The sequence below is a fragment of the Pelophylax lessonae genome (assembly GCF_965119305.1).
Source record: "Pelophylax lessonae genome assembly, chromosome: 4".
Taxonomy (NCBI): Eukaryota; Metazoa; Chordata; class Amphibia; order Anura; family Ranidae; genus Pelophylax; species Pelophylax lessonae.
The window spans coordinates 308,623,267-308,767,445 of NC_138771.1; the positions used below are offsets into that span (position 1 = coordinate 308,623,267).

The window sequence follows — 144,179 nt, forward strand, 5'->3', positions numbered from 1 at the left end:
CCTTTGAACGGTTTGCCCTTGTAGTGCGGCCGAAAGGCACGAAAGGACCCCTGAGGGGGCCGAAAATTAGCATGCTTCTTCCCAGAAGCCCCCTTAGCCTTGGGGAAATGGGGCAAGAGAGTGCTCTTACCCCCGGTGATCCCCTTAATCAACACATCCAAGGACTCCCCAAAAAGGCGAGACCCATCATAAGGCAGATTGGCTAAGGTCTTACGTGAAGATTGGTCCACCGACCAACATTTCAACCAGACCAGGCGGCGAGACAACACCGCCACGCTGTGCACACGTGCAGCCAACGGAATCAGGTCCAGGTCCGCATCACACAGATACATGACACCCTGGTGGATCTGATCCACCATATCCAGGGTCGCCGGCGAGGCCGAGTCGGCCACTAGGACGCGCCTAAGCATCTGCGTCCAACTTGCGATCGCCTGGGCCGCCATGAGAGAAGCAAACAGAGCCTTAAGCATAGAACCCGTAACAGAATAAGTATGACGGGCAAGAGTCTCCAATCTCCTATCCGTGGCATCACGGAAAACAGGGGAACCCTCTGCAGGAATCGCAGTGGCTTTGTTCAAAACCGCAATTGCATGATCCACTGGTGGAGGCACACACCACCTTTCATCAGTGGCAGGCGAAAAAGGATAACGCAGCTTGAATTTACTCGGTACCGCAAAAGGCTTGCGCAGATCGCGCCATTGATCCTTAACAGCGAGCTGAAAATCAGCATTGCAGGGAAAACCCTGCGGCGTCCTGCGTTTCCTCTGCGTCCCATAAGCCGCCAAGGCAGCGGGGGGACACACTTCGTCCTGCAAACGCAGCGTTTGCTTAATGGAAGCAATCAACTCATCCATGATTGCAAGCTCTTCAGGCGAGCCAGGGGGAGAATTATCAACCCCCTCAACTTCAGCCTCCACCTCAGACCCCACTAGATCAAGAGAGGAGCGGGACCCCGATAAGGAGGCCCCTGCCAGAACAGCCCCATCACCTTCACCCTCAGAATCAGAGGAAAGAGCAACTCTGGGCCTTTTAGTAGATTGAGCAGCCACCAGCATTTGCACCTGAGCAGCAAGGCCAGCCACAATAGTGGCTAAATCCCCCCCTGGGGGGGAAACAGCGGTCCCCTGGCTTTCCACCAATACTGTAGGAAATTTGCCCTCCTGAGAATCCATTGCCCCTGTAATGCCAGACAACCAAGGGTTAACTGCCCCTTTTAAGCAAGCGCGGCAAGCGCAGCCCACCGCACCACACTCAAGCACAATGAGACCCCCACAGGGAATATGCAAACTGAACACAGGCAATGGATAGCAAGAACAGAAGGATAAAACCTGAGGAGACCCTCGCCGCTGCTGCTGCCTCGATCGGTGTTCCAGGAAAGAGGAAGTGATGCTGCCAGGGCGCTTCCATGTAAGCCTATGGAGGCTACAAGAAAATGGCCGCCATGCATGTAAACCATGCGGCCGGAGCGGGTGTAGGTAAAATGGCGTCGTTTGGCGCCGAAACCGCCGCTCCACAGTGCATTAAAACACACATTACATTCCAATATCAGAATACATGTCAGATCGCCGCAGCGATCGCCGTATAGTGCCCAAACATGCCAAAAAAACATGCCCCACAGCACACAGCTTCTCACACTGACCAGTCTGACACACACAGTGTCATACAGCTCCCCCCCCCCTTGCAGCCCACAGCATGCAGCCGAGAGATAGGGAGACAAGCAGTGTGAATAGAGGCAGGTTACACAGTCCCAGACTGACACCCCCCCAGACAGACAGGTCCCCACATAGATACACTTACCTCACATGGCGTGGGGGACCCGCACAGGCGAACAAGCCGCTGCACATGAGGCAGGGAGAGTCGCAATTCAAAACGCACAAAATGGGGGTTAAGAAACCGCACAGCGTCCAGTGAGGTAGCCACCTCACCAATCATCCCTGCACCGAACAGGGATGGGTCGTTCACTGTGCCAGGAGCGTTACCTGGCTGAACGCTCGATGGCAGACTGGGAAGCCACTGACCCACGACCTGCGACCAGGGGGATCAGCCCGAGACCCAGTCCGCATGATCCTCTTCGTCCGAAGAACTAACTAACGCTGACAAAATAACAGCTAAATAAAGGTAGAGAGAAAAACTCAAACAAAATATTAAAAAGAAGAAAGAGTCTGGGACAGAAAGTCCCAGCACAGAGAGAGCCAGCCACTCCTGACAAGCTAGACATTAAAACTGAGATATGGTTGCAGGAAGTAGGAGGGTATTGACTGAGGGGACCAGCCCTTGAGGGTGGGATATGTTAAAGCTTTATTGTTAACATATTCTATTGCCTAGCTACTCCTTCGGAGCAAAGTCTAATACCCCATATGTGACGAATATGAAGAGGCGGCGACTGTCGGAGGACGTAAGAGAAACATATTTTACACTATACCTGTCAAAGGATTTTTATCCGTGCAGTCCTGGGATTGATACAGGGCAGCCATGTCTGATAGTGATAGGACGGAATACCAGATTATTTTCTGCTGCAACTAAGCAACATTAACAGGCCCCCCCCCCCCCCCCTCCTGTGTCTGATAGTATAAAGGTAGTAAAAGTGGAAGCAGCAGATTGATTAGCTCATCTCTCTCCCTCTCTGCTTTATCCTCTTTTCAGAATGCTCCTTTGTTAGCACATGAGCTCTGCTGCACGTCCGATTGGCTACTTGTGCTGCTTTTCATGCCTCCAGCCTAAGCTCTGCTGTAAAATAGATTGCAAGAGGCTGAAACCAAATCAAATTCAGGTACTTACACTGCTTGCATTAAAAAAAAATGTATTAATAAATACAGAGCTGCATTAATGTGTGCCTTTTACAATCTGCCTGGAGGTCAGCTGTAAATACAACTTTAAGACTATAAATGTCAAACGAAACAAGCAGGGTCCTCTGATTCCCCCTGTATTGAAATGTATTGTAACTATACTGTCTGCCCTTATGTTGTAAAGCGCTGCGCAAACTGTTGGCGCTATATAAATCCTATATAATAAGAATAAACCTCCTAATTGCAAAGTCATACACCTGTCGCTTTCAGATCATGGTTCTGTGATGTTGTATCAAGTGTAAAAATAACGCTGCACCCCCCTCCTAGAATGGAATGGCATATTGTAATGGAGCATCTCAGCAATTCTTAGGAGACATATATGGAATAGTTCCGGTGTCCTTTTGTGGGACTTTAGGAGAGGTTGGCTTGGTTTCTGCTTTACCTGCCAAGTTTTGGAGACACCCACTGCGATTCACTCTCTCAGATCTTCATCACAGCAGCTGTCAGTGACATGCGGATACTTGCTCCAAGGATTCTGTGTAATTCTCGAAGTAGAAAAATCAAGCTAGACAGCTTGTTGTTTTAATGTGAACACCAGAAATGGGTAATGTCTAGAACAAGCTCAAAAAGGACAAGAGTTCAGTGAGTCACCTTCAAAAGCACATTGTAATATCTGTGAAGACTTATTTCCCTGTAACTTGTCAGTACCAGATACACATTTAAAGTCTCAGCATTCAAATCACTTACTAAGCTGAGAACCACTGCATAAAAAGAGCAGTATTCGCCCCTCTCCACACTTTGTTGCACTCCGCATCCTCCTTATCCTGGTAGATGTTCAATCAGGCTTTGAGGCTAGGGTGTTAGGCCACATTTGCCCCCTTTGCCTTAACATTTTAAATGAACTGTGGTGCAATTTATTTTCGTGAACTTGCATTTAAGTACACCACTGTGCAAGAATGTGAAAAAGTACAGGTGTGGCTTTAATACTTACACAGTTACTGACCTGGAACAAGCACATGAATTAGATGCTGACAAACTCTCATGCTGCATTCACACCTGAGCGTTGCATTTTTTAGCATTTTTTTCAGGTGTTTTGTTGCTGGTTTTTAGGTGGGTTTTAAAGTGCTTTGACGTTTTAAGGAGCCGCCACCTACCGCCTTCCTAACCAGTGACTCATCCCTGCTGTCAACAGAAGGGACGAGTTATCGGTTGTTAAGGAGCTGGCACCTTCCAGCGTCCTAACAACGATGAGTCATCCCTGCTGTCAGTAGGGATTCCCCACCGACAGCAGAAAAACAAAAGAGCTGGCATTGAAAAAACAGAAAACAAACAGTGTGGGGATTCTCCCAAACCATATCAGGCCTTTGGGTCTGGTAAGGATTTTAAGGGGAGCCCCAAGCCGAACAAAAAAAATCTATGGAGTTCCCCCCAAAATCCATACGAGGCCCTTCAGTCTGGTATGGATTTTAAAGGGCACCCCCACCAAAATCCATACTAGACCCTTTTCTGAGCATGCAGCCTGGTAGGCCAGGAAAGGGGAGGGGTTGCATTTACATCCTGAACCATAGCAGACCACATGCCCTCAACATGGGGGAGGGCACTTTGGCAGGTAGGGGGACCCCCTGGAAACGCACCTTATCCCCAAATTGATGGGGATAAGGGCCTCTCCCCCACAATCCTGGCAGCTCGGTGCTTGTGGGAGTACGAGTGAAAGCTTATCAGAACCCCAGACCCCCACCCCCCCCAAAGTGAACATTACACATTCAGCAATAAAATTTCAAAATAAAAAAGTTTTTGACAAGTCCTTTATTAAAAAATAAACAAACAAACAAACATGTTCCCCCGAAGTAAATCCATCGTCAATCATGAGGAATGACAGCCGCCGACCCACACCAAAAACGAACATGACTGGTTTTGTTGCTTGTCACTTGCCAAATGACAATGTCACTTCCCCCCCACTGCTAAGTAAACAAAGGGGCAGGGTCACCGGCTGAAGACAAAGTAGGGCACAAAACCTTTGGAGCTTCAAGCATCTGTCTTTAGGCTTAGAGTGGAGATGTGAACCATCGCCATAGAGAATAATTTATTCAACTTAAGGAAAATGCTCAGGTGTGAATGGGGCCTTATTCTATATACTTCTTTCAGGTCTATGCCTCAAAAGCCAAGGATCAGCATGGCTGCCGGGCATCTTTAAAGTTCAAAATAGAGATTTGATTTAATAAAAGAGTAGATCAGGTCACTTTTGCAATGTAAATTTCTACTTATCCTTTTGAATGAGTTGAAGGTATGTGCTACTTAGTATATAAACCATTGTTGTGCGTAATGCACAATATACTGGTACTTTATGTATACAGCCTTATGCACACAGGTGCTTTGGCCCCCCACAGCATAGAAAAAAGATGGAAAAAAGAGAAGCAAAGATACAGCATACAGCACACTGACAGCAGCCTGTCAAAATATATGACATGCTGAAATACAAAGCGCTATTCCCATCTGTACTAGGGATGTATGTCCCAAACACAGAATTAGTAAGTTCAGGGCCCCTGAACATGAGTACAGCCAAATACCAGCGCTGTGTATTTCAGTCCATCCCGGATTTTCAAAGGCAGCTGACAGCAGGCCAGGTTACTCTTGTGCCTCCCAGGTACCAAAAACATTATGTTCTATGGGCCAAGCTGTCCTTTTTTAATTTTTTTTAATGGTATTTATATAGTGCCATACATACATATATATTTATACACACACATACATAATATATATATATATATATATATATATATATATATATATATATATATATATATATATATATATATACACACACACACCACACACACAGTAAATTCACATCAGTCCCTGGCCTCAAGCAGCTTACAATCTAAGGCCCCTAACACATGCATAAACATTCTAGGACCAATTTAGACAGGACCTAGGATTAACCCAACAGCATGTCTTTGGAGTGTGGGAAGAATCCAGAGTACCCAGAAGAAACCCATGCGGGCAAAGGGAGAACATGCAAACTCAAGAGAGGTAGTGCCTTGGTTGGGATTAGAGCCAATGACCCTAGTGCTGCCAGGTAGAAGTGCTAAAAACTTAGCCACTGTGCTGCCTCTAATACTTTCCAAAACACACTCCAGCGCTAGATGCAGGGACTTCTCTCTTTCACAGAGCTTCAATGCATAATGCCCCTTTGGGTGCAGCCCTCCTCAGACTGGGGAATCCTCAACAAACTGCAAAAAAACACACAGGAGGGCACATTATGTTTCTCTGAAGCATTATCTATTGATTTTACCTTTCTGTGAGTATCCATTTGTCTTGCGTGTTTAAATAAATGTGTCTATGGTAATGCACGAGGTGGTTGCGCCCTCCTGTGTGTTTTTGAAAAAAAATACAAGTTACTTTAAAAGCCATTATACCTTGTCTGCTTAAAAAAAAAAAAAAAAAAGAAAGAAAAGAATGGAATATTATAACACATAATATCTAAGTGCAATTTGTTGAAAATTTGTCACCCCAACCCCCCCCCCCCCCCCCGATGTGTATCCCATTGTGTTTACTGACTCTTTTTAATATGTTTCACAAATCATCCTTACAACACTTTTGGTTATAAAAAATAAAGCAATAAATAGCCATTTATAAATTAGAAATACAAATCATATTTATTTGTACCTCACACAATTGCTTCACATTTAAAGTCTGAACATAATAAAAAAGAAGGAAAACACAAAAATGTAAAACTACTACAAACTACTACAGGCCCAAACTGTAGTAGTTATGGTCAGAAAACTTTACTCAACGTGTTCGTTCAAGATTTCTGCCTTCCTTCACATGTCCTGCACATGCAGCACAAAGGCTGGTCTAGATTACATTGATTCTGGCTAGCTAATCAGAGCATTATTTATTTTCTGTGATTGGCACAATTTAAAAACAAGGATATTTTCAAATATCCCATGCAATGTGACAAGTCATGGAAAAAACAAAGTAAACAGTAGATGACACTAAATGTTTTTGTGCTTTAACTAAGCTTTCAGAAGGTAACATTTCTGGCGTCAAGTTCTACGTTAATCATACAATAATTCGGACTGGATGTACATTTTTTTGGTATCATTATTAGTCTTTCAGGTCAGTCTTTACCATGAAGGTTTTATGATGCAGTTACACTTGCATAACCTGTTTTGAAATCCAATAAAGCCACAAAGAGAAAGGACCAGCTTTGTTAAACAGGTTGAAATGACTTAGTCACGCCAGACTAATAAACCTTTTTATTCCAAAGATTTCAAATAGCAGAGCTAAGGAATATGAATCGACCAAGTTCTTGCCCAAAAGCTCAGGGCAGTGATTTTCAAACTGGGAAGGGGTATAGGGGGTAGGCAGTAGTGTGGCACTGCAAGGGGGCATTGTGTACATGGATGCCCCATGCCAAACAATACATAGGGAAAAAAATGTGTACAGGTGGGGAGGAAGGGTGGGTGGGGATGAAAGTTGAGAACCACTGGCTTAGGGTATATATGAGCATCAGATATTTGTCACCAAATCCTGCTTCAATTGACAGAACATTGCAATTATTCAGGTGTCTAAGGGAAGATTTCAGCAGACATTAGGCTTAATTCACAAAGCTAACATATTAGAAGAAATACATTTTCAAGTGACATTTTTTTTCAGCCAATGATTTTTGAAAATTTTAGTCACACTATGATAGCCTTGTGGTAAAGTTGGCCTGAACTCAAAAAGTGACTTGCTATAAGAAACATCTTGAAATGTTTGTGTGTCTAAATGGTAACCATATTAAACTTTTACCCTAAACTCTGCCCGAAAAAAAGCAGTGCACTTCTTGTGCCTTTACACTTCTGTGGCTTGAACCTCATAGCTGTAAAGCTGCTGGTTGAGATCATCCAAGACACAGCAGCCTGTGACTGGTGATGATTCTACTTTGTTGTTCACTGTTCTTTTTAGAGCAGAAACTGTACCTGAGGACCTGAAGAATGTCTCTGCTTGTGCTTAATCGATTCGGTAGATATGTGCTTTCTGCACCCCTCTTGTTGCTTCTTGAATATAACGCAACCATCAGGAAGGCAACTTTGACATAAGGAAGTCTTGCTCCTCTACCAACATGGTCACCTCCATGAAAGGTGGCCAGAAGTGCAGAACAAGCCTTGGTATGTCAATATTAGGGGAAAAAAAAACCTAGCTGCAGGGAACATACAGGCAATGTTGTTGACTAGAAATTTGCTCTATGCTTGATTTTTTGGCACCACAACCACAGTTTAGGTCCTCTTTAAGGCTCTGTGAATCCAGCCTATTCTCTGCAAACCATTCTAGATGCAAATATCTGCAAGGTTGTATTTTCTGGCCAGCAGCCTAATATTGCCATGAAATCAGGGTGCGGTCAGGATGTTTTTCTTGAAAGCACATGACTGGTAATCTACCTGCTGAATAAGGGTAGCAACATTCAGTGGTCAAAGCAATGTCTAACCACTTTTTACTGTCTATGGCCAGCGCATGGCCAGAGAACCTTTATCTGACTTTGCGGCTGCGACTTCATTAAATTATCCTTACGTTTTCATCAACTTAAGATTTCAGTGCTTTAAGCTCCTAAAAACATAAGTTTATCTTCACAGCTCATATAAAAAAAATTAAAAGTACTGTCGATAGTGCCATAAGCCACAAAGCATAAGTGGCCACAGAAAAGAGGTAAAGTGCCACATGACCTTTAAACATAGCAGTTGTAAAAACACCACCTGTTCTCATTCTCATGGAGTTATTGTGGAAATACCCTCATGACAATAAATCGATATAATCTTGGAATCCAGTGTTTACTGATGTATGAAGTCATAAATAGGTTCTTCCCATGGACATTCAATGTTAGTAACTTCCTCCATGTAATACATAGAATGTCATTGATTCATAACTTTTATGAAATATCGCTTTGTTTTCTATCCCCTCTTTGACAGTAGCAGGAGACTTGAGACGATAAAGTGTCCATTAATCTGACTTAATAGCCATGCCATTAATTCCACTGAACACATCAGTTCTGATTGTGAGAATAACGGAGGCTTACTCACATTATCCCAGCACATAAATAAAATGTTCTGTCAACCTGTACAGATTTTAGCTTAACAGTAATATCATGGCATGTTCTGTGTTTCATGTTGTCTCAAATGATTCCATAGCATCCATCCACAGTGACGGGGTACTCGGAGACTGTACTGGAACCTGTCTCAGCTCTTGGATCTGCTTCTCAAGAGCCTGATTACGATAAAACATTTCTAAGTAGCTGGCCTGGATTTCTTTCTGGTACCTTAGTACTTTATCTTTTTCTACCTTCCATATTTTTCTTTCATTTTCAAAACTCAGGATCTGGGCCTCATTCTGACGTCTCTCCAACATCAGCTCAGCCCTTAGTCTCTCTATATCCGCAATCTCCAAACCTTCTTTTGGGTTTCCATGGGTGTCCATTAATGAAGCTGGAGAAAGTTTCTCTTTGGCATCCTCAAAAGCCTGAAGACGGGCTTTTAGATCTGCCGACTCTTTTTCTCTCTCTCTAGCTAATGCTTTTGCCTCCCGAAGTTGTGTCTTCATCAGGAAGACTTCCCCCATCTTCTGTGTAGCTTCAGCTTGTGAATCTTTAAGATGCCGTTTCAGTAGAGAGATCTCGCCAGCTTTCTGAGAAATCTGCAATATAAATAAATTCTGAATAATAAAAATATATATTTTATATGGAATGTATACTGTACTTGTGTTGTACAATTTTTTTCATTATGGTCAGAGCTACAAAAAAACAAGTTTTACAAATATATATGTATATATATATATATATTTTTTTTTTTTGGACAAATCTATTTACTTTGCTTAAAAACCCCCGTTTACTGAGCTCAACTTAGCTTGAAAGTCATTTTTCTACAATTTTCACAAATTGTTTATTGTGTTATGATCATGCTCAGATTTAGAGATGGTCAGTCGATTTGGAATGTGTATACTAGAGCAATAAGCATCTTTACGGAATGTCTGTAATAAAAAAAAAAAATTTACAAGGTAAGGTATGCAAGAACTTATACAGTAAACCTGAAGCTAAAAAATTGCACTGGTTACCCCTAATAACCAATTGTATTTAATTTTTCTTTGAGAAAATGGTGTTCTAGATTTCTTTGCTATAGTTTTCATATATTTATCCCCTGGAAAATAGGCGGTTTCAACAAGTTTCAAGCCTATATTTACAAAGCTCTGCATAAAGGCTTGCACTGATAAGGGAAGCAGAAAACTGCTCCCAATCATAATTCATGAGATCTATATGAACTGACTGAAGTGTGCTGATCCATACTGTATAAAAGAAACCTGTATGGAGAGAATTATGTAAACTGCCATTAAAGATCTCCAATTCTAAACATTGTGATTTCTTGGCTGTCATGCCGATCCAATAGTTTCAATATTCTCAGAGTCACTGGCACTACAAATTGGAAGTAGTGATTTCTGTTTCTGCAGGTGTGTTCTGGGTCAGCAATTCAAAAATGATTGAAGCCAGACAACCAACATTTTGAGGATATCAGCAATGGCAGCAACTAGATTTTTGACAGAGTAGAACAGAGAAAATAAAATGTTTGTACTCACTGTAAACTCTTTTTATTGTAGTTCATTAAGGGACACAGGATTCCTATTACAGTCAGGTTATACCACAACCTACAGGAGCTTGGGGCATTGGCAAGCATTATGCAAACCTTGTATAACCTCTCTTCTACCCAGCATGCCTCAATTGTGTGAGAAAGCAATACACAGGACAAGGGAATAAAGAAAAAGGAAAAAAAAATGAAACACCACTCCACCCAGCAGATTACATCAGCGCTTGATCCCTCAAGTTTTAACTCTTACCACGGTAACTGGTGGTGACACCCAACAGTGCATTAGTGAGGTAGCTTCCGATGCTTTCTCTCAAAAAGTTTTACTCACCAATTGAGCCTTCAGAAAAACCGCTCTGTACCTAGATATCACATCACGACCAACTAACCAGTACACTCAGATCTAGAAAGTGCCGAACGCAGAGCCCAATGCCTGAAGGTAGCATTTCAGGTTCGCCCCACACTCATCTAATGCTGAGTTGCTGATCTGGATAGCTGCTGTGTACAGATTAGCTTAAGCAGAAGCACCCAAGCAATCCTGACTGAAATAAAATAAAAAAAAAAAAAGTGTAACAAAATTTTTTTATTGCAGTCACCAAGGATAGAAGGCTAGCAAAAAAGTTAAACTTTTTTTCAGAAAAGTTAAAGAAAATATTTGTCCAACAAATTTGCCCCAACCAGCAGTAGGCGGCAGTACAACCCAAGTGTATTAAAATTTCTGTTTCCCTCAACAGGCTATAAATCATTTTTTAAACTTACTTTTCTTTTATCACTTTAAGCAGAATTTGCAATCCCAAAGAGGTTTATGGAAATTCCAAGCCTGCTTAAAATGTTTGCAAAGGCTGAAGGTTTTTTTTTACCTTCAGTTTTTTTCATCCTTCAGCATGCAGCCCCCCTTACCCTTAAAATACAGATGTAGGGGGATCGCCTTTAGACTATCCACTTAAATGTTTTGTGGAGGAGGACTGGAGGTTTTTTTTCCCAAGGAAACAACCTAAATGTGTGACTTGAAAACCCTATAGATGGATCTCATTTAGACTACATAATTGCAGGTCTTGTCAACATTTCATTTATATGAAATGTGGGATGGGACAGTGCGCAGAAGACAAAAAAAAGAACGTTTAAAAAAGGCAGAAGTGTTTTTTTTCTAAGAGTAATTATAGACTGCCCTAGTTCACTAATAAAGTACATAATGATATAACATGGATAATTAAGTGTACCATGTAGTGGTTTGTATTTTATAATCCTGATCAATGGCTTCTTTAACAGGATCCACTGTTTTTTGGTGTGGGCGAGTTGATTCTCCTACTGGCTCTTTTATTGCCTGAAAATATCAGTCATGATCTCCCCACCATATTTCCATATTTTTTGCCTTGCTCACTGCTTTTCATTATGAAGCCAAGCTGGAGGGACTGTCACTTTCTACTGAATTCTATTTAAATTAACTAGATTAAAATGTCTGAAGCTCAAAAAAGTACATGATCTTGGTTTTGGTAGATTACAAGCATTTTTGGCCCCATAGACTTCAATAGAAACGCCTGACTTGAGCATTTTCGAATTGATTTAAGAGCGTTTTACTGCTCAAATAACAGCTCTCAACCCCCTAGTGCTTTCTATTGGCTAAACAAAAACACCCGAAGCTGTAAAAAGCTTGTAATATACTCAGAGGCGTAACTAGAACCTTCAGGGCCCCGGTGCAAGAAACCATGAAGGGCCCCCCGGACCCCTGGCCGGGGCCCTTCCCTTCAAGCCTGGGGCTCTTCCCACTGATCCTGGAGCCCTTTACTCTCATTGCAGGGCCCTTTATTACGGTCCCACAGTGGGACCCTTTCACAAGTTCTGCAGTGGGTCCCCTTCCTGCCATCTTGGGGCCTCCCCACGGTGGTGGAATGCCAGGGCCTGCTCGCAAGTGTGGCCTTTGCGATCCTGGAAATTTACCCCCTGGTGTCAGTAGTTTTTTTTTTGGTATTATTTTTTATCATTTTATTTTATTTTTTTTTACAATGTCACTGACTATGACTCTGTCCATTCAGAAAAGGAAGGAGCTGGTAAATTACATATTTACCGACCCCTTCCTGGTTCTCTATTGTGACACATCCCCTGCAGCAGCCGGCAGGAGAGGGGAGGGAGCACAGTGGGGTGGGGGTGGGGGGACCAGGGGAGCACACAGGGGCCCAGAGACAGCAGAACACAAGTGAACTGGATAGGAGGAGTGGCGGGGCAGCATACAGAGGAACCAATCTCCTCCATTTTCCTCCTGCAGCTACAGGAGGAAAAAGGACAGTGATTTCTCTACATGCTGCCCCCGCCGCCCCCCCTATCCAGGTGTACTGGGGAGCCGCACAGGCCCCCTGGAGCATGGGGCCAGTTGCGATTGCAACCCCTGTAGTTACGCCCCTGAATATACTTCTAAAATGCTTTAAAAAAGCTTGAAAAAGCTGTAAAAAAAACCTCCCAGAAAACCCTAGTGAATGGATATGCTCAGGTGTGAATGGAGCCTAAAGGAAACCAGACAGGAGTTTACAGTTGCCTGAAACATGTCAATCTTATGTCTGCACCTGTCTGTGAACATATCAAGCTAGTGAGAAAACATACCCCAATCCCGCACTCTCCTTCTCAATAAGCTAGTGCTTACAGGGACCTTTCTCATAGTTCCTGCTCCTCCCCACCCTTCACTATTTACATACATAGGTGAGCCCAAACCAGACAAGTGTGTAGCTTAATGGGGAAATCAGCGGCAAAGCTAAAGATTACCTAGACATTGGATCATGCCTGCCGTCCTCATGCGCTCTAAAAATCCAGAGGCAGTTTGGATAAATATAGGAACCTAGATCCCAGCAATAAAATTCCCAAGTAGTACAAGAAAAAAAAATTTGAACTAACCCTATGTACATGCACCAAAACCAGAATTTTTTCCCCCTGTGCTCCCATACATAGTGGCAGAATTTTTTTTTTTTTATATGGAGGTCATTATAAAGATTGCAAAGGTAAAAGGGATCAAGGGTGGGTAGCATCTTTTGTAAATGACGTTTAGAAAACAGCAGGCAAGTGGTGTGCTGAGCAGGGAGTATGAATGGTTGTGCAGACAGACGTAAGGACTATGAAAACAAGCTACAAGCAGCAAGAACTGATGGGAGGTATTGCAATTAGCAGGGTTTTTTTTTTTTCCACTATGAGAGACAATGTTCCCTGCAGCTAACTTATCCACACTGTGGGGGAGATTTACTAAAATGGGTGCACACAGAATCTGGCGCAGATGTACATAGTAACCAATCAGCATCTAACTTCAGCTTGTTCAATTAAGCTTTGCCAATAAAACCTAGAAACTGATTGGTTACTATGCACAACTGCACCAGATTCAGTGTGCACTTGTTTTAGTAAATCCCCCCCTGCATATTTCTACAGGAATTACCAGAAAAATAGCCAGGGAGGTTGGGTCATGACATGACAGCAACACTGCCTACACAACTGGCACAAGCTGCACATATTTATGCACACATACAGTATATATTTTAAAACATATGTTTTGTGTGTGTGTGGAAGAAAATCGCAATGCCACCTGATAATTTTCAGTTGGTTAGCATCAGCTTTCTGTAGTAATGAAGACGAATTCTTTGTAAAGTCCGTATGGTGGGCAAATGAGAGGTGTTGGTGGTGAGAGATTCATTGGAGATATGAGTGAAGACTCGTGTCACATCTATTAAAAACACCAGTTTTTTTGAACAAGCGTAAAGATTACCAAAAAGGCAAACACAAGGATTTTTGTACTCCTCGTAAAATCCTTTTCTTGTTCATTGAGGGACACAAGATTTAGAGTTATTTGGGTTATACTACCACCTGCAGGACACGAACAGCAGTCCCAATTTTTGTCTTAACAAAGCAGTGTGGATGTAAGACCATAAAACACAGAAGGGTGGGGCCAATGTCCCTCAACTAACTACATATATATATATATATATACATACATACATACACACACTGGGCTCAAAATGTCAAGTCCTGAGCTACTAGCCAGGCCTTAAGGGTTACTCGCCACCAGTTGCCCCACCAAACCCCTACCCTGCCCCCCATATCTCTCTCTTCCTCTCTCCCCCTGGGCAATTGCTTGGAGAACAGCTCCTGAGGCAGCCCCACACTCGCCCTCACTCATTTTCCACTCTCAAAATGCAACCAGGCGAGTGGGAAATTTGAGGGCTGTATATATATATATATATATATATATATATATATATACACACACACACACACACACACATATATATATATATAGTAGCTATTAAGTGCTGATTCAAATCTCTCTACAAGATTCTAAATAGGGTAAAGTAAGGTATTGGTGTTAGTAAACAAGGAGAACGTGTGCAAGAACAAAAAGTGAATAACCCTCCTTGTGAAAAATAAATACACCACTTGGGAAAGCATAAACACTATAAAGTTGTACATGTGGTATATACAATAATGGTGACACCCTCTATAGATGCTAAAAGATAGCCTACCTAAATATATACCTACCCCCTGAAATGCAACAATGTGGCAAAAAAATTGAAATTACAGTAATGGTGTGACCCTCTAAATACTGGAACTAGTCATAAAATACCATGAAAGGATACAAGCCGGAGCACATATATACAATGTAGTAATGTTAGGGTACCCCTAAAAAATGTAAAGAAATAAGTGCATAACACATACGCTGATATTACAAGGAAAGTAGGAAAATGGCGTATCACCCTTCTGGTGGTTACAAGACTAAAAGTAAATGTTATCAACGACCATACCTATATCCTTATTAGACTATCAGGATATGAGTTGGTCCATTTCTGAAAGGGCAATGTGCATTAAGACCTATACTTATTAGGTTCAATCATTGAGGTGAGCTGCCATCCACATTGGTGAAGGATTCACGAGGTGAAACATACAACATTTAGTCACTGCATGCGCCTTAAAGGAGAAGTGCACCCAATCAGCAAAAATTTGAAGTATATACAAACTGCTGCATTGATTTAAAGGATATATGTATGGACAGTTATGACATTTATATTTAGTCTCGTAACCACTAGAAGGGTGACGCCACCATTGTCATACTTTCCTTGTGATATCAGCGTATGTGTTATGCATGTATTTCTTTACATTTTGTAGGGGTATCCTAACATTACTATGTAGTACATTGTATATATGCAGTTTGGCTTGTATCCTTGTATGGTATTTTATGGCTAGTTCCAGTACTGTAAGAGGGTGACACCATTACTGTCATTTCACTTTTTTTTTGCACATTGTTGCATTTCAGGGGGGTAGCTGTTATATATTTAGGTAGGCTATCTTTTAGAATCTTTAGAGGGTGACACCATTATTGTATATACCACATACACATAAACAGTGTTTATACATTTCCAAGGGGGTGTATCATTTATTTTTCACAAGGAGGGTTATTCACTTTGTTCTTGCACACATTCTCCTTGTTTACTTACACAGATAGTTTGAGTTTATTTGCAAACCCTATTTAGACACTTGTAGGGATATTTGCATCAGCACTTTATGGTCACTTATATTTATTTGTTTGGCGTAGCGCTGCATTGTTTTTTTGTTTGCGATCTGTCTAAACCAGTGTTTCTCAACTCCGGTCCTCAGGGCACACTAACAGGCCAGGTTTGCAACAAAACTGAAATACATCACAGGTGATATCATCTGCTGCTCAGTGATTGCAGTATTCTAGTCTGCATCTTCCCAAGGTAATACTTCAACTCTGGCCTGTTAGTGTGCCCCGAGGACCGGAGTTGAGAAACACTGGTCTAAACCACTGAGAAATGGTGAAGCAAGTAGCTGGTTAACCCTGCAGTGACCATCTGAGATGACAAAAGGGAAAATCAGTCTTCCTAATGAAAGCAGTAGATGCAAAATAGACATGTACAGCACAGACCACATTCAGGCAATGAAGGGAAATCTCCTTCTATTGTACTGGAGCCAGACAGAGGGATGAAAGTGCAATATAGAGGTTGAGATGAAAGGCTTTTAACCACCTTAGGAAGAATAGGGGCTTTAGGCCTCAAAATGACCTTTTCGACAGAAAGTGTATCTTACAAGACAAGGCCACCAATTTAGACATGCTCTTTGTGGAGGTGATGGCGACAAAGAAAGCAACCTTGTGAATGAGCATGGAAAAGTGAATATCCCTAAATGGTTCAAAGGGCAGTTGTTGAAGTACCAAAATAACCAAATCCTATTCCCACAAAGTGCTGGGTGAACATATAATGTAGAGGGAACCACATGAGAGACAACCAGCACAAACGTAGTCAAAGAATAAGAGGCTAGTGGTCTGTGAAACTAAATTGCAAGTGTCAAAATTTCCCTTTTAAACGTACTAAGGGCCAAATTCTGGAAATGTTTGTAAAAATGTTTACACATGAACAGCACAAATGTACTGCTGAACACTGACACACGTTGGCTGAGTCACTCAGTCAAGTATCATGTGGACAGAGTTTAAGCTACTTTTATTTACCGCATTGATAAGGCCCCCGGCCAATCAAAATATACATACCAGAAATGGCTCTTCCCACAGCCTGTCAGAGTGGACCTGATGGGGAACTGCAATACCCTAAACCAGGGATATGCAAACTGTTGCCCTCCAGATGTTGCAGAACTACAAGTCCCATGAGGCATAACAAGATTCTGACAGCCCCAAGCATGACACCCAGAGGCAGAGGCATGATGGGACTTGTAGTTTTGCAACAGCTGGAGGGCCACAGTTTGCATATCCCTGCCCTAAACCATGTGGGCCATTCAGACATTGTGAAAATATGCAGACCTCATGGGGCAACTGATTGCCACAAGAACTGCCCATTAAATACTATATACAATGAGCACTAGCTCTGCTCGCAATGCTGCAAGTATGCAGGCAGTTAGAGCTATCTAGCATCTTTCATTGCTAGCGACCAATAGTGCACATGCTAGACACATGTAAAAGTTAAGAAATGACCACATGTGAACGGTCTACTGACAATGTTACCCAGGATCTCGATGCAGGCTTCCAGATCCAGAATTGATAGGTCTATTTTACTAAACCCGTGTGCATGAGCCCTTATACACGTTTTATTAAGTTAAATATATCAGCACTATTGCACTAATGTAGTAATAGTACATGTGTATGACAGTTTTCTTACCTCCCATTTGGATTCTTCCAACCTGGGGCTAAGGTTTTCAGACTGAGAGGATTGTTTTTGCCGGAGCTGCTCATAATCTGCCCTTAAGGAGTTGAGCTCCTCATGGAGGCGCTTTTTCTCTTGCTGTACTTTATACAGCTGTAGCTGTAAGGCCCGCTGGCTACGCAGTGCCTGCTGTGAGATCTGCTGCAGCTTGGACACATACATCTGTTTTAATTCATCCAGTTCCTCCATCCATAAACGACGCTTGTCCTCAAATACCTGCAAACGATACACATAAAAACATGAAAGAAAAGCTTATTTATATTTTAAAAAGTCCTACTTGCTTCCGGTATTTCCAGGTCAGTAATGCAAAATATTCCAGCCACTGGATTAACACTGCAGCTAGGCAATAAGCATCAGAAATTACAGCCTACATTTTTTTTTTTAGTATTGTATAAACTTCCTTTAAAGCGGAGTTCCACCATAATTTTACACTTCACATCATGCATACCTATATCCCTTTCTAAACTCGATTTGACTATTTTTTATTTTTTTATGTTACCTTACCTTATTTAAAATGAAGAATAACTTCACTTTCTCCCACTTCCTCCTTATGTGGCCGTGGCTGCCGACGTAATTTCCTGCTTTGCATTGACTCCTGGGAGAGGAGTGTCATCAATCCCAGGAGTCAATGCACCTGCACCGGTATCCCTTGTCAATTCCGGTGCTGGCGTGTCATTCTCTGCCTATGGATGGAGAACAGCTTCTGGGCATGCGCAGGAAGCTGTGGGATGACGCGCCTTTCCCCCGGAAGTGATGAGAGTATAGCATTCTGGGACTCATGAATTCCAGGAAGAAGGACACTGCGGCTTCAGCTGCCCACACCGCAGATGGACAAGAACTTCACAAGGTAAGTAATTCATGCTGCATGTACACTAAACAGGGGGCGCTGGACAAGAACTTCACAAGGTAAGTAATTCATGCTGCATGTACACTAAACAGGGGGCAGTTTAGAGGATATAGTTGTTTAAATGCACTAGACCTGACTATTCTAGGTGTATTTTTTGCTAAAAAATAAAAATCTGGCCGGAACTCCGCTTTAATAATAGCAAACGAGTGCCTTTATGAGACTGTATTGCTGTGGGTTAGAATGGCATTAAAGTGATTTTTTAATAACAAACATGTCAAACTTACATGTTTTGTACAATGGTTTTACACAAAGCAGCTAGGGCTGGGCGATATGGCTGAAAACTGTATCACGATATCAGTGTTTCATATTGGTCGATATCGATAATTATTGATATTTTTTATTACCCATTTAAAATAAGGACCCTAGGGTGAGAATGCAGGGCGGCGGGCATGGTACAGGAGAATGCAGGGTGACTGGCATGGTGCAGGAGAATGCAGGGTACTGGCATGATGCAGGAGAATGCAGGGTACTGGCATGGTGCAGGAGAATGCAGGGTACTGGCATGGTGCAGGAGAATGCAGGGCACTGGCATGGTGCAGGAGAATGCAGGGTACTGGCATGGTGCAGGAGAATGCAGGGTACTGGCATGATGCAGGAGAATGCAGGGTACTGGCATGGTGCAGGAGAATGCAGGGCACTGGCATGGTGCAGGAGAATGCAGGGCACTGGCATGGTGCAGGAGAATGCAGGGCACTGGCATGGTGCAGGAGAATGCAGGGTACTGGCATGGTGCAGGAGAATGCAGGGTACTGGCATGATGCAGGAGAATGCAGGGTACTGGCATGGTGCAGGAGAATGCAGGGTACTGGCATGGTGCAGGAGAATGCAGGGTACTGGCATGGTACAGGAGAATGCAGGGTACTGGCATGGTACAGGAGAATGCAGGGTATTGGCATGGTGCAGGAGAATGCAGGGTACTGGCATGGTACAGGAGAATGCAGGGTACTGGCATGGTACAGGAGAATGCAGGGTACTGGCATGGTGCAGGAGAATGCAGGGTACTGGCATGGTACAGGAAAATGCAGGGTACTGGCATGGTACAGGAAAATGCAGGGTACTGGCATGGTGCAGGAGAATGCAGGGTACTGGCATGGTACAAGAGAATCCGGGGTTGTGGGCATACTACAGGAGATGCAGTGCTGTGGGCATGGTACAGGTAGCCCATGCCCGCAGCACTGCATCCCTTGTAGTGTGCCCGCAGCCCTGCATAATGGCAGGTAGTGAAGCTGTTTCACTTACCTGTTCCAGAGGCGCCTTCATTTTAAAAATGGCGCCGCCCGGCGCCGACACGTCATTGCGCACGCGCCGCCACCGCTCGTATAATTTCGGCTATTCCCGGCCTCTCCCGAGCGGCGGCGGCGCGTGCGCGGTGACATGTATGCGACGGGCGGCACCATTTTTAAAGCTTAAACCCGTCGGAGCAGACTTTTTTCCTTGACTCGAGTATAAGCCGAGGGGTACGTTTTCAGCACAAAAAAAATGTGCTGAAAAACTCGGCTTATACTCGAGTATATACGGTACTTTCAAGTTCTAATATCGAACGGTTTTATCGTTCAATGTTTTTATTGCTATCGATCACGGGACTATCGCGATACATATCGGTATCGTTTTATCGCCCAGCCCTAAAAGCAGCTCTGATCCTCTTCTTCTGGGGTCTTCTGCTGGTGCTCCTTCCCCCTCCCGAGTGCCCCTTGCTATAGGAGCACTCGTGTGGGCTCAATCCAAGCTGTGCTGTGAGTGTCCATTCACACACACAGCAGCAGAGCTCAGCAACGTCCCCTGCTCTCTGCTCAATGGCTTCCGCTGCTGCCTTCATGTCCAGTGAGGAGACGGAGAGAAGAGAAAGCTGCTGCTCTCGGGCACAGCGATGGATCAAGATCAGGCTCAGGTAAGTATAGAGGGAAGGGGGGGGGGGGTGCTGGGAGCTACCTACAGAAGTTTTTTTTTTTTTACCTTAATGCAGACCATTGCAAACATTATGCAATCTTCCCAAGAAACCGGTGATTACTAAGTGTGGGTGATAGCTTGTAACACAATAAATGCTCAGACTTCTTTACATTTAATTTTACAACTGTCAGTGCACTACCAGCAGTGTACATATAATAAATGATGATGATGATAGTATATTTATACCACAATCAAACAGCAAGTGGAACAATAGAGGTAACAACCTCTTGGTGCCTACGGCCCCTGGGAGTGCCAATTCTCCAAATTATTTTCCCTTTTTCACAGGAACCACAAAATTGTTTACAAGGCAGAGGACCTTTTCACAATCACCGATGTTATCATGTGTGTAGGTGTAGGTGTAAATAAATAATGAGGAGCGCTAAGTCCTTTTTAACAGATTTGCTCAGGGCTCAAGGGATTTTAGCTATGCCTCTGAATAATGTAAAATGAACTATCCACATTAGCATACAAACTGCCTTTAATGTGGCCATAGATCCTAACAGCTATCAGAGTATTTCAGCCTTATACGTTTTCATAATAAATCTTCTTTGTAATTCTTTGAAAACATATGTCGTATAAATCACCACTAGGGGTACAGAGACTTAAATTTTATGTACTATAATATTCTGTAGTACCAGATATGCCTTATTGTTAAAGAGACCCTGTTGCCAGATCATTAATTTCAACAAAAATCTATACCATAAGTTTATACATTCATTTTTACCTTGTAAAAGCCTATTTTGCGTAGACATACAAAAGCCCAGATGGTCAACACACACACAAGCATTACAATTTGACTGTACAATATCCTTTAGATCTACCAACAGTTATAAAATGCCTGCCAAATGGATACAAACTGATTGGATAGTTTAGGGAAGTGCTCATTTTGCATCGCTTTGCTATATTTAAAGTGGATTTTAAAAAAGATTGTAGATTTAGACTGTAACACATATGTTGATCTAAGACTGCTCCTGGGTCCTGCCATCTTGGATGTGATGTCAGCAGCCCCAGAAGACTCAGAGCTGTCACTCAAGCATCACTCTATGGTATTCACCTTTGCTCCTACCCCTAGTAATTAAGACACTAGCATAAAGGGAACTTATTAACTTGTTCCCGCCGGCTATACGCATATATGCGGCTGCTGGGCTATAACGCTGAAAGATGCATATATGCATTCACAGAGAACAGTTTTCTGTGCAGTGAGCACACTCCCAGAACAGTAACTTAAATGTCAAGGTTGCACACTTGCCAATCAAAAAGTCACAAGATCCGAATGTCCAGCTCCGCCTCCTGGCATTTATTTATTATCTCTTAAAGAGCCAGGAAAGGGGCAGTGGCGGGAAGGGGTTACGAAAAGCTTTAGGCATTTCTGAATAAAAAGCTTCCCCTTTTTTGCTTGTGTTTAGGAGAGGTTTTCCATAAGAGCCGAAGTATTTAGAAATATAAACACTTTCAGAAGGAGGGAGGGGGCTCTGCTAGGAAATTGACCTGTCAACATTTCCAACAAGTTCAACATTTCAAATGAATAAAAATATTAATTTATGCAAAGGAAAAATACTGTAAATAAGCATTTAAAATACCTAATTTTTCTGTGCTTTTATCTGCATTATTTTAGGGTTGGTGAGAAGGGTCTCTTTAAAGGGTTGTTTCCTACAAAGTGTCCACAATGCACACCCACTCACCTGAGTAAAGGGATCGTCTTTGTCACTTGGATTCCTTCTTAGTTGTCTCAGCTCCATTCCTTTCTCATGGAGTTTTTCTTCAAGTTGGCGGGCTACATCTTCTACGGACTGAGAGTACTCATATGGTGGAGGAGGTTCTCCTGAACACTGCAGACGGCTTAGCGTTGCCATGCTCTTGCAGGACAGTGGCATTTTTTCACCAGGTGCCATGTCCCGACCTGTCCGCGATGCTCGGTCTAATGATCCTCCAATATGGTTTATATGTCCAGTGGATGCACTGATTTGACCCCGTGCTACAGTGAATCCAGGGCCATACCCTGAAAAGCTGTTAACTGAATTTTGTCTGGAGTCAGACAAACTGTCATTTTCTTCACTTTCACTTTCGTGATGGCTGACAGAATGGTTGTTTGTTGACTTCAGAGGCCCACGACGTGGTGGACTGTTAAGACTGCCTAGGGTATTTAGACTGCCATTGCTTTTCGATAGCTTGTGTCCACCGGAAGAACATAAACTCTGCATTGACATGAAGTTCTTTCCATTGGAAGGCTTCAAAGCAGCTGGCCCAAAACGAGACTGCAAACAGAAAAAAAAGAAGAGTCACAGGCAGTGCCAACAATGATACTGTTTAACCCTTTCGCTGCCTGAGCCTTTTTTTTTTTTGCATTTTTTGCACGTTTAAAAATTATTTTAGCCCTGAAGATTACATAAAACCCCCAAATATTATTTACATTTCCTAAAAGCAGACACTTTAGAGAATAAAATGGTGGTAGTTCCAATGTTTATGCTATACAATATTAGCGCAATGGTTTAGGAAACACACTAAAGTTAACTTTAGGGCACACAAACACATTTTTTCCATTTTTTGGTAAAATCCAAAAGATGAGGTCGTGCCAAGTAAATAGATACCCAACATGTCAAACCTTAAAAGTGCATGCGCCCTTGAAATTGCAATACATTTCGGTACCCTATTCTGCTTTAAAAGCCACTACAGGTCATCAGCTTACAGTTACCTCTGGTGCTAGAATTATTGCTCTCACTTCAGAGTGTATGGCAATATGTAACATGTGTAGGGGGGATCCTCTTACCAGGGATGTTTCCTACTAGTTGCACCACTGGAACCGGACACTCCGCATCTCTTGCAGGAGGCTCCAAGTCCCGAGGCTGTGAACACTTGTCAAAATCACCAGCCGCGGGCATAATGTCCTACATCCAATTCTCTGCTATCAACCTGTGGTTGGCTCACAGCATTTTCCAGCTCCTCCTCTTTGTACCACTTGAAGCCACATGTAATCCTGCACCAAAGGTGATTAAGCTGTAATCTTTAGGGGGTACAATGGTGGAACAGATATGCCAGGGAGTATAGGGGTGAAATAGGCATACTGACGGTGCAGTAGTAGTGGAACATGTGTGTGGGGGTACAGTGGTGCACCAGCTGTGCAGGAACAATGCAGTGGTGGAATAGGTGGATACTGTGGTGTAACATGTATGCAGAGAGGGTACAGTGATAGAACACGTCATAGGGATACAGTGGTGGAACAGGTATGCTGATGGTACAGTGGTGGAGTTGGCAGTGTTTGCTGGTGAAACTGGTATATGGGTGGTGCAGTTGTGATGAAACCGGTGTGCAGCTGTGGTGCAGTGGTGGTGAAACAGGTATGTGATGGATAGATGGAGGCCAAGGTGTGCGTTGGGTACAGTCATGGAAGAGATGTGTTTGGGTGCAGAAATGTACAGAGGGTACAGTGGTGGAAGAGGTGGTGTGTGTGTGTGGGGTGCAATGCTGGAACATGCCTGAAGGGGTACAAAAGTGGTACAGGTGTTTAAGGAGCTCAGTCGTGGAAGAGGAGGGCAGTGATAGAAGAGAGGTTCCAGAGTGAAGTAGTAGTGCAATAGAGGGGTGGAGAGTGCAGACGGGAGTAGCAATGAAAATTGGGTATGAAAAGTGCAGAAGAGACCAGTGGAGGACAAGTGGTGAGCAAACGAAAGACATGAAATGTATTGTGGCCATGGGCAACACTGCACCCTAGGCTATCAACTACAAGGCCTTACCCATGGCCCACCTACCTCCTTGATGTTACTGAAAGCTATTTCCAGTCAGTGGCTGGGTATGCCAGTATGTGAAAGAAGTCCCACACACCTACATTCTTGCTTAAAACCTGCAACAGGTATGTAAAACTTGTTTCTGACAGTGCAGGGCTTGGAACTGATCTGAAGTGTGAATGTGCAGGAACTGGGGCTACTTTAAGTTCTAAAAGAGTATGAATTGGGGCTGATCTTAGCTTTGAAGGTGCAGGAAATAAAGCTGATCTGAGATCGGATGTTGTAGGAATTGTGGTTGATCTGAGGTCTGAAGGTGCATAATGTAAAGGTAATCTGAGGCTGACCTGTGGCTGAAGGTGCAGGAATCGGGGCTTATGTGAGGCTTGGAGGTTATACTTTGGGGCTGATCTAAGGTCTGAAGGTGCACTAACTGGGGCTGATGTGAAGATGCATGAATTAAAGATCTGCAGTCTGAAGTTGCAGGAATTGTGGCTGAACAGTGATCTAAATGTATAGGAATTGGGGCTTATCTGAAGTTGAAGGTGTGGCAATCGGAGCTGATGTGAGGTCTGAAGGTACATTGGAGCTCAATATAAACAGGTTTTGTGTGTTCAGCAGTTAATATAAGAATAAATATTGAGTTAAACTTGCCATTAGCAGTAAAACTTTGGGTGCAGAAACTGAAAACAAACTGAATATGACATGCTATTGTTCAATGACACTTGATGTGGAAAAATGTGGGTTCAACCTGGGCTCTAACTATAGAATTTGCAGTATTGCATAGATTTAAGCCTCACTAGACACCCAATCTTATGAACTGAAAAGGACATACCTTTTCAAAACGTCCCCGTTCCGGAAGTGATGTCTTGGTGAAGTCTGTACTCCTGTGCTCTTTTTGGTACAAGCCAGGGTAGTCGTTTTCTTCTTCCATGCTGTGTTCCCTCCTGAATCCCAGCCCAGAAGGTATCTTCTTGGCATTCTTGCCATCTTTCTTTGTAATACTCAAGTAGCTCAGCAGTTCTCTTTGATTCAGACTCCTCTTCAGGATATTTCCTGGGCTGTGAGAATCCGGGAGAGGCTTAAAGTCTAATCTGAAATCATCTGGGGAAAAGTCATGTTTCTCTATCAGACTGCTCACACTACCCATATTGCACCTGTAGGAGATGTCCGAATTAAAAGAATGGAGGATTTGGTTCCCAGGGTCACAGGCTAGGCTGAACGTCTGTGCAGCTGCCATGGAGAATTAACAGAAGGCCTGACTGATCTGTAAAAAGAAAAATAATTATAATTTAACACTGAGTTTCATACTGTTTGTAGCAGGTTTTACTATGCAGCTTAAGGTTAGCACAACCTTTTTCTTTACCTGTCAGCTCAAACATTTAAAAATAATGATCATGCCTAACAGAAGGTACTATAAGTATCTTGTTAGCCAAGAAAGACTAGAATACTCTCCATTTGATTTTACTTTTACTTTGTTAATAAGGGGTAACTTTCCCAACTTTTGGGTTTAGGTCTCATCCAATGCCACTATTATAAACAAACATATGTAAGAACATATATCCAAATGTTATAGCCTCACAATATACAGATAAAGAATGTTAAAAAGTATCCACCAACAACCAAAGCAATAACCAAATAAGTGCTAACACTTAGGTCTTAAAAAGAAGAATCCAGCAAAGGGTGTCATCAGATGTCACAAGAAAGAGGAATCTTCCAGTATTCATGCGAAATGAGCGTCCAACCTCAACCAGGAAAATAAACATCCAGTGCTGTATACCCACATTTGAACATTCTGCAGCTTACCAGAGCTGACCCCCCAGGTTAGTAGTGGTCAACTGCGCTTAAAAAAAATTAGGAGAGGCACCTATCTAGGTCCAGCCAAACAATCAGCCCAGCTATCCAAATGAGACCTCCTCTGCCCTCCAGATACAGCATGCCAAGTACAGTATATGAACATAAAACACATGAAAAAAATGTCTCCAATAGTGTAAAAAAAAAAAAAAAAGCCAATTTTATTAAAAAAGATTAAAAACATTCACATAGTACAGTGAATCAAAGAGCGATCTTTATACAAAATGGCAATCCTGCTCCATACAATCAATAAGACTGTCCAATATCCAAGATAGCGTCTGTGTGTCCTAGGCTCCTTCTTATGTGTTTTGTCATACGTGACATCAGGGGCAAAGCACCTGCAACTACTATCTAGCTTGCCTATGCCAGGAAATGGCCCTGCTGCCAGGCCTGTGCACTAGAACTGGTTTGACAGGAGCAAAGGCACCTGAAGCAGAGTAGGGGCTTTTGTCCAAACTAACTATCCAAATTAGGTCTCTATTTATAAAACAGAAGTTATCTGCAGGTCACATTCCCTCACATATCCCAAAATATCAGGGCTATTCCTCATTTAAGGATAGCAGGCGGGCTATGCAAATCACTACTAATGCCCCATTGACTAGATGCAAATTCAGAATCACTAGTGCATAGTGCAAATATGGATTCATTTTATAAAGCAATTTATTCCAAACTGCATACAGTTGTTTTAGGCTTTTTGCCCATCATCCATGACTTCTATAGAGTAGGGATAGGGGAGTAGGGCTTGGAACCCAATGAGACAGTATAACCATATAGGATGTGGTGAACAGGAACAAAAACAATCAAAAAGCCATCACTGTTTGATTGCTTTAGTGGATGCCTTCTGTAATAAGAAGGCTTAACTGTGCTGCACTACATTTAGAGCCCATTCAGACTAACGCGACACGACTTTGGGGGGGCGACCTGTGAAGTCGCGTGCACCGCTGTGCGGCGCGACTTGCAGAGACTTCACATAATGGAAGTCAATGCAAGTCGCTCCGAGGTCGCTCCAAAGTAGAACAGGACCCTTTTTTCTAAGTCGGAGCGACTTTTGTCGCTCCTATTAGAACGGGTCCTGTGCTAATCAATGGACCGCGACCGAGCGCGACTTGTCAGGCTGACAAGTCGCGCTAATGTGAATGGGCTCTTAGACTGAGGGCCTTTTGATTGCTTTAGTCCCTTCTCACCATAACCTGTATGGTTATACGGTCTTAATTTAATTCATTCTCCATCTTTACCCGGTCTTAAAAAAAAAAAAAAAAAAATCAGCCCCTAGAACAGAAATTGTAGAAACCGCAAGATGCAAACATCAGCAGAAGAGCTTCCCAACATTACACACAGCATGGCTGTAACACAGCAAATAAAAGGATTGGACTTCTTCTTTAACAGTCATACAAGTAAAGAAAGTGCAGAAACAGAAAAGTTAGCAAAAGAATAAGAAAGAAAGGAGCACTGAGTCAGTGACAGCTGAAGGCCACCCACATGCTTTCATATGAAAATCAAACATGTTCTTTCACAGATATCCTGATACATGCAGTATGTTCACTTCTTTTATGCAAAAAACTGGGAAGAATGAAAAAGTGGCTTTTAAGACCTCAATTATTCAGTTCATAGACAAAGGATTATTTCAATTAAGAATGGAAATTAAAAGGCAACCCCATACAGACCCATAATTATAGTTTTAACTCTTATAATTGCTCATAAAATTGGATGCAGCACAGCTTACAGTAACATTGTGGGATGGTGGATTGAAAGCAGAGGTCTGCATGTGTTCAGACCAACCCTGTACCCTGAAATCTGTATTCCCACTAACAGAACATTAACAATATGCTGTCATAATTTTATCACCACTGCTATACCCTAGTATAGGTTACCAATATACAGAGTGCGGTGTAGGGAGTCTGCACACAGCTATGGAACAAGCATGCAAACTGGATGTCCCTTGTGCTGCTGCATCTGGGACCTGTTCTGTAAAAACCGCAACAACGTTTTCCTTTGTCTTCTGACTTTATGTGCTGCCCAACCAATTTTTTATATGTATTTTTTTTAAAGGATCTTGCTGTAGGGGACATAACATGCAGTCACAGTAATTTGTAAAGGGCATCTAGAAAGCACACATGTGGAATAATTGTTATACAACCTATTCCCAATCCTGTACCATCTTTTGCAGCAGGTCTGCAGTCTTTTGTAGTAACATATACATATTAAAGTATGTAACCCCAATATTTCATATTCCAGATATGTAGCATGTGCTTGTGTTATAAAGGGATGTCAAAGGTATGCAGACCCTGCCACTTTCCTTATTAGAGCCCTGCAACTGCAGCAGCTATTTGATAATTATATAATCACTTCCATTAGGACACGGACAAACAGCTAGATCTTCAGAATAACAAAAGTTAGGAATCTGCAAAATTTGTTAAAATCCCTGCAATGTACATAGATCACCCAGAGGGGAATGCTTTTTGTCAACAAAAGTGGAGTTACACTTTAACCCTTTCGCTGCCAGGCCCTGTGCTCCACCAGGCCAGGCCATTTTAGCAATTTTACCTCTGCTTTTTTTTTTTTCCTTTACAGCTTTCAGAGTTTGTTAAAGAACCCCCAAACCATATATTTTCTGAAAGCATGTAGAATACAAGTAAGGTGCTGCTGATTTTTAGGGCACAAGGATATTTGGGCAAATGTTCACCAAAACAATATTTTTGCTAAAATTACACTAAAATCATTATTAGCAGATAAAAACACCACATTTTTACAAAATCCCTGATAAATATAAAAGCTAACCTGTATGGAGTTAATAAATAAACACTATTTGTAAATTTTAGATTGCGCTTTTATGGGTCCTGGTGAAGATCGAACATTTGCAAAAATGGAAATATCCAAATTTCTAAAAAAATCTAGAGGTTTCTTTGTTCCCTTACAGCTTTCAGAGTTGACCCTCCCAAACTATATATTTTCCGAAAGCACATGACCTGTAGATAAAAAAAGACAGTGCTACTGATTTTAACACCCTGTGATATTTGTGCAAGTGTTTATCAAATCTATTTGTTCGCTAAAAATTCTCTAAATTCATTTTTAGCAGATCTAAACACAGCGAATTTCACAAAATTCCTGCTAAATGTAAATGCTTAACCTGTATTAAGTTAATAAATAACAAATATTTGTAATTTTAAAGTTAAGTCTTTTTGCAAAATGGTGAAAATTAAAACGTACGCAAAAATGTAAAGAACCACATTTCTCAAAAAATCTGAAGGTTTTCATTGTTCCATTACAGCTTTCGGAGTTTGTTAAAGAACCCCCAAACTATATATTTTCTGAAAGCATAGGACCAGTAGAATAAAAGGAAGATGCTACTGATTTTTAAGGCCCCACAATATATTTGTGCAAATGTTTACCAAATCCATATTTTTTTCTAAGAATACACTAAAATCATTTATAGCAGATACAAACACAGCAAATTTTACAAAAATCCTGCTAAATTCCTTCAAAATATAAAAGCAAATTACATCAATGGGACTGCCAGCGCAGGGATGAACAGAACACCTGTGCATCCCTGTAAAGGTACTGTGTATGCCCGGTGTGAAGAAGGCCTTAGGCCCCTTTCACACACGCAGACCGATTAGGACTGCCTATTCGTTTTTTAAAGCGGGCCCAATCGGGCCACCCATTGTTTTCTATGGGGAGGCTGATCTAAATGGACATGTGTCCATTTACACCCGCCTGCATCCGATCCAGTCTAACTAAAAAATCCCATTCCCCATCCATCTAGCAGATTGGATAAGATGGAAATGGACAGGTGGCCCGTTTCTATCTGACCACCCCATAGAGAACAGCGGGCTGTGTCCATTCTGCCTCAGTGGAGCGCACGTGGACCTGTCATCTGCCTGCTCAGTGGGGATCACCAGAGAGATCCCTCACTGAGCAGGCGGAGCTGCCTGATAGAGTCCGCTCTATGTTTTTTTTTTTTACAATTCTAGTTTTTTATTAGTTTTTTTTTGGGGGGGGGGCAGGATTCTTTGGTGAGATATCAGAGGTCCAAACAGACCCCTATATCTCTTTTTTGAGACAGAGAATGGGACTTAAAAAAGATGTCTGTATAGAGACTCCCTTATCCATTCATAAACTGTCAGTCTGGCACGTAGGTTTACTATGTGATCAGCTAATCAGCTGAGCTGTCAATGGACACAGGAGCCATGGTCCACTGCACTACAGGGAGGGGCTGGTAAATACATGTTTACCAAGCCCCAGCTTCACCAGCAGTGCTAGTCAGCAGCTGCAGGAGGGAAAGGGAGGGATGCCGCTGGGGGGGATGGATGGATGGGGGGTGCAGGGGTCGGTATGAGGGGGTGGGATCGGCCTACGTGGGGGGGGGGGGGACAATTGTGTGATCCCCCCAAGCCCCAGCTGCACCTGAAGCCGGCGGGAGTGGTAGATGAGGGATGCCAGCTTCTTAAAAAGGTAGCTACAGGGGGATTGGGTTTACTGAACATTTCTGTAATAAATTCATGGTCATTGAAGTGACCATGAACTTCTAGCAGGGGAAGAAATGAGGATGCCGTACGGACCCGGCAGTGAAAGGGTTAAAGTGTAAGTTCACCTTTTCACAAACAATGAAAAGGTGAACTAACTTAAAATATCCTGGCCAACCGTGTGGACCCTGCTGCATAGCGGGCCATGGCCTGTGCTGCTGTCCGTACACCACAATATGCAGCCCTGGAGTGAGTATCCATCATAATGCTCACAATGGGAAGCACTCACTGGTCAGAACAGTCATGTGACTATGATGACTAGTGAGTGCATCTAAGGTGTCTTTTTTTGGTAAGGTGTCACAGAAGAAAGAAGTGTTTTCCATTGCAAGAATTCTAATGGACACTTGGTTCAGGGATGTGTATTGAGGCATACGGACCTCTATACCAGCAGCACGGGACATCACTGACCATTATGTGCAGCAGGATCTGGAGATTGGCCAGGATATCTGGAGCTAGTACACCTTTTCATTTTTTGTGAATTACTCTTTAAAGGAGCTGTACAGCTAAAGCTTGTTTGGCTGTACTTCTTCCATGGATCACAGGAGTGCAGATCGGTCTGCACTCCTGTGACCCGTTTTCCGAAGTCGGCTCTCTGTTAACATCACAGATGTAAGTCCAGGCTCTGCGTCATCACGACAACGGAAGTTGGGATCCGCCAGGTGCCTGGACTGACACCCAGTTCAGCCTCTCCGCGAGCCGCTTTGAGCCTAACCTGGCCGCTCCCCACCCCCTCCACAGCTCAATGAGCAAGGAGGGGGCAGAGTGGAAAGCTGCTGACAGTCCACACCTTTATGCCCGGGGAGCTGTCAGAACCGAGCGATCAGTGGTGTTTGATCGCTCGCTTTTCAGTGTAGAGGCGCCTGGGGACTGATGCTGCATCCACCTAGGTAAGTATAATTCTCAAAAAAACAAAAAAAAAAAAAACAAACAAAGCCATACTTCTATTTTAAGACAAAATTAGACCTGCTAGAGTAGACTGGTGATTTTACTAGTATTTGCTTATTTGTAGTTTTCTTTACACAGCCCTTCTATTCAGTTACATTCCATCTATGTTTTTTCTTACTTAGCTGTCAATAAGAGCACTCTGCTTTGACGTGTGGTTGAAAATCCGTGTATTGCAGTGACCTTGTAAAAATCCAACAAATGTTATTTATACGTAACAAATACCTATTGAATGCATCCATCATAAATACATGGTAAATGTATCGTAACACAATCCATTTTTCCTAAAAGCGTGAAATTCTTTTTAGGTGTGTCTTATTTGTTTCTGCCTTAATAAACTTTCCTTATACACAGACAGAGAGCTGTGCACATAATAGAATGCGTTGTGTTTCACATTTAGATCTGCTAGTAGAAAGCCCTTTATGACAGAAACATGAAGGCTGCCAATGCTGACCTCTCCTAAAACCTAGCTTTTATTTAATGGAGTTGTAAAGTCAGAAGGTTTTTTTTATCTTAATGAATTCTATGCATTAAGATAAAAATCCCTTTGTGTGTAGCACCCCCTAATACTTACCTGAACCCCATCTCTGTCCACGAGTCCCTCGGCCGTCAGGGACTCTCCCTCCCGATTGGCTGAGACACATTGGCTCCTGCGGCTGTGAAAGTCAGTTAGCCAATCGGGAGAGAGAGGGGGCCGGACCAAATGGCAGCTCAGTGTCTGAATGGACAGACAGAGCTGCAGCTCGGCTTGGGTGCCCCCATACCAAGCTGCTTGCTGTGGGGGCCCTCGACTGAAGGGAGCAGCAAAGAGGGACCTGAGAAGAGGAGGATCTGAGCTACTCTGTGTAAATCCAACTGCAGAGAGGAGGCAAGTATAACATGTTTGTTATTCTTTAAAAAAAAAAAAAAATGGAGACTTTACAATCACTTTAACAATCTCATACTGGTTCCAGGTCAGGATTGGCTGATCTTTACTTTCAGCACCGATGTAATCAAGTGCCTTCACATATGTGGTCAGTACTGAAGTGAGCCTGGGGCAGGATTTTCTCCAGGAAAGTTACATTAGTCTATTCATCTATGTCAGCAAGACGGGTAACATAGCTTTAGGTTAACTTTTGACTAGAGGGGCCACTTCAGTATCCAAATGGATGCCAGTAAAGAGCTGGCCAAAACATTTTTTTGATTTTCGGTTGAACGATTGTAGAAAAATCATTTGTCAGAACATTATTTCTTGCCATCACTGATACAACCAATTTCATTCAAAAGCCCTTAAAATTGTATTCAAACCGGCTATTTATGATTATAACGGAATCTCAAAAGTTACAGGCTTCATTACAAAATGTTTAATTTTACCCGAATTAACGCCAAATTCACAGTTAGAATTTAGCTTGGTGGAGAAAAGTTGTCCATTCTACTCCTTTGAGTTTTCTCATCACTGTGGATGAAAACCAATGTCAGTGTAACCCAACTAACTATTAAAAAATCAAAACTTTCCGGATACAAAAGTTTTCAAACAGAATTCTACTGGTGTATGGTCAGCTACAGCTTTAGTTTGAGGCCCCATGCACACGGGGCGTTTTTAACGCCGCTGTAAGCAGCGTCAGACGTTTTCCTCTTGCAGCCTAAAAACGCCCCTCCATGTTATTCTATGGCCTCATGCACACAAAGACGTTTTTAAGCTGTAAGTGGCCTAAGCGTTTTTCAGCTGCAACAAGAACCCACGGCCTGCGCGTTCTGAGGCCCAGCGTTAGAGCGTTAAAAGCGCTTGACGCTATTTAACGCTATTTAACGTTTTTATCGGCGTTTTCCAGCGTCCGGCGTTATTAAGCTGTAGAAATTTTCAGAAATGTGATTGGTCACTGTAATGGAGTAAAAACACAGGAAATGCATTTTTACATTTCCCAAGTGTCCTTTGCTCAGCCGTGTGGGTGGGTGGGTGTGTCTGTGTGGACATACAGGAGAGAGAGGGACAATGGCTGCTGATATAGGTCAGACAGAGCTTATCTCTGCAGTTGAGGCCCATCCAGAGCTGTGGGATGTCTCCCATCCCTTCTATAGTGACAGGATTAAAAAATCAAAAACCTGGATGGATATATCTGAAGCCCTAACACCAGGCTGGGACCGATTGAGCACCGCAGAGAAGAAGGAAAGAAGTAAGTTTTTCAGAAATGCATGACTTGTGTGCTGTATAATTACAAAGAATGCATATTTTAACCTTACTTCACTTTTCTTCTTAGGCAAAATTTTCCAAAAGAGGTGGAAGTCCCTGCGTGATCGGGTCAGGAGGGATCTGACAGAGGAGGAAAAAGCTAACACAAGTGGTGCAGCTGCCTCCCACAAAAGAAGACACGTGTACCACAACCACCTGGCATTCCTGCGTCAAGCAATGATAGACAGCAGTAGAGAGTAAGTCGCACATACTGTATTTTTGACTTACATATAGGGGTGCTCAGAGCATCGTTTTCTGTGAATGTATTGCTATTCTGCAGCCATTTTTTTTTACATATTTTTCAGGACAACATCTAATATTGCGGACCTGACTCAGCATGCTAGTCAGGAGGTGGTTGAAGAACCAGAGGACAGACCCCCCAGTGCTGCCACTGAAAACAGTGACATGACGATCCAATCCAGTGGATCTCATGTCTGCGATGAATCCACAATACAGGTTAGTGTCTGTCTAGTCTGTCTGCCATTCTTTTCTTCATTGTATGTATGTGACAAACTGAACCTTTTTCTTTCTTAACAGGAATCCAGGGACCAGGAATGTGTTGTGGAAGAAATTCCCGATAGTGGTGTGGGGCGTGGCCGTGGCGAGGTACCCGTTCGTGGCAACGAGGTATGTGTGCGTGGCGCTGTGCGTGGCCGTGGCCGCAATCAGCGTCAGAGGGGTGGCGGTATTGTCCCTCAAAACGAGGACGGGGTGTTAGCGTTGCTGCAGGAAGTGCGGCAGGAGAGGCGCAGTGGGGATGTGTTCCTCGATCCTGGCAACTCACGCGCCGCCTTCTGCCGTGCTGCATACTACATCCTGGAGGACATTGGGGGACCTGAAGAAAAGCTTTGTATGGATCGTGTGCTCGCCATCATGACACAATATAGGCATGCAAAACTAAGTGGTGGCCCGCCACCATCAAACGATCCATTCAACACTTTTCTTGATCCCCCAATGCCCTCTGTGACCTCAGCAACGCTAACACCCCACTTTCAATACCGCCCCCCTCCGCAACGCCACCTACCTACCTTGTCCCCTCCGCAACGCCACCCAACACCTGTCTTGTCCACGCCCTCCTATTTCCCACCCCACTCCTCCATTGATTTCTCCCAACCACCTACCCAGTACCCGCCACCAAACTTACCTGGACCCCCTTACCACCATGAGGTTGCGCAGGAACGACATGTCCAAGCCACCCACTCGCATCCTGACATCAGCTATCCACGTTCGAAGTCACCGCGGTCAAGCCAGGACGATCAGTCAGGATACACCTACCAGCATTTGTGATTTTTTTTCTTTTTTTTGTGTTTATTTGAATAAAAACCTTTTTTTGAAATGATATTTTGCCTCATTTTTTTTTTTAAAGTTGTAAGTTGAAATAGAAGTACATCTGCACAGGCCATTGGGCTGGCACACACTTGCCACATGCAGAAGGAAACCCCCCTCCTTCTTCTGCATGTGGCAAGTGTATGCACAGGCCATTGGGCTGGCACACACTTGCCACATGCAGAAGGAAACCCCCCTCCTTCTTCTGCATGTGGCAAGTGTATGCACAGGCCATTGGGCTGGCACACACTTGCCACATGCAGAAGGAAACCCCCCTCCTTCTTCTGCATGTGGCAAGTGTATGCACAGGCCATTGGGCTGGCACACACTTGCCACATGCAGAAGGAAACCCCCCTCCTTCTTCTGCATGTGGCAAGTGTATGCACAGGCCATTGGGCTGGCACACACTTGCCACATGCAGAAGGAAACCCCCCTCCTTCTTCTGCATGTGGCAAGTGTATGCACAGACCAGGGCTGGCACACACTTGCCACATGCAGAAGGAAACCCCCCTCCTTCTTCTGCATGTGGCAAGTGTATGCACAGGCCATTGGGCTGGCACACACTTGCCACATGCAACATTGAACTGGAACAATGGAAGAATGATAGACATCAAAAGAACTGACATACATGTTTAATAAAAGCTGTATGTGAAGATATCACAAAGTTTACAAGATGAATGATTTTAGACAAAATTATCCTGCCATGCCACTTCCCCATCAGGCGAGACAAAGAAATCCGCAAACTTATCTCTGATGGTCATGACTCGTGCTGTTGTTCGTAAGTCCATAAACTGCACGCGGTGCATGGGGTTACGTGGCTCTGGTTCAACGCTGCTCCTGTCGCTTCTCCTTAGGAAATTGTGCAAAACACAGCAGGCCAGGACAACCTTGGTGGCATTGTCAACATCCAGTTGCATACATGACAGCAAAACCCTCCATTTTGCTGAGCACACACCAAACGCACACTCCACAACACGACGAGCTCGGCTCAGCCGATAATTGAATATACGTTTGGTGTGACTCAGTCCATAGCCACTGTATGGCCTCATCAGATTTTCTGCCAGTCCAAATGCTTCGTCGGCCACCATGACCAATGGCAAGCTTGGTTCCTCAGTACACGGTAGCGGCCTGCTTGTTGGTATGTTGAGTCGTCCTTCGTGTAGCCGACGTCCAAAGGCCGATTCTCGAAAGATGCGGGCATCACCCTGGCTGCCATATGCTCCTACATCAACAGCAAGGAATTGAAGATGGGCATCAGACAATGCCAGGAGTACCACAGAAAAATATTTCTTGTAGTTAAAGTATGCAGAGCCGGAATGGGGGGGGGCTTCTTCACCCTGATGTGTTTTCCATCAAGGGCACCGATACAGTTGGGGAACTGGGTTTTCTCCCAAAATTCGTCGACAACTGCTTCCCACATCTCTTCAGTCGGCTCCGGCATGACCACCTCCTTCAACTGCTCCCATATTGCCGCACATGTCTCCTTAACAATTTTGGCCACCGTGGAGACACCTAGCAGAAAATAGTGGTGTAAGGAGACAAAGCTTTGGCCAGTAGCAAGAAACCTAAAATAAAAATAAAAAATGATTACATATTACATCTATCTTTCAAAAATACATTGAAAATGTTTTAACTAGGACCTCACCACCTAACCCTCTTAACCCAAGTACTAACCCTATACAAAACACCCACAAATGATTTCACTTACCGAAGTGTCACAAGCAGCCTTTCCTCCGGTGACACACTGCTTCGCATGTTCGTGTCCATCCTGGATAGACTTGGCCTGAGCTTCTCCAGCAGGTCATCGAAAAGCGGAACGGACATACGTGAAAAGTTGTACCACTTGTCCGGATACATGCGGAGTTGGGTGTACATGGTGGTAAAGTACCCCACGGACAGACGCTGCAACATGACAGGATGCACCCAGAACCTTCGCCGTCTGCTCCTCTCATTCTCCTCCTCCAACTGTCTCCTTCTACGCATCCTTCTCAAGATGATGAGCAGGATCGCCTCATCAACCTTCTGCATAACAGGATCCATGACTCAGAAATGCAAAAAATACTCCGAAAATACAAGAAACACTCTCAACTGATCTGAAAATGCTCTCTCCTCTCTCTCTCTCCTACCAAAATGGCTTCCACACATTGCATTGTGGTTATTTTGGGTGTGGAAAATGGAGGAGGACTGATTTTTTAAAAAAACGCTATTTAGCGCTGACGCGGCTTAACGCTCATTAACATAATTTGAGAAACGCTGTTTAACGCGCGTTTTTAACGCCGGTTTTTCCCGGCGTTATAACTAGCTTGGACGTACGTTTTTTTGAACGCCCCGTGTGCATGGGGCCTGAATGTTAATCTGCCAAGTAATCCTTTTGTTTAGCAGACTATTATTATTATACAGGATTTATATAGCGCCAACAGTTTGCGCAGCGCTTTACAATGTGAGGGAAGACAATACAGTTGCAATACAATTCAAAATAGGAGGAACTAGAGGGCCCTGCTCGTTAGAGCTTAAAATCTAGACTTTAGTAAATTTGCATATGTATAGCTGCGGAGCGCAACTTAAAGCCCTTGTTACCCCAACACTTTTCCTGATATGTGCCTTCTGTACCATGTACCTGTATAAGAAACTATCCTGTTCTCTTTGTATTGTTTCCTTTGTATTAAATCCCTGGTGTTCCTGCAAGTCCCTCTGTTTTCCTATTAAAAACTGACCACATTAAGCAGGGGAGTTACATTGTGGTCAGTTCTCTAGCTGTGCTGGGAACTTAGACTGCTCTCATCCAATGATCAGACTTGTCCTGACACAACCCTCCTGCACAGCTATTTACTGGGAAGCTCAGTGTGCTGCTGCTTCTCCTCCCCCTAGCTCTTGTGCAGCTGAGAATAGGGGGAAAAAAATGTTATTTATATATAATGTTTTTTTTTTTTTTTTTATATATCTAAGCAAAAAATGTTTTACCTTTCATTTCTATTTTGAACTGAACAGGTTGTTTCACAAGGTGATCATTCAGCCCCCGTTCACACTGGGGCGACCTGTCAGGCGACCTGGTCGCCTGACAGGTTGCCGTAGGTCGCCTTCCACAGAGAAGCTGTGGACCCGTTCTAATAGGAGCGACACAAGTCGCTCTGACTTAGAAAAAGGGTCCGGAGCTTCTTTGGGGCGACCCGGAGCGACCTGCATAGACTTCAATGTTATGAAGTCCATGCCGGCCGCTCCGAGGTCGCGGTGCGAGCAGTGCGCCGCAACCTATGAGGTCGCCCGGCGAAGTAGCGTCGCCCCAGTGTGAACGGGGCCTTACAATCACTAATTATAAACAAAGGCCTCCTTTACACTTGGTTGGGGCTGCAAAAACAAGCAGTTGAACTACTTTTTTTAAGCTGCAGAGGAAGCAGACAGGGGTGTACACATGCTGTGATGCTTTGCATCGCCGAGTGGCAAATATTATCCCACTCATTACATTCGGCGGGCAGAACTACTTGCCAAACATGGCCCATCCAACAGCATAGGGCCACCTAGACATACACAACATGACCTCAGAATTGCCCCTCAGCTGTTTTTCACTCCCTGTAATAGAGGTCATTAGAGTCTGATGAGTGAGGTGTGCATCTATATATTGGTGGAGGAACACCACTCTGTCTTCACTTATGGTAGATTATTTATGCTAACCGGATTTACCCTGGACTTTATGGAGTGGAAATTTTTCATTTATATTTGATTTTTTTTCAGGTAAAATTTAGTGACACATATCAATATTATTTATCACTTATGGGTAGTTGTACCTAAAAACGAGCAGCTCCTTTACTTTATTTAAAATCAATTATATATATTTGTTACACAAATTAGTATGGTTTAATATCTGTATTCACTTGATTACACAACTTATTCATTTTGCCCATTTGTGGGAACCTATATCAGGCTCTGAATTTATTGCACACCTGACATGACACTTCCTCACTGCCTGTCAAACGCCCTAAGAAATGCGAGCTGCTGCAGATCGCTCTTCAGAGGTTGAAGCTAGTGTAAATGAGCCCTTGGGAATTATTATTATAATACAGCATTTATATAGTGCCAACAGTTTGCACAGCGCTTTAAAACATCAAGGCAGACAAAACAGGAGGAATCAGAGGTTCCCTGCTCAATATCAGGGCAGAACAGGGTTAAGTACACCTGTCTGGCCATCCAAACACCTATTCCCACAGTAGGCTTGTTTATCACACATTCCTTCACTGATATTACTGTTTGTTTTCTTAATAAAACAGTTCAAACATTTCATGTGTAGGCTGCAGGGTCAGGGCTGCTGGTGGCTGGAATGTGCTGCTTTAACCCATTGTTACAGACACAATGGCAGATCCTGCATAGAGCTGCGGAGCAAATTCCTTGCATGCCTGGCAGAACCATGATTAATTCACACTAAAGAGACTGCCGTATGGGCTAATCGTCTTTCCAAGAAGCTAACACCACAAACATGCCCACCAAGCCATTTTACCATCTGCCACAAATAATCCAGACATAGATATTCACTACGTTCAGCTCTGCTGGCATCACTCAGCTGCTAATGATCCAGGAACAGGATAATGTATGCATCTTGTACTTGTTTGTCTTTTCTGTCGCATATATGGGACAATTCAGGAAGCTTAATCAAAGTACACACACATGAATTATGTCATAATATAAAACATACAGTACAGCTGACACACAAGTGCAGTTATTGGGTCATGTACGTTTTGTTTAAGGTTTTGGCATGTGTCTTCATGTTTTCTTTGAATTACTCTTTGTTATCCTAAATTATAGTATATTATCCGTGCACTTAAATTGAGCTTGTTCTGAGTCCATGCAGGAAAAGCAACAGGTTTGCCTAGATTCTGCCCCCATCAACAGTACATATCTAAAGTGGTATTAAACCCAAAAGCAAACATTTATTATACTGCAGCTTACCAATTCTCAAATGTGATGGCTGCATTTGTTTTTTTTTTATGATTTTACTTCGTTTTTCATCTGGTGATCCAGCCAGTAAGTCTGTTTTCCACAAGAATAAGCTTCTTTCCAGATGTATCAATTTACAGGCATGAGACAAACCATTTAACACTGATTGGGGTGCTTACAGTGAGCAGCTTTTATGTAAAATCTTCATCCCAAAAGAAAAAAACGATTTGCTGCAATGGATTACAGAAGTGTGAGCTGGAGTTTCAAATAGCATCGATGGAGCATTGATAGTTTAAAAAAACTATTAGATGGGCACCTTAAAGACCACAACATACAATGTACGGTTAACAGCAAACACACACACACATCATAGGTTGAACTGGATGGACTGATGTCTTTTTTCAACCTCACAAACTATGTAACTATGTATGAGTTTGGCTTCAATTAGTTAGCGTGTTTAAATCTGCTAGTACATTTTACTCCCCCTCTCCAAACTGACAATACTGCTGTCTGCTGTGTCCCCTATGCTCCTTCTTTCAGAGTGGGGACACTAATGCAGGTGGCGTGTTACTGGCAAGATCACCAAGTAAAAACAATGGGGGAGAAAGCCTAAAAAAAGAAAACAAATGCGGCCACCACATCGGCAAGCTGCAATAAATTCAGTTTTTGGTTTTGAACATAATACCGCTTTACATTTCCTTTGTTTCCCATTTCTATTCCATTCATGCCAGAAGCTATGGAAGAAAAGCCTATAAAAACTCCCAAGTTTCTCTAGCTGGAGCTTACACAGAGTTTAGCTTTGTCTCTTCACCCCCATGTGACAGAATTGGGCCATGCAGATGCAACAAGAAATAAAAGGAAGGGGATTCGTTATCCCATCTTGGAGTCAATCTGAATAGACTCGGTTTCACTATTTTATGTGATAATTTTCATGTTGTACCCCTACTTATGTTAATCTAATGGGTTCCACTACGTACACTGGTTACTTACCTGTACATTTGTATTTCATATTTGGAAAATGAATAAAAATCTAACGAAAAAGGAAGATAATTGAGTCACACATGCTCCTCAATACCTGGAGATACCAGGTAGCTCTTTTGCTCCCAGCAGGTAAAAGTAAGTATTCACCAATGGTGGGGCTGGCATGAAAATTAACCAGTAGCTTTATTACAGCAAAGCATATGTTCAGTTTAAGGTATCATAAAACTAGCAGATGAAATTACATGAGGCATGTCCTCTCTTAGGCTATGTTCACATCTTGGCGTTGCCATTTACAGGCGTTTTTTAGGCGTTTTTTCAGGCGTTTTTAAGTTGACAAGTAAGTTGAAAAAAAAAAAAAAAAGGCCTGTAATCTGCCCAAAAAGAAGCTCATGTACTTTTTTGAGCGTTTTGCTTAAAACGCTCAGATGTGAACAGGGGCCATTGAAATGAATAGGATTTGTCTTGTTGGGCGTTTTTTGAGCTGATCCTAGAGCAGAAAAACACCCCAAAAACGCCCCAAAACGCCTACATGTGAACTTAGCCTAAAAGACATCAACTCTTTCCCAGAGTTGGAGATAGCTTAAAGTGGTTGTAAGCCTAGGTTCATACTTAGGCCATTTTGAAATCTTGGGAATTCAGCAGAACTCGCACGATTTCAAGCCGGCATTTCAGTCTGACTTCGGAGGCGATTTCCTACACAGAGGTCTATGGAAATTGCACCCCCCCCCCCAAAATCCCCAAAAGTATTACAGAAACCACTGTTAGGAATCGGTGCGGTGCCACAAAGTCGGCGGGACTCCGATTCAGGCAGTGCCATTGCCAACAATTGGTTTCGATTTGACATGTCAAATTGGACCAATGTGAACGTGGGCTGAAGGCTGAAAGATTTTTACCTTCATGCATTCTATGCATAAGGTAAACAACCTTCAGTGTGCAGCTCCCCCCTCCACCCCTCAGTCCCCCCTAATACTTACCTAAGCTCAATCTCGGTCCAGCGATGTGCAGGAGACCTGAAGCTCTTCCAGGTCTCTCCCTCCTGATTGGCTGAGATGCAGCAGCAGGAGCCATTGGCTCACGCTGTCAATCACAGCCAGTGAGGCGAGAGCAGGGGGCGGGACGGAGCCCTGCTTTGGGTCTTATAGATGCAGAGAGCCGGCTCGGGTGCGAGCACGCATGAGTGCTCCCACAGCAAGCAGGTTGCTATGGGGGCACTTGGCAAGGGGGAGAGGCCCAGAGCGCCAGCAAGGGATCCGCGAAATGAAGGATTGGGGCTGCTCTGTGCAAAACCACTGCACATAGCAGGTAAACATGACATGTTTGTTTTTTTAATAAAAATGTTTCCTTTACATTCACTTTAGTCTGACAGATATGGATGGTCTGCACAGATGCAGATAGATAGCAATAGCAGAAATCAGTGGTTCAAGAGCAGTATTATTGTACTCAGGTAGCCCTTGAATTATCTGACCTTCTATGTTGTCGGTTTTGAATGCTGTATTTGTATGGCCCAGATCATGCACAGACCAGTTACCAGAAGTATAATGGCTGACAAAAATTAGAATGAAACAGTGTTCTTTCTTAGTGGTTCATTTATTAATATTCAGCCATTTAATGATAAATAACTGGTGGACCACAGAACCACAGAAAATCAACACAGTAGTTTTAGTGCCTGGACCAGTTTGGAAACTCCTGACTGATATTGTAGAAGATAACCTGGGACTGCAGAAGATAACCTCTCCCAATGTTTGTGTAGATTATCATTATTATATCATTACTATATGATAATGTTGTTGCAACCATGGCCTCCTTAAAACAATGTGTGCAGATTATGTCACATTCGGTCAGTAGTAGTGACTAGTTGGCAATACACCTGTACTGGCGGAAGCCATGCTTCCTTGTTCTGAAGTCTCCACTTGGAGAGAGAACGATAGCAGTGAAGCAATGATGTGAGAAGAGGGGAAAAAAAAGAGCACAATAGAAATTCACAGGGGAGGATTAGAGAGGAAGCAGGTGAGGCTGTTTGGACAGGACGCACCTCGCATCTTGTTAAAACTACAATCATGACACTTTTACAGCAAAAGGATTTACTAAAGCATGTTATCCCCCCCCCCCACTTCTGACAATGACTGGTCACAAAGCTACACAAAAAAAAAAAACCAAGAGATAAAACGGAAGCTTTTATACAACAGGTATCACAGATGTAGTTTTATTGTTGCAGGACAGTAATTTGGAAACTCAGACTTCTCTGCTATAACTCATGTGAAGGTGTCAGATGTGAAAAGGACAATAACCCCTATTAAACAACAGAGACCTAAATATAAAAAGGAGACAGAAACTCGGTGTGAAATTGTAACAGTTGTTCCCTCATATGCCATAAAGCAACATTCAATAGACCTATTAAATGGATCCTAATTTTAATTATTATTCTACTATATGCTGTATATATTTACTTTCAATAATACAATACCTAGCCAATTCGGTCATTTTTTTTTCTATTTGTGACCAAGGTTATGTATTATCCATGAATGTATTCATATTTTATAATTTTTTATCAGTTTAATTGTCAAATAAAAATAGATTGTCTTTAGCAATGCATGAAATATATTCTCTGGTAGGTGTAAACCCAATCATAACAATGAAGTGTGTTAAGATGAGTTACAAAAAGGCAGCCTATTCATTTGAATTGCACCAAAAAAATGTGCATGTACCATTTCTGGCAGCACACTGCATAATAATGTGTTCCCATACATTGCTCTGCAACGCATGATCGTGAATGAACCAAAAGTATGTTCATGCATCGAACCAATGCGCTTAACATGTTGTGTGTATACTAGTTCTTCCTCTACCTGTGTGTAAATGGCACTTTAGAAGTCCTTGTTTAAGCTTATATATACAAAAATTGGATATTGAAAATAATTTACTCACAGAGGCTTTTGCTCCTGTTCCCCTTAGGCCCTGTTCACACCTGAGCATTTTTCAGCTCATAAAACGCTCGTCTCTGAAGTCTCAAAATGCCCAACAAGCAAAATCCCATTCATTTCAATGGCCCCTGTTCATATATGAGCGTTTTGTCGCCTGAAGCAAAAGGCCTGAAGCTCAAAAAAAGTACATGAGCTTCTTTTTTTGGGAGAATACCAGCCTTTTTGTTAGATGTCAATGCCTGCCTCCAAACACCTGCAAAAAAAACGCCTGAAAAAAACGCCTGAAATAAAGACGCCTAAAAACGACACGCTCCGGTTTGAATGGAGCCTTAAGCTTTCTATATTGACCTAAATACTTTATGCCCATGGACAAACAAGGATTATTCATGTTAATGTGACAGTTAACATTTTTTTAAAATTAAACCGCAAATATTTGAGCTTTATATGTACATTCTATTTCACAAGTGATTAAAGGTATAGATCTAGGATGACCGATGAATGAATCAGTTGATTAAAATGATAGCAATAACCTTGGGACATGTTGCACCTCTGGCAACCCATCAGGCAAAGGTTTTTGGTAGAGCTGGATTTTCCCAGTCATGCCTTTTCCCCATTCTAGTCCCCTGACTCCCTGAAAGTGTCCACTTGCTCCTGGACTGGCCTGCAGAGCTTTTGAAGACAATATTAAAGTCCAACTCCAGAAAATCTAAGTGCAAGTTCACCTTAGTTCCAGTCCCAGCCGACGACTCTTTAGTGGAAACGCGTCAGGGGGGAGCCAGCCATGCCGCCAAGTGTCACGGACCGTTCTGCAGGCGGCCGTGATTTTTTCTTAAAGAGCCAGTGTTTTGTGTGTGTATGTCCTGGCTGATGTAAGTGTTTGCCTTTTTTATTAAATCATACTTTAAAGGATAATGCACTATCAGTCCCCTTTTTTCCTTCATTTGTGAATTGGTTTATGGGAATTCCTGCCACTGAGTTACCATAAAGATCTACATATCTGGGGAACGGATAGGTCCTGGAGAATACATGCAAAGGGTTCCATCCATGCATCAATGTCCACGGATCTTCTGTCTACCATTTCAAGGCTCTAACCTCCCAAATATTTGGTAAGAGATCACTTTTACCACTGTGTGTCACAGGTTCACCATCACCCCTGTGAAAGAGAAAGTCACTATTTGATTTCACTGCGGTAAGGGGCCACCTGTACACCTAGGATATTGGTTGAAGCACCATTTGTTTGAAGTTTTGATCCACATCATTATTTCCTCACAGGCTTCTTCATCACTCACGTTCTGAAGCAGAACAGTCAGCTTATTTTGAGAGACTTTATACTTATCACTCAATTTTTTGGTCATTTGATAGATTTTGTCTTTTTCATTGCATTGTTATTATGTGTGATTCACATACATTTCTTTAGAAGCGCACTAACTTCTTTACTTTCATTTAGGCTGCATTAACACTTGAGCGTAGCTATTTTCGCGCGTTTTTTACCGTGATTTTTACAGCGTTTTTTTCAGGCGTTTTTGGAGGCAGGCATTGACATCGAACAAAAACGCTGGTAATCAGCCCAAAAAGAAGCTCCTGTACTTTTTTCAGCTACAGGCGTTTTTCTTCAAGGGACAAAACGCTCAGATGTGAACAGGGGCCATTGAAATTAATGGGATTTTGATTGTTGGGCGTTTTGGATTTTCACAGATGAGCGTTTTATGAGCTGAAAAACGCTCAGGTGTGAACAGAGCCTTATTCATTATTCCTTTCTAGTGCTGCCTCTATCATATTTTTAAGTTTGTGCACCCTTTTCTTTCCTAAGTTCACCTTTTCACACAAAATGTAAAGGTGAACTAACACTACCTCCCCACCCCCAGTCCCCACTGCACTTACCTTCATGGATGATTAGCGGTCACTGCCCATGCTGCTGGTGTAGCGGTCCAGAGATCTGAAATCCCCACTCCTCTTTCCCTTTTTCTGTAGGGCTTCCAGGACGGATTTGAGAAATTACAATTGGTCAACGCCAACACCAATAGAATAGCAAGGATTTCATAAGCCTTTACCGCTACTCTTCTGCATGGGGAATGACAGCTAATCATCTGTGAAGGTAAGTGCATCAGGTACTGGGGGAGTGTTGTGGGGAAGAGTATAGGGAGGGTTCACATTTGAAAGTATCTAGTGGTGAAACTGACGTAAAAATGCTTGTTATGTAATTATATCTTTGAATGGCCTATTCATTTTACCTTGTTATTTTTGCCAGCGGTTCAGCTTTAAATTTAATCCATTGGAAAAACCAAAATATTTTAAACACTATTACATAAAGCCAACATTTTTTACTAGTCCAACTGCCAAGAGTTTCCACTGGTATTTGATATTTCAACCAATGACGAACACACTGCATCTTGCGATGTTTGCAGCCAAGCCCAAGCCTCTGTAATCTCAGAGCAGTCAAACCTGATCTGAAAGTAGAAAAGAATACCTGCTTTCAGGCCTAGAGAAGAGCCCTCATTCGCCCATGCTACAGAAATCACTAAAGCGGCATCTAAACCAGAGATGGGAAAGATTACGGGATACTAATCTTCTGAGAACTGTCTTGTCAATACTGGGCCAGGAGATGCTGGCAGGAACAATGAGAGTCTTTCTGACTGTGCAGCCATGCATGGGTGCATGTCTATAGAGCGGCCACACTAGTGCTAGCGCTTACATAATGGGACGTGCACCTTTGCTGGCCCTTACTCAACCATGAAAAAAGTTCATGCTTTTCTCTAGTACACCTAGTATTAGTAGTACAGTAACTAGATTTAAACATTCTAGCGATAAAAGAATGGATAATTATTTAATTGGTGGTAGGATGTTAAGTAGCACAAGAAATTATGGCCTGCCATAAACTGTGAAACCAACTTAGTCAAAGTGACAGCCTGATGAAAAATAACTGACAGCATTAAAAAAGTGTGGGCAAGTATAAAACTGCAAGCAGCTAATGACAGACTTGTCTAATATAGCAGAGCAAAAAAATAAATGATAATGTACAAACTGTAGTAATTACAAACAACTAATTAAAACTCATCGCTTGCTGAGAGATTGAATTATTTTGTGCACATAATTATTGTTCAATGTTGATGTGTTCAGTACATTCATGCTTCTTAATGAACCTTCTAAGACCTGATGTATGCCTTAAAACCTAAAAAGTGAGCCACTAAAATGACAAATACAAAATGTGGACACGAAGATTATTTATTTAAAGCAGTATTTAACCCAAAAGCAATAATTTATTATTATACAGCTTACCAATACTTAAATGTGGTGGCTGCATTAGTTTTCTTTTTTTAACCACTTCAGCGCCCGAAGGTTTTACCCCCTTAATGACCAGGCCATTTTTTGCCATACGGCACTGCGTTGCTTTAACTGACAATTGCGCAGTTGTGTGACGCCGTACCCAAATACAATTGATGTTCTTTTTTTCTTACAAATAGAGCTTTCTTTTGGAGGTATTTGATCACCTCTGCAGTTTTTAGATTTTGCGCTATAAACAAAAAAAAGAGCGACAGTTTTGAAAAAAAAAAAAAAAAAAAAACAATATTTTTTACTTTCTGCTATAAAACATTCCTAATAAAAAAAATGTAAAAAAAAAAATCAATTTTTTTATCAGTTTAGGCCAATTTGTATTCTGCTACATATTTTTGTTAAAAAAAACCCCAAAAAGCCTATATTAATTGGTTTGCGCAAAAGTTATAGCGTTTACAAACTACGGGATAGATTTATGGACTTTTTATTTATTTTATTAGTAATTGCGGCGATCAGCGATTTTTATCAGGACTGCGACATTGCAGAGGACAGACATGACATTTTTTGTCTGACATTTTTTGGGGACCATTGACATTAATACAGTAATCAGTGCTAAATAATATGCACTGTTAATGTATAAATGACACTGGCAGGGAAGGGGTTAACACTGGGGGTGATCAAGGGGTTAAATGTGTTCGCTATTGTGCTTATTGACTGTGTGGGGGTATTGGTTGGACAGAGGCAGAGAGAGAGAGATCGGTGAATCAGCTTAGCCGAATCACACGATCTTTCCCTGCCTCTCTGACAGAAGAGCTGCCTGCTTTGTTTACATAAGCAGGCGGTTCTTCTGTCATTCTACCCGAAGATCGCGGGAGGTCAGCGGCGATCAAGCCCGCTCCCCCTGCGGTCTGTCTCCCGCTGTGTCTAATCACAGCGGGAGCACAGCTCCGGTGGCGTGTGCCGCCAAAAGTGCGTGCACATAATCAAGTAGAGCTACGTGATTATGCACTGCCGAGCCGCCCTGCCGCAGTAAATCTGCATGGGGTGGTCGGCAAGTGGTTAACCTCTTCACGCTTGCTGTACGCATATAAGCAGCCCTGTTAAGACAACTTACCATGCTGGGAGCACGCACCCTGCACACCCACAGCATGGTAGCCAGCGGGATCATAAGCTCCCAATGCATACTTGCAATTAGGAGCTTTCCTATCATGTGACCACATGACCCAAATGCCCCCATCCACCTCCTGGCTTTTAGAACTCTTAAAGGGCCAGGAGGCAGTCAGCATGAAGGGGTTATATTTTTTCATAAATTTTCAACCAGTAGGTCTGTTTTTTCAAAGAACAAGTTTTCCTGCAGATGTAGTAGTTACAGGGATGAGACAAACCATTTACTACTAACAGGGGTGCTTACAATGATCAACATTTTACGTAAAACTTTTATTCCAAAAATAAAAAAATGTTTATAAAGTGTCAGCTGGAATTTGGCTTCAGTCTGTTAGTGTATCTAAATCTGCTAGCACATCTAACATCCCCTTTCCCCCAGACGGACAGTGCTGTTATCTGTTGCGCCCCCTGTTCTCCTTCATCCAGAATGGAGGCACCCTAATACAGGAGGTGCGTAACTGGCCAGATCACCAGGTGAAAACAGATGGAGAAAAAAAGCCTGGAAACAGAAAACTAATGCAGCCACCACATCTAATGATTGGTAAGCTGAAATATATTACATTTTGGGTTTAAAGCGGAGTTCCGGCCTCAAATACCTTTAACTAAAAATAGCCCTATAATACTAATCCATCGCCCTTTACAGAACCGCTATTCTCATACTTACAAGATGTAAAATATTGGATTTTAGTCTAAATCTTACTTTTAAAAAAACTGTCTGAGCGCGGCCATCTTAGACGTGGGCATCTGAAGCCACAGTGTAATCTGCTGTGTCCTTCTTCCTGATTCCAGGGAGTGTTCTGGGAGTTCTTCCTGATTCCAGCCTCCTGGGAGTGATGACAAACAGCTCCCAGGATGCAATGAAATGGCGGAAGTGATGTCGGTAGCTGCGGCCAGAGGGGGGAGAAGGAGGAAGTACAATCAAAAATGCCCTGAAAATAAGATAAGGGACCCCAAAAAAAATTAAAAATGCCCAATTGTTGATCAGCATAGCGAGGACTCCAGGAATCACTAAAGTTGCAAAATAGGCCGGAACTCCGATTTAATCCTACCCTAAAGGAGTAGAAAGAATGATTTCTTAACCATGCTGGGGTTTTGTTACTTTTAATAGAAATAAGTGGTAACTAGATTTTACCTTTAGAGCTGGTCAAATTGATTACTGCCAACAGGAGGGGTTTAATAATACAAATATAAAAAAGTAGGAGACTGACCTACAGCCCTAAATCACACTCCACTTTTTATTTTCCCACTGATTATTGCCACTTGGTTGTTCCAGTTTTCATTACTAAATCCCATTATGGAAATCCACTACAAAGGTGTTACAACATTTCCTTCACAAACGGTTCATTGATGGGAAATGAAAAAGTTCTAAAATAAGAGGTTTCCCTAAATAACAACTCATTTGGCTTAGTCACGTAAAAGCTTTCATCTCCAACATTTCCCTCTACACTCCCAGGTGATACATAGTTTATCAAAGTCAATTATTCGCCAGCGAAGCCCTCAGCCACTCAAATGTAAGCAGAAACTGTTCCACTTTTGCTCTCGGCAAAATAAAATCCCAGCAGATCGAGTTTCGCCCATTATGAATGCAGGCATGCTGTCATGTTCTGAATGTGAAAACGCAAGATCTCTTATGATGATTTGAAAACGATTCCGGTGCTTATTAATGAAAGCTGTAGGTTTAAAAAATTAAAGCAAATTTAAAAAATAAAATGTTAAAGCTTGGAGTTTCATGATTTGGATTAGATCTACAGTTTATTCACTTATAAATTATTTTTTTTATAAGAAATTATAAGAGAATAGTATGTGTAATCATTAAGTGTTCATCCTAAGCTAATGGTGTCATGTTTATGCAAATGCAAGTTCTTTATGGGTCTAACGCAGCCCTCAAATTTTCCACTCGCCTGCTCACATTTTGCGAGTGGAAAATGATTGTGGGCGAGGACGAGAGAGGAGAGGAAGAGGAAAGGCGGCCGGATAATCAGAGCGGGGATCGCTGCACTGTAACATCTTTCATTTGAATTGCCGGGCGCTCAGCTTCACAGGTAGTCCCGCCTCCTGGCTCAGCTCCTTTGATAGACAGAACACCGCCGGTACATGTGACGTCTATCATAATAGCCAAGCCAGGAGGCGGGACTACCTGTGAAGCTGAGCGCCCGGCAATTCAAATGAAAGATGTTACAGTGCAGTGATCCCCGCTCTGATTATCCGGCCGCTTTTCCTCTTCCTCTCTCTTCTCCTGCACAGGTGAGGCTGCAATCCATATTTATGGTCACATGGTTGGGGGGGTCTAATATAGGATTACAAGGCTCAGCATGTCTTATTTATGGTCACATGGTTGGGTTGGGGGGGGCGTCTCCTATAGGACTACAAGGCTCAGCATTCCATATTTCTATTCACATGCCTAAGGGGGGTCTCATATGGGACAACAAGGCACAGTGTGTCTTATTTATGGTCACATGATGGGGGGGGGGCGTCTCCTATAGGACTACAAGGCTCAGCATTCCATATTTCTAGTCACATGGCTAAGGGGGGGGGGTCTCCTATAGGACTACAAGGCACAGCATATCTTATGGTCACATGATGGGGGGGGTCTCCTATAGGACTACAAGCCACAGCATGTCTTATTTATGGTCACATGATGGGGGGATCTCATATAGGACTACAAGGCACAGCATGTCTTATTTATGGTCACATGATGGGGGGGGGGGTCTCATATAGGACTACAAGGCACAGCATGTCTTATTTATGGTCACATGATGGGGGGGCGTCTCCTATAGGTGGGGCAACTGGTGGCGAGTAACCCTTAAGGCCTGGCTAGTAGCTCAGGACTTGAAATTTTGAGCCCTGGTCTAACGGTTTTATAAATATATCCCATTCTCATGAGAATTTTACACAGCTTTACAGCCACTGAAGGGTATTTAAGACAGCACAATAATCACTGACCTACCAGGGTCTGGTATTGATCATTTTAGGAACTTCATAAATCTTTTTTTTTTTTTTATTTTGTGTAAAGTACCCCCTTAAAATACAGACCAGACTCCAAGGGTCTGGTATGTACTTTAGGTTACTCTACAATTTATTTTTTATATTTTCTTGCTTTTTTCCTTTGTAAAGGTCAGTGGCCATATCTGAGCAGTGATGTCACTGCCATTTCCATCCCTTTGCTTAACCACTTCAATGCCACACCATAGGCGAAAGAAGGCTACAGCGCGGCTCCCCTGTTAAGAGACGAGTGTCCATGGACGTACTTTCAAAATGTGCCCCCGTACGCCCCCTGGGGTGCGCATTGGGTATACTCTGTGATTGCTGTGTCCTTTGGACAAAGGTGATCAGAGATCGAGGTAAAAGGTAAAAAGCCAATCACAGTGGTCCTTTACCATGTGATCAGCTGTGCCCAATCACAGCTGATCACGTGTAAACAAAAAAACCCAGTGGTGATTAAATGCCACGGAATGAAAGCTATATTTGTGTGAAAAAATGATAAAAAAAAAATGTAAAATTTGGTGTTGCATAACCACGCAATTGTCATTCAAAGTGCTGAAAGCTGAAAATTAGCCTGGGCAGGAAGGGGGTGAAAATGCCTGGTTTTGAAGTGGTTAAAAGGAGTGGGGATTCCCCATGGTAGGAATACACCAAACAGGGGGCCAAATGGTCTAAAGTTCGGCATTCGTCTGTACACCCAAACAGTCAAAGTTTAGTCCAAACCTAGGTGCGACAGTTTTGCAGCTCATCCCTATTATACCTTTTTCCTTTAACAGTCAGAGACAGACAGTCAGAAAGGTCAGAGATGTGTTTTTTTAATCGGATGTTTCTAAACAAGCAAGTCCGTATAGCGTGAAATGTGTCACGGTTCTTTGTCATTAATGCCTTGCTATTAAGTGCCTTCTTTAAAAATAATCCTCCATCTGAGCAGTGAGCACCTTGCATGCAGTACTTTCTTCAGTGCTAACCATGGCAGCACCGTAGTGTGAACTTACTACAAAGAATATAAAGGCACATTTTTTTTATCTTTTTGTTAGCTCTAAAGTACCATGGACAATTTTTGTATATGAGAGTTCCCACATGTTTAGGGACTAAGCTGCTCCTGTATCCATGGTACTGTGGCCTTCATCATTGTGTATTGCTTTGTCTGTGTTGGCACTGTGCTGGGTAAGGCTCCATTCAAACTTGTACGAATTCAAAGTTGTGCCGACTTTGGAGTGCAACTTGGATATGACTTTGACCAATGATAATGGACAACTGTTTCAGTGTATAACATTCAGGTACGACTTTCATGCAACTTTTGAGGGTTAACATTGGAGTCTATGGTCCTCAAGTTGCATTCTAGTCAGACCAAAGTAGTGAAAGGAACAACTTTTATGTTGCTGCAACTTTAAGTTGCATATATATAAATGTTTTTTATTGGAAACCATAGGGAAAGGATTGTCTTGTGACTTTGATGTCCAAAGTTGCATCACAAGTCCCACAAGTGTGAATGGAGCCTAAGGGTGCCCAGCATAGCCCAATGCAAATAGTGTGAATGGGCATTAAGTGCTTAATCATAAAATAAGGATATTTAGGCTAGTTTTAGTAAGGGCTTTTAGTAAGTTACAAATAACAGTAAGAGCCGGTTCACACTATTATGACTTGCCAGGCGACTTGGTCAGCCTGGCAAGTCGCACACCGTCGGGTCCATTGAGTAGTACAGGACCGGTTCTAATAGGAGCGACACAAGTCACTCCGACCTAGAAAAAGGGTCCTGTACTACTTCGGGGCGACCTGGAGGAGACTTGCATAGACATTCATTATATAAAGTCCGTGCAAGTCGCGCTGAAGTCACGGTGCACGCGACTTTACAGGTCGCCCCTGAAGTCGGAGCGACCTAATGTGAACGGGGGCTAACACAATGAACATTAAGCACAATGATAAGTCTAAGACAAATTAAAGATGTCTCAATTTGAAAACAATGTATACAAAAACAGGACTGCATCATCTGTAGGTTTCAGGTGAAAGATTCCTATCAGAATGTCAAAACATTTTGTAGAGATGACACATGCCATTTTTTTTCTAACATCCAGCGGGCTCTTTAGCTTCCTGGAATTTTGGTTTGACAGCAAGCAATTAGTAGCAACCTTTTTATCTTCCGGTTGTATTGATTTCTGGAATTTCCAAAACTAAGACAAAAGGGAGACTGAGCGTTATCATTCTTAGATATCAATGTCTCCATCAAAGAGGTTAGTCAAAATAATGGAATAAATTTGTCAGGTGATAAACTACTCATTCACTGAGGAATGTCTGCCGAAATGGAAATATAGAAAAAAAAGAGTTGAATTGTTTAGCCCGAAGCTATTTATACAATGGAAGGCAAGACACATTTCAATTTAGATTTTAATAATTACAGCAATATGTATTGTATATTTACAAAAAGGACTGCCATAACCCTTATTTATCAAAATGTCTGAAAAAAGGACCAGCTCTTGCTTGCATATAATAAATAAAATCAGCCTCTATAATTATATACAATAGAAAAAAACACAAGGCATTTACTGTAGATTATAATTAAAGTGAATGTAAACCCCAACTATGAACTTCTCTAATTAGTTCCCTTTAGGCTTGGAAAGTGTTTTGTTACATATGTTGGATAAGTGCAAAAAATACCTTTTGGTCCTTTCAGAAATTAAGAGCCTGTCATGTGACTATAAAATAATTGGTGTCTATGTTGTAGAGATGAGAATGGTAGTTTAGTCATTTAGAAAAAGAGACAACTGGGCAGGGCTGACACCACTCAGTCCATAAAAATGTTGTGTGCTGTCAACCCACAACAGGATTTAAAAGCAGTACAGTTTTTTTTTTTTTTTTTTTTTTTTTTTTTTTACAGATTAACAGGTATTTGTACTTGCAGGGCCCTTAAAGGGAAAAACATGGGAAATGGGAACATGTTTTTTTTTTTTTTTTGCTCTGATATACACTTTAGTGCCCATTTACACTACCACGACTTGTCAGCCTGACAAGTCGCGGTCCATGCAGTACTATGGTAACCGTTCTAGTAACCGCTCCGACTTAGAAAATACTTCCTGTACTACTTCGGGGCGACATCGGAGCTACTTGCATTGACATTCATTATATGAAGTCCGTGCAAGTCGTGCCGAAGTCGCGGTGCACGCGACTTCACAGGTCGCCCCCGAAGTCGTGCCGCGGTAGTGTGAAATGGCACTTAATATATTTATCCCTAAAGTGCTTTCATATTCCTTCTGCTTTAAAAGTATGTCCCTTGGTAGATTTAATGTGTCCTATTATTAAATACAACCCTACATTTTATTTGAGCTTTATTTGCTACACAGAACATGTTATGATCAATCTACCTATTTGTATTTTTGGATATTGCACAAGTCCTCTCATTTAACCAATTAAAGACCAAGTCTATTTCTGACATGCTATTTACATGTTAAAATTAGAACCTCTAAACATTATACTTATTTTTAGCAAAGACTCTGGAGAATAAATTAGTGGTCATTGCAATATTTTATGTCACATGGTATTTGCGCAGCGGTCTTTCAAAATGGAAAAAATACACTTCATTGAATTAAAAAAAAAAAAACCAGTAAAGTTAGTCCAATTTTCTTTGTATATTGTGAAAGATAACACCACATCAAGTAAATAGATACCTAACATGTTACGGTTTAAAATTGCTCACACTCGTGGAATGGCGACAAACTAGGGTACTTAATCTCCAAAGGTGACGCTTTAAAGAAAAATTAACGGTTACCAGTTTAGAGTTACAGAGGGGGTCCTTTGCTTTATTGCTCTCGCTCTGAAGATCGCAGCGAGATACCTCACATGTGTGATATGAACACCAGTTACATTTACGGGCACATCTTACGTATGCTTTTTCTTTGGTGCGCGAGCACACGGGGACAGGGGTGCTTTAAATTCCTATTTTATTTTTTTCACTGTTCCTATAAAAAAAAAAATCTGATCACTTTTATTGTTGTCACACGGAATGTAAACATCAGTTGTGAAAGTAAGCCCCCGTTCACACTGGGGCGATCCGACTTCACCGGGCGACCACATAGGTTGCGGCGCGCTGCTCGCACCGCGACCTCGGAGCGGCCGGCACGGACTTCATAACATTGAAGTCTATGCAGGTCGCTCCAGGTCGCCCCAAAGAAGCTCCGGACCCTTTTTCTAAGTCGGAGCGACTTGTGTCGCTCCTATTAGAACGGGTCCATAGCTTCTGTATGGCAGGCGACCTACGGTGACCTGTGTGAACGGGGGGTAATGGTAGCGACAGGTACTCTTTTCTATAATACCCCAAATCCCTCCTTTGCACCTAAAAGTATTCAAAATTACAATAATTTACATTTTTGAATACTGTCATTTTTTAAAAATCAGCGCCATTGGCAGCCAAGTAAACCGTAAGTGACGTCGCTTACGGGTTACTTCATCGGAGACCCAATCGAAGCTGAATCCGGCTTCATTCGGGACTCTGACCAGCCGGCGAAAATGCCGGCTGGTCGCTGGGGTCTCCCGATGGGACGGGAGACCCGGGCAGGCGGGGGACGTCCCCTCCCGCTCCTTATGATAACGGCTGAGCAGCTGCTGAGCTGTATCAGTTGTTATTAGAAAGCCGGCTCTAAAAAAACAGTACCAGGGTGATGCCTCTAGCTGTAGGCATCACCCCGGTACAACCACTTCTTCAAGCCGACGTACAGGTACATCGGTTTGCGGGAAGTGGTTAACTAAGAGAGGTATTGTGAAAAACAGATGAACTATTCTGTTCAGTTTGTTTTTGGATTCATATACTGGCCAGTCAGTATGGACGAGAGGCTGACATCAGTTTCTCTATTAAAGTAAAGAGACACTGGGGTAGATTTACTAAAACTGGAGAGCGCAAAATCTGGTGCAGCTGCGCATGGTAGCCAATCAGCTTCTAACTTCAGCTTGTTTAATTAGGCTTTGACAAGAAAAAAAAAAAAACTGGAAGCTGACGGGTCTCTTCGCAGAGCTGCACCAGATTTTGCACTCTCCAGTTTCCTTAAATCAACCCCACTGTCATATTAGAGTATATGCAGAGCGTAGGGACAGTGGATTTTACTAAAACTGGAGCAGGATTGTGCATGGCAACCAATCAGCTTCTAGCTTCCATTTTCAACACTTAACAGAACAAACTGAGGCTAGAAGCTGATTGGTTACTATGCACAGATGCTCCAGATTCTGTCTTCTCCAGTTTTAGTAAATCCCCCCGACCCACTTATATTCACCTTGCTAGCTCTCCATTGCCACTCCTGCCTTTATCGCAGCTGGAAACAATAACTGGTGTTTCTGGGTAAAGAGGAGCATGTGATCACCTCCCAGGTCTAACAGCCAAACGCAAGGCAGTATGACATGACTGATGAAGTGACATCACCATTTTCTCTAACATTTAACCCCAGCCAACACTTGGGGTGTTCGTGCCAACTGAAACGAATGAAGGACATATGTACATGAGTCTCATTGCCTCTTAGATCTGACCTTTTCTCAATCAGTTGTGTGTAAAAATACATATGATTCAATTTAGAGGAATACACAACTGCCTTCAATGGTAATTTTTTTCTTTTAATTTAACTACTTTAAGACCAGGCTTTTTCTGGCACTTTGTTTACAAGTTTAAATACTTTCTGCTAGAAAATTACTTATAACCCTCCAAAATTATATAAAAATGTTTTAACAGAGACCCTAGGGAATAAAAAAATTATTTTTGCACTGTTTTGTTTCACTTGGTATTTGTGCAGCAGTTTTGCAAATGCAATTTTTTTGGGAAAAAATTCACTTTAATGAAAAAAAAAAAAAAAAAACAAACACTACATACCCCAACTTTTTTGTAAAATGTGAAAGATATTATTACGCAGATTAAATAGATACCCAAAATGTCAAGCTTTAAAATTGCACACGCTCGTGGAATAATGACAAACTAAGGTACCTAAAAATCTCCATAAGCGACGCTTCAAACACCTTTACAGGTTCCTGTTTAGAGTTAAAGAGGAGGTCTAGTGTTAGAATTATTGCTCTTGCTCTAACGTTCGTGGTGATACCTCACATGTGGTGCAAATACGTTTACATGCGTTTGCTTCTGTGTACGAGCACGGAGGGATTAGGGCAATTTAAAATAAAAATGAGGACAGGTCCTTTTTATGGAGATATCTGGGGTCAAAAAGATCCCAAATCTCTCCTTTACCTTTACAAACAAAAAATCAAAAAGAAAATAAATTCTAGCCTGGACCAGAAGTGACATCATGATGTCGTTCTGGTCCTCCAAGGCCATAAAGCAGGGGTCCTCAAACTACGGCCCGCGGGTCCGAGACCCGCTTCCTGATTGGCCGAAAGGCGAACCCATGCCATTGGCCGAGGAGAAGGCGGGAGGACTCAAGGAGATGCGGGGGACTGAGGAGAAGCCGTGGCTGCAGGTAAGTGCACTGGTCTCTCTGCATTGAAGGGGGCACAGCACGCTGTGGTCACTCTGCATTGAAAGGGGGCACGCTGTGGTCACTCTGCATTGAAAGGGGGCACGCTGTGGTCACTCTGCATTGAAGGGGGGCACGCTGTGGTCACTCTGCATTGAAGGGGGGCACGCTGTGGTCACTCTGCATTGAAGGGGGGCACGCTGTGGTCACTCTGCATTGAAGGGGGGCACGCTGTGGTCACTCTGCATTGAAGGGGGGCACGCTGTGGTCACTCTGCATTGAAGGGGGGCACGCTGTGGTCACTCTGCATTGAAGGGGGGCACGCTGTGGTCACTCTGCATTGAAGGGGGGGCACGCTGTGGTCACTCTGCATTGAAAGGGGGCACGCTGTGGTCACTCTGCATTGAAAGGGGGCACGCTGTGGTCACTCTGCATTGAAAGGGGGCACGCTGTGGTTACTCTGCATTGAAAGGGGGCACGCTGTGGTTTTATATATATATATATATATATATATATATATATATATATATATATATATATATAAAAAACAATAAATATTGTATTGTTTTTTGTGCACTACAAATAAAATATGCACATTGGAATTCGTTCATATTTTTTTTTCAAACTATAGTCCGGCCCCCAACAGTGTCTGAGGGACCGTAAACTGGCCCCGTTTAAAAAGTTTGAGGACCACTGCCATAAAGACATGTACACACACACACACGTTTTGCAGTTTTGAAATGGTTAATCTTCCTGAGGTTTAACATCAATGCTCTGATAAATAAAAATCTCTTTAGTTTTCGAAAGGTTCCATTAGTCACTTGTGTAGCCAGACATCCTGCTGTAGCCATAATGCTTGTAAATGAAAACATAGCCTCTAATATACTAAACTTGCTCGTGGGCCAGACCAGCAGAAAAGTTCAGAAGGAAAATGTATTACCAAACCCAATTTTCCTGCAGCTGATGCAGTTCTGTGTAAAGTAACCAATCATTTGAACTACCTCTGCAGCCTAATCTTATAAGCTTACGCAAAGCTGTAAATAGCAACCCACACACTGTCATTGCAGGGTTTGACCCAGAAATGCAAGAATATACTGTATCTATCATGTCTGCACCCGATGGAGGCAGCTCTTGTGAAATATCAACTGCATTGTATCGTATCGTGTAACATCAAGTGTGCATTGCACTTTGTTTTCCTGCTCATGTTCTAAACAGCACAGACTGTTTCTCTCTGCTAGTACCTGCACCCTATTTACTACAGGGAGTGCTATGCTATAGGGTTCTGCTTCAAGTAAATCAATGTCTGCACTAAAATGTGGGTGACTCGTAGCTAATGGCCCTAAACAAACCAATTAAAGCGGTATTAAACCCAAAACCAAACTTTAATATATTGCAGCTTACCAATTAATAGATGTGATGGCTGCATTAGTTTTCCTTTTTAGGCTTTTTTCCTTCTGTTTTCACCTGGTGATCTGGCCATCTGTATTACAATGCCCCCATTCAGGATGAATGAGCACAGGGGAACCTTTGAACAGCAGCATTGTCAGTCTGGGGGGAGGGGAGTGTTAGATGTACTAGCAGATTTAGATACATCAACAAATAAAAGCCAGACTAATAGTTTTTCAGCACTTACAGCAACAGTTTTTGGAGATACAGGTTTTAAATAAATAAAAGCTAATCACTGTAAGCACCCCTGTGATTGGTAAATGGTTTGTCTCATCTTTGTAACGGATACATTCTGCAGGACAGCTTGTTCCTTTGAAAAACAGACTTACTGGCCAGATCACCATATTAAAATAAAAGGAAGAAAACCTAAAAAAAATGCTTTTGGGTTTAATACCAATGGGTTTCAAAAGTTCACCTTTTGTAACATGTTACACTTTTATTCAGGGTGTAACATGTTGTTATAGCAATGACCCATGCACCCCCCTTCAATCCCCCGTTGTGACAGCAAAGAGGGGACCCCCCCCCCTCACTTTCACAAAAAAAGGCCAAGCAGGGCTCTGCCTGCAAGGCCCCATCATGCATTCACAGAGTTCTGTGAATGTAAAAACTACAGGCACTGACAGCCTTTGTGGCAGTCAGTTTGTAGTTCTCAATGAACTACCATGGCACTGTTGAACTCTGTGGTAGCCCATTGATTTTTCCTGTCAGTGTAAAACTGCCTGCCTGTATGATGTACATGCAGAGAGCTTACACTGACAATCTGTAGACCTGCATGGCACCCGCCATCTGCTAATCATAGGTGCAATGCTTTGCAGGCTCCTACAGAAAAAAAAAATTAGAAATACACATTTTTCCCCTGCAAAAAAATGTGCATATTTTTTTTAAAAAGTGAACTTATCCTTTAAAGTGTTTTTTCTGATATATAGTTGGGCACTCTTTAGGAGTGCCTGTCATGGCTCCATAGTTCTAGTAACCCCTGCTGCACCAGGAGATTGATGAGGTTGGGTTAAATCAGAGGAAGAAGATTTGGGTAAAAGGAGGACACAGCAGCCCAAGGGACACATCTCACTGAAACTAAGGCTCCATTCACATATAGGTGTTTTTGATTGAAGGCAGAGATGCAGTGATTCTGCCTGCGATCCCAAACCATTGCAAGTCGCGAGATGCCCGTGCGATTCTCGTGACTTGCAATGGCACCCCAAACGTGGTGCGACTTTCCCACGATTGTTGCCCCACGAATTCGGTAAAATCACGCAAACAAACGCAGGACGCCTGTCGCCCAAAAGAAGTTCTTGAAGAAATAAACTTTCAGCTCCTGTCGGAACGATTGGAAATTAGTACAGCGTTTTCCCCGCTGAGCTATTGTGTTCTAACAGGGGGATGCCCCCGGATCGGCTCCCATATGCACGATTTTCACTGAACTGGCCAATGTTGCCCGATATTCGGCCAGTGTGTACTAGGCTTTCGGCTTCAAAAACGTGGAGGGGGTTGTGTACTATAGGCACTGAATAAATAGAAAAGATAAAAATATCTATTGTCAATGATAAACGAGATCTTCTTCATTGCTTCAACCAAAAGTGGAAGTTCAGCTTTCAGTAGCTGCTTATAGCTGTATAAATCACATATAAGGCGATCTCTGCACCAGAACCATACGTTCAGCCAACCTGCAGCAGCCCTAATGCAAATCTTATTTATTCACAAAGAGTAAGCAGAGGCACCGATACTCCACGGCATGAAGGAACTATGACAAGGATATCTCAGTACCTACATTTCTCGGAAGGCAAGAAGCTGTGGATGATTCAGCCAAATAGCATTCACTATACCAAACAGCAGTTTTGGGACAGCTTGGCTATTTAAAGGAAAACTGTAATAAAATAATATGGTAGGTGTGATTACTGACCTCCTGAATACTTGTCTGGGTCAATGACACAGACAGCACTGAAGTCACTGAATCAGCATGACAACAAAGGAACTGCGTATCCATAAGGAAAGTCCACAATAACACATTACAATCTTTTCCTTTCGATACAAATTTTCTTTAAGGTTACATGCACATGGGCGGAAGAATGTTACTGATCACACAGACGTGGTTTTTCTGGCACACAAGTTCCTGCAATAATGGTTTAAATGTGTATGAATGAGTAAACCTCTGGTTCTATATCTGCCTGCTTTGTTTTCAATCCCAGAATGCAGTTTTTGCATCTATGTATAACGCTATACATGCGTTTACATGCGCATGCACATAAAAAGCATGTCCTTAGACATTTTTTTGGGTTACAGATCTGAACGCAGCGAATGTTTATGCACCTATGTGCATGTTCCTATTTAAAACCATACACCTGCATTCAGATCTGTGCATGCATCCTAAATGACCTTAATTTACTATAGGGATGGAACTTCAGTTTTAGGGAGGAAAAAGCAAGCATATACAGTAAAGCCAATCTCTGAACAAATATGGTTCCCTCCACTCACTTTTTCTTTGACAGAACCCCCGCCCAACAAATTTTTTGCTGCTTACCTGAATCTGCCATCATATGTCCCTCACTGGCACCTCTTTTAAAAGCACAGACCACTATTCCAGCACTGCAATCTTGTGCAGCCAGGCAGCCACATGGGCATCCAAAGAAGGACCCTACCACTACACAATGAATACGATAGAAGACTTGGGACCCAGAGGGTTGAATAACCACAAAGTATGCCCCAGTTCACACTAGAATGCGGTGCGGGAAACCTGCGATCTGTGCGCATTTCTTGCACCACATTAAAAACGCACTGCGATTGCTATCTGCAGCATGTGTCAGTGCACTTTTACTGACACCCCAAATTCAGTGCATCTGCACCGGATCGCATGATACAAAACGTCCACGCGATCCGGTTGTAGCGCGTTTCTAAAATTGGTGCATGCACACCTTTGGTGCGATTTGAGCCCATTAAAAAATAATGGGCTCAAATTGCACCGCACTGAATCGCATGTGAATTGCGCAGGAATGCAGTTTGCTTCCTGTGTGATTCACATGTGATTCATAGTGTGAACGAAGGCTTGGGTAATTAAAAGGGGTTTAAAGAGAAGTGTGGGATTTCAAAATAACAAACAATCATACTCATCTAGGTGGATGTAGCATCTGTTCCCCCCAAAAGCTGAGTGATCAAAAACTACTGAACGCTCAGTTGTTGGTCATTACTAAGCAGAGAGCAGTGGCTGTCAGTCACAGGCTCTCAGCTCTGCCCCTCCAGTTCTCACTGGAGTGCTAGCCTGTGGAGGAGGCGGAGGTGGCTGGCTCAGGCATTTGGGTGAATCCTGACATTAAAGTGGGGATCCCTCGGGAGTCTGGATAGGCTGAGTGACGTCAGCCAACAGCAGACTTTAGCCTGTTGTTGGATGAATCTGGGTCACAGGAGTGCAGAACTAATGACTCATTTCCACTGAGTGGTACGGTACGGTTTGGTTCGGTTCGGAACGGTACACCTTGCGTTTCCACTGCCAATAGTACCCTTTCATGATAGGCGTGGTGTAGCAGGAAAGCTGTGATAGACGATTCTCTGTCAACCAATCAAAGTTCTACAGAGTGTAGCTCCACCCTGTTGGTACGGTACTAATGTGTTTGTTACCCCAACTAAAGGGTCCCAAAAAAGTGGTACGGTACGGTTCGGAATTAGGGTACCATTTACAATGGAAATGAGCCATAAGTGTACTCCTGTGACCCACAGAAGAAGTAGGGCCAAAAGAGCATTGACCCTACTTCTCTATTAGGGTAGATTTTTTTTAAAGGTAACTTCACTTTGCATACATATTACAAGTACAAAGCAAAGAAAAGGTAACTAATGCAAACATTGCTCAGATATGAAAATATAGTAAGATTTTTTTTTTTAACCCACTAATTAGCTAGAGTAGGATCACATTCCTGGAGATCAGCTTTAAAGAGTAACTTCAACCTAAACTGAAAGCGTAGTTACACTTTAAGCATGTGGCATACACCATGCTGGCTTCTAGCCCCACAGCTACCAAGCATGTGGCATACACCATGCTGGCTTCTAGCCCCACAGCTACTAACCAGTCTCTAAATACCCAATTTCAAAAAATAAACACAGTAAAACAAACACTTGATTTATTGCTAAGAAGAATACTTCATTTTTTTTCTGCTGTCAAAATTGAGAGCCACAATGAGCAAAGTCTGATTAATTTCTGTGTAAACAGGACTGTTCTGACATCCATGGAATAAGAACACCAAGCTGTGTACAAACTCCATAACACAAAGCATATTACAGCATTAGTTACCATTTACATTGGAGTGGAAGATTTATTATTACGTTTGTTCAAGCAATCATTAAGCAACAAAGTGACCTCTGCTGCTCCCTGAATGAGACTTGTCCATATATTCAATGATCCTCGTGTCCTTTTTGCTGGGATGTCAAAGAGGAAAACAATAACCTAAAGCGGTCTTAAACCTAAAAGCAAACATTTATTAAATTACAGCTTACCAATTCTTAGATCTGATGGCTGCATTTGTTTTCCTTTTTTATGCTTTCTTCCCGTTTTCACCCGGTGATTTGGCCACTACACACCTCCTGCATTATACTCTGGATGAAGGAACACAGGGGGGAACTTTTGACAGAAGCATTTTCAGACAGGGAAGGGGGGGGGGGGGGTGTTAGATGTACTCTACATCTAACAGCCTAACAAACTGAACAAATTGAAGCCAAACACTGCAATTACACAAGCAGTTACAGCAACAGTTTTGTTCATTTTGGGATAAAGGTATTACATAAATAAAAGCTGATCATTGTAAGCACCCCTGTCAGTAGCAAATGGTTTGCCCCATCCCTCAGCTACATTTGTAGGAGAGCTTGTTCTGTTGAAAATTAACAGACTTACTGGCCAGATTACCAGATGAAAGCAAAAGAAAAGCCTGAAGGAAAACAAATGCAGGCATTACATCTAGGAATTAATAAGCTACAATATAACTATTTGCTTTTTGGGTTTTAATACTGCTGTATATTTTTCCCAATAGATGGTTTCCACTTTGGGAATTGTTAGCGGGTATGAAGATCCAATGGCTTCTTACGGATCTGGAACAAATAGACAGGAAAATAAAAGTAATGTCAAACCTCTCCAGCAAGAGAAGCCAGTGGGCCAGCATGACAGCTAAGCAAACTTGGTTTGCAGAAATCAATATGGGGAATTTAGTAACGTCTTAACACTTTTCTGGTGGTAGTTTCCTTAAGACCTACCTGCACCTAATTTAGGCAACAATTTGCATCAGTGCTGGTAACATTACCACACGTGCAGCAAATTCTGGTAGCTCTTATTACTACCTGTCGCCTAATTCCTAAAGAATTACTGCCAATTCCCATATTAGGAAACTGTTAGTAATTAACACGAACTCTGAGTTGGTGTACAGAGGTACCCCAGTACTCAAAGTGGGTCGAGTCTCAGCTGGGAAGCTGAACGTTTCCCACACAGGGCTCTATCCCAAACCCCATTCAGCTATCAGTGGGGAGATTTCTCCAGTCAAAATGTAAACAGAGGGGGCCAAGGAAAGTGGTGGTGTCATTACCCAAATATGTCAATGTCCATATTTGGGGGGGGGGAGAATAGAAAGCTGCTATTGGACTAATTGGTGGCTTTAGATTGGCCCATTGAATTGAGCTGTCAATCAAAAATAAAATGGACCTGATGGGTAACTAGTCTCTCTGCTCCCTGCCATGCTCCACCTGTCCCTTATACAAAACTTCTGACCCATGCTTTGGCCAATGTGATGGGCAGGCTGGCTGGGGCAAGGGTGTGTGCAATAAGGAAGGGGTGTCCAGTGTGACACTATGACCTCAGTGCAGGCAACAATAGATTTGTGTAACTGTCCGACTGGAACATGAATCTGGCAATGCATACTAGCACATTTTTTTTTTGCAGCCACAATTTACTACCGCTTTAAGGGTGCGATGATAATCGATTTCCTCTTGTTCAGCCTGCAAGCTTAGCAAGAGAAAATAAAGCCATATATAGCTAGCTATACACAGAGGGTAAAAAATAAAGCCATATATAGCTAGCTATACACAGAGGGTAAAGCTGGCCACAGATATTACAGGGTGTTCAGGCAAGATTTGATTTTCACAGATAGCTGCATAGCGGTCAATGTGTTAGTGCCTATTGAGGGGCAAAGAAGGTGACACTTACATTGAAAGTCAACAAATATTAGGTGAAGAGTCAGAAATTGACTCCAAACTACTGCAACACAGCCAATTGCTGTTTCCTCCTAGGTCTGTCTGGCAATACAGTGCCTTGAAAAAGTATTCATACCTCTTTTTTTTCCACATTTTTACATATTACAACCAAAAAGGTAAATGTATTTTATTAGGATTTTATGTGATAGACCTCACAAAAGTGGCACATAATTGTGAAGTGGAAGGAAAATCATAAATGGTTTTTAATTTGTTTTTACAAATAAATATGTGAAAAGTGTGGCATGCATTTGTATTCAGCCCCCTTGAGTCAATACTTTGTAGAACCACCTTTCAATTGAACCAATTACAGCTGCAAGTCTTTTTGGGTATGTCTCTACCAGCTTTGCACATCTAGAGTGACATTTTTGCCCATTCTTCTTTGCAACATAGCATCAAACTCTGTCAGATTGGATGGACTGTCTGAACAGCAATTTTCAAGTTTTGCCACAGATTCTCAATTGGATTTAGGTCTGGACTTTGACTGGGCCATTCTAACACATGAATATGTTTTTATCTAAACCATTCCAATGGAGCTCTGGCTGTATGTTTAGGGTCGTTGTCCTGCTGGAGGGTGAACCTCCGCCCCCGTCTCAAGTCTTTTGCAGATTTTCTTCTAAGATTGCCTTGTATTTGGCTCCATCCATCTTCCCATCAACTCTGACCAGCTTCCCTGTTCCTGTTGAAGAAAACCATCCCCACAATATGATGTTGCCACCACCATGGTGGGGATAGTATGTTCAGACTCAGAGCGATGTACAATGATACACACCACATAGGGTTTTACTTTTAGGCCAAAAAGCTCAATATTGGTTTCAGCTGACCAGAGCTCCTTTTCCACATGTTAGCTGTGTCCCCCACATAGCTTTTCGGAAACTGCAAATGGGACTTCTTTCAACAATGACTTTCTTCTTGCCATTCTTCCATAAAGGCCAGATTTGTGGAGTGCACGACTAATAGGTTTCCTGTGAACAGATTCTCCCACCTGAGTTGTGGATCTCTGCAGCTACTCCAGAGTTACTATGGGTCTCTTTGCTTCTTCTCTGATTAATGCTCTCCTTGCCCGGCCTGTCAGTTAAGGTGGATGGCCATGTCTTGGTAGGTTTGTAGTTGTGCCACACTCTTTCCATTTTCAGGCGTATGAAAGTGAGCGCTGGTGATATATGAAAACAGCAGCTAGCACCAAAAGGTGAATATATAACCTTCAAAGAAGGTTATACATACATCTTTCCATTTTCAGATGATGGATCGAACAGTGCTTCGTGAGATGTTCAAAGCTGGTTCCACTAGATTGTAGTTAGTGGTATCAGAGTCAGCCCCCATTCACACTGGGGCGACGCTACGAGCAGCGCGCCGCGACCTCGGAGCGGCCGCCACGGACTTCGTAACATTGAAGTCTATGGCGGTCGCCTCCTGGTCGCCCCAAAGAAGCTCCGGACCCTTTTTCTGAGTCGGAGCGATTTGTGTCGCTCCTATCAGAACGGGTCCGCAGCTTCCCTATGGGAGGCGACCTGCGGCGACCTGTGAGGCGACCAGGTCGCCTCACAGGTCGCCCCAGTGTGAACGGGGGCTAAAGGGGCTGAATACAAATACACGCCAAACTTTTCAGATATTTGTAAACAGTTTTGAAAACATTTATCATTTTCCTTTTGGCCCCTTTTACACTTAGCCCCCGTTCACACTGAGGCGACCTGGTCGCCTCACAGGTCGCTGCAGGTCGCCTCCCATAGGGAAGCTGCGGACCCGTTCTAATAGGAGCGACACAAGTCGCTCCGTCTTAGAAAAAGGGTCCGGAGCTTCTTTGGGGCGACCAGGAGGCGACCGCCATAGACTTCAATGTTATGAAATCCGTGGCGGCCGCTCCGAGGTCGCTGCGCGCTGCTCGCACCGCGATCTCGGAGGTCGCCCCGGGAAGTTGCGTCGCGGTAGTGTGAACCGGCGCATATGCGACGTGATTTTACCGCGATTTTGATGTGACTTTGCCGCGATTTTGAGCAATGACTCAGGGCTATATACCTCAAAACGCATTAAAATCGTGCCAAAGTAGTGCAGGAACTACTTTGAAGTCGGTGCGACTTCAAAACGCACTGATATGAATGGGGCTCATTGAAAATAATGGAAAATGACTTGTCATGCGATTTTTGCGGTCCAAAATTGCAGGACAAGTCGCACTAGTGTGAAAGAGGCCTTAACTTCACAATTATGTGCCACTTTGTGATGTTTAGCACATGAAATTGGAATAAAATACATTTACATTTTTGGTTGTAACATGACAAAATTTAGAAAATTTCAAGGAGTATGAATACTTTTTCAAGGCATTGTCTATCTAATGGGGCCTGAAGGTGGCCACAGACATGTTGATCATTACGTGATATAACTATCTCAAAGCTTATCACAGATCTCCTGTCTATTATAATTATAATAATTACTGTGTTGCACAGTGTTTACGTTTGACAAGTAGATATTGCTGATCTGCGTGCATACATTGATAAACAGAACTGTAAATACAATGGGGGTGATTTACAAAAACTGGTGAACACACAATCTGCTGCAGCTGTGCATAGTAACCAATCAGCTTCCAGCTTTTATTGTCAAAGCTTAAAGCGGAGTTCCGGCCTCAAATACCTTTAACCAAAAATAGCCCTATAATACTAATCCATCGCCCTTTACAGAACCGCTATTCTCATACTTACAAGGTGTACAGTATTGGATTTTAGTCAAAATCTTACTTTTAAAAACACTGTCTGGGCGCAGCCATCTTGGATGTGGGCATCTGAAGCCGCAGTGTAATCTGCTGTGTCCTTCTTCCTGATTCCAGGGAGTGTTCTGGGAGTTCTTCCTGATTCCAGCCTCCTGGGAGTGATGACAAACAGCTCCCAGGATGCAATGCAAAGGCGGAAGTGATGTCGGTCGCTGTGGCCACAGAGGGGGGAGAAGGAGGAAGTACAATCAAAAATGCCCTGAAAATAAGGTAAGGGACCCACGAAAAAAATTGAAAATGCCCAATTGTTGATCAGCATAGCGAGCCCTCCCGGAATCACTAAAGTTGCAAAATAGGCCGGAAAACTGCTGGACCATTCAGCAGGCGCAGCACTGAGCAACCAGCTATGAAGCTGCAAGCTGTCACAGTCGGGTGCCACCAGTTGAAATGGAAATGGAATTTAACTGAACAAGCTGTAGTTAGAAGCTGATTGGTTACTATGCAGAGCTACACCACATTCTTCATGCACTAGTTTTAGTAAAACTCCCCCAATGTTTTCAAGTATATTTCCAGCCAAATATTTTGTATCGTTTTGGACAGAATAGGGAGTGGTTAGATTGTTTATTGCTGTGCAGGGGGATTCAAAATGGTTGTCACCAAGACAGAAGTAGAGGGGATCTTCCCAACAGCAGCACATGCAGCAATAACACTGAAAATACACTTTGAACATTTACAAATGCTGATAAAAAGTAATTCTACTAATCCCAATTGCAGAATCATCTTAACATTGTTTTAAAAAAAAAAAAAAAAAGTAGAAGAAAATCTTTATATAAAATTGTTTAACTGGCCTAGACTGTATCTGTGCTACAAACCAGATGTTCGGTTTTAAAAAGGATTTGATCTGCATGGCATAGCTATGCATTAAAACCATAATGCCATACTTCTTCCACCTGACCACCAGCAGTGATCACTGTAGACTTCAGAGTGGAAGTAAACCTGAACAATTTCTCTTTTAGTGGGGGTCCCTTTTGGTCTGCTAAATTTACAATTGAAAATGTTTTGTTATATCTCTGAAAAAAATACCTGTTGATTCTGCCAGTATTCTTGTAAACTGATAACATCCTGTGCAGGCGGAGGGGCTATGGGGAAGAAGATTGGAGAAGAGGGACTGTGTCCTGTGTTATCCATCCATCAATCAATGAGGTAGGCAGGGCTAACATGTGCTGGGATTTCAGAGCTCAGTCATTGTGTTGTCAGCTCAATCAGGAAGGTAGGGGAACACTAATTCTGGCACATCAAGAGGTTTTTTTCTGTACTTGCAGTGCGTTTAAAGGAATAAAACATGGGGAAATGTGAATGAAGTCTAGGAGATGTACAAAATACTTTTCTGCTTTGACATACTGTATGCTTTTAGTCATTTAGACGAGGGGTTGCCACAATTTTCAGTTACAGGGCCACATGGTATATTTTACAAAAAATTTGCAGGGCAAAAAAAAAACTTTATAAGCGAACAAATTAAGTCTAAGGCCTCTTTCACACGGGCGTTCCGTATGTCCGTATATCACCCCATCCGTTTGCGGATGATATACAGACATAATTTATGTCTATGGGATTGTGAATATCAGCGGATGACACCGCTGACATCCGATTTGCGTCCTTTCAGTTCTGTTCCGTTTTTTGTAACGGAACAGAAACCTATTTTTCTTCCATTTAAAAAATGGAAAGGACGCAAAATCGGATGTCAGCGGTGTCATCCGCTGATATTCACAATCCCATAGACATACATTATGTCCGTATATCATCCGCAAACGGATGGGATGATATGCAGACATACGGACCGGATGACACGAAAAAAAAATGCCGGAGCGGATCGAAATACGGTCCGCTCCGTGTGAAAGAGGCCTTAATGAATTAAAGTATAACTAAAGGCAAACATTTTTTAAAGTTTTGGATAGCGTGGAGAGGGATTAGAATACCTGTCAGTTTTTATTTTGGTCTGTGTCCCTGTGGAGATTCACCCTCTCTATTTGTATAGTTTACTATTAGGCCCTGTTCACATTTGAGCGTTTTTCAGCTCGTAAAACGCTCATCTCTAAAGTCTCAAAACGCCCAACAAGCAAAATCCTATTAATTTCAACGCCCAAAAAAAGCCTGAAAACAATACGCTCAGGTGTGAATGGAGCCTTATCATGTAGGCTCCATTCACATCTGGGTGTTTTTGAGCGTTTTTCAGCTCCAAAAACGCTCAAAAAAAACGTTCCAAAACGCCCAACAAGTAAAACCCCATTTATTGAAATGGCCCCTGTTCACATCTGAGCGTTTTGTAAAACGCCTGTAGCTGAAAAAAAGTACATGAGCTTCTTTTTGGGCTGATTACCAGCGTTTTTGATAGCTGTCAATGCCTGCCTCCAAAAACACCTGAAAAAATCGCGGTAAAAATCGCTGTAAAAATTGTGGTAAAATCGCGTTAAAAAAACGTGCAAAAACGCTAAGCTCAAGTGTGAATACAGCCTAAAGCTAAAACAAATCTAAATCCCAAATTTTGTGTTCCTAGAAAATAGAGGGGAAATCTTCCAATGGGGACACTAGTTCTGGTGACCAGGGGGTCCCCAAGAGACTCCCTTAATTTGCAGGGATTTCCTCTCACTTCCTGTTTGGCTCTGGGACTAGGAAGTGAAGGTTAATCTCCCCGATGGGACAAAGAGGGCAAAAATAAACCTTACAAGGGTTATAACCCTTCCTTACTCTACCCAAAATAAAAAGTTTTGCCTCTAGTTCTACTTTTATAGGCTTTATTTGGAGTTGTTTTTTTAATCAACAAGATATCATTTAGGCTCCATGTACACGGGACGTTGTTAAAAGTCCCTTTGAATGCTGGAATTTTTAGGACGTTTGAAACGTCCGTTCAGTCGCGTTTGTACCCGCGTTTAGTGGGCGTTTAGCAGCGTTTGTGGGCGTTTGCGTTTAGAAGCGTTCCTAGAGGTGATAAAAATGATTCCCCTTTAAAATGGAAAAATGCGAACGCTAAACGCGGGTCATCGCGTTCGGACGCGTTTGTGCGTTTGAAACGCCGGGAAACACACATTCGAACGCAAATAATTGCGTTCTAAAAACAGTCCCTGAACGCAACTGCCTGCAAATGACTGTAAACGACCTGGTGTACATGGACAGATAAGATAACATGTAGATGGGTTCAGGGGCTTCTGAAAAAAACGCCCAACTGCTCCTAAACGGCCATTTCCAGCGCCTTAGAACAAGAGAAAAAAACTTCAGTAAAACAAAGCAAATAAATTCCAAATAAAACTCCCCCCCCCCTTACATCAGGGTCTCTATCATAGCCCCCCATCAAAGGCCCACCTTACATGAGAGCCCCCCTTAGATCAGAGGGCCAGAACAAATCTTGCAATGGGCTGTAGTTTGGAGACCTCTGATTTAGACTACCATGTGTTTGTATTGGGTTCCTTCATATTGTGCAACCCCCATCTAGGAGTACCTAGATGTTACGGGAACAACCCCTAAAATGGAAGAAAACTCACTGGTGATTAGTGAACTTTTTTCAGTAAAAACTACACCTGATTTCTGGGAATAGGGATAGATTATAGAAGGTAAACCACAGCAATGTAAACAAGAACTCAGAGACCTAGAAGGCAAATCCACCTGCAGGCAAACCTGGTTGATCTCCAACAGAAACTTTACTAAGTGACCTCAATGTGAGCTGCCATGGAGAGAGGAAGCAGTGGCCAGGATTTCATTAAGCAAGGCTATAAATAACCAAGGAAAAAGCAACAGATGTTATGGGTATACCAGACAAGTCAAGCTGGACCTGAAATGAGCTACACCTAAGGGTGACACCCTCACTACAACAGAAAAGTATGGGAAAGTTAACCCGCCTAAAAACAATTACGAGAACCTAATTCAGCTGCTTACATCACATCTGTACGTCTAAATATTGTTAGCATACCATTAGGTGCTCTTACTCATTCACATACCTAATGTGAGATTGAGAAATACATCCCTTGGGTTTTGGCTGCCACATAATCTGTCACTCAGCCAGTACAGGGACTAAACATGTTCTATCAGAGGAAATACTTTCTGCAGTTCTGATTGTGAACAACAGAAAACAGCGAAAGCCAACGTTGAACAAAAACAATAGTCAGATAATTAAATTTTTTTTTTAAATAATAAGGGACTTTAATTTCAAAGGAAACTTGTATTGGCCAAAATATTTAGGTTTCAATTGCTGACCTCTATGGAAAATGCTATTTGCCTAGCTGTCATACTCATCCAATAGATTCATTACTTTCTGTGCTCCTAACTTGTAAATCGCATACAAAACAAGGTGTTTTGACTTCACTCTAACTTTAATGGCTATATGTTTTGAGTCAGCCAGCAATGACAGCCTACACATTTCTTCTTTATGGGTTGCTGTTAATGTTCAAGTAATGTAAGAAAAGCACGAGTCTGATTTACTTCAAATCAACATGAGGTTTTGCCTTTGACTGTTCATAAGTCATTAAAGTGGAGTTCTACCCAAAAGTGGAACTTCTGCTCATTTGCTTCCTCCCCCACTCCGGTGCCACATTTGGCACCTTTCAGGGGGGAGGGGAGAACAGGTACCTGTTTTTGGGAGACAGCGCCACGGCGCCGTCCACTGGAAGTCCCGTCGTCCTCCTCCTTCCCCTGAGCCTATGAGAATGTGCAGCGTGCTTCGCACATGCGCAGTACGGAACTGACTGTGAAGCTGAAAGGCTTAATTGCCGGTTTCCCTTAGAAAGAATGGCGGCGGCAGCACCCAGCAGCCGATCCAAAAATCAGCTGAGGTGCTGACATACTCAGGTAGTACCAACAAAATACATCAACCTGACAGTACAGGCTTTATGTAAAACCAAAGAACTGTCAAAAATCTGCTTGTGTTAATTTCATTGAACCCCACTGCTGTATGCAATGTTACTAAATAACACTTGATAAGCATACCTTGTAGCATGATTTGCAGTCTGCTAAAGTAAAAGAGGATACTATTAAAGCTGTAGTTAACTCCACGTTTTACCTTAAACCTTCAGGTTGGTCTATAAAAAGACTTACCTATAGGTACAGTGAATGTCTTTTGGAAGGAAGACCAGGTGAAGATGGAAGTACCAACAACAGTGACAGCACTGCTGGAGGGCTTCGTTTTACTGCCGGTTCACACTACCGCGACTTGTCAGGCGACCAAAGTCGTGCTCCATTCTGTGCTGTGGGAACCGTTCTAATAGGAGCGATTCAAGTCGCTCCGACTTAGAAAAGGTTCCTGCACTACTTTTGACCGAAGTCGGAGCAACTTGCATTGACTTCCCTAGTTGTCCCCGAAGTCGTGTCGCCATAGTGTGAACCGACTCTTAGTCCCAGGGCACACTGGTGTGATTCGGGAAACCCAGCGATTCAGTGACGGTTCCCGCATTGCGCCTGAATCCCACACTGGTTCACACTGACATCTGCGAACCGTTGAGGGCGTCAATGTAAAGTTAACGACACCCCCAGATCGGTTCGCAGATCGCAGTGCAAACTGTCAAATGGTGAAGGAATCGGATCACACAGGTGTGAACGCCCATGCAATCCAATTCCAGTGCGGACCAAAAAAAGAGTCCTGCACCATTTTGATGCAAATGCGATGTGATATTAGCCATACAGTTAGTATATCTGAATTCACATCCCACAGACATCAGACAGCAATGCGGTGCAAATCACATGGGATGTCTGTGATTGCACAAGTGTGAACCCAGCCATAAAGTAAGACTGGTATAATATGTTAGTATGTTGTGCATACTAGCACATGATGACTTAAACCACCCAGGGGCCCACATTTTTTATTTTATATGAGGAGTTTACTACTGCTTTTATCTCCCAACTTGTGATTGTTAGGCCTCTTGAACACTGTACTGATACGAGCATCAGACATTCCTGGCAGAAAAAAACATAAAAGATGGGCTGTTTTTTTACTGATCAATACACAGCGCATGTTTACGCACGTGTGTGTACAGGCACATTCAAAACAATGGGCTGCATTTAGATCAGTAAAAGAAAAAAAAAAATACGCCTCTATGCCTGAAAACTGAGCGGTTTCAAGCAGCAGTGTGCAAGAGGCCTTAAAGAGAGATCAACCCTTGTTCAGGTGCCAGAGCCCAAAACACACTCCGTTTATCGTAACTGAATACTAATGGTGGTTTTCAGTTAGTAGTGTACTGCCTCCTTTTTATAAATGGAACCATGAAAATGTGGAAGTGGTGTGACCAGGGCCGGGTTGGTTCCAGAGGTCAGGAGCTTTACAACCTGATACTGAAGCTATCCCCTGGAGAATTTGAAATATTAATTGCATTTCCTTTTAGCAAGTAAACATAGGACCTGTATACAGTGGCAGTTTTTCTGAGCTTATGTTTATTTGCATCCCAGAATTCACTGAGCCTCACAGGAAGCACAATTTCCAGTTTAGGTAGGTGTTCAAAGTAAACACCCAATCCATAGCCATAGGATAAGTCTTAGGAGTCCATAGGTGATCAAAATCTGCATTGGGCCTTATGCACACTCATAGCCCCAGATTCTGGCATTTAGCTGCAGGTGGGAGACACAGCTGCTGGCAGCTGTCAAACTCCATGGAGTGGCTGATTGGGGCTGAACGGTGCACTGAGTGGTACAAACGTTTGGGGCAGTATGCACACAGGAACAAGTGCCCAGAACACACATACTGCTTGCATTCTGGGCATTTATCCCTGGATGCATGCCCTAAACACTAGTACCATTCACTGCACTGTCCAGCCCAATCCAGCTGCAGCAGCTTTCAGCCTTGCATAAAGTTTGACAGGCTGCTGGCGGCGGGGCTGGGTGGTGCACCTGTGTTTTTGGACTGCAGCTTAACATCAGGATCTCATACACCAGGGCTCAACGCTCAATGTGCATGAGAGCTCAGGAGCGATGCACAGATATTTATCCATCCTCTCAAAGGAGTTGTAGACCTGAGACACAGCATTAACATTATCAGATGACCACACATACACCTTCCCTCTGTTTCAGACTTGCCTTTTATTGTTTGATAAACTATTGATTATGACTTCCCCAGTTTCCAGTCAAACGATATATGCTCAATGAAAACACCCTTCTTTATGACACTAGTATACCATGCCTAAGCTCATTTTCATTGGCACCGGTACCTTTTAAATGCTCATAGTGGTTAATTTTCCATTGGCTGCTCCTAAATTGGAACTTTGAATAACCTTCCAAGTGTGCATGGATGACTATCCAACATGTTAAAATATATAAGCACGAGTATAACTTTACAAACATTTCTACCATATTGTATTATTTAAAACTGCTGTGACCTAGAAATAGGTGTAAACTGCTGGAAACCGATTCTGAAAAACTACTGTTAGTGCAAATAAGGGAAAATTCACACAATATGCAACTGTATAAAGCAGTCCTTGAGCTTCAGTCAAGTGACTATGCATAGGCTGAGATGATGTCATCAGTCTGCCGCAGACAGGAACAAGCATTCCCTATCCTATCCTATATGTCAGGGATCCTCAAACTACGGCCCTCCAGCTGTTGCGGAACTACACATCCCATGAGGCATTGTAAAACTTTGACATGACTAGGCATGATGGGAATTGTAGTTCCTGAACAACTGGAGGGCCATAGTTTGAAGACCCCTGCTATATGTCCTATCCACCAGAGATGTGAATGTAGCATTATATGTTTGTAGCAATTCACAAGTTGAGAAGTTGCAGTAGGGCATCAATCTGTGTCAAACATATGTAAACAGTGCCAATAACTGCACAGGCACCAGGAGTTTCATCTCTCAGCATTTATGTTCAGAAATTGTCCAATCTGGTGTTTTCTGGTTGTATACGTTTTCTTTAAATTTTTCTTCCGGCCCAGCCCTTGGCACCATACCCATGTCACATCCCCCAGGAGGTGGCAGGACCAGGGACACAGAGTGGCCAAAGGGTGGGTCCAGGGCACTATTTGAGTTGGCTTGCCTGAACCTAGAAGAGAGCCAGCTCCCATCAGTTAGGAGGAACAAGATGGCATCACAGGACCTAGGCTATATCACCAGCAGATGGAGGCTGGAGAACGCTGTATCCACCGGGTAGAGCTGCACGATTAATAGTTAAAAAGTTGTAATCTTGATTAACCCCCCAAACGATCTTAATCCAGCATTTCCACAATTCATGTAATAAGAGCAGAGCAGTTCCCTGCCCACAGCTGTCAAAAAAAAAAAAAAGCAGGCAATGTTTATCAGGGCTGAAAGAGATAAACATTGTACCTTTCAGTTCATTTACAGATCAAAGGGATGAACTTGGTCTGTAAATGAGGTCACTTAAAGACTAAGCCTTTGTCTGACACTTGTTGCTTACAAGTTAAAATCAGTACTTTTGCTAGAAAATTATGTAGAACCCCTAAACATATATATATATATATATATATATATATATATATATATATATATATATATATATATATATATATATATAATGTTTAGGAGTTCTACATAATTTTCTAGCAAAAGTACTGATTTTAACTTGTAAGCAACAAGTGTCAGACAAAGGCATATATATATATATATATATATATATATATATATATATATATATATATATATATATATATATATATATATATATATATATATATATATATATATATATATATATATATTAGAGACCCTAGAGAATAAAATTGCATTGTTGCAATATTTTATGTCACACAGTATTTGTGCAGTGGTCTTTCAAATGCAATTTTTTTTATAAAAAAAAAATACACTTCAAAAAAAAAAAAAAAAAAAAAAAAACGAAAACAGTAAAGTTAAGCCCATTTTTTTGTATAATGTGAAAAATGATGTTACGCCGAGAATCGTGATTTTTATTCTAAGCAAAAAATTGTGTTTGTCATTTTATTCAGAATTGTGCAGCTCTACCACTGGGTAAGGAGTATGTGTTTTGATGAGAACTCAACAATACAGGTATGGGAGGGACAAAAAAAAAAAAAACGAAAAAAAGGGTGAGTGAAGTTCCTCTTTAACATGAAAAAATATATCTGATACTAGGTCCATTAAAAAAAAAAAAAAAAAAGTACAGGGTGAACTGAAATGACCAAGGAACAGATGTTAGAGCAGTTTTGCGAATGGAAAGAAAGCACCACTATAGTTATTAACATGTATTTCCATTCATCCATCTTTTAATTGCTGCTATATTTTCCAGTTACAGCTCCCCAGTATCCTGGTGTTACACTTTCTGGATCATATCCAACAGTCTGATGCTGCTACATAAACATCTCTGTCTGAACAAGACGCTTACAAAGCTGTCCAAAATATTCTGCAACTGCAAGAATCGAGGCTATATCGGAACGTTATAATTTGTTTGTGCATATGGGATTAAACTGTCAGCTACATGAATTTCTGACCACTCAGCGCTATCCAAACCCCACAATCAAGCTTTGTTTTTCTGAGACGCCTGCAAACACATTGCTGGTTCAGGTCTACTTATGTGGTAAATTGATGATTATGTACATGGGAGGACTTGTACACACGGAGAAGTGAAGGAAGGATTATGGCACTTCAGAACTGTCCTCTGTGCAATCAGCTGAAAGAGGTTTACTACTGTTTAATGAATGGAGAATGAGGTAGTTGGCGTGTGACAATCTTCCTTTTCCACTTCAGTGAATAGTAAATCAAGCATTCTCCCAGGTCATGAACACATAGGATAAACGTCACTCAGGACATATACAGAAAACCGATCTTGTGTGTGTTAGCTAAGTGCAAAAATCATTTTAATCATAGGAAAATTGTAGACTTTCTAGATCAGATTTCGCTTTTTAAATGGCATAATTTCTAACACCCATTGGGGTTAAATGAGAACTCCATTCAAGATTAAAATCACCAATGAAATCAGGTCTAAAGGTCTGTGTCGGACGTTGCAATAATAAAAATTGTAGCAACTAGGTGTAATCTGCAATCTTGGCATGTGCGTCTGAGATTGCAATCCAATATTAGGCCCTAGTGCAATGGCTAATTGTGTCCACAACATACAAAAACAGAAATGTGTCACAAGCAGGCTTGTCTTTCTGTTATGGGCCAAAATCATTTTGAACCAATAGCTTTTTTTGCGACACAAAAATGAAAGAGACATGGATAGCTAGTCACGTTAAGCTTTTTGCTGTCCACTGTGTTTTCCTAGTGGTCTCTTTTAATAAAAATTATAAATGACTCCTAAATACAACCCATACCAATACCTAAAGTGTTACTAGACCCAGGACCCTGCATTCTCTACATCTGGTCTCCCACACTAGAACATGGAAATTATTTTAGTAACTATAAACTGCTGAATACCTTTTCTCATCAGCAGTATATAGCAGTCTTGTGACTTCTATTGGTGCTTTTCCACTGCATGGTACGGCTCGGTTTGGCGCTTTTCCACTACATGGTACGTGTTAGAACTGTTCGGTACGGTTTGGTACAGCAGCGCTTTTCCACTACATGGTACGGCTCGCTTAAACAGTACCACCTTGGTTGGGGTTCCAAGAAAGCCGTACCTATACCATACCCCACAATCCTTTGCATGCAGCCTTGATTGTTTGTCACTACTAGCCACTGATTGGTCAGAGAACCGTTGTAATTCCACCACTTACTACTTTAGTGGAAAAGCCAACCGAGCCGAGTAGAGCCTATACAGTGCTGAAACGTGCCGCCTCGTACCACGCAGTGGAAAAGCAAACATAGCCGAGCTGGGCCAAGCAGTGCCAAGTGGAACTGAGCCGGTACTTGCAGTGGAAAAGTGCCATATCTGTGTCCAGGGAGTACTGGTTAAAGCTTGTAGGAGGAGTTTTCATTCTCCTCTGACTGTCCTATGAGGCTGCATAACCCCTGACCCTTTGTTTTGATAGTGCTGATTGGCCCTGTGCCAATCACATGCACCCTCCCAAAAAAAAAAAAAATAGTGCAGAGTGCCTCCAAGGATTCAAGGGCAGGATCAAACAGCCTTTTTACACAATGCAGAGGACTAACCCCTTAGGCTCCACAGTGAGTATAACAAGCATGATTTACTGCATATACAGACTGATTTTACTGTTGTTGGTTTAATAACACTTGGGCCTCTTGCACAGAGGGCTTTTTCCTGGTGTTGGTACTGGCTTTGCAGCTCGTTTTTTCTAATGCCCTGTGTGCATGAGGACTAAAGGATAATGCTATGTTAAAATACTCTTTATTTAGAGGACATCAAGTCATTTGTAAGCCTGGATTCACACTATTGCAAACACCGACATCACATGTGATTTACACCGCATTGCTGTGCAGATCACATGCGATGTCTGTGCAATGCGATTTCCGCAATACAGTTTGTATGGCTGAACTCCTTTTGCAGTCGCATGGAAATGCTGCAAGAACCTTTTGTTTCCTGCACTGGAATTGGATTGCATGGGTGTGTCCGAAATCACAGTTTGCACTCTGCGAATCTGTGGGTGTCACTAACTTTCTATTGACACCTGCAACAGTTTGCAGAAGGGCAGTGTGAACTGCCTGCAAAGGAGATGCGATGGGGGGGAACATGCACTGGAATCGCGCTGGTTCCCGCATCGCAATGTGAACCCAGGCTAAACATAATCTCTTATGTCTACCTTTTCGTTCAGAGCTGTCACCTGCTCAGGCCAGTGTAAACATTGCTTTATTTACATTCAGCTTGGCCGCAGCAAACAAGGAGAAAGCAAGGAAGCCATCTGCTTGCCATAACGTCTTGATTCACTATCTGCACTTGCAGGAGCCATAATGATGGATTCTATGTTGCAATATACTCTAAATAATCAGCGGAGATCCCAAACTGCTAAAGGAAAGTATCCTCTGCATGTGTAAAGTTACAGAGCAGTAGACTGACATCTGTAGACCAGGACCAAGAAGGCTGCAGTTATCCTTCTAGGTGTTTTTGGCTTTTTAAACCTTCATGTCTGGAGTCATAAGGGGATGAACTGCGCTTGGATAAACCTGTACTGAGGCAAACAGTTTTAGAAGTACAGTTAGCTTTTTTGCTTGATGTTTTCTGCAGTTAAAGAGTTAATGGGTGACTCCAGTGACAAACAATGTGCAATATGCCTGTCACTTTGCTTAGGTGTGTCTGTAGTAACTCACAACTCATCCTAGCTTAGTGCAGCCCCAATAATTGCACCTCCTAACAAACACTGGCTGCATGTAGGACAGAGAATCCAATATGCACATTGGGAATCGTTCTTTCATTTTCAGTGATGCCTGTGTTTTATGTTACAGCTGTGGCTTCTAGCTCTGTAATAGGCTTCTAAGGCAAAGCCATAAGCTCCTCTTAGATAAGTGGTTCTCTTCAGGTCACAGACAATCAATATAACGATCAACACAAAAAACTGATTCCTTTGTCAGCTAACTAGTAATCTCAATAGCAGGAAGCAGTTCATAGAGACCATAAAAATGTGTTCCAACAAATCCAATGCTAATAAATTGTCACACTGTTGTGATACACAATATGTTTTATGAGATTTTATTAAGACCTAATATACTTATATAGTAGTGTAGCAGATTTTCCAGGCATTGGGCCTGATGTGAGTCTGCCATGGTCACCGGTAACACCTTTAGCCCATTTAACCACTTTACCACCGGAGGATTTTGCGGTCTTACTTCCAGGCCACTTTTTGCGATTCGGCGCTGTGCGACTTTAACTGACAATTGCGCGGTCGTGCGACGCCGTACCCAAACGAAATTTATGTCCTTTTTTCCCCCAACAGAGCTTTCTTTTGGTGGTATTTGATCACCTGTGCGATTTTTACTTTTTGCGCTATAAACAAAAAAAAGAGCGTTTATTTTGAAAAAATAACAATATTTTTAACATTTTTTTTTATATGAAATCCCCCCCCCCCCCAAAAAATGTAAAAATCATTTTTTTTTTTAATTTTTGGCCAATTTGTTTTGTAACGTGTGTGGGGGGGGGGGGAGGTGACTGAGTGACACAAGGGCAGATCGCATGTTCTGAACACTGCAATCTGTCACTCCTTGTCACTGAGGAGATCCGCCCGCTCTGTTTACACAAGCGGGCGGATCTCCAAATTAGATTCCCCGACGATCGGGGGAAGAGCAGCGGCGATCGCCGCCGCTCCTCCCCTGGCCCGACTCCCGCCTACAGGGGGAGGAGTCCAGCGACGTAGGTCTACGTCGCTGGACGATAACGAACCACTTTGCCGCAGTACAGTCAATGTGACTGGTCGGCAAGTGGTTAAGCTGAATACCCAAGTGTGAGATTTGAGTCAAAGACCAGTCCGGCATCCTTGGTTTGCTTTGTTTATTTTATATTGGGGATGGGAGAAGGGAATGAGTGGGATACTCCTCTGGCTCAACTAGGTACAAATGGGACACTTTGAAGAAAAAATACCTTTCAGAGCTGTCTTGACGCCGGCTGGATGCCGACCAACGCTTGCTGGCGCTTGAAAAACACTGACTTGCCGTACAGTACTTGAACTTGACTTCTGACACTCCGGGTAGCTCAAAAGTCCCGAACATTGCTCCCTCCAGTCCTTCCTGACTGAGGTAGCTTCTGTATACTGCTTCTGTAACTTTCAACACTGTACACTGCACGCTGTACACTTGTAACACTTCAGGGCCCAACCACTGACGCCCCCTCTGTACTTCAGGGTCCTCTCACTAGACACCCCATCTACACTTCAGGGTCCTCTCACTAGGCACCCCCTTTACACTTGCTCCTGCACCGGCTAGCTAGTCCCTGGATCCCTCGGACCTTCACCAAAGTGGTCCCATCTCTCTAGGCAGACCCCCCAGGGGAAGTTTGCAGTACTCACGAACTGGGAATGCTTTCCTGAAACTTGACCCCTCTCTGCTCCGCTGGTCCTCGGCACACTGGATCCTCTCTGCAGCTCAGCCCTTTGTCCCCTCAGGCAAGCCACCTGGGACACCCAATTCCTCTGACAGGAGGCGAGACAGCCGTACTCTCCCTCCTGGGACTCTGCTTCCCGCCAGACCTTGCGTCATGTGCTCCCCTCAAACTTATGCCTGCTCCCAGAATGCTGTGCGGCAAAATCTGCCTTTCTGGGGTAGATACAGGCCTGGGTGTGCCACTGGCTGGGTTTCCTCCACCGCCCAATGAGAACCCTCTCATGGAGCACAGTGGGGAGACTCCCCAATCTCAACAGCCACACCTGGGAGACATGACAGCCCAGATGAAAATCATGGCCCTGCTGATAAGCAGACAAGGCCCACTATACTTTACCTAGCACCTACCTTGTAGGGTGCTACAGTAGGAAATCAAATTAGATGAGAGAAAGCTGCACTTGCATTTAAAAACTCCCAGTCTATAACATTCTACTGATTTCTGCCAAAAGTGTCACATATACCATTCATTTATTACAGGTACTTCTAGAGTACTGTTAATTTACACAGGGCTTCACACACACATATACATATATATATATATATATATATATTACATTGACATCAGTGCCTGCCCTCAGGGAGCTTACAATCTATTGTTCCTAACTCACATTCATATATACACATACTAGGGCCAATGTAGACAGAAGACAATTAACCTTCCATCATGTCTTTGAAATGTGTGAGGAAACCAAAGTATTCGGAGGAAACCCACACAAGCACAAGGAGAAAGTGGTTGGGATTCGAACCGGCAACCCTAGTGCTAGAGATTTAGAGATCTGTAGATGGCTCATGTTCCTGGTTGTAAGAACCCCAGCTACTCAGAATAGAAGTTTCTACTCCATACAAGATCTCAGATTGTGTTTGCAGACCCTATAATTCAGCAATTCTCAATCAGGGTTCCTCCAGAGATTCCTCCTAGGGGTTTCTTGAACTGTGGCTGATTGACCTCCCATTTGATGTTACCTGCCTAGTTCTTAGGCCAATGCCACTTAAAATAAGCAGTGTCATGGCACCAATGATCTTTTCAGCAGTTTGTAGAGGGACAATCTTCCCAATGACCACCAATATAAGGTGCATTTTTCACAATAAGCCAAAAAGAATGTTTAGTAAGCATTCTCCTAGACCCTAAAATAATTTCAAGGGTTCATTTGGGGTAGAAAGGTTGAGAAAGACTGCTAAAATCAGTACCCACCATCACAGTGTCATTGGAGTGCCATGGCAGTCATTTCGATTTACTAAAGCTGGGGAGTACAAAATCAGGTTAACTTCTGCATAGAAACCAATCATCTTTTAACCTCAACTAAGCTTCGGCAATAAAAGCTGGAAGCTGATTGGTTTCCAAGCAGAAGTGAGCCTGATTTTGCACTCTCCAGCTTTAGTAAATAAATCCTATTGCGTCCCGTTAACCTATATCACTGTGCCTGCTCCTTGTCTTCTTTCATGGTCCCCATTGCATATGCTAACCTGTTACCAAAGGTCACCCAAAAAGGAATTGTATCAGTAATGTGCATTCCAAAAAAAATGTGTATAATGAAAAAAAACAAAAACAAAAAAACTAGGTTGTAGGAAGTATACAGATTTTTAGCACTGTATCAAGTAACTATTCCCAGTGTCACCTTTTAGAGAAGGCTTCTGACAGGACATACACAAAACTGCACCTTTGTTTATTAATGCTGTAGGCCAGCCAGCTACCGGGTGAACGGTGCTGTAGTCAGAAAGCTGGATGGAAGACTGCCTTGTGGCCTGTTTGCACGTTTGGAGACATTCCCCTCCGCATACCTTCTAGCATTTGGTGCTGCTAGTAGATATGTTTGTCTAGGATGTTGAAGAAGACTCAACAATTTTTTAAAGGTCACAAAGAAATATGATGAGGTTTGGGGAATGCCAAGGTCTTCTGTGAACTGATACAACTATGACGTAGAGGACCTTTATGTCAACAACAACAGGTCCCCAAAAGCAGCACTTGACAACTGTCCAGTATTAATAATTTCAACACATACACTAATTCAGTATACAGAGAGTTTATGAAACAAGCAATCCCAAGAACCTCAAATGACAAAGCTTGTTGTATATTGCTGAATAAACAATCATGTGGTACAAAGAAACCCACAACCAAAATCAGAGCTCATGGCCTATCTATAGAACCATACCTTAAATGTTTACATACGACTGTCACACACACAGGTCTATAAATGATTGCAATCTTTCAGAACAAACTGGAAAGATTAATCATGTACGAGTAGATAATTCCTTAAGCGGACCTCATGTGGTTGTGTATAAACAGCAAGGTCCAATAACAACAATATAAAGGCCCTCTGGGCATCCAAGTTTAAAGATACTGAGTGTACGCCATTCTAATGCAGTAGCAAACATAAAACATTAACTGTTTCTAGAAATCTGGCAGACATAAAATCTGCTAGAACATCATGGTTTCCACAATGATATGCCAAACTCTTGCCCTGATCCACTACCAGACTATACAGGTCCACTGTTTTGATGGCCTCAAAATACATATATGGTCCACTATGACAAGGTCTCATAAGTTTAAAGCGGAAGTAAACTCCGCTGTTTTTAATTTTTTCAAGACCCCCGCCCCCCGGTGGGTTATGTCATATTGTACTACTATACACAGCATATTAGTGCATTATGGCAGACTCACCTGTCATATGGTGTTCTCCAGTGCAGCGCTGGGAAAGATCCGGCGGGCCCCCGGCACTTCTATTTTTGCCCAGTCTTCCTTCCGGGTCCCATGCCTTGTACCACTTGATAGGCCAGGCCCTGATGATGCCACTCCCGCACATGCGCACGGGTGTCACATCACTGCGGAATGGATCGGGGGACGATCGGGTCCATAAATATTCGCTGAGCTGCGCATGCGCGGCTCAGTGAACATGACAGCTGACAGGCAAAAGAATGCATTTATGCATTTATTAAGAGACCAATAATATCTCTTCTGTCATAAATACCATGCCTGTCAGCCATTTGAAAAAAAAAAAAACAACAAATTTACTTCCTCTTTATCGGTCTCATGGCCTTCTTATCTAAGGCAGGACTTAGATTATGCAATTTTCTTTCCTTCCACCACAGGTTGCTCGATTCCCCCATCAACATGATCAGTGTTGATGGGGGAATCCCTCCCACAGTGCTAATGTGTTCTGCCAGTAGCAAGCCTTCCCTGCCAGCAGAAAACAACGATTAGTGATGCCAGCATAATCGTTCAGGGAAACAAATGGCTGGCTGGCTGAACACAAGTCAATCGTTAGACTTGTGTACAACCATGATGCTCATACATGGACAGGAATAGCATTTTTGCTTGCACATAATGGGATGAATTCAGCAGAGCTTCCCATCATTTACTAAACTCTGTGGCAAATTCCCATGCAAAGGGAACAGTCTATTCGCCTTTAGTAAATCAACCCCATTGTGTCCCCTATCCATGCTAACCAGTGCAGGTGGACGAATCTACCCTGCTGGCTACTGTATACTGACAGCAAGCACCCACAGCTGTCAGAATACCTGAACAATGCCTGAACATCTGACTGGATACAGGCACTGCTGGGCTTCTACCTGGCTCCTTTGCCAAAATCCAATTGAACAATTCACTTCTGTTGAGCCGGGGTGGTGCTGATATAGGCACCCAGGGCTCTGATTTCCTGCAGAATCAGCTAAAACTTGAGCTGTGAACGGTAGCCTAAAGGCCCGTTCACATCAATGCGTTGTGCATGCTCCATGCATTGCCATACTATTCATTTTAAATTTGTCCTAACACACTACAGATAAGCATGATGCATTGTGGCAAAAGTTTTGCGACGTGTCCAGTTTCTCTGAACATTTTTGGTTATCAGAAGCCTTATGATCTCAAAGACCTGCCAAAGGTAATGCATAGTATATTGTGCGTTAATGTGCATGTGTTAAATATGTACTGCATGATTCCAAGGAAAAAAAGGAAAGTCTAAGGGGAAGGTATATATATTTTTTTTTTTCAATGAATAATATAATAATACTGATAGTACTACTACTCATAATAAAAATAAAAAATATTTGTATACATATATATAAAAAAAATCGAATTTATTTTCAGTTGATAATAATACTGATACCTCTACTAACACATTTTTTTCAACAACATATCTTCCAGCAGCAAGCAACAATAGACCTCTCCCTTACAAGTAGCACCCTCCCAGCAACAAAATGACCCCTCAGCAACATAAGACGCCCCCTAGCATCAATAGATACCCACCAGTCAGTTATAATAGATCCCCCAGCAGCCAGCATCATAGACTCTCTAGCACCCCTTGCCATTACATACATTCCGTGCTGGAACTGCATTCCAGGTAAAATAAAGCTATATATATATATATATATATATATATATATATATATATATATATATATATATATATATACACACACTAAGTGCCGGTTCACACTACCGCGGCACGACTTCGGGGGCGACCTGTGAAGTCGTGTGCTCCGCGACTTCGGCACCACTTGCACGGACTTCATATAATGAATGTCAATGCAAGTCGCTCCAATGTCGCCCCGAAGTAGTACAGGAAGTACTTTCTAAGTCGGAGTGACTTGAGTCGCTCCTATTAGAACGGTTCCCGTAGCACTGCATGGACCGCGACTTGTCAGGCTGACCAGTCGCCTGACAAGTCGCGGTAGGGTGAATGGGCACTAGTTCTGAACATTCTATTGCGTATCTGTGAATATCTTGGGAAAATTAGATGATGCTGTATTATATGTACTATTGTTAATACAGCTTGGAGCGGTGATTTGATTTCGGTTTGAATGTTTGTTTGTTTTTTTATGGGTTGCTGTTGTTTATTTTATTTTGTTATTGTTATTTTTATATTATGTTATATTATTTGATATATATCCTGAGGAAGACAAGCTTGTGCCTTGTTGAAACGTCAAAATAAAACCATTATTGTGCGTTCACCTGTCAAGACCCGTGAGTGCAGCTCTCTTTTTTGGTATATACAGCGTCTCACAAAAGTGAGTACACCCCTCACATTTTTGTAAATATTTTATTGTATCTTTTCATGTGACAACACTGAAGAAATTCCACTTTGCTACAATGTAAAGTAGTGAGTGTACAGCTTATATAAAAGTGCAAATTTGCTGTCCCCTCAAAATAACTCAGCACACAGCCATTAATGTCTAAACCTCTGGCATTAAAATTAAGTACACCCCTAAATGAAAATGTCCACATTGGGGCCAAAGTGTGAATATTTTGTGTGATAACCATTATTTTCCAGCACTGCCTTAACACTCTTGGGCATGGAGTTCACCAGAGCTTCACAGGTTGCCACTGGAGTCCTCTTTCACTCCTCCATGACGACATCACGTAGATGGTGGATGTTAGAGACCTTGCGCTCCTCCACCTTCCGTTTGAGGATGCCCCACAGATGCTCAATAGGGTTTAGGTCTGGGGACATGCTTGGCCAGTCCATCACCTTCATCCTCAGCTTCTTTAGCAAGGCAGTGGTAGTCTTGGAGGTGTGTTTGGGGTCTTTCTCATGTTGGAATACACAGTCTCTAAAGAGAGGGGATCATGCTCTGCTTCAGCATGTCACAGTACATGTTGGCATTCATGGTCCCCCAATGAACTGTGGCTCCCAAGTCCCGGCAGCACTCATGCCGCCCCAGACCATGACATTCCCACCACCATGCTTGACTGTAGGTAAGACACACGTATCTTTGTACTCCTCACCTGATTGTCACCACACACGCTTGACACCATCTTAACCAAATAAGTTTATCTTGGTCTCATCAGACCACAGGACATGGTTCCAGTAATCCATGTCCTTAGTCTGCTTCTCTTCAGCAAACTGTTTGCAGGTTTTCTTGTGTATAATCTTTAGAAGAGGCTTCCTTCTGGGACGACAGCTATGCAGACCAATTTGATGCAGTGTGCGGCGTGTGTTTAAAAATGTAACACACCTGCTCCCCATTCATACCTGAGACCTTGTAACACTAACGAGTCACATGACATCGGCGAGGGAAAATGGCTAATTGGGCCCAATTTGGACATTTTCACTTAGGGGTGTACTCACTTTTGTTGCCAGCGGTTTAGACATTAATGGCTGTGTGCTGAGTTAATTTGAGAGGACAGCAAATTTACACTGTTATACAAATTGTACACTCACTACTTTTCATTGTAGCAAAGTGTCATTTCTTCAGTGTTGTCACATGAAAGGATATAATAAAATATTTACATACATTTGAGGGGTGTACTCACTTTGTTGAGATACTGTATATGTAATATAAATATATAAATAGTACAAAAGAGAGAGAGAGGCACCCATGGGTCTTGAAAGGGCAACGTACAATGAAGGTTTTAAAACCTCCACTGTGCGTTCACCTTTCAAGACCTATTAGTGCATACATACACGTACCTGTGCAGTGATGTAGATACTGGGGCTCCCTATACATACATACACACATATACCTGTGCAGTGATGTAGATATCGGGGCTCCCCCTACATACATACATATACCTGTGCAGTGATGTAGATACTGGGGCTCCCCCTACATACATACATACATATACCTGTGCAGTGATGTAGATATTGGGGCTCCCCCTACATACATACATATACCTGTGCAGTGATGTAGATACTGGGGCTCCCCCTACATACATACATACATATACCTGTGCAGTGATGTAGATATTGGGGCTCCCCCTACATACATACACATACCTGTGCAGTGATGTAGATACTGGGGCTCCCCATACATACATACATACATACATATACCTGTGCAGTGATGTAGATATTGGGGCTCCCCCTACATACATATACCTGTGCAGTGATGTAGATATTGGGGCTCCCCCTACATACATACATACATATACCTGTGCAGTGATGTAGATATTGGGGTTCCCCCTACATACATACATATACCTGTGCAGTGATGTAGATATTGGGGCTCCCCCTACATACATACACATACCTGTGCAGTGATGTAGATATTGGGACTCCCCATACATACATATACCTGTGCAGTGATGTAGATATTGGGGCTCCCCCTACATACATACATATACCTGTGCAGTGATATAGATATTGGGGCTCCACCTACATACATACACATACCTGTGCAGTGATGTAGATATTGGGGCTCCCCCTACATACATACATACCTGTGCAGTGATGTAGATATTGGGGCTCCCCCTACATACATACACATACCTGTGCAGTGATGTAGATATTGGGGCTCCCCCTACATACATACACATACCTGTGCAGTGATGTAGATACTGGGGCTCCCCCTACATACATACACATACCTGTGCAGTGATGTAGATATTGGGGCTCCCCCTACATACATACACATACCTGTGCAGTGATGTAGATACTGGGGCTCCCCCTACATACATACACATACCTGTGCAGTGATGTAGATACTGGGGCTCCCCCTACATACATACATATACCTGTGCAGTGATGTAGATATCGGGGCTCCCATACATACATACATACACATACCTGTGCAGTGATGTAGATACTGAGGCCCCCCCTACATACATACATACATATACCTGTGGAGTGATGTGAATATTGGGGCTCCCCATACATACATACATACATATACCTGTGCAGTGATGAGAATACTGGGGCTCCCCTACATACATATACCTGTGCAGTGATGTAGATATTGGGGCTCCCTATACATACACATACCTGTGCAGTGATGTAGATATTGGGGCTCCCTATACATACATACATGCCTGTACAGTGATGTAGATATTGGGGCTCCCCATACATACATGCATACATACACATACCTGTGCAGTGATGAGAATACTGGGGCTCCCCATACATACATATACCTGTGCAGTGATGAGAATACTGGGGCTCCCCATACATACACATACCTGTGCAGTGATGTAGATATTGGGGCTCCCCCTACATACATACACATACCTGTGCAGTGATGTAGATATTGGGGCTCCCTATACATACATATACCTGTGCAGTGATGTAGATATTGGGGCTCCCCCTACATACATACATACATACATATACCTGTGCAGTGATGTAGATATTGGGGCTCCCCCTACATACATACATACATATACCTGTGCAGTGATGTAGATATTGGGGCTCCCCCTACATACATACATACATACATATACCTGTGCAGTGATGTAGATATTGGGGCTCCCCCTACATACATACATACATACATATACCTGTGCAGTGATGTAGATATTGGGGCTCCCCCTACATACATACATACATACATATACCTGTGCAGTGATGTAGATATTGGGGCTCCCCCTACATACATACATACATACATATACCTGTGCAGTGATGTAGATATTGGGGCTCCCCCTACATACATACATACATATACCTGTGCAGTGATGTAGATATTGGGGCTCCCTATACATACATATACCTGTGCAGTGATGTAGATATTGGGGCTCCCCATACATAAACACACATACCTGTGCAGTGATGTAGATATTGGGGCTCCCCATACATAAACACACATACCTGTGCAGTGATGCATTGAGCCATCCCAGCCAGTGGTGGTCCTTCCATCAGCAGCCCGGCTCCTCATACACCCTCCCCTCTAGAGACTGCTCTATGGAAGCAGCAATGGCCGGAGGTAACAATGAGAGGAGCCCACACACACAGCCTCCCATAGGTCACACTGGGAAAAGTTGTACTATCCCGGACACACAATGCACCTGCTCCAGCCCTCAGCCCCAGTCATACAGTCAGAGAGAGAGAGAGAAGTCACTCACCATCCTCCGTGTGGGCGCAGTGCTGGCAGAGTGTATGAGTGTGTGTACCGTGCGCTGACACTTCCCTCTCTCCCGGTTACACACTCCTCTCCGTTCACCAGAATGCCACTGAGAGATGGGACAGCGCTACCCAACACAGGCAAACCACGGACTGGATTCCCTCCTCACACTGGACTGCCCCGCGGACTTTCCACTCACTAATCCCAGGCGGAGTCACACACAAACTCTGGTCTGGATGACACGGAGTAGTCTACTGTTCTCCAGGCTCCTGGCTCTGATCCCAGAAGAGATAATACCGCCTTATGTAATACACGTCACAGTGACAGCTGCCTCAACCATCTCTACTCCGTTTTCATTCCTTTATCTTCTAGTCTCTTTTCAAGAGCTGGTTTATGTCAATAAAGCATTCAAATATAGAAGCAACTATGGAGATATATAAAAAAAAAGAAAAAATAGTTTGTCTTATAAAAAAAAAAAGAATACAGGACTCACACTTTATATACAAAAACATACACACTTATATCACACACTAATATCATGTAAACAATATAGAAGTAAAGTATGCATCACTACATCATTCCTGTATGCTTAACCCTGTCACTACCAGAGCAATTTTTTATTTATTTTTTTACCTTTTTTTTTTAAATATTTATCATCAGTGTCAGGGGAGGACTGGGCCAGGGGGCAGGGGGGGGGGGCAATTGCCCCTTGGGCCGCTCTGATGTCCTGTAAAAAGGCTGCACTCCTTCTGCCACAGACATGCCTAAAGGATTCCTGGTGAAGAGAAGTAAAAAGTCTCTGCCACTGACCTACTGAGTTGAAGACAAGGACAGTGCGCAGGCCTCCCCCCCCCCCTCCCCCAGCATGGATGGTGTAAACTGTGTATGAGCAGAGGCCGGTTCTATGCCCCACTGGAGACTCTCCTCCCCTGGCCAGCCCTGATTAAGCTGTCCCAGCTCCCCCCAACTGCCCCCTTCTGGCCAGGTTGGGAACCCGGTTTAAGCCGGTGAGTAGAGAGCACCTGGAGCAGGGCTTCAGCCTGGAATGGGGGTCAGGAGAAGGACGGGAAGAGTGGGAGCGGGGCCAAGTCACTGCACCATGGGCCTCTGGTTTGTACTTGCCCCCTGGGCAGAAAGTTGCCAGTCTGCCCCTGAGTGTCACCTACCAGTGCCTATCATTGCCCATCAGTGCCACCTATTAGTGCCCATCAGTGCCCATGAGTGCCACTTATCAGTGCCACCTATTAGTGCCATTCCGTGCCACCTACCAGTGCCCTTCAGTGCTACCCATCAGTGCCCATCGGTGCCACCCATCAGTGCCACTCATCAGTGCCTACCAGTGCCTCCTTATCGGTGCCCATTAGTGTCGCCTATCGGTGCCCATCAGTGTCACCTATCAGTGCCCATTAGTGCAGCCTATCAGTGCAGCCTATCAGGGCCCATCAGTGCCGCCTCATTAGCACACATCAATGAAGGTGAAAAATTACCTGTTTGCAAAATTTTATAACAAACTATAAAAACATTTTTTTTTTTTTTTTTTTTTTAATTGTCAGTCTTTTTTTGTTTGTTCAGCAAAAACCAAAAACCCCAGTAGTGATTAAATACCACCCAAAGGAAGCTCTATTTGTTTGAAAAAAATTATAAAAATGTCATTTGGGTACAGTGTTGCATGTCTCCGCAATTGTCATTCAAAGTGCGGCAGCGCTGAAAGCTGAGATTTGGCCTGGGCAGGAAGGGGTTTAAGTGCCCAGTAGGCTAGTGTTTAACCACTTTACAACCGCCCGCCGCAGTTATACTGCAGCAGGCAGCCACTCCTGCGCAAACCGCCATAGGTATACGTCGGTCGCACGCAGGCAGCTAGGGGGCGAGCTTGAGCTGGCGGCGGCGCGCTCCCGTCCCCGCTCGCCAGCGGGGAAGCTGATGGAGCGGGCCCGATTGCCGCCTGACACCTGTGATTGTTCCCCGCTGAGAGAGAACGGTCAGCTGTTGTAAACACAGCTGACCATTCTTCTCCCTGGAATGATCATAGAGCCCCTGTGATCCTTCTATATAGGATCACATGTCTCTATGGTCATTCCACAATCCATGCCCCCCCACAGTTAGAAACACTCCCCTAGGTACACATTTAAACCCTTGATCACCCATAGTGTTGACCCCTTTCCTGCCAGTGTCATTATTACAGTAACAGTGCATATTTTTAGCACTGATTACTGTAGTAATGTCACTGGTCCCCCCAAAAGTGTCAAAAATGTCAGTTAGGGGTCCGATCTGTCCGCCGCAATGTCGCAGTCCCGCTAAAAATCGCAGATCGCCACCATTACTAGTAAAAAAAATAAAAAATAATAAAAATTACATAAATCTTTCCCCTAGATTGTAGATGCGATAACTTTTGTGCAAACCAATCATATGTAGCAGAAAACAAATTGGCCTAAAATGTTAAAAAATTTTGATTTTTAAAAATGTTTTTGGGAATGTTATATAGCAGAATGTGAAAAATATTGTTTTTTTCGGAATTGTTGCTCTTTTTTTGTTTATAGCGCAAAAAATAAAAATCGCACAGGTGATCAAATACCACCAAAAGAAAGCTCTGTTTGTGGGGAAAAAAAGGACATCAATTTTATTTAGGTACGTCCACACAATTGTCCATTAAAGTAACGCAGTGCCGAATCGCAAAATGTGGCCTGGTTATTAAGGGGCAAATCCTTCCGGTCAAGAAGTGATTAAAAAATTATTTTAGACCTGAGGATTACATAAAACAAACACATATCTGCTGCGCTTAGTAAAAAATATAACTTTTACAAAATCCCTAATTAAGCTGCTGGCACAATGTTATGGACAACAACAGAAGTATAAAAAGAGTACAGGTGCAGCACTCTAATATAATGGCTAAAAATCATAAAAGTCCATAAAAAAAAACCCATAGGAGCTGTCCAGAAGAGATAGTAATATTAACCACTTGCCGACCAGTCACGTTGACCGTACTGCGGCAAAGTGGCTCGATTCCGTCCTGCGACGTAGACCTATGTCACTGGACTCCTCCCCCTGTAGGCGGCGCTTGCGCGCCGCCGGAGGCACGCTCCCGCTGTTTTCAGTCACAGCGGGAGTCGGGCCAGGGGAAGAGCGGCGGCGATCGCCGCTGCTCTTCCCCGATCGCGGGGGAATCGAGTTTGGAGATCCGCCCGCTTGTGTAAACAGAGCGGCGCGGATCTCCTAAGTGACAAGGAGTGACAGATTGCAGTGTTCAGCATAGCTGAACATCCGATCTGTCCTTGTGTCACTCAGTCACCTCCCCCCCCACACGTCAGTAAGCACCAGGCATACATTAACCCCTCCCTCTCCAATAAAATTAACCCCTTCCCTGCCAGTGTCATTTTTACAGTAACAGTGCATATTTATAGCACTGATTACTGTAGTAATGTCACTGGTACCCCCAAAAGTGTCAAAAATGTCAGTCAAGGGTCCGATCTGTCCTCCGCAATGTCGCAGTCCCAAAAAAGATCGCAGATCGCCGCCATTACGCGTTAAAAAAAAACCAACAAAAATGACAGAAATCTTTCCCTTAGTTAGTAAACGCAATAACTTTTGCGCAAACCAATCAAAATACGCATATTGTGATTTTTTTTTACCAAACATAGGTAGCAGAAAACAAATTGGCCAAAAATGTAAAAAAATTTATATTTTTACATTTTTGGGGAATTTCATATAAAAAAATGTTAAAAATATTGTTATTTTTTCAAAATAAACGCTCTTTTTTTGTTTATAGCGCAAAAAGTAAATCGCACAGCTAATCAAATACCACCAAAAGAAAGCTCTGTTTGTGGGAAAAAAAGGACCCAAATTTCCTTTGGGTACAGCGTCGCACGACCGCGCAATTGTCAGTTAAAGTCGCACAGCGCTGAATCGCAAAAAATGGCCTGGACGTAAGACAGCAAAATCCTCCGGTGGTAAAGTGGTTAAAGTGTTACTATAAAGCATATGCATCAGGAGACCACCAATGATACCCGATCACAATGCCGCTTACCCTTCACTTCAGACTCTCATAACAAAGGTCAAATACTCAGTGGGTAGCAATCCAGTGATATCTCCAATATCGGTGTTTCCTCTCCAAACATTTTGAACGTCTCTGCCAGGACTTCATACATCTCATGAAGGGACAAAAGAGACACTCCTTATGGTGTAGGAATCTCAACCAGGTTTATTATTTAAAAAAAATAAACAAATAACACTCACATGCTAGTAGTGTAAACTTGCATATCATTCTGTACATGACATCCAGCATTCCCAACTAGCAGGGTGGCCATCGCAACCCCCGGCATGCAGTAACTTCTTCCTACGCGTTTCGTCATCAGATGGACATCTCCTATGGATTTTTTTAAAGAGGAAGTAAACCTTCCTCTGCAACTTTTACCTATAGGTAAGTCTATGATAAGGCTTATCTATAGGTACTGTAAATATCTCCTAAACATGTACCATTTAGGAGATATTTACATTGCATGCAGCCGATGACGTCATCTGCGCATGCGCTCTGAAGGAACGGCCACCCGTGCCGTTCCTTCAGAGCCCTATGCCGTGAACGGCGGCTCCCGCGCGTATGCGCGGGAGTGACGTTATCGCGGGTCTGGCCAATCAGATGGCCAGATGCCGCGATCCCAGAAGACGGGCGACTGAACATGTCGCCCGTCATACAGGTAAGCGGGCGGCACGGCGGGGGCTCGTTCTAAGGTAAGTATTTCATAATGAGCTAGTATGTGATGCATACTAGCTCATTATGTGTTTCTCTTTCAGGTTGGGGAAAAAAAAAATAATTGTATGAGTTTACAACTTCTTTAATATGGACTTTTATGATGTTTAGCCATTATATTAGAGTGCTGCACGTTTACTTCATTATACTGAAGATTACATAAACCCCCAAATATTATACATTTTGTAAAAGCATGCACACTAGAGCAGTTATAGCAAACCTTGGCACCCCAGATGTTTTTAAACTACATTTCCCATGATGCTCATGCACTCTGCAGTGTAGTTGAGCATCATAGGAACTATAGTTCCAAGCTATCTGGATGCCAAGGTTCACATTACTGCCCTAGAGAATAAAATAGTGGTATTTCCATTCTTTATGTCACACAATATTAGCGCACCCTCTAGGCAGCATGAGCCAACCAAGGACACTAGATGGTGTATAAAAAAACACAAAAAAGGTCTCCTGCATTCAAGGGTGATGTAATGGTTGTGGATGCTCCACATGATCTTGACAGTTCCAATAGACACATGGGCTTTGCTGTCCTCTAAGGGTCAGGGAGGGGGAAGGACCCAATGGAAACACTGTAAGAACAATTAGAGAGGGAGCACCAGCCTTGCACATTAGTGATGTCGCGAACCTAAAATTCGCGGTTCGCGAACGGCGAACGCGAACATCGGCAAATGTTCGCGAACCGGCGAACCGGGCGAACCGCCATAGACTTCAATAGGCAGGCGAATTTTAAAACACACAGGGACTCTTTCTGGCCACAATAGTGATGGAAAAGTTGTTTCAAGGGGACTAACACCTGGACTGTGGCATGCCGGAGAGGGATCACGCAAAAAAAAGTTCTTAAAAATTATAATTTTTTGATAGAGAGCCAATTATTGGAAAAATTAAAAAAAAATAAAAATAAAAAATTTCTTTGGATTTAGCATCTGGGGGGTCTAAAAAGTGTACCTGTGAAGTTTCAGCTCTGTAGCATGTCCAGAACCCCTAAAAAACAGCATTTTTCTTATATTTTCAGGAATATGGCTTCTCTGCGGCTGGCTTTTTCTCTTGCAGGCATTTAGCGGGCATTTTTTTAGGCAGGCATGTCATTTTTTGTATTTAGTGTCTGGGGGGGTCTAAAAAGTGTACCTGTCAAGTTTCAGCTCTGTAGCATGTCCAGAACCCCTAAAAAACAGCATTTTTCTTATATTTTCAGGAATACGGCTTCTCTGCGGCTGTCTTTTTCTCTTGCAGGCATTTATCGGGCATTTTTTTAGGCAGGCATGTCATTTTTTGTATTTAGTGTCTGGGGGGTCTAAAAAGTGTACCTGTCAAGTTTCAGCTCTGTAGCATGTCCAGAACCCCTAAAAAACAGCATTTTTCTTATATTTTCAGGAATACGGCTTCTCTGCGGCTGGCTTTTTCTCTTGCAGGCATTTATCGGGCATTTTTTTAGGCAGGCATGTCATTTTTTGTATTTAGTGTCTGGGGGGTCTAAAAAGTGTACCTGTCAAGTTTCAGCTCTGTAGCATGTCCAGAACCCCTAAAAAACAGCATTTTGCTTATATTTTCAGGAATACGGCTTCTCTGCGGCTGGCTTTTTCTCTTGCAGGCATTTATCGGGCATTTTTTTAGGCAGGCATGTCATTTTTTGTATTTAGTGTCTGGGGGGTCACAAAAGTGTACCTGTCAAGTTTCAGCTCTGTAGCATGTCCAGAACCCCTAAAAAACAGCATTTTTCTTATATTTTCAGGAATACGGCTTCTCTGCGGCTGGCTTTTTCTCTTGCAGGCATTTATCGGGCATTTTTTTAGGCAGGCATGTCATTTTTTGTATTTAGTGTCTGGGGGGTCTAAAAAGTGTACCTGTCAAGTTTCAGCTCTGTAGCATGTCCAGAACCCCTAAAAAACAGCATTTTTCTTATATTTTCAGGAATACGGCTTCTCTGCGGCTGGCTTTTTCTCTTGCAGGCATTTATCGGGCATTTTTTTAGGCAGGCATGTCATTTTTTGTATTTAGTGTCTGGGGGGTCACAAAAGTGTACCTGTCAAGTTTCAGCTTTGTAGCATGTCCAGAACCCCTAAAAAACAGCATTTTTCTTATATTTTCAGGAATACGGCTTCTCTGCGGCTGTCTTTTTCTCTTGCAGGCATTTATCGGGCATTTTTTTAGGCAGGCATGTCATTTTTTGTATTTAGTGTCTGGGGGGTCACAAAAGTGTACCTGTCAAGTTTCAGCTCTGTAGCATGTCCAGAACCCCTAAAAAACAGCATTTTTCTTATATTTTCAGGAATACGGCTTCTCTGCGGCTGGCTTTTTCTCTTGCAGGCATTTATCGGGCATTTTTTTAGGCAGGCATGTCATTTTTTGTATTTAGTGTCTGGGGGGTCTAAAAAGTGTACCTGTCAAGTTTCAGCTCTGTAGCATGTCCAGAACCCCTAAAAAACAGCATTTTTCTTATATTTTCAGGAATACGGCTTCTCTGCGGCTGGCTTTTTCTCTTGCAGGCATTTATCGGGCATTTTTTTAGGCAGGCATGTCATTTTTTGTATTTAGTGTCTGGGGGGTCACAAAAGTGTACCTGTCAAGTTTCAGCTCTGTAGCATGTCCAGAACCCCTAAAAAACAGCATTTTTCTTATATTTTCAGGAATACGGCTTCTCTGCGGCTGGCTTTTTCTCTTGCAGGCATTTATCGGGCATTTTTTTAGGCAGGCATGTCATTTTTTGTATTTAGTGTCTGGGGGGTCACAAAAGTGTACCTGTCAAGTTTCAGCTCTGTAGCATGTCCAGAACCCCTAAAAAACAGCATTTTTCTTATATTTTCAGGAATACGGCTTCTCTGCGGCTGGCTTTTTCTCTTGCAGGCATTTATCGGGCATTTTTTTAGGCAGGCATGTCATTTTTTGTATTTAGTGTCTGGGGGGTCTAAAAAGTGTACCTGTCAAGTTTCAGCTCTGTAGCATGTCCAGAACCCCTAAAAAACAGCATTTTTCTTATATTTTCAGGAATACGGCTTCTCTGCGGCTGGCTTTTTCTCTTGCAGGCATTTATCGGGCATTTTTTTAGGCAGGCATGTCATTTTTTGTATTTAGTGTCTGGGCGGTCACAAAAGTGTACCTGTCAAGTTTCAGCTCTGTAGCATGTCCAGAACCCCTAAAAAACAGCATTTTTCTTATATTTTCAGGAATACGGCTTCTCTGCGGCTGTCTTTTTCTCTTGCAGGCATTTATCGGGCATTTTTTTAGGCAGGCATGTCATTTTTTGTATTTAGTGTCTGGGGGGTCACAAAAGTGTACCTGTCAAGTTTCAGATCTGTAGCATGTCCAGAACCCCTAAAAAACAGCATTTTTCTTATATTTTCAGGAATACGGCTTCTCTGCGGCTGTCTTTTTCTCTTGCAGGCATTTATCGGGCATTTTTTTAGGCAGGCATGTCATTTTTTGTATTTAGTGTCTGGGGGGTCACAAAAGTGTACCTGTCAAGTTTCAGATCTGTAGCATGTCCAGAACCCCTAAAAAACAGCATTTTTCTTATATTTTCAGGAATACGGCTTCTCTGCGGCTGTCTTTTTCTCTTGCAGGCATTTATCGGGCATTTTTTTAGGCAGGCATGTCATTTTTTGTATTTAGTGTCTGGGGGGTCTAAAAAGTGTACCTGTCAAGTTTCAGCTCTGTAGTATGTCCACAACCCAAAAAAAACAGCATTTTTCTTATGATTTTTAGTAGAAAACTAATGCAGTGTCTTTCCAGCTGTCTTTTTTTCTTTCTGGCAAGCTGAAATATGATATGCCAAGGCAAACATGCCTATCAGTTGAGCTATGACACAGACAACACTGCACACATGGGGAAATATGTAAAACAAAAAACAGGAAAAGGAAATTAGGTGACGGTAACAAAACATGATATTGTGATTGGCCAAATAAAAAGTCACCTCGCGATGAGGTCGCGCCAAAGTCGCGCTAAGTCACGCCAAAGTCGCACTGGAAGCGACGCTACTTTAGTGGTAGCGGCAGTGTAAACCAGCACTAAAACATCCAGTGTGTGAATACGATCAGGTATGATGTTTTATCGGTCAAGTAGTGTAAGGGTTACGCCCGTTGCCCGCTTCACAGTGACAGACCAAACTCTGACAGACCAAACTCCCCGTTTAACAGTCAGTCAGTCCATTTGCACAACCGCAAACTCCCAATTTGCACAAGGTTGGATACCAAGCTAGCCATGTCCCGTTCCTTGTCCTCACTGACATCATTGAAGGTCTCTTCCTCCACCCAGCCACATACAACACCAAGGGTCCCCGAAAGGTGAGAACAAGCCCCCTGGGACGCCTGCTGTGGCTGGTATTCCACCTCCTCAAAGCCACCTTCCTCCTCTGACTTCTCTTCTTCAGACTCCTCTCTCTGCGTTGCCACAGGTCCAGCAATTGACAACGACAAGGCTGCTTCTGGTGGTGATGAGGACCACAACTCTTCCTCTTCATGCTCATCTACAGCCTGATCCAGTACTCTTCGCAGGGCACGCTCCAGAAAAAACGCATATGGGATGAGGTCGATGATGTTGCCTTGGGTTCGACTGACCACCAGGGTTGTCATCTCCGCAAAAGGACGCATGAGCCTACAGCCATTGTTCATGAGCATTCAGTAACGCGGCCAAAAAATACCCAGCTCCGCAGAAAGAATGAAAGAAAATGAATGTTTTTTTTTATGAAAAATTATCCTGCGGATCGCTTTTGGTCTGTACACAATGAAGCAACGACCTTATCATCTGGGGTGTGCCAACACAATCCTAGAGGTGATCGCTTCATTGTGATACGCAAGCCCCTTCACCACGACAAGGTAACGATCACGAAGGGGAATTGACACATGTATGTGCCTTTTTTTTTGTTTTTTGTTTTTTTGCAGCCACAGTGTAGCACCAGAGGCCAGAAAAATTAGGCATGTACACATGCATGAAAAAGTAGGTATTGTTGCAGCCGCTGCTGTAGCAGCGGCCTGAAAAATTGAGGTTTTAAGGCAGAAAGTGCACTAAAACATTGCTGCTTGAACCGTAGTTGGTGGCGGAGACGTCACGTAAGTCATCCGGCATGCAGAGAATGATTATATACAGCAGCGTGTGGACCATTTTTAGGCCAAGGCATCTCAGTCATCACCAGGCCTTTTTTAGTCAAATGCATCCCCCACTGTCAGTCCCTTCGGGATCCATGCCTCATTCATCTTAATAAACGTGAGGTAATCAAGACTTTTTTGACCTAGGCGACTTCTCTTCTCAGTGACAATACCTCCTGCTGCGCTGAAGGTCCTTTCTGACAGCACACTTGAAGCGGGGCAGGCCAGAAGTTCAATGGCAAACTGGGATAGCTCAGGCCACAGGTCAAGCCTGCACACCCAGTAGTCAAGGGGTTCATCGCTCCTCAGAGTGTCGATATCTGCAGTTAAGGCAAGGTAGTCTGCTACCTGTCGGTCGAGTCGTTCTCTGAGGGTGGACCCCGAAGGGCTGTGGCGATGCATAGGACTAAAAAAGCTCCGCATGTCCTCCATCAACAAGACGTCTGTAAAGCGTCCTGTCCTTGCCGGCGTGGTTGTGGTGGTAGGAGGAGGATTACTTTCACCTCTTCCCCTGTTGGATTCCCGTTGTGCTGTGACATCACCCTTATACGCTGTGTAGAGCATAGTTTTTAACTTATTTTGTAGCTGCTGCATCCTTTGCGACTGCCGGTAATTGGGTAACATGTCACAGACTTTCTGCTTATACCGGGGGTCTAGTAGCGTGGCCACCCAGTACAGGTCGTTCTCCTTCAGCCTTTTTATACGAGGGTCTCTCAACAGGCATGACAGCATGAAAGACCCCATTTGGACAAGGTTGGATGCCGAGCTACTCATGTCCAATTCCTCGTCCTCACTGATGTCATTGAAGGTGTGTTCTTCCCCCCAGCCACGTACAACACCACGGGTACCAGATAGGTGACAACGAGCACCCTGGGATGCCTGCTGTGGTTGGTGTTCCTCCTCCTCAAAGCCACATTCCTCCTCTGACTCCTCTTCCTCACACTCCTCTTCCAGTGTTGCCGCAGGTCCAGCAATCGATGGTAAGGCTGTTTCTGGTGGTGGTGATGGTGACCACAACTCTTCCTCTTCCTCTTCACGCTCATCTACGGCCTGATCCAGCACTCTTCGCAGGGCACGCTCCAGGAAAAAAACATATGGGATGATGTCGCTGATGGTGCCTTCAGTGCGACTCACTAGGTTTGTCACCTCCTCAAAAGGACGCATGAGCCTACAGGCATTGCGCATGAGCGTCCAGTAGCGTGGCAAAAAAATACCCAGCTCCGCAGAGGCTGTCCTAGCACCCCGGTCATACAAATACTCGTTGACCGCTTTTTCTTGTTGGAGCAGGCGGTCGAACATTAGCAGTGTTGAATTCCAACGTGTCGGGCTGTCGCAAATCAAGCGCCTCACTGGCATGTTGTTTCGCCGCTGAATATCTGCAAAGTGCGCCATGGCCGTGTAGGAACGCCTGAAATGGCCACACACCTTCCTGGCCTGCTTGAGGACGTCCTGTAAGCCTGGGTACTTCTGCACAAAACGTTGCACAATCAGATTCAACACATGTGCCATGCACGGCACATGTGTCAACTTGCCCAAATTCAATGCCGCCAACAAATTGCTCCCGTTGTCACACACCACTTTGCCGATCTCCAGTTGGTGCGGGGTCAGCCACTGATCCACCTGTGCATTCAGGGCGGACAGTAGTGCTGGTCCGGTGTGACTCTCTGCTTTCAGGCAAGTCAACCCCAAGACAGCGTGACACTGTCGTATCCGGCATGTGGAATAGCCCCTGGGGAGCTGGGGGGGTGCAGTTGGTGTGGAGCAAGACGCAACAGCAGAAGAGGACTCAGCCGAGGAGGTTAGCAAAGAGGATGGAGTAGGAGGAGTAGAGGAGGTGGCAGCAGGCCTGCCTGCAAGTCGTGGCGGTGTCACCAACTCCTCTGCAGCAGAGCCACGCATTCCATGCTTGGCAGCCGCCAGCAGGTTTACCCAATGCGCAGTGTACGTTATATACCTGCCCTGACCGTGCTTTGCAGACCAGCTATCAGTGGTCAGATGGACCCTTGCCCCAACACTGTGTGCCAGACGTGACATGATTTCTTTTTCCACAATAGAGTACAGGTTGGGGATTGCCTTTTGTGAAAAATAATTTCGGCCGGGTACCTTCCACTGCGGTGTCCCAATAGCGACAAATTTTTTGAAGGCCTCAGACTCCACCAGCTTGTATGGTAAAAGCTGGCGGGCTAAGAGTTCCGACAAGCCAGCTGTCAGACGCCGGGCAAGGGGGTGACTCTGCGAGATTGGCTTTTTGCGCTCAAACATTTCCTTCACAGACACCTGACTGTGGGCAGGTGACGAGCAGGAACTGCTGAAGGTGAGAGGCGGAGGGGCGGGTTGTTGATAGGGGGCATGGAGGACAGCAGTGGTTGACGTGGCTGAAGATGCTGGACCAGGAGGAGGATGGTGGCTTTCAGTTTGTGTGCTGCTTTTACTCATGTGTTGATCCCATAGGCGTTTGTGATGTGAGATCATGTGCCTTCGCAAAGCAGTTGTACCTAGGTGGGTGTTGGACTTCCCACGACTCAGTTTCTTTTGGCACAGGTTACAAATGGCATCGCTGATATCAGAGGCAGACACACAAAAAAAATGCCACACTGCTGAGCTTTGCAAGGACGGCATTCTGGTGGTGGCAACAGCTTGCGTTGATTGGCGTGCTGTCTGGCTGACCCCGGGTGCCGAATCTACATGCTGTCTGACTGCGCCACTAGCTCCTTGCGATGACCTCCTCCCCCTGCTTCCAACTCGTCTCCTCCTCCTCTCTGTCTCCCCATCTGAACTTTCCCCCTCTTCTTCTGCTCTTCGAGCAGGCACCCAGGTGACATCCACAGACACATCGTCATCATCAGCCGCTTCACTTGACAACTCAGCAAAGGCAGCAGCAGCAGGTACAACATCATCATCATCACAATGTACGTCCATGTGTATAATGCTGCCTGACTGAGACATATCCCCGTTATCTACATCCTCTGGCACTAATAGTTGCGCATCACTTATTTCTTCAAACTGATGTGAAAATAACTCCTCTGACGGATCAAGTGAAGCGGCTGTGGTGCTAGTGTTGGTGGTGGTGCCGGCGGGCTGGCGAGTGGTAAATTGAGAGGTGCCCGAAGCTGAGCTGGAGGAGGATGGTGCATTAAGGTTCCGAGCGGAAGCTGTAGACGATTGGGTGTCCTGTGTAAGCCAGTCAACTATGGCCTCAGAATTTTTTGAGTTCAGGGGCTGTGGTGGCCTCTGAACACTGGGCATTATTCTAGAGCCTAAGGAAATCACAGCACCACGACCACGACGGCCCTTGCGGGGTGGCCTGCCTCTGCCTGTCATTTTTTTTTTAATGTGTTGTTACTGTTGTACTATGAGTGCAAGCTGCTGTGCCACCTTATATATCAGTGGTGGGTGGGCAGTGGCACAGTACACTCTCTGTGGACCTGACAGCAGTCACTGGCACCCAGGCAACTGCAATTTAAAAAATATATATATTTTTTTTTACTTTGCAAGCTGCTGTGCCACCTTATATATCAGTGGTGGGTGGGCAGTGGCACAGTACACTCTCTGTGGACCTGACAGCAGTCACTGGCACCCAGACAACTGCAATTTAAAAAATATATATATATTTTTTTACTTTGCAAGCTGCTGTGCCACCTTATATATCAGTGGTGGGTGGGCAGTGGCACAGTACACTCTCTGTGGACCTGACAGCAGTCACTGGCACCCAGGCAACTGCAATTTAAAAAAATATATATATATTTTTTACTTTGCAAGCTGCTGTGCCACCTTATATATCAGTGGTGGGTGGGTGGGCAGTGGCACAGTACACTCTCTGTGGACCTGACAGCAGTCACTGGCACCCAGGCAACTGCAATTTAAAAAAATATATATATTTTTTTTACTTTGCAAGCTGCTGTGCCACCTTATATATCAGTGGTGGGTGGGCAGTGGCACAGTACACTCTCTGTGGACCTGACAGCAGTCACTGGCACCCAGGCAACTGCAATTTAAAAAAAAATATATTTTTTTTTTACTTTGCAAGCTGCTGTGCCACCTTATATATCAGTGGTGGGTGGGCACACAGTGGCACTGCAGTGGGCACAGTACACTCTGTGGACCTGACAGTCACTGGCAGCCCAGGCAACTGCAATAATAAAAAATATTTTTTTTTTCAATTTATTGCAACAAGATGCTGTGCCAACGTATATATATCAGTGGTGGGCAGTGCACTGCAGTGGGTACAGTGCACTCTGTGGACCTGACACAGCACTCACTGCAATTATGACAGAGAAAAAAAAAATATTTTTTAAAATGCCAGGTACTGTGCCTGTGCCACCCGAAATGAGTGTGGTGTGCACACAGTACAGTCTGTGGTAGGTCTGTGGCCTCTCACACACAGCGGGCAGGCAACTGCAGTGTACAATAGATATATATATATATATATATATAAAGAAAAAAATCTATTACCTTACCAGCCCTTGAAAGGGCTTTTGGGGACACTATATATATATATATATGTATATATATAAAAATAAAAAAATCCTCAATTACCAGCCCTTAAAAGGGCTTTTGGGGACACTAGATAGATATAGATATATATATATATATATATGAAGAAACAACTCAATTACCAGCCCTTAAAAGGGCTTTTGGGGACGCTAGGTATATATATATATATATATATATAAAAAAAAAAAAAACCACAAATACCAGCCCTTAGAAGGGCTTTTTGGGGTGCTGATATTACAGCAGTAGTGGACCAAGAACACTGCAAGACCAGGAACACTGACTAACTGTCCCTAGCTTAACAGCAGCAGCAGCAGCAGCAGCTCTCTCCCTATTCTCACTACACACACTGCTTCAGAATGATCTAAGATGGATGCTGCCCTTGCTTATTTATAGGAGGTGGGAGGGTGTGGGAGGGAGGTACGCTGATTGGCTGGAAATGTGTCTGCTGACTGTAAAGTTCAGGGTCAAAGTTTGCCTCAATGATGTCTTATGGGGGGCGGACCGAACATCGCATATGTTCGCCGGCAGCGGCGAACGCGAACATGCTAAGTTCGCCGGGAACTGTTCGCCGGCGAACAGTTCTATACATCTCTATTGCACATTACCCAAGTAGTGTTTATTAATATAAAATTAAAGGAGATATATTCACAAACAAATCGATCATAAAAGCATATCAGGGTCCACAGTGGACACAAAGCAATCAGATCATCAAGGCTGTTCCCAGCAAGCCGTAGGACCTTACTGATGGCTGACGCATTTCAAGGGGAGATCCCCTCTTCCTCACAGCTCTGAGGAATAGGGGATCTCTCCTCGAAATGCATCAGCCATCTGGAAGATCCTACGGCTTGTTGGAAGCAGTCTCAGTGACCCTAATTGCTTTGCGTCCACTGTGATCCCTGATATGCTTTTATGATTGCTAGGTAGTGTATATTACCCATGTCTTAGCAACTGCTAGGCAATATGTGCCGTCTGAATCCTAGCAACCAGGACACTGGGCACCGTGAAGCAAATGTGTCCTAGCAAACACTAGGCAGTCTAGGCCACTTGCATCCTAGCAACCACGGATAATAGGCATTGTGAGCCACTTTTGTCCTAACAATATAAGTGTTACTAAACCCAGGAGCCTGCATTCTCTATATCTGGTCTCCCACAGTACACAGAACATGGAAATGCAATTATTTTTGTAAATATAAACTGCTAAATACCTTTTCTCATCAGCAGTTTATAGCAGTCTTGTGACTTCTTTCAGTGCCTGGTTAAAGCTTGTAGGAGGAGTTTTAATAAGGCACTCAGCTTTCCTGTCAGGATGCAGGACCCCTGACCCTCGGTCTGGACAGTGCTGATTGGCCCTGTGCTGATCACATGCACTATCCCAAGAAAAAAAAAACTCTTTAGCAATACACAACCAAACTGAGCATGTGCAGCCTGACTCCAGTAACTCTGTCTTATCTGGACATGTTATCAGGACAATGCAAGAAGAGGAGGGTCTGTGCATACAGGATCAAACAGCTTTTTTTACACAATGCAGAGGATTAACCCCTTAGGTTCCACAGGGATTAAATCAAGCATGCTTTACTGCATACAAAGACTGATTTTACTGTTGTAACACTTTAAGGATGCTGGACGTCAATTTGCTAAATACGGCATAACCTGTGTCCCTGTTAACCACTCAGATTATTCTGGGAGGGCGTACAATGATGTCCTCCCAGAATCGCGCTTCCCACACGCTCCCTGGTGCGTGCACATAAAAGTGTCCTTGATCACTGGGTCCACCAGACCCGGCGCATAACAGATCGCGGTAAAGGGCCAATGACAGTGGCCCTTTACCACATGATCGCTCTGTCCAATTACAGAACGATCAGTTATCAACAAACGGGTGCATGTCCGGTTCAGTTCTCTCTTCTCCTTGCACACTGTACACAAAGATCGGTACAAGGTGCGAGGAGAGGAGGGAGACTGCAGCACTCTTCACCTCTGCCTGATCCATGCCTCAATCAGGCCTGAATCATGCCTCAATCGTGCCTCAATCATGCCCATCTGTGCCTTAACCGTGCCTCAATCATGCCGATCTGTGCCTCATCTGTGCCTCAATCATGGCAATCTGTGCCTCATCCATGCCTCAATCATGCCCATCCATGCCTCATTCATGCCTCGATCATGCCAATCTGTGCCTCATCCGTGCCTCAATCGTGCACATCTGTGCCTCAATTTTGACTCATTCATGCCAATCTGTGCCTCATTGAGGCCTCATTCATGCCCATCTGTGCTTCATTCATGCCCATCCGTGCCACATCCATGCCTCATCCTTGCCCACCTATGCCACATCAGTGCTCATCCATGCCACATCAGTGCTCATCCGTGACACATCAGTGCCTCATCCATGCCACATCAGTGCTCATCCGTGCCACATCAGTACTCATCCGTGCCACATCCATGCTCATTCATGCCACATCCGTGCCACATCTGTACCACCTCAGTGCTCATCCCTGCCACCTCAGTGCTCAGCCGTGGCACATCAGTGATCATCTGTGCCACATCCATGCCTCATCCATGCCACATCCATGCTCATCCGTGCCACATCTGTGCTCATCCATTCCACATCAGTGCTCATCTGTGCCACATCAGTGCTCATCCATGTCACATCCATACCACGTCAGTGCTAATCTGTGCCACATTCATGCCACATCAGTGCTCATCCGTGCCTCATCCATGCTACATCAGTGCTAATCTGTGCCTCACAAAAGTGTAATGGGTAGTCAGGAAATTACAGTGCTCCCTAAAAGCTGGGCCTCTGTATGTGGCCAGGCTGTGTAAAAGTCTTACATATGTGTTTTTTGCTATGTACATGCTATATGTTAGAAATATCTTATAAATTGACAACTTATGTGTTTTCATTTTCATTCCACATTTTCCAAAAACTTGTGGAAAAATGAATGACATATTCAAAAGACTCACAACGCCTCCTATATTATGTGTTGGGGTGTTCAATTTCCAAAATGGGATCATTTTGTGGGCGTTTCCATTGTCCTGGTACTCGAGGGCCTTCAAAAGTGTTATAGGTCGTCAGGAAATTATATGTGTAATTTATGTTCCTAGAACTCCTGTAGGTGCTACTAAGATGTTGGACCTCTGTATCTGGCCAGGCTGTGTAAATGTCTCACACATGTAATATTGCCATACTCAGGAGGAGTAGAAGAATGTATTTTGTGATGTAGTTGCAAGTATGCATATACAGTGTGTGAGAAATACCTTGGTAATATGATAATTTTTTAATAACTAAATAAATAAATAAATAAATAAAATAAAATAAAATGAAAAATCTTCATTTTGAAAATAATTGTGGGAAAAAAATTACACCTTAAAAAAACTCACCACGCCTCTTACTAAATACCTTGGAATGTCTACTTACCAAAAAGGGGTGATTTAGGGGATGTTTGTACTTTCCTGGCTTGTTAGTGTCTCTAGAAATGAGATAGGCCAGCAATAAATCAGGTGTGATCAATTTTCAATGATTGGCACCATAGCTTGTAGACTCTATAACCTTCATATAACCCTCATACTTAAGGCTCATACACACTATAAGAAAATCGGGCGAACATTTTTGTCCAAAGAATTTTTGTACGATTTTCATCACAACTTTTTAAAGCCAATTCAGAATTTTCGTACGAAAATTCTCGAAGGGACAAACTCCAACATTTTCCTCGTACGGGAAAAATTGAATGATTTTCATTCAATGTGTACCATTTTCATACGATTTGTGTACAAGGAAAATCAGAAAAGAAAGACTGCACATGATCAGAAACAATAAACAACAAAAAAAGCCTTTGTCGTACGAGAATTTACGTACGAATTTTCATTCATCGGTTCTGATTTGCTGGCAAACAACAAGGAAAATTGGACGATCTTTCGCCCGATTTTCTTATAGTGCGTACCCCACTTTATGTGGGTGATTTATTACCAAAGATATGTAGCAGTATAACTTTTGGTCAAAATTTATGAAGCAAAATTACTAAATTTGCAAAATTTTAAAACCTAAAACGAAGAAAAATGCATTTTTTTGCAAAATTTCTAAAAAACCCAGTGATGATTGAATACCACCAAAAAAAAAGGACAAAAAATTAACATGGGTACAGTGTTGCATGACTGAGTAATTGTCATCCGAAATGTGAGCGCACTGAAAGCTGCAAATTGGTCTGGTTAGGAAGGGGGTATAAGTGCCCAGTGGGTAAGTGGGTAAACCAATACAGGATGCACCAATTTACTTTGAAATCTAGAATGATCCCGTATTATACAGAATGGGTCACAATCCTACCTGTATGCCTAATGCAGACAAAAATCCCAAACTGCCTCTTTAGTTAAATCCTGATTTGATAGCTGAGGTTTGAAGTTCTGTATAAAGAAAAAAAAAACAGAGTTTAAAGAAGTTTGTATTTCAGATCTAGTTGCTTGATGGGGTACATTACTTTAATGCTGGACAGATTGGCTGGCCATAGATAGGAGAATGTCTCTACAAATGACATACAACCATTCTAACATTGAGAGGTAATCTCAGTCAACAAGCTGGGAAATCTATATGAGCATTTTTGACCCTTTATTGTTGCCCTTTAGTTCTAAATAGCCAGATCCTTGTGCCAGTGTCCCACCGTTGCATTGAACTTGGGACAGAGGCACTTTGGGGATTTACGGCCAACCTGGCTGCTGTGTAAACCTTTTATTGTCTTGAATGCCTAGAGCTATACATGTGATGCTGATACCTATGCTGAGCTGTCTACTGTGCTAACCTCTCACAGGAAAAGATAGTTTCATGTAGATGGAATATGCTGCCACAATAAATACAAAAATATTTGTGTGTATGAGGGGTAAATAATCATCTTAAGAAAATGGCATTACATAGTGCTGACATCAGTAGGGTTCAAACTTGTTTACTGATTCCATTGTTTTCTGCTAGTTGGATAAGATTAGCTGGCACCACCCGACATGCTCAGCGTATAATGTTACTTCCAGTGGTTCCAATCATTTGCAAATTCATTGTCAAAATTCCTAATCTGTCAGCAACAGTCAGAATCTCAACTACCTATAAATATCATCGCCCAGTACCTGTAAGCAGCACGTTAAAGAAGAACTCCACTGTGTCAAGCCTATGCTGGAGATGTAAATCCGAACCAGGTTCACTGTTGCTCATCTGGTAGACATACCCCATTCTCCAAAATTTCTCATCTGAGTTTCACATCTTGATCGTGTGGATTTCAACCTTTGCCTTAGACTTCCCCCCCACCCAATTCCTCCTACACTATGTCACTCTACTTAGACGATCATTTTTTAAATAAATGGCTATGCATATGTTACATGCCGCAAAGCTTTGCATTCCTGTTCTCTCGGGCACTGTTCGAGCCTCATCTCTTCAAGAATGGTTCCAGAGAATAAATAAAATTGCTGAAAAGGAGGAACTCATTGCCATCTCGCATAAAACTCTTTCTAAATTTACTATTTGGTGATCTTGCTGGACACATATCCATACTATGCCAGAATACGCTTGTACCATGGGCACCACCGCTAACCAGACTGTGTTAGCTTTTTAAACCCATTATTCCTACACTCACACGTCTGGCCTAAAGGTTTACTGGCACTCACAGGGGGGTAATTGGTGGGGAGGTGGGTGGGGGAGAGTCCCCTTCTACCCACCAGGCTCCTCTCTCTACTTTCTTTCTTTCTAACCTTTTTCTCCCCCCCCCTTTTTTTTCTCCCCCTTTTCTACCCTCTTTCCCATTTGTTTCTATGGTCAAGCCATAAGTCCTAACCAAGGCAGCCAGCTGGACTGTCAGCCTATTAGACGCACCTATCTGTCAATGAGGTTACGTATTCTTGTTCTCCCCATTTGTAAACCACTCCTTTCTTAGCTTCTGGGTCTCTTTCTTCCATCTCCCTCTTGTTTCAAGACATCAGCTCAACACACATTTTCAATGATATAATCTGGTTTTCCTGGCTTACTCGATGGCCTTCGAAATCCTGGCCATAGCGATAAAATGTCAATCCCTGTTGAGGTCCTTGAAAACCAATGGATTTCACATGTTCTCATTATAAGTGTTGTTTTTGCAAATGGATGTTACCGATGACTGTAGTTACTGCACATTTATATAATATTAGGCCTTTAGGCCCATATATCTGCACCTTTTTTCAAATAAAGTATTTGTGGAAATAAGAACTCCAGGTAGCATCATTCTACAGCTTTGGAGATAAAGATGTAAAATGTGTCATTTTAACTTACCTCTATGGCACTTCACCAGATCTGTTACTGAAAAATCTCATCTCTCCACACTGGTCAGCCTCTGCCTACATGCTTGCGATCAGTGCCATCTTAAGAGCATTAAAGGGCCCTGGGCAATGCAGTGCACTGAGGCCCTGCCTACACAATCACCCACGAGAAAAAAAATGTAAATTTTCAACAAGGTGATATATATTGGTATAGCAGTGCCAGGCTAACGACAGCTTCCAAGTTCAGCGGCTGGGTCCAGTGAACACACACGGACGATAGTCAGACTTGACTGTCCTGTGTGTGCCTGTTCCCGTGGAGGCGGACAGGCATTCCTGCAGTTGTGGGCTCTGCCTCCATGGCCCAAGTGGCCTGACAGCAGCGCAGGGCCGACAGGCGCTTGCCCCCTGCTAAGTTCTGCGGCGGGATGCACACGGGAATCGGGACTAATGCTTGGCTGGGGCTGGGTCGCTGGGCATGTGGGGCCCCCTGGGCAAGTGGGGCCCCCGGGCAACTGCCCAGTGTGCTCATTCGGTAAGATGACCCTGCTTGCGATGCCTGCTCTATGCGCTTGGTAGTCAGGAAATCTCCATAGGCTTCTATGGGGATGATTGCTTCAAATCAAAATTTGCCGACTTAAGAAAAGGAACTGAAGTTGTGAAAGCAGCGCCTGAACTGCAAAAAGAGAGAAGATTTTACTGTAGTAGATTTATTAAAGGTTGACCCCTTATACGTCACTAATCAATATTCCCCTTGGGATTTGTTGGTCAGCGGATATATGGCTAACCTCATAGACATAAGGTCATCATCATCACATGATCTGGCTTAGCTGGATCAAGTTATTGTCACCCATGTCTGTGGATAGCTTTAGACAAAACTGCATTCAGACTTTTTTCTGCAAGATGGCAAAAAATATGTGAAAAAGAACACAAAAAAATATTAAATTCATGCTTTTCCAATATTATAGACAAGCCGCAGGTGGGCTGAATTCTCTTTCATCTGGCTATCCTCTGTAGCATCATTAGCTGCTGCTATTTTATGTGTGCTTTGCCTGATAGATTGGAGCACCGCATGCTTCATAAAAGCCTTCCTTCCATTCTCTCTCTAAGAACTTAGAGCTATCAGACAGGTCTCATGATTTTTCAAGTTGTAAAACCTTTGAACAGTAATGACTGCTTCCAACTTTGAAAGCACTCATTATCCCTTCCTAAGGATATTCCTGAATAGCCCAATCTTGGCCTAGGCATCACATCAGTCTATCAGATTAAGGTGGATTTGAGTTGTTTTAGGCTAAGTTTATAGAGATCATTGTTGTGCATTTGGATTTTACATTATGCTAGCAATGTGTCAGTACACTCAAAAAAGCTCACTCGTAAATGTTTTGTGAAAGGCTTTTGGGATAAATCTTCAGATTTATATTGAGAGGTGGATTACATCCCGGTGTTTTTTTATAGAGCATTTTCATGCAATATTCAGTGAAGCAAATGTACATCTTTTGAGAGGAAACTGAAAATAGGCCATAAGGTATCATTAAAGCTAAACTGTTAAATATAAGGCATATCATATATGCACTGGTCCCTCTCTAACCTGACAGTCCATTGAGATTCCCCGTAGAGCATTCAACCATTCAAGCTAGCCCTGAGAAAACAGTGTATTGCGAGACACACCTTTTAAATAATCGAAATGCAAAAACAATCCACATTCTCCATGGATGATCTCTTTACTTTAGAGTACCCTGATATCTAAACACACTCCAGCCCTTGGTAACAGCCTTGGAACATTGATGACTGGGCCTGAATGTGCTACACCTCAAAATCATGCTTCCGCAAAGCAACAGGGCTGGAAACCAACTATAAGGTATTACTTAGATGGTACATAGTATCTAACTGGATTAGTGCTTCCACCCTACCGTGTTTCCCCGAAAATAAGACCGGGTCTTATATTAATTTTGGCTACAAAAAACACACTAGGGCTTATTTTCAGGGGAGGTCTTATTTGTTTATGGTATGTAAAAAAGATGTTCTTAAAGGGATTGTAACACTAAAATAAATAAATATCCTGATCCTTTAAAGCATTGTAGACAGCACAGTGCTTGTGTTGTGTCATTTAGCCCACTTTATGTTCTAAAAAATCTGGAATAAAATAAGAAAATGTTAAAAAAAAGTTCTCTCCCCCTCTCTCCCTGTAAGTTCAGGAGTCAGCATTATGACATTCTGTAATCCCAAAAATAAACCTTGGTTAAAGTCATTGTAAAAATATGTAATCGATTTTGTAAAAAGATTATGTAATGTGCAGTGTGTCTCCTTTTGTAACTTTATTGTGGAAAATACCTTATTTACAGCGCTGCTGGGTGCTCACGTGACCCTCCGGAGCTCTACTTTCCCTCTCCGAATAATGCAGAAGGAGGGGCTGAGATTTTACTAGGGCTTATTTTTGGGGTAGGGCTTATATTGCAGCCATCCCTGAAAATCATGCTAGGTCTTATTTTCGGGATAGGGCTTATTTTCAGGGAAACAGGGTACTACATTTTTCGAGTCAGTTAAAAAACATATTTCTACATACTTGGTGAACCTGTCCCACTGTTCAAAGATTTTGGGTACAGGTCTACAGAATCCTGCAAATCCTTCTTCAGCAAACAATCCCCATTTGAAGCTCTCATTAAAAAAAAGCAGAGTTTCACCCAAAAGGAGAAGTTCCACTTTAAGGCCTCCTCCCCCGCTCCTTTCTTAGAAATAGCAGTTTTTTTTTTTTGGGGGGGGGGGACACATACCTGGTTTTGACAGGTACCCGCTCCCACTTTTCCACTCAGATCGCCTGAGCAATCCAAACAGAAGTACTCCTCCCCCTCCCTTCCCGCAGTCTTCTGGGACACATCACGGTTCCCAGAAGACTACTGGACAATTTTCAATGCGTAGTGTGGCTCGTGCATGCGCAGTGGGTATCCAACTGTGATGGCGCAAGCTGTCACAGCCGAGTGCCCACAGTTGAGATGCCGAGGAAGGGTAGAGAAAAGGACTCACACAGTGCTGGATCCTGGAACAGGTGAGTGTCTCCTTAATAAAAGTCAACAGCTACAGTTTTTGTAGCTGCTGACTTTTAATTTGTACAAATATGACTGGAGCTCCTCTTTAAAGTGAAACCATCAGGCATCTCCAAGTGTCAGTTTATATTTATGACTCATGGTATAACAGCTGCGAAACAAATGATAGCAAAGGCATGGCTCTGCAACTCTATAAGTGTGACAGAAGCCAAATCTAGACTACACTGGACACTGATCAATGAAAAAATGACAACAAAGCTGCAAGGCACAATGACAAATACCAAAAAAGTCTGGGAACTATGGGTCACACAGTTTTGGCTGCCGACTTTGATCACTGTCTCCTTGAACTCTACTATAACCCTTTTATAACTTCTTTTACATTTAGTCGCTGAGTGTTTCCATCGGCCAAAGTTGACCCCCACCCCTAATCCCCTGTTCTATTTCCACTATACCTCTTTATCTCAGGACCCCATCTATTCTACTTTCTTTGCCCTTTCCCAACAAGTAGCATCCTAAGACAGGGTTGTCTAGGTCTTTACATTTGTCAATATTAACTGGAAGAATTTTTATTTGTACTATCCACCTATGCTTTGTACAGTACTGTGCAAAAGTTTTAGGCAGGTGTGAAAATGCTGTAAATTAAGAATGCTTTCAGAAACAGTGTTAATAGTGTATTTTATCAACTACCAAAATTGAAAATTCTCCAAGATGTTTGGAATAACCTATCTGCCACTGCCAGTATTTCTCAGCATTGAGGACACCATTGATCCTGGCGAAATCTGCAAATTTGAAATATTTGCCTGTAGCAAAAGACAGTGTGTTTATGAAGGGCTGGCAAGCTATACAATAATGAGTGTCTGCAGGCAATAGTGAAGCATAGTGGAAGTTCAGGATTAACCCCTAGCATGACTCAGGGTGGATTTTCTATGCTAGGATCGGTATCCCAGAGTCACGCTCGGGGTGAATTTGCAGAGCGTGCAGCGCTGTCCCTTACTTTCTCCTGGCGATCCAGCGATGATCTCCCATTGCTGTGATCGCCAGCCGAGATCCCCACCGCTCGTCCATCGGTCTGATGACTTCCTGGTTCCGTTCCCTGCAGCAGCAATGCTGCATGGGAGCGGAACTGGGAGGGAAATTCAAACGTTGCACAAAACACAAACACATAACATTTATATTATATATAATATATATATGTATATATGTATGTATATATATATATATATATATATATATACACACACACATATACATATATATATATTATATATACATAAGGTTAATGGTGTCATAAATGCTGAGAAATACAGGCAGATCTTTATCCAATAATGTCATACTATCAGGGAGGCGTGTGATTGGCCCCAAATGTATTCTGCAGCAGGACAACGATCCCAAACATACAGTTAATGTCATTAAAGTGAGACTCCACCCAAAAGGGGAAGTTCCGCCTTATGCACCCCCCCCTTCCCTGCCATTTTTGGCATGTATTTTTTTTTTTGGGGGGGGGGGCGGGTAACTAGTTTTGACAGGTACCCGCTCCCACTTCCGCTTGGACTGCCAAGGCGATCCAAGCAAAAGTTCTCCTCTCCCCCTCCCTGAAATCTTCTGGGACATCTCATAGGTCCCAGAAGATTGCCTGACTACTGAGGAGGCTCAACATGACTCGTGCAGTGCGCACCCGGCCTGTGAAGCTGCAAGCTGTCACAGGCGGGTGCCCACACAATTAATGCTGGAGCTGGGGACAGGTGAGTTAAGATGGATAATAGGACAGGTGAGTGTGCGTTTATTAAAAGTCAGCAGCTACACTTTTTGTAGCTACTGACTTTTAATAAACACAAAAATGACTGGAAATCCACTTTAAGAACTATCTCCAGGGTAAAGAAGAACAAGGAGTCCTGGAAGTGATGGTTTGGTCCCCACAGAGCCATAATCTCAACATCGAGTCTGTCTGGGATTACATAAAGAGACAAAAGGATTGGAGGCAGAAGATCTGTGTTTAGTTCTGCAAGATGTTTGGAACAACCTACCTGCAGAGTTCCTGCAAAAACTGTGTCTACCTAGAAGAATTGGAGAATTGATGCTGTTATGAAGGCAAAGAGTGGTTACACCAAATATTGGATTTCTCTTCTGTTTATTTACTTTCCATTGTGTTAATTGATAAAAAATAAACTAATAACACTATTATTCCAGAAATCATGCACATTTTTTCATACATATCTAGGACTTTTGCATAGTACTGTACATCTGCCTTTCATTGCAATCTCTGTATATTTGAAAACTTCTAACAAAAACTATTTAAAGAGAAAACTGCTGTACAATCATTGGTGCAGATATTTTTCTCCTTAATGTTCTAAAATTGTAGTGTATAGAAATTAACAAACCTAATATCATGTTTATAAGAAAAATAGAATTTTGGAGGAGAACTGATAAGAAAGTCCAGATATAAAAGAAGCAGAACTGGATGAGGGCAAATGTAGCTTGCCCAGTGAGGTCTAGCATGTGATTGACAAGTCACAACTTACCAATATTTTGTTAATTTACTAGATCTTCTGCTGTCCTGGGTAATATAGAATGGAAAACTGGCATAGTAAGATGAATATGGGTTTTACTTCACCAAAATGGAAAGTGGCATAAATATCTTAGGGGAGCAGAGCATTACTGCACATTCAATGTGTTCTACAGGGCAAAAATGATCTAATTCTAGTTACTCTACTGGTCTTAACTAGGAACCTGGAGGAAATGAGTGAGGATATAGAAGTCTATGCAATTTCTGGTCAAGAGCTGCTATTAAAGGATAAGTTCACTTTTTGAAAAAAAATAATAAATGCATTTATTTAATTTTTTTGGAGCCTGTAAAACATTGCACCAGCCATCAGCAGATCGCTGGTGCCATGCAGATCTGCCAGTGCATCTGTGTGTGCCTACTTCCCGTACAGGTAAGCAGAGACAATCTGACAGGAAGCATGAATGAACTACCAAAGGCTGCCAGACCTTGCCGTTTTCCTTACACAGAGCCCTGTCAATGAGTGGGGTTGCTGGGCAGCAACTTTTAAACTGTTACAGCTAGCGAGGGGGGGGGGGGGGTTAAGAATAACCCTGCTAGCTGTCACAGCGGGGATCAGGGAGGTGTGGGGGCCGGACCGTTCGTAACATGTTACATGTTGCACCCTGAATATGGGTGTAAAATGTAACATGTTACGAAAGGTGAACTTATCCTTTAAACTGGATCATGTACTGAAGAAATATGGGGGCTGCTACTGCTCTCTCCAAGTACTTTCTGAGTTACTAACTCAGAACAAGTATATAGATTGGGATTTTGGCCTCGTTTTGACGTCCTGATGTACATGCTTGTTTCAGGGCAGTGACTTAAAGTACCAAACCCAGAGACAGAAAGGAAACTTGCCTTTAAACTTTAGAGAACAGATCGATATGATATCCTCTTGATATCCTCTTTTTTGGTAAATCATAATAAATCTGTGAAATTAGTTTAGCGCTATCCCTAGAGGAGCTGCTGGATTGTTTGGGTCATGCTCCACTGATGACCCTCCCTGTACTTGGACCTTGATGATATGACACACTTGGAAATTATTTAAATAGGTGTTTTGAACATAAAAAGTGCCGCAAGGGAAGATTAGGGAGATAGATATTATATAATGTAAAACAATGGGGAAAAAAGCACATTTTGAAATCAGGCACAATAACGACAACTAAAGAACCAGTACTGGGCCCCTTTTCTCACGATGAAGCACCCTATGCTCACACTATACCCTGGGAGTAGGCACTGCTACATTCTAAACCACAGAGATGGTGAGAGGAGAAGTTTCAGGAGTCAGTACAGGAATCACTGCTAGCAAGCAGTGAGGTACCATGGGATATGTAGTCCTTAGAGGAGAAGCTGCAAACATACAAAGAATCCAGGAAGCTGTGGAAAGAGATGTCCAGCAGACAGGCAAAAGTCACAACATGAAAGGAGATTTTTCAAATAAGCTAATATTGGATTGTCAAATATAACTATTGCTTTTGTTGTTATTACAATGCTGATGTTACAACATGAAAGTATATTATATGGCTATAAAACTTTAAAATACCTTTTACTCTCCGAAATGCCCAATATTTTCATGCAAATGTCCTGTGTTATCACAATGACATCATAATATGACCAATCTGCACTGTAAACAACAACAAAAAAATAGTAATTCCCAGACTCTCTTCCTATCACGACCCTCCATTTTAGTAGGTAATCATGTCATCCCCTATTTGTAGTTCATTTTGATTATCTATATCAGTATGTAATCATGACTCCCCCTATCAACAGGTTTTGTGTCACCCCTTACAAATAGGTATTTGTGACACCCCCTATCGGAAGGTAATCCCATCACCCTCTATCAGCAGGTAATTGTACCACTCTTTATCAATAGATAATCATGACAACCCTATCAGTAGGTAATCATGTTGCCCCTTATCAGCAAGTAAATGTGATACCCTCTTTCACTAAAGAATTGTCAGCCCCCCCCCCCCATATGTACTTATTAGTGACACCTAATATTAGTAAGTAATCATGTCATTCCTGCCAGTAGGTTATCATGTCACTCTATCAGTAAGTAATTAGTGATACATCAAACCCAGTAGGAATCTTGATACCATTTCTTCTAGCAGCTATCAATGGCACTGGCTGTTGCTGCTTTAAAGAACAAACATATAAAATATCAGAAAACGGCACAAACTAAACTGTGAATTAAAAAAAAAAATCACAAACTTTATTAAAGTAAAACTTCAACAGAATTTGTGTAGGAGGTACAAAAGAAGAAGTTATCAAGTTTACCACAATGCCGATCAAGCAGAGGGAACTGGCAATAAGATTGTGAGTCGTACAAGAAATTTAGATTGTTGTATACAGTTTGTTCATCCTTATTTTAAGTCCAATCAAATCTGGCAACTTTTGGGGGGATTCAGGCAGGTAATGAAAACCGATAATTTCTAGTAATATTGGGAAAATCAGGTTGGAAAAACGCACAACAAGGTCCTAGTTATTGCCCTTGCAAGGTTGCTTAAAAAGTATTATACAAGCAAGTAGCTCACTTGGAAGTTGATCAGGCTCCGTTGTGTTAAGTCTAATTCACACAGGCATTGAGACTAGTAGCCTATGAAATGCCTGTAGCATAAGTTTGCATTTAGGATGCATTTTACTGTATATGCATTTTGTGGGTGTTAGAATAGGATTTAGTATTATTATTATTATTATGCAGGATTTATATAGCGCCGACAGTTTACGTAGTGCTTTACAATATATAAAGGCAGACAGTTACAATACAATAAAATACAAGAGGGTAAGAGGGCCTTGCATATGAGAGCTTACAATCAAATGATTTATTCATTTTTAAGCAACAGGAAAAGGAAGGTAATAGTCTTGCTGTATATTTCCACAAATGCATGCCAAATGCCTTGGGAGCCTTTAGAACACATTTGCTGCACAGTTGCATAGACTTGAATGGAGGTGTTTGGCAAGGTTTTCAAGTTGTCATTTCTGCCAAACATTGCAGGCAAGACCAAATTTATCGCAAAGCCACACAGTACTATAGAATTCACTATACAAAAGCTTTATATACATGAAGCAAGCACTTGTTTTTTTACACCAGTGTGAACCAGGCCTTAGTGTACCAGATGGGGAGCAGCTCCATTCATTTGCACAGCAGGTGGGAGGCCATTTATGCATAGGGAAGTGCTGCATAGTTTAAATGCCTCAATGTACTTGCAAGTCTATAAGTAGCAGTGGCTGAGCCCATGCAGGTTGCAGAAATGACAGCTGCTGTCCTGTAACCTAGTGCTGCCACCATTTTGGTCCAAGGGATGGATTAATTGTGTGTGATTAAACCTGTATGATGTAGTCACAAGCATGGCAAAACAAAGTCAGGTTTTTGATAACATAATAATAACTAACAATTTTCTTCCATTTTGGGACAATTCTGTTTTCTCCAATTATTATGTCGTTTGCCATATCCTAATATTTAAATGATCTTTTTAATGCAGCACAAAAAAAAAATAACAAAAAGGAAAAAAAGTACATAAACATAGGGGATTTTTTATCTACAAAAAACAACTAGGGAACTGTAGCACAATTAATCTTTTTATTAGTATGCAATAAAAAAATGATAAAAGTATTCCATTCACATGTTCCTAATGCACAACGTGCTTGTAACAGCCTCAAATATAATCCCTGGATGGCCTGGTCAAAGCTGTGGCTGATGGATCAAGTACTTCCAATCACACTCCTACTACTTGTGCCGATAAGACTAGAGGGAAAGGGCTGCATATACTTGCAGCATCTGTCTATAAAACCACAGGGCTGTTGGAGGAGCTGTCATCGGCTACATAATATATGTGAAATGTGCAATAAGTGTGAAAAGTTTTCTGTAAGTTTGATTTTTTATCTAGAAACTATAAACATCCTCTGGAATATTACAAACACAAACTACTACTACCCTGATCTGCACTGTTCCGATATACCCAGACCAAATCTAATCTTAGAGCTAAACTAAAACAGGCATCCGCTATCTCTCACGATGCAAAGGGTGAGCAAAGGGTTGTATTTTAATACTATTTAATCTGTTAGGCAGGCCATAGATGATGCGATTTTCTTTCCTGCAACGAGTTGCAGGAAAGAAAATCATTGATTCCCCCATCAAAAAAGTCAGTGTTGATGGGGGAATTCCTTTCAGTTATTGTGTTCTCTCAGAGAGGGGATGTCGGGAGCTGTCCCTGCTAGGAGAAAACAGTACTTATTGCTAGCAGGTATAGCTGCTGTCATCAGGGCTGTCTTTTACACAGGGCAAAAGGGGCAGCTGCCCAGGGCCCAGTCATTAATGTGGGGCCTAAAGAAGCTGCCCCTTGAGCCCACAATGCCCACAAATAGTTGATATGTGGATTTAGGAGGGCCCAATAAAATGTTTGCCCATGGTCCAATCAATATTAAAGACGGCCCTGGCTGGCATTAATTGCATGCTGGAAAACCAACATGCTGGTTGCACCCAAATCAATTGATGGATATATTTGTGTACATTCAGTCTGCCCATACATGGATCAAATTTTGGCTGGTTCCTGCTGCACTAACCGAGATTCGAACCATCTGTGACTGGTTTTAGTGGATCTGGATTATAAACTTCTACATTTAGAACAATGGGAGCGAGTTTCATATAGTTCAAAAGATTTACCATTATGGCAATACATACCAAATTATGTATCTAAAATTTCTATTAACAAACCTGGTAGAACCTAATTTTAAAACTCTATTGAGATGGTACATGGTCCCTATACAGGTAGCCAAAATGAGCCGCAGATGTCTTCTTACTGCTTCAGAAGAGGTGGACAGGTGGGCACTATGATCCATATCTGATGGCAAAGCCCTAGGGCAGTGATTGCAAACCTTGACACCCCAGATATTTTGGAATTACATTTCCCTTGTTGCTCATGCACTCTGCAGTGTAGTTGAGCATCATGGAAATGTTGTTCACTGAAAATTTTGCTTTTCATTTGGAAATCAAGGTCCCAGAGTCTGGAGGAAAAGTGGAGAGGCACAGAAAAGTTGCATGAGGTCCAGTGTGAAGTTTCCATAGTCAGTGATGATTTGGGGATCTGCTGGTGTTGGTCCACTGTGTTTTATTAGGTCCAAAGTCAGAGCAGCCCTCTAAGAGGAAATTCTAGAGCACTTCATGCTTCCCTCTGCTGACCAGCTTTATGGAGATGCTGATTTCATTTTCCAGCAGAGCTTGGTACCTGCCCACACTTCCAAAATTACCAGTACCTGGTTTGATGATCATGGTATCGCTGTGCTTGATTGGCCAGCAAACTTGCCTGACCTAAACCCTATAGAGAATCTGTGGGGTATTGTCAAGAGGAAAATGAGACACCAGACCCATCATTGCAGATGAGCTAAAGGCTGCTATCAAAGAAACCTGGGCTTCCATAACATTTCATCAATGCCACAGGCTGATCACCTTCATGCCACGCCCCATTGATGCAGTAATTTATACAAAATGCAAAAGACCAAGTATTGAGTGCATACTATACTGTACATGGACATACTTTTCAGTAAGCCAACAATTTCTGTATTAAAAATCCTTTTTTTTTATTGATCTTATGTACTATTCTAACAGGGCCGGCGCTACCTATAGGTGAGGTAGAAAAGTTCATATTCCCTTCGCACACCTTCCTAGATATAGGCACATCTGTTGTGGGTACTGCAGCAATCACCTGCTGGACACTGGATCTATCACAGCTGCATACATATTCGCCAGCACACCATGGATCTTGAAAAGTAGTCAGAAGAAACTTATTGCAAAAGGATCACATCTGGAAAAGTGCAAGGTTTCGGAGTAACGCAGGACCCCTTCGTCAGGCATGTGCACGTGCCTGACTAAGGGGTCCTGCGTGACTCTGAAACGTTGCACTTTTCCCGATGTGATCCTTTTGCAATAAAAAAATTCTTCTGACTGCTTTGCAAGATCCATGGTGTGCTGGCAAATATGTATGCATCTATAGGCGAGGTAGGCATCGGACTAGAGTGCACATAAGCCAGGGGCGGCTGGCTAGCCATCCGCCCGCCCATTCTTATATATGCACTGACACCATCTCCTGCTCACTGTGCTCAGATCGCCACTTTCCAAGCTGGCTCATTTGTCTGAGCTCAGCGATTGGCGGTGAGCATCCTGTGATCATGGTCATGTGATAGGGGTCATGTGCGGCAGCGTGGCTGGCCTTTAGGTGATCGCAGACGCAGATTTTCGCATCTCTGCTTGGCAGGCGCTGTGTCTTCTCTGCTCTGGACCGGATCTCATCGTTGTGACAGTCTGGCAGAGCAGCTGGGAGACAAAAAGAGCAGGCTGCTGTTCGGCATAACAAAAAAAAAAGGGGCATTCAGGAGGCTGCAGGGTTGTTGTTTGAAGACACTGGCTACTGAGAACTGGACTAAGAGCTGCAGATGCACTTGCAAAGTAAGGAGCTCCAGTAATATCCAACACTTCACTTAATGTAGAGGTCTGTCCCATTCCCCCAGGAATCTCTTAATGCAGGTTATGATGTTTTTTTTTAGTAATTACCATACATTTTTTTCCCCCTGCAAGACCATGCATAATGTGCTAGCAGGCATTGCATAATAGCAAATTATGATATACTTACCTTAGAACGAGGCTCTTCCCCCCAGTCTTTCCTCCAGGTTTACATGCTGCAGCCATCTGATTGGCTGCGCAGCGATGACATCACTCCTGCGCATGACTGACTTACCGTATACTGCTCACTGACGGGCTGTCCTCAATGCACACTGCTGACTGACTGGCTGTCCTCACCATACACTGCTCACTAACTGGCTGTCCTCACCACACGCTGCTCACTGACTGGCTGTCCTCACCACACTTTGCTCACTGACTGGCTGTCCTCACCACACACTGCTCACTGACTGGCTGTCCTCACCCCACACTGCTCACTGACTGGCTGTCCTCACCCCACACTGCTCACTGACTGGCTGTCCTCACCACACACTGCTCACTGACTGGCTGTCCTCACCCCACACTGCTCACTGACTGGCTGTCCCCACCGCACACTGATTATTGAGTGGCTGTCCCCACTGCACACTGCTCCCTGACTGACTGTCCGCACCACACTTTGCTCATTGACTGGCTGTCCTCACCACACACTGCTCACAGACTGGCTGTCCTCACCGAGCACTGCTCACTGACTGACTGTCCTCACCGCACTCTGCTCACTGACTGGCTGTCCTCACTGCACACTGCTCACTGACTGGCTGTCCTCACTGCACACTGCTCGCTGACTGGCTGTCCTCACTGCACACTGCTGGCTGACTGACTGTTCTCAATACACACTGCTGACTGACTGACTGTTCTCACCACACACTGCTGACTGACTGACTGTCCTCACTGCACACTGGACTCAGGGAGTGCTAAATGTCCATGAGTTAGGGGGCGTAAATTACTTATCTTGCCCCAGGCGCTGTATATACTACCCTAGCCTGTCCATATACTATCCTAGCCTGTCCATATACTACCCTAGCCTGCCCATATACTACCCTAGCCTGTCCATATACCTGCAGACCACAGGTGGCATGAGGGAACAAGCCAGTGCCGCCACTATTTGTCTTCAGGCTGGGTCCAGAGGTACAGGTGCAGGCTTGCGTACCACGGCTAAAGAAATAGGTGGAGATGCGCCGTAAAAATCTCCACCCTTGCCACCTCCACCTTATACATGGGCAGGGCAAAGGGGGTGGAGTCAGGAGAGGAGCCAATGGTGGGCGGCAAAAAAAGGTTCCGCCTAGGGTGTAAAAAATCCTTACACCAGCCCTGTATTCTAATTTTCTGACATAATGAATTTTGTTTTTTTCACTAGTTGTAAGCCATAATCATCAAAATTAAAAGAAATGCTTGAAATATATCAATCTGTGTGTAACGCATCCATATAAAGTATATGAGTTTCACTTTTTTAATTGAATTACTGATATGCATTAACTTTTTGATGATATTCTAACTTTATGAAATGCATCTGTATATATATATATATATATATATATATATATATAAGCATGGTAAATAGAGGCCATTCATTGTAAATATAGGCAGAGGCATCAGAGACAAGTTATCCAATTTGTAGGGAGTGAGTTAGGTTACTATAGTGCATCGTCAGGGGAGATGCAAATAAACTCAGACAGGATAGCTCAACCAAGCACAATAAATCTCACATAACTTATAATTCTCTTGAGTGGAAGTATAGGGACAGAGTCTTATGCTATGTGATCAAGGGCTTCCCTTGGTCTTAAAACTTTATGGTAGCCATTTATTTGTTTACATTCTGAAAGCCAGGCACTGAGCTGCTGTCCCGTTGGATTTCAATACCAAATGTAAAATCAAATTGTTAAATTTGTAACTAGTATTTTATTTAAAGAATGACATAGAAATGATCTGTGCCAATATTAAAAATAAAATGTTCATTAGGTCTGTATCATATCATCAAATAAAGACAATGTAAGAAAGTTTCACTACATATAAACTGCAGCTGTGGATATTTTTCTACATACACAAATGAAAAAAAAACATAAAAAATGATACTGCGTCTACTAATCTCTTCAGCTATGATCATTTACCATTAAACTACATGGCTCTTAAAGACTTTTTGGCCTGGTGTTCCTGACAATCACACACTTCCTGTCTTAGGGTGACAACACTCAATCACCACATTGTATCTAAGGCGGAGCAGCTTCTGATTAGGACTGCAAATACCTGCTATCTTCATCTCTATTACATAGGGAGAAGTTGTTTTGTTCATAAACTTTAGGTCATATCATTGTTTGAGTCTCCAATTCAATGCACAGAAAGTTACATGGACACTGGATTTCTGGCAGAGTCAAAAGCTATTTTGTCTACACATGCTTAGCATTAAAGTAGAAAAGTGAAGCCCTCAGGATAGATAAACATCTTTTTTCTTAAAGCGGAGTTCTGGCCACGAAAAAGTTTTTTCAATAAAAATACCCCGGGACAGTCAGGGCTAGTACATTCCACAATGGATAGCATCTGTACTGTCCCGGGTCGCACTTACCTTTTAGAAGAAATACTTACCTTGAAAATTTCTTCTCCAGCGCTGCCATCTTGGATGTGGGCAGCTAAAGCCAGCTCGTCCTCTTCTGCGTCCTCTTCCGTGTCCTCTTCTCCCAGAATGCGCCTGCACTGGCCCCGATCGTCAGTTCCGGGGCAGGCGCGTCATCCCTCCACAGCTTCTGGGCATGCCCAGAAGCTGTTTAGAAGGGAATGACGCACCCGCACCGGAAGTGACGAGCCGGGCCGGTGCAGGCACATTGATTCCTGGGAGCGATGACGTTCAGCTCCCAGGAATCAATGCAAAGAGGAAGTGACGGCGCGGGCCGTGGCCGCATATAGAGGAAGTGGAAGAGAGGTGAGTATATTCTTCAATAACAAGGTAAGTAAACCAAAAAAATCTTAACTATCCATTTATTTTTCAGGTGACGAAAAGCAAGTGGATGGCCCAAAATCTACTATGTCGATTTTGTGGCCGGAACTCCGCTTTAAGGGCAGTTACAATAGGCTTGGAATAGGGGTGGAAACAGGTTTAGGTATAGTTAGGATTTGACTGCATTTCCACTTTATTGAAGAAAACTGTAACAGTCACCACATCTAAAGACTAGTAAGCTGCGGTTTAGCTTTATTTTTTATGTTTTTGCGTTTGGATGTGCTTTAAAATGGAAGAAAAGCCTAAAACTATCTATTCTTAAAAATGTCCCTTCTCCCACTGTACCTATTCTGCCTAACCTGTATAAAAAAAATGTGTGTACTTACTGATTTTAAATTCGGTCCAGTCACATGATCCCATAGCGCAGGCTCCCCTTTGCTGTGAGCTGGGGTGCAGAAAGCCTCTCGGCCATAGGAGCCTATAGGTGACATCATGGCCCTGGGAATTCCCATCCGTTGTGGAGCGCTGCCTGAGGGGAAGCCCCAGGATCATGTGACTGGACTGATGTACAGTAGTTTAAAAACAGGTAAGTACTCACTCATTTTTTTTTATACAGGATAGGAGCATAGGTAGGAGGAGGGAGGAAGGAACACTCCTAAAGTGGAACTAAAGTGGGGTACACACTACACACTAGTAGAAAATCTGCCGAAAATTCCCGTCCGAGGTAAAATCGTATGATTTTTGGCTAGTGTGTACACCACTTTCAGCAGCCGATGCCGACATTTTCAACGAAAAAAAAAGGGAGGGACAAACACCAAAATTTTTATTGTCTGTCCCCAGACAACCAATTTTCGTTTAATGTGTATGCAGTACGTCCGTGAAAAATCGGATACAAAAGACCACGCATGATCTGAAGTTGCTGACAACCCAGAAGTCTGGGAACAAATGTCCCAAAAAAAAAATCGGACGAGAAATTTCCTGAACATTTATACACTGTCAACTAAAAACGGTAATGAACGCTGTGCAAGAGAGAGAAAAATCGGAGGATATTTCGTCCGATTTCCATCAAGTGTGTTCGGGCCTTAAACCTATTGCATTGCTTTGTTTCACAAAACACATATTCAAGGCATGCCATTAATGATAACTATCACAGCAGCATTTGCTCTCAACAAGCCATCAGTTGGGTGGTGACTTTTCACATGTGCAACACCATGGCATATGCAGTTCGTAAAAATATAATAGTCTGTATTCAATAAAGAAAGGAAGAGATGAGATCCCAACACCAGCTTCAGTGTGAATGAGCAGCACACCACACCACAGTGCCAATCAGATCTCCTTACCAGAGCAAAGGAAGAACTCAGGCGTATATGGAATTATGTGTGGTCAACATCAGACACCTACAGTTGAGACACAAGTACGCTACGAGCAGCGGAAGTTCTCTGTATTTTTATGATTTTCATACTTCATTTACCTTTGTATGTACATTTATTAATAAACTCCTTGTGATTTATACTGACCTTCACTATGTGCTGTCTTATCGTCTTTTTTTGGTGGTATCACCTCTGTATGTGAGAGTTCACATCGCTATATCCAGCATAACAGTAGGGTCTATATTGAGGAAGGATTTTAGGGATTCCGGCCAAATGTAGTTGTCTGATGTGAAGTCGCTCATCTGATTATTGATTTTAAGCACACATAATTCCATATACGCCTATGTTCTTCCTTTGCTCTGGTAAGGAGAGCTGATTAGCACTGTGGTGTGGTGTGCTGCTCATTCACACTGAAGCTGGTGTTGGGATCTCGTCTCTTCTTTTCAGCATTGAATACAGGCTATTACGTGTTTTGTTTTTAGCGCAACATATGGACTTTTACTTATCTGTTTTTTTGCAATCAACAAAATTTATACAGGCTGCTTTAATATCAATTTATTGTACTATCATATTGTTTTAGCATGGATCAGGGGCGTAACTACAGGGGTTGCAGGGGTTGCGGTTGCTACCGGGCCCCATGGTCAAGGGGGCCTGTGTGGCTCCCCTGCACACCTGGATAGGAGGGGCGGTGGGGGCAGCATGTAGAGAAATCACTGTCCTCCTTTTTCCTCCTGTAGCTGCAGGAGAAAATGGAGGAGATTGGTTCCTCTGTATGCTGCCCCCGCCACTCCTCCTATCCAGTTCACTTGTGTTCTGCTGTCTCTGGGCCCCTGTGTGCTCCCCTGGTCCCCCCACTGTGCTCCCCCCAGGCTTGAAGGGAAGGGCCCCGGCCAGGGGTCAGGGGGCCCTTCATGGTTTCTTGCACCGGGGCCCTGAAGGTTCTAGTTACGCCTCTGGCATGGATATCTCCATACTGTTTTAATTGCAGATGGGAGATGGCAACTTCCTTGGCTGTAAGGCTGGGTTCACACTATTGCAAGTTGGATGCGGGTTACCCAGCATCCAATTCACATGTCAGGAGATTGTGGTCGGCTCTCTATGGAGCCGGTTCACATATCTCCAGAGCGGCTCCGGTGCGAATTGTACAGGAGTCCTGTGCATCTTCTGGTCCATTTCAGGTCTGATTTCAGCCAAAAATTTGGACTGAACTCGGACCTGAAACTGTGAACAGGGACGCATCGGGCCCCTGCTGTAAGCTGCTCCATGCGGCTGTGTGAACCCAGCCTAAAGGGTAGAAGGGTTTAGTTCTGCTTTAAGAATAGTTAGATTGAGGCTTTTCTTTTGCTTTAAGTCTACGGGCAGATTAGTATAGTAAATGTCGAACATCAACAGAACAAATGAAAAATAGTTGAGACCAAATTGACATTAGTCCAGTTTTGCGGTATCCAAGGCAAGTGTGAACATCAGCATGATCTATAATGTGTTGACTTTTGTTTTCCAAGGTGTAAAAACACAAATGCCATAGCATGAATGGCCCTTAATTTTCTGAGATTACCACTATAAAACCTTGGGCTCACAGTAAAATACTGTATTTCAGAGTAAATAAACAGAGTTTGAAAATTCCTTTTCAGAGGGCATTCTATGAACGGGGCTTAAAGACAGAAGAATGTTGACAGATCATATTTTGGTGACACATGCCAGTGGATACAAGAGCAGGCTGGTGTGATAAAGCTTCTCACCAACTTGTCTGTCAACACTACGAGACAGGCATGTGCTATGATTCAGAGCTAACATAATAAGAGCCAATCACAAAGCCATACTTTTCAATACCGACGTGCCTTCAGAGCAGTTATAGCAAAGTTTACAAGGTAATATGTTGGAAATAGAGCTCTGCTATTTTCATTTATTGGTATTTTTAAATATTAAATGCAGCAATATATCAAGTTTTATTGTCCTGGGTTAAATTATAATACATCATTGGAAATGTTTACAATGTTGGTACATTACATTTCACAAATAGTAAACTTGAAGTGACCCTGTCACTAGCTGGCAGAAGTGAGACAAGAAATTTTCCAATAGGGACACTAGTTCTGGTGACCCTGGTGACTTGCGGGGACTTCCCTTACTTTTGAGGAATTTCCTCTTACTTCCTGTTTTAGATATGGGACAGGAAATAATCTCCCTAATGGCAGACAGATGGTAAAACAAAAAAACAAAATAAAAATTATACCCCTCCCTTACTTTATCCAAAAAAAAAATTCCTAATGAAGATCTATCATTAGAAAAACATATAGATTTTTTACTGCTCTGTCTCTTATGGGTGAGACAGCCAAGAAGGACGTGGATGCTGCATAATGACAACTTGTGATGGCTCTGAGCACTTTTCCCAGACAACCAACGACAACAGAAATGCAGAGGTTGACACCTCTGCTGATTATCTGGGGAAAGTGCTCAGAGACAAGACAAGCTGCTGTTATGCAGCGTCCTTCTCCTTCCTAGCTGTTGTTTGATCAGCCATGGCAGGAGAGAAGGGGGTAGGTAGGATCTCATAACTAAGAGCTGAAGTACTACATGTAATTTGTCCATTGGTGCAAAAAAAAAAAAAATACTGTATATATATATATATATATATATATATATATATATATATCTTACATTGTAAAACGTATTGGGACACCTGCCTTTACACGCATTGAACTTTAATGGCATCCCAGTCTTAGACCATAGGGTTCAGTATTGAGTTGGCCCATCCTTTGCAGCTATAACAGCTTCAACTCTTCTGGGAAGGCTGTCCACAAGGTTTAGGAGTGTGTTTATGAGAATGTATGACCATTCTTCCAGAAGTGAATTTGTGAGGTCAGGCACTGATGTTGGAGTGAAGGCCTGGCTCACAGTCTCCGCTCTAATTCCTCCCAAAGGTGTTCTATCGAGTTAAGGTCAGGACTCTATGCAGGCCAGTCAAGTTCGTCCACCCCATTGAACTTTAATGGCATCCCAGTCTTAGACCATAGGGTTCAGTATTGAGTTGGCCCATCCTTTGCAGCTATAACAGCTTCAACTCTTCTGGGAAGGCTGTCCACAAGGTTTAGGAGTGTGTTTATGAGAATGTATGACCATTCTTCCAGAAGTGAATTTGTGAGGTCAGGCACTGATGTTGGAGTGAAGGCCTGGCTCACAGTCTCCGCTCTAATTCCTCCCAAAGGTGTTCTATCGGGTTAAGGTCAGGACTCTATGCAGGCCAGTCAAGTTCGTCCACCCCAAACTCGCTCATCCATGTCTTTATGGACCTTGGTTTGTGCACTGGTGCCTCGTCATGTTGGAACAGGAAGGGCCATTCCCAAACTGTTCCCACAAAGTTGGGAACATGAAATTGTCCAAAATGTCTTGGTATGCTGACGCCTTAAGAGTTCCCTTCACTGGAACTAAGGGGCCAAGTCCAACCCCTGAAAAACAACCACACACAATAACCCCCCCTCCATCAAATGATTTGGACCAATGCACAAAGCAAACATTCCCATAGACACACTCATAAACCTTGTGGACAGCTTTTCCAGAAGAGTTGAAGCTGTTATAGCTGCAAAGGGTGGGCCAACTCAATATTGAACCCTACGGACTAAGACTAGGATGCCATTAAAGTTCATCTGCGTATAAAGTTAGGTCTCCCAGTATGTTTGACAATATAGTGTATACACAGTACACAGTATATAATATGATCTTCTTTATGTCTTCTATGCCTTCACTGCTGCACATCTGCTGCTTGGTGCTGTGGTTCCTCTTGCTGACCCATACATCAATACAGGACACAGTTGTGACATAAGGGTCAGCGAGAGGAACTACATAGCCCAGTATGCTATCCAACACACCTGCAAATTATTCTATAGTGTTCTCTGGTTCCAGCTAAACTTTCTCTCTGGGCACAGTGCAGCTTTGCCCACGTGTGTGCATGAGAAACCACAGAGTCATGTGAAAAGGGGGACAAGGCCTACCCAGAAGCAGTGTGAAAAGCCCACTGAATGTGGGGATAATATAAAGCATATAATGTATATTATCATAAATGTAAAGATTTCTGGCTAACAGATTTGTTGTCCTCAGATTGATTTTACTTGTTAAATGTGTGCTTTAATTGGAAGACAGCTGGCCAATCTGGTATGTTTGCGAGGGGTAAGGTTTTGTTGTTGATTTTTTGCACCTTAGTGCTGCCATATCAAGATAAAGTGTCAAGCAAACCATAAGAAGTGTGTGTTTGTTAAGGGAGAACCATTAAATGTTAGACAAACATCAGACACTTACAAAGTACATGTTACATCTACGGTCAATGCATTTAAGTTTACTGAACAGAAGAGGGCTAACTGCTGTCCCCAGATGTTATGAAATACATAGTAATTATCTGTTTTAACCATTTTGTTTAACTTACTGATACAGTTGTGATGTCAAATGTACAATAAACGCCGCTATAAAATAAACTCTATTATATGTACAATAATGCGCTGTGCATTTATCAAACAAAGATATTAAGGTTGTGTTGATGGGATTGCCCACAAATGGACACCTTAGGGCCAATAATACTATGGCACTGCATTAGCACATGCGCACTAACATGCAATATGCTACACGTTAATGTGGATTACATTTGAATGGCCTGCCTGAGGCACCAAGATACACCAAAAATGGCGCATGTAGCATTACTGGCTTCGCATTGCACCACTATGCAATGCACATCCTCAACAACGGTGCATTAGGGTGCTATTCAGAATGAATGGCACCACATTATACCAATGTAAGTAATGTGCAATAACAAGCATTGGATTAATGTGTGCATTACCACAGCACAGTAGTTTTAATTGGCTCCTAATGTGGACCTGAACTCAAAAAGTGAAGATTTATTACACTACAAGGAATATATGAAGGCTGGGTTCACACTTATGCGAATAGGATGCGGGTTTCCCCCGCATACAATTTGCATGACAGGAGAGTGTTCCTGGCTCTCAATGGAGCCCGTTCACATATCTCCGTGGCTGCTGTGGAGCGGATTGCACAGGGGTCCTGTGCGTCCTTGGCTCAGTTTCAGGTCCAAATTCAGGCAAAAATTTGGGCCTGATTCATCCCTGAAACAGGGAACAGGGACGCACTGGACCCCTGCTGTGAGCTGCATCGGCATTAGGTGTGAACCCAGCCTAAAAGGTTATTTTTGCCTTGAATTCTTCCAGAAAAATAGCAGTGCAAGGATCCCCCTGCTTATGTCTCACTTACTTTGTAGATCCGTGCTTTTCTACCTCTTGTGATGCTTTTTAATGAAGTATTGATGGTATTCTTAATAAACACTAGCTCTCAGGTCACCAGTCATCAGAGGGGTAGATCTGATATGAAGAAGCAAAACTCTGCCTCCACCAAGATGGCCACCTCCACACATAACCACTGTTCAGAACAAGGCACAGCAAGACACTAAAGCCCTGTTCACACAACCAGAATATCGTACAAAAAATACCACTTTTGAAGCAATTGTACGATAACCTGATCGTTAGTAGACAGCTGTCATCCGAAATTTTCAGAAGCGAAAAACATGAAAATTTTTTCGTATGATACCAGATCGTACAATTTTTGTTTAATCGGTACAGTTTTCGCCCAAAATTTCATTACAAATACATTACATCACTTTCAAATTTTTATTCTGCCGTACGAGATTTACTTTAGTAACCTATTAATTTTTGATATGGAGACTAGCATCCAAAAAAAAGGGACAATCATTTGTCTGATAATCTCATCAAGTGTACAAGGCTTAACAGGAAATGATAAGCTGCAGAGGGACCACAAGCAATGCTGGCGACTAGTCCTTTGCTCTCTGCTTCTCTTTTTCGGCCATAGCTTTCACAGTATTAATCTGCATTAAAGTTGAAAGTGTAGTAGAAGTTAGAAGAGGATGGTTCTCTTGGAATTGTTAGGGTCTTGATTAGGAATAAAAAGGTAAAAATAAGGAAGAGCTGTTCACATTTAGGTCAATACATTTTGGGGGTTCCAAGGGACTCAATTTATCAGGGCTTGGGAATACAAAAAGTTGTTGAGGTCTGAAAGATTGGTAATGAGGCATTCAATGGAAAATGAATTTGAATAACAAAGCCTGCAATGCTCAGCTCTGACCCTTGGAACCTTCAAAACAATGTGGCCTGTTTTATCAAATGCAGATTGGCACTCTGTTCCTTATCTCTCTACTTCATTAAAGAAAAAGCAGGTTTGTCTCCACTGCAGTAAAACAACACATCTAGTTCACCTGCTTGCCCATAGCATATGATTGGACAGAAATGGAGCAGCTACAGGCTGATGAGGTCATCTCTCTTCTCTGTCCTCCTATCAGCATGTTTTTTGTTAGTACATATGTATTTAGTAGTGGTGCACCGAAATTTCGGCAACCAAAATTTTTTGCCGAAAATGGGCTTATTCCATTTCGGCCGAAAATGGGTTAAAGATGCCGACATTGAAGATGGCCGCCGCGGGCGCAGCGCAGGTTTCAAAAGACCAGCTTCTGGTCGGCGGCCCGCCTCCCGGTGATGTCACTACTACTACGATGTGCATGAATGAACTAACACACCGGGCGGGCGGGCGCTAATAGCTGTAACTAACTGAGCGCTTTACTTCCCTATCAGGCGGGTATCTCCTCTGACAGGGAAGTGAAGGGCTCACATAGTTATAGCTATTAGCGGCCGCTCGCCCGCCCGCCCAGTGTGTTAGTTAATTCATGCACATTGTAGTAGTAGTGACATCACAGGGAGGCGGGCCGCCGGCCAGAGGCGGGTCTTTTGAAAGGAAGGACACAGGAGGAGCTGAGTGAGAGTAAGGAGATTGCATCCTTGGGATGGGGAGGGACGCTGAGGCAGGGGGGGAGGAACGCTGAGGCAGGAGGGGGGGGCGCTGAGGTGGGGGGGATGCTGAGGCGGGGGGGGGACACTGAGGCAGTGGGGGGGGGGGGGAGCTGAGGCGAGCTTACCAATGGTATTTGTATTATGCAGCATGAGGGGGTTAATGTATTGCCACTGCTGGTCACTGATGCATTAGTGACCGACCACTGGCAGTTAATTAACCCCTTTGTGCTGCATTAGTGCAACCAGTATCAGTGCAACCAATGTAAATTAACACTGATACTGGTTGCACTAATGCAGCACAAAGGGGTTAATTAACTGCCACTGGTCGGTCACTAATGCATCAGTGACCAGCAGTGGCAATACATTAACCCCCTCATGCTGCATAATACAAATACCATTGGTAATTAAATTACCCACTTGCCAACCCGTCACAGTACATATACTGTGACAGGGTGGCAGCTACAGGTGTACGTCGCTGCCTTTCTTTGGTGTATTCCCCTGTTCTATCTATTTTAAAATCATTTGGGGGAAAAAAGTAATTTTCGGTTTCGATTTCGGTTTTCGGCCAAGGGCATCCTGCATTTTCGGCTTCGGCCCAGAATTTTCATTTCGGTGCAACCCTAGTATTTAGGCTACCTGACATTCCCAAACTGCTACTCTTCTTAACTGCGGTACAGAAAAAAGGTTGAAACAAGGTCAAATTCTGGAATTTACACCAGTTACTGGTACATTTCATGTTTTATAAATCAAAACATAAATGCATTAATTGGTGTTTTTTTTTAAATATGCTTGCAATTATGCCAGCCAGGCTTTTAATAATTTACTCCTCTTTTGAGTGACTATATGATAAATATTGGTTTGGGAATTTCAGCAAAAACAGCTTTAGTTGGCACTAGTGGTTTCACTTGATTTGCACTGCAATTTAGATTGTTTGGACACTCAAAAGTGGAAAAAAAAAAAAGAAATGCATGATGCGTTACTCACGTACAAGCACTGGAATGAAACAGTAAACATACGTTCATGCCACCTAACAAGTTCTCCCCATTTTTTTATCATAAAATTGTCACAGATTGCAATTATTAGGAGACAGTTTGAATAGTAATATATTTTTCCAGGTAGTGCATTTATAAACTTATACAATGATGGTTTATTGATGCGTACAGATTGTAAATGACAGAGCCATGTTATTATCAACTTTTATGTTACATACCTACCATCACTGTAAAACTCAGAACTAGGACAGCTCTGATTCAATTTGAACAACCCCACCCTGATTCACCAATATTTTGGTTAAGGCAATCTTATTGTTGATAAGCTTAGTTAGCTATGGGTCCATATAAGGGACTACTGCAGCGTGATTGGAAGATATGACACAGGAGAGCTTTTGGCTGTTTGCAAAAAAAATCCAGCCCAACCAAAAAAATGTAGATGGGCCATAAAAAACCCAACTACGATTCTACTCCAATGATCTGAATGACACTCAGGTCAAATGGGGGAACATATTGAAGATTATAATTCTTATTGCCTGCCCATGGATAGACTTAACGTGAGTACGCACTATAGGAAAATCTGGTTAACCATCGTTCAGTTTTCCTCGATGTTTCACAGCAAGTCAAAACGGAGGATGCAAATAATGTACGAAAATTTTTGTTAGACAAAGGCTTTTTTTTTGTTGTTTATGATCACGCACAGCCTATGGTAGCTGCTTTTTCCTGTACAGAAACTGTGCAAAAACAGTAAGCATTAGGCGAAAACCATTAGTTCTGTTAACGTACAAGATACATTTTGGAGTTTGTCCCTTGGGATGTTTTCGTATGGAAAGTTGAAATTAGATGTTAAAAGTTTTGTACACACTATGCGAAAACCAAACGATCATGCCTCGTACAGAATCTTTTCTTCTGATATTCTTATAGCGTGTTCACCTCTTTACTGAGATGGCTTTGCCCATTACATTGTGGCCTTTGCAGACTGAGTGCTTCATTTTAGTCTGCACTTGTTGAAAGAAATTCTTCAACAATGGGCATCTAATGCTTCTGGGCACCTTTATTATGTTACAAAATTTAGGAGAAAAAAAAACAGGTGCAGAAAAGAACTGACAAATTCATTTTAGTGAAATAAAACATAAGATAATTACAGAGGAGTACTTCATTACACAAAATTAGCAAAATTCCACTGTGTTGGGTTTCTTAGTAAACAAAAGCCGCGACAAGTGCTTTGTAAATACCGAGTTTGCATACAAAATCTGTAGTACCTTCTGTCTTTTCATGGTTATGAATGAGCCACTCTCATTTTATGGCCACTTAGCTCCATAGTTTCCATCAGACATGACTTTGGTTTCTATTCCCTGATGAAACAGTTTCAATAACGAAACCATCCCCCATGGCTTGCCAGTAATAGACAAAGGCTGAATAAACCAGATTGATCTAGGCTTCCTGATGTAGCCCCTGTCTTGATCTCTCTATTGTTCAAGTGCCTAGTGGATAATTAATGTGGCCCACTTCAATGGTATTTGATGGATGAAGACATTACATCATCATGCAACCATATTTTTTTTTGCATTGCAAACAATCCCCCTTATTCATTCTTCTACATCTTCAGTGCTGGCATTATAAAAGTTGATTCAAGCTACGTATATAAAAAGTATTTTCTTATAATGTTGCATATTATTATTATTATTATTATTATTAAGGATTTCTATAGCGCCAGCAGTTTACGCAGTGCTTTACAATATTAGAGGGAGATGCCATGTTACCATAGGGACATTCAGTTGTTGTCTCTAATGACAGTAGACAATAGTGGCTTTCTTTTACAAACATATCTTAAATGCCTAATGGATAGGCAATGCTTATTTTCAGAAAAGTTTTTGTGTATTTTTCCTTGATTTTATGTCTCACCAGTTACTCCAGTTCTCTTCTAATTGACTAATGGGTTGTGTTAAAAAATGCATGAAGTGGGAGTTGCTGGATAACAAATTGTCCTCCCTGCTTTTCCTCTACTCTATATGTCTGACACATTGTTACCATTGTTTTATAGCAACACGTGTTGTCACCTGCACTTGGCTCACTATGTATTTAGTTATCTGAGTTTTAAAAGAACCGCATTTCTACCTTATACAGTAAACCCCCCTCCATTGCGGGGGTTATGTTCCAGACCCAGCCGCGAAAAGTGAAAATCCGCGAAATAGAAAAACCCTATTAAAATGCATTGTAGGCATGTTTTTTTTTACTGTCACTGTACGTGTAAAAGCATTTTAAGGTCTTTAAACACACTTTTAAAACAATAGAAACTCATTTAAACACATAAAAGATACTGAGAGACATAGCAAGATCTATGGAAAACTCAAAAATATTACATTTTTAATGATTTATATAGTAAAATAACATTACAAAAAAAACCGCAATATACCGGGACCGCAAAAACTGAACCGCGATGGAGCGGGGGTTTACTGAATACAGTACATACAAAAATGCCATTTGTTTTAAAGATGGACATCGGGCAAAGCTCTAAATTTTAGAAAAAAAAAACACAGTCAGCATAAGAAAATGATTCCTTATCCCATTCACCTACGTAAATCAGTGATAATAACCTTGTGCGTTTCCATAAAAAAATTAGGCCATTCCAGCACTCATCCAATTTCTGCATGGGATCATTAAAGTTAGGATCTCTCCAGAGCCTGGACAAGCCTCGAGTGACATCAGCTGACAGCGGGCTTTAGCCTGCTGTTGGCTGAATACGGGTCACAGAAGTGCAGAGATTTAGACCTACTTCTTTAAATTATTCCAAATACCTTTGTGGCACAAAATACTACCTCTTGCTTTCTCCATTTCTAAAATCCTTGATCTAATAGCTAAAGCCTAAGACAGTGGGGACTAATTTCCGAGGTTTATACAAAGCTTTTTGTGAAATTTCTTCTTAAGATCCCTTTTATTTGTAAACAGAAATTGCTTGAAGTCATTGTAGCCGTATTAGTGCATTTGCGACAGAGACAATTGAGTACTGTCCGTGATACTTTTTTATTTGCACTAAAATAAAATTTTTCAGGACAAGCTTTCAGTACTGCTTGGATCTTGAAGAAGGGGACATACTGAAAAATTTTATGTTATTGCAAATAAAAAAAGTATCACGGACTGTCTCTAAACAGGAATTGGAAAGAGATTTAGGTCCCATATCGGATGGCACCTGAGAAGATATTTTACAAGATGTTCATATATTATTTTTAACTTCCTCACATAAGGTAATGCAGCTTCTTTTTTTTTTTACATAGGGAGTATCGCACATAGCAATTTCTTTATAGAATTGGCTTACACTCTGACCCCTTCTGCAGCAAATGTGGTCAACCCCAAGGAGGTCGGATACACCTCCTATGGCAGTGCTCCAAGCTATCCAAGATATTAAATAGAAGCTATCATAAGGCAACTTATACACAGAGTGAATCTTTTTCCTGCAGCAGTGGGTTGCAGGAAAGAAAATCGCTTGATTCCTCCATCAACACAGCCAATGTTGATGGGGAAATCCCTGCCATGGAGCAATTGTATTCTAATGGCTATACCAGCTTCTAATGATAATGGTATTTAAATTCTGGCAGGCTGCTTTTACCCAAGTTGATTAACCAGTCAACTTGGTACATTTAGCCTGCCCATACATAGTTTGAATGTCGGCCGGTTCCTGCTAAACCAGCCAAGATTTTAACCAGGTATGGCCTGCCTTACCTTCATAAATCACAGAATTTGTACCATACTGGAGTCAAACACTATTACCTTCCGTGATGAATAGAAGATTCTAGCAGTTTCTAGAGCTGTATTTCCTGCATGCAGAGTGTGTGCCATTTCTTCATCAACCCCCCCCCCCCCTTTCCTCACTGCAGGAGAATGGTTACAAAAACTACATAGGTGTGTGAAAACACAGCTACGATACTATTTGTGGAGTAAATTGTAAACCGTGGTCTTGCTGGCATTACTCCTCAATTCCTATAGATATTTGATTAGTTAAATACTATCAGAGCCATACTTCCATCTTTACAAGATACTTTTTTTTTAACCCATTTTCATTGAACAAATAATTGTATGAAATATCTGTGCAAGTATTATTGCAGACTTTATTTTAAATGATGTTTTGCTGTAATTAAATGTATTTTTCTTCTCTTTTTCTCTTCTGCTTGTGCCTTGTCCAATATGTTTTCTCACGTCTGTACCCTTAATTTCAAAACTATCAATAAATATCATCGGATATAAAAAAAATAATAATTCACATTGAATTGATTTGTAGAGTTCATCAATATTACTAACCTTGTAGTTCTTATGATGTGGATGCATCAATGTTTTATAGACAGAGCATCTGACAATTAAAGAACCAGTTTGTGTATAAAAGAACATTAATAACATTTGTGAATGTACTTGTATAGCTATATATAGAAAATTGGATAGCTGACATTTAACATTACTTGTACCCGGCCAGGACTGTATTTAGAGATCATGCTTCCCTAGGCACATATGAATGACGATACCCTTTCCTTTAAGTTCCACCTCTTGAGTCATATGATTATTTTAGTAAACATAATACTAGAATGTGCTATTGAAGGCGGCATGGGTTCTACTTTATATGGAAGATTGCTTTTCATAGGTTTAGCCTGCCATAAAAGAGAAATGAGAAATGGATTCATGTTACCTGAATAAAGCCAGGTTCACATATGTGCGGCCGTGAGTTCATGCTTGGGGTCCGGTGCGTGTCTGTTCACTGATTCAGGTCCAAATTTTCACCTGAATTGGCACCTGAACCAGACCCAAACATGCACAGGACCCTTTTACAATCAGCAGCCGTCCCAGACCTGTGTGAACGGCTCCATAAGGAACCGGTCACACTCGCATGTCATGCAGGGAAACTTGCATCCAATTCGCATATATTTTGAAGCCTTATAAAAGACCTTGTGATTAATTTTCCCTGCACACCCAAACCTATGCAGTTCTTTTGCTACTGTTAGCAACAAATGTCCAGTGTTGGTCACCACAATCTGTAAATGTTGACGGGTGGTGCTGTAACCCTCGTCTATGAGTGCCATTATGGAAAATACTGCCCTGTATATAGCCTTATGATGAGTGGACAAATCACATTTGTAGAGAGGCCCTTTGGATAAAGGATTTTACTACAACATCTCTACTCATTAGCTGTGCCATGGGAATGACCATAAGTTTGCAAGGTGACCAGAGTGAGGCTTCTCAGGCACATAGGCCCCTATGGTAGATATGGCTCTGTTCACATTATTATTATTATTATTTTTATACAGGATTATTATACAGGATTTATATATAGTGCCAACAGTTTGCACAGCTTATTGCCAAATTATTACAGAGGATTTTTTTTTTAATTCTTTTTATTTCAATATGTGCATAAAAACGAACATTCCAAACGTCCTTTCAACAAAGGGACAAAACAATATAAAATAAAAAAATTATACAATATCCAAATAATTATCTGTTTACTTAGTATTCATAATCTCTTTATGCCAAAGTATATCCATTTAGCTTAATTGATCGCCGTTGTCCTGGTGTGCCCCAACCCCTTGCTCCATTGCATTCATAGATTTATTTCCTCATCATACTATGTGCATCCCTCTATATCCTCTTGGTTATCTCCTTATATTCAACCATTGGTTAATGTTGATTGACACCAATTATCCCAAATTTTATTATATTTCGTTGAGCATCCTCTATGCATATACAATACTTTTTCAAATGGTAAAATCTGATTTACCGCTCTTATCCAGTTCTTAACAGCAGGGGGCTTCACTTGAATCCACTTAACTGTGATTGTTTTCCTTGCCATAAACAGTGTTTCTCTAAGCATTATCTTGTTATATCTAGACCATGTTATTTCATCTAATATACCCAGCAAACAGGTTTGTGGGGTCAAAGGTACAGCCATATTCAGGACAGAGGATAATATTTGAATTATTTCCTGCCAGAATCTTGATATTACAGAGGATTTTAGAGGTAAGTAAGGAGGCAAATTATCCACAAGGTAAAATAAGCAGGAGCTTAGGTTTTGGTGGATGTCCAAAGGGCCCAGCTACATCCCTCATGCTCGTGTGGTGTCAGTGGGGTAGCGTAATTGGTCAACATTACTGTCAGACGGTGGAGGTCCAAGTCAATTCAGATAATCCAATGAGTGTGTGCAGAGTTCTCTACACCTATAGCAAACCATATCAATGTTGGTCACATGAAGGAGACCAAAGCTGCTACCTTGCTATGACCAGAATAAGCTTTATTTGTCTCTAGGGGAAGTTTAATGGATTTTGTAGTTACCATCCACCCAAGACAAAATTGTTTGTTGTAAAAAATATCCTAAAATCTAAATTACTGCTAATGACTTGTCTGTGTTAACCTTCTAAGTGCACTTGAAAGCTACGTAACCCTGCCCATCTACAGGGGTGAAACATTTGAATGCTGATTTACCTGATCATTACTAGAAATATGTATCCAGATTAGAAAAATCCTTTGAGAGTCACACATGGCCTGCATGTCACAGGCTTAGAGCAAAATATACAGCAGAATAATATCAAGTAAACACATACTACCCACAGCAAAAGAAAATGATCTCAGCTCTTTATATATAAACCACTGCCCTTTGTTTCAGTCTTTGTACCTATACACAGAGGAGACATGATGCTTTAGAAAAGCAATACAGCTTGAAAAATCCCAGATACTAAATCGGTGCTTTAATTACTGATAGTATTTCTACGTTTGTTGAATCTCAAGTTTCGTAATATGACCATTGCTTTAAAATGAGGCACAGCAGGAATATGTCCAGTATAACTCATTATGTACTCCATATATTCCTAACACATTTTTAAATTTCACTTTAGCTGGTTATATATGGATCAAAATTGTGCCAGCTGAATTTTCGATATATGTATGGGCAGGCTGGTTGTTAGAATACAATATCTCAGCAGGGAGGATTCCCTCATCCATCTCAAATGTGTGGATGGGGAAATCAAGTTATTTTTTTTTTTTTCGTTTAACCCACTGGTTGAACCCAATGGGCTGCCTTAATGAAAAAAAAATATTTACCAATGGGCTGCCTTATGCCTGGCACACACAATGAAATTATCGGACGAATGATCATCCTTTTTTTTTGCATGCATGCATGCTAGTCTCATATGGAAAATAAAAGAGGTTATGAACTAAAATACTCATACGACAGAAAAAAAATTCCAAAGTGATGTAATTTGTTGTATTGTATTCGTGTTGTATTTTCGGACAACAACTATACTGATTCAACAAAAATCGTACAATCTGGTATTTTCGTGCTAGTCCCATTGGATTATTCCTCATGAATTGTCGTGATTGGCTCTCGAAAGCAATGTACTAATGATCAAATTATCGTACGATCGTTTCGAAAGCAGTATTTTTCTAACTATTTTCTGATCGTATGTATGGGCCTTTAGGCTCACCATACACACGACAATTTGACAGAGGAATCAGAATTTATTTTTTTTTTGTTTTTCTTTGTGGCTACAATTGAAGAAATAAAGCAGTGATTTTGACTTTAAGAGCATGGTATCAAAATTGCAGAGAAAGAACCCTGTAAAATGTATTAAAGCTGTCATTTTATTGATTCATTTTCATTCAAGTTCTGTTGGTCAATTTAACTCATGGTGGTTTGCTATATTTCTGGTGAATACTTGAATCATTTGTGCAATTCCCAATTAATAGATAGTGTCTGAGACTGACCTAAAATTGCCACGTGTATGGGCAGTTTTAGGGCTCTGGTGTTTCCATCCCATTTTAGGGGCCAAGAGAAAAAAAGTTCTGCATCTACAAAGTGGCTAATTTAATATTCTCCAGTGACAGCTTATTACCTATGCTGTACTATTTTTTGCTGTGTAGTATAACTCCCCATTTAGACATCACTTATATTTTTTTGTGTTTTTTTAGTTGCTTTATGATTCAATGTATTAAGTGCTTCCTGTAATTTGCACATTAAACTTTGTCCAATTTACACCCAGAAAATGACACCCAAAATACAGTAAGAACTTCCTGGCAACCTGTACTTCAAGAGTATTGTAATAAATGCTACCACTACTATATATAATTACAATGCAGACTCACTCTGTATGCAATAGAATGTTTTTACCTTCTGTGTGTGGAAAAAGCCTACAAGTGGCAAGTAAATTGCAATGCTAAGTCTGCACAGATGAGGAACAGTTAACACAATAGGCAGACATAACATAAGATATAGTATTACTCTAGCACTGTACCTTATATTGTGTTATGGGCCTATTATAGTTCAACATGCCTGTATCAGATTGACTTTTTTTTTTCATGATTTGTTTTCCAAGAAGGGGGGGTTGGGAGAGAGGGACGAGGTGAAACACTCTACTTGTACATTTTATTTACATGACATTTCTTTACTATGCAAAAAGCACTTGTAGGAGAAGCTAAACTGCAGCAGACAGGATTTGTTTTAAAAGTTGAACTCTGGCCAGATAGAAATCACACAAATAATGCAGCCCATAGTCAATACATCAGTAAATTTATTTTTCAAATACAAGCAGTGTAAGTACATGAATTTGACCTGGTATCAACATTTTGCAGTCCTTACAGCCTGTGGGGAAGAAGCAGCAGATGCAGCCA

General features: G+C 42.6%; 1 protein-coding gene across 1 annotated transcript; it reads right to left on the reverse strand.

The window, feature by feature from the left end:
• Window positions 1-8,334: 8,334 nt before the first annotated feature.
• Window positions 8,335-90,612, reverse strand: N4BP3 (NEDD4 binding protein 3). The gene is made up of 5 exons (XM_082256846.1): window positions 90,498-90,612; window positions 24,998-25,429; window positions 22,126-22,698; window positions 17,545-17,805; window positions 8,335-9,455 (listed from the first exon to the last, which is right to left on the reverse strand). Exons 2-5 carry the CDS (start codon window positions 25,400-25,402, stop codon window positions 8,928-8,930), a joined length of 1,767 nt encoding a protein of 588 aa, XP_082112972.1. The 5' UTR covers window positions 25,403-25,429; window positions 90,498-90,612; the 3' UTR covers window positions 8,335-8,927.
• Window positions 90,613-144,179: the final 53,567 nt, after the last annotated feature.

Excerpts from the sequence above, each read along its gene's own strand:
- N4BP3 (XM_082256846.1), bottom strand. The coding sequence starts at position 25,402 with ATGGCAGCTGCACAGACGTTCAGCCTAGCCTGTGACCCTGGGAACCAA. Across the intron at positions 17,806-22,125 it reads AAGACGATCCCTTTACTCAG|GTATTTGAGGACAAGCGTCG; the intron begins GTGAGTGGGTGT and ends TATCGTTTGCAG. Across the intron at positions 9,456-17,544 it reads TGGAAGAATCCAAATGGGAG|ATTTCTCAGAAAGCTGGCGA; the intron begins GTAAGAAAACTG and ends TTTATATTGCAG.